Here is a 117,741-nt window from a genome sequence, read left to right as displayed (position 1 = left end):
ATATGTAAAAATATAAATGCACATATGTCTGATTTCACATAGAATGGGCTTGGCAGCTGAAGCATCTGAAGTAGTGTCATCTAAATCCATGTCAGGCTGGCAATGCCTAAGGCAAAAAATCAAACAACCCCCAAAAAAACCACAAACACACAAAAAAATTTTAAAGAACCAAACCCAAGCTGGAGAGCTGTGTCTGATGATTGGGATGGAGGAAATAATAGACATTCCTGCCCCTTTCCTCTGACAGTAATTCTTAACATGGGGTCAAGTTCTAGCCCACTCATTGTTCCCTGTGGAAGTGGCTTTGCCTCCTGTCCAGTAACATTTCATGTTCATCAGAGAGCTGGTTTAAAGTGTCAGATGTTGGCAAAAAGGATGAGCTCACATCACCCTTTTAACGAGGCATCAGGCAAGAAAAGAAATCCAGCTCCAATCGTCTTATCTTTAGAAGTCCCTGTTTGTGGCAGTCCATCAGCTGTAACCCAGGGGTTTGTTGGTCACTAATGAGTGAGTGTGTTAGTGCTTGCTTTGTCTTTTTATTAGATCCAGGTTGCCAATGACAAAGAGGATGCCTGAGGCATGGAGCCTGCTCGACTGCCACAGTGCTACACGGATCCATGGCATGAGAGAAGCGGGATTGTACAGCCTGCTTCAGGGAGGTGGGGAACTGGGTTCTTTTTTCCCAAATCACTGGTCCATCACAAACAAGCTTTGATAATGAGTGCGTTTTACAGAAAGATTTCAAGATTTTGCCATTTAATCTCATATACTTACAGGAAATTAGTTGTTCTATAATACTTTCATGTGTTTTTAATATCTGTAGATTTCTGGAGCAGACACTGTTCATTAAATATTTGCCCATCAGTTCCATGAGATGGTAAAAATAAAACAGGAAAGAAGGTCTTTTGTAAGTACATACACTTTATATCTTCCATTAAGGTAAAAAAATTCTGGCCAACAGCTGCATTTTTCAGTGGTTGAAAACAGTACAAATTTTAACATTATCTAAATAAATGTGTTTGGCAAGAAAATGTCTTTGTCAGGGATAAAAAAACCCAGACGTACATTTGAATGTTTTCACAGTCTCAAGATAATACACCCTTCCTGTGACAGGCATTACCTTTCAGGAGCTGAGCACAGACACCAGAGTTTACATAGCAGGGCTGTAAATAGTGCCTCAGAAAGCAGTGTTGGGTTTCAGGTGATACCTTTACAGTGCCTGAGGAGTGGCAGAGCACTTCAAACAGTTTAGGTGGCTGCTGAAATCCTTAAAATACCCTGGGCAGAGTCACTGGAGACAAGTTTTCTTAAGGACTGCAGAATACAGTCAACTATACGTGCCCTTCCAGCAGAAGTGGCAGTATCCACCTTCATCTTTCCCCACAGGAGACAAAACTTTTCATGCTAGCTGGGCCTAATTCTTCAAATGTGAGGAAATGGTGTTTGCCACTGAGGTTTGTGGGCCTGGCTGGCCTGTAAATGGAAAAGATCCCAAGCAAGTGGTGCTGGAGTCAGCTTTTGGAGAGTCTGACAAAATGACAAGTGTGGAAATACAGTGTATTACCAGTCACGATAATAAAAAGGTGTTTCATGGTGTTCTTTGCTTCTGAAGAGGAAACTCACTGTGTCAAACCTACAGTAATTAGAGTTATGTTTCCATTGAGATTCTTAAAATAGTGCAACCCTCTACCATGAATGGAAATCTGCCCTTTGAGCTCTGAATTCCAGAGTGGCTGACAAATGGCAAAGATGTTGATAAGCCTGGGCGCTGGGCCATAGAAAGCTCCTGAAGCTCAGGAAGAGGCTCAGGGTTCCCCATGTCTCAGTACACGCTGGGAAGCACCTGCTTAAGGAGCAGCTCAGGTCAAAAACGATCTGAGGTTTAAATGAGATGTCAGGATGAGTATGAGCCAACAGTGCACTTGCATCTTGAATAAAGCAGATGGTCTGCTGGGCTGTACTGAGGGGGATAATGGCCAGAAGAGGGAGGGAAGGTGCTTCCTATTACTTATGTTGATGAATAGTACCACAGATTCCTGCTACATGTCTGCTGGTATCCATTGCAATGGCATGTTTTGTGTCCTTAGTAAAGGGGTGAAGAAGAAAAGGAGAATTAGCAAGATGATGTGATGTTCTAGTTTCAAGACAGATAAGACTCATTTTGCTCCCAGTGCACAGTCAAGTGTATGTCAGTACCATGGTCACAGATTTGCTGCTCAGTTCCCACCTCATAGCATTGAAAACAGGCAGTGCAGTTCAGATTTCATACTTCAATTTTCTTGTGCTTCATTTCTCCCAGCCATTGAGGCTGTGCCTTTGTGGTGACCTTGGCAATGACTCTTATCACTGTTTCATGCTTTCGTTGGAAGCCGGGATCTTTCAGAATTCAGGAATGCTGTTTGTAGCTGTACCAACGGGGCCTCAGTCATGTCTGTCTGAGACAAAATATAGCTTGTAGACATTTACTGAGTAAGTTCACAAAAGGTTTGCCTTGTCATTCTGAAACAGCATTAAGCTTCTATCTATACCTTCTAAAGGAGATTATTGGAAAAGGGGACTAAGACATCAAACCCATTCCCTGAGTATTTTGTCCACTGATTGTTAGTATATATGTTCTGCAGAAAAAATAATATGGCTTCAGTGATCTCTATTTGTGTATATTGGTACCGGAATAAGTAACATCTCCAGCTTTGCCAGAAGAACTGAAGTTGTAATAAAAAAGCAGGAGGCTCATGTGCTGGGTGCTGGACCTGGCCTGAAGAACAACCCATGCCTGGGACAAACTGTTTGGGGGCTGTGAATTTTGAAGAGCTAGGAGGAATGTCAGGCTACTCTTCTCCCTTATTCAATCAGTTATTCAATGCCAGTATCACAGTTTTATATTTGAACCAGCTACAGCGGTGCTACATTTGTATATTTAGGTAGCGCTTCCTACAGCTTAGGCAGTGATAATGGATCAGTATTAGAAACAGAGGCTACGCTGAACACCTTCACCAACAATCTGGAGATCTTCTAAATCTTGCAGATAGGAAAGGAGAAAAGAAGGACAGGATTGTGTTGCACCAATATCTTCTCTGAAATCCTCATGCAGAAAAAAAAATCAAAAAATATTAATGCATATGCATAAGAAGCTTCTGAGCATAAATACATGGAATAAGTTATAGATTTTAATATACATGGAAAAGAAGTCAAGTGAAAGAAATAAAAGAAGTTAGCTAGTTAAGTCATTACAAATAGGGTAAGGCATTTTGTCTATTAGAGATTGATTTGTCCCACACTATGTAATTAAAATACTAAAGCTGGTACTGATGAAAGTCTGAGCCCTACGCAAAATGCATTGACGATTTCCATGCAGAGGAAACATGCCAGCAGCACAAAAAAGTCTCATTCTATTAATTGGCACCCTGGATGGTAGGCCTAGGACTGAGCATTACTTTTATAGCTCATACCACACCACTCATGCAAACTGCTCAGCAGAGAGCAGAGAATGAGTGCCTTCAAGACTTCCCAGCATAAATGGATTTCATCTGCAAAGGCTGCGCTCAGGAAATTTCCACATTAGTCCTTGTGATGGTCCCTGTAGCTGTGCCATGTTATCCTGGCAACATTCAGGGAATTGCCTTGACTCTGTGCAGCTTCTGTTCCCTGCACAGAGATCTCTGTGCAGGGCTGACAACACAGCCACACATATTTAAAATAAACACATTTTGTGGGCTGCTGCTGGGGATGGTTTGTTAGACATGGTGAGTGCAGAGTTGGGTTCTTGGCCAGCCTGCACTGACAGTCCCTTTGAGCTGAGCAGATGGACCCTGAGTTATTCCATCTGAACGGATGCTCTGGGGAATGGAGAGAGGAGACATGGGGAATGTTGAAAGGAACAACATATAAAGCTGTCTCAAAGCAAGGATTCACTTCCACAACAAGATAATAAGAGCAGGGCTGGATGCAGCTGCAACATGGAGTGAGGAAGGTTTTGCCCAGCCCTTCCCAAGCCATGTGTGGGAGAGGATGCTTGTACTGTGTGGGGATAGTGAAAGCTACCTCTCAGAGCCTCTCCCACAGAAATCCACACTGAATAATGGATAGCACTGCTTGGACAAAAATTTAAAGAATTCTTAGGACAACCACCTAGTATTAAATCAAAAACATCGTTGCCTGCAGAGAAAGAAAACAATACACTTGTCACCACGTTAGGCCAGCAATAGCAGTTCTCACTGTCAGAGCTCATAGTCCTTTTTTCACTACAGGTTTAAATAATCTGGAAAGAAGCAAACTGAAAGGAAACTGTGTTACAGAAATGAAAGCACACTATGGAAGGGCCAGGAACAACAGCAACCATGAAAAAAACCTGGGGAAAGCTGCTCTTTTGTAAACCCCATCAGCACAACAATAACATCTTTGTAACAGCAAAAATAATTTATAGTTTTAAGGGTGCCCTCTAGTGAGTGAGATCCTCGGGTGTTCTGATCTGCTGAGCAGCACTGGTGTATCTCAGGGCTGGCAGAACAGAAACACCCTCTGAAACTCAACCACGCTGCGCTAATTTAAGAGCAAGCACTAGCTGGGGTGCCAGGATGGCAGAGCCTTGGCTTAACAGCAGCATGTCTCAAGAGCCAGCCCTTAATCCTGCACATCACTGGCTTATCAAATATTTTTTGGATGTGCAAATCAACTCATCAAGATGTGGGCACTAACTCTGTGCTAGCAAGTCCTCATAAACCAACAGGCCCTTGTGAACAGATAGTGTTTGAACCAGGTGTAGCCCTCTGAGCCCAGCTGTAAACACGTTGTCTGTTAAGGCTGACGTACTAAGAAAAGGACATAGAAAAAAGAAAACAGCCCCAAGCCCTTCCAGTGAAAGCAGGTTTATGCAAAGAGGGTTTTTTTATCTTCAGATCCATATTGCAGAGCAGAGAAAGGACAGTGCAGTGGGACTGAGCACATGGGGCGTGGTGCTTTACCCCAGGCCTAACAGGGGATGTGTGCCCATCCTGATAGTCCATCCCATATAACACAGGCTGCATGCTGGCACATGACCAACTACATGAGCTATTATAATATACTTTCCACTTGAAACAATTTCCAGAATATTCCTTTAACTGTTTTAGCATGAAAACATTAGAGAAGAACTAGCAAGTTGGCCAATATCCACTCATTTGGTATCAATTCAATTAAGGAAACTCCATATTTAAAGAGGTGTAGGAGGCAGTGTACCACCTCTATGTGATGTGCTTAGATATCTTTCTAAATGGCCTAGTAATGAAAGAATAGAACAAATGGGGAATTTTTACAATGAACCCATGGAGAGGAGGGCTTTGGTATAAATGAACTTGAAGGGAAAGTAAAATATTTTGGAAGTCTGGATTGCTATTTATCTGCCACCTGTTTCTGAAATGGAGCACTTTGATTTGTTACTGTAAGTTTCCTGCAAAACATGGCATAGAGGGAAAGAAGTAAGACTGATAAATATTTAGATTTACAAAGCCAAATTCATCCATCCTGGTATTTTTCCTGACCCTGTCTAAAACAGAAGGCAGAATTTTCTTCAATTTGCCATGTCCCAAGCTTGTAAGTTCTTTCCCTTTTAAGAAAGCTTTCAGTATTGAATTGCAATGTCTGTGACTTACACTTTGATTTTTATCTGCCTGTTTATTTCTAATTATGTTTTGGAGTAGTTGAAAGCATTGACTGACAGGTAAACATTTATTATGATTGTCTCACAGATGAATCAGATGGATCAGAAACAAAAAAAAGTCTTTAAACCTGTAATTGCTCGTTAGAGTGTAAAAATCTAAATCTACATGTTTTGTGGGCAGAGTCTGTAGTACTTCAGGTCAGAATGTGATATACTTAATTAAACTGGTCTCAGCGCAAAAGGAATGCAATGGCAATTGTTACAAAGGGCTCAGCATGATCCCAAGGACAGGATATTGGTAAAACAGAGGAAGCTTCTGCCCATTCAGTATATTTCTAAGTACTCTAAAGAAGGGACACAAGCAGCGAGGTATCAGAGAGGTGCCTGTGCAGAGCTCTGGGGCACCCAGGGTTCCCTCACTTCCCACAGTTTTCCAGGCCATGAACTGGGATGTGGCACAGGTGATGTGGATCAGGACATGCTGCAAAGGAGTGCTTCAATGTGCAAAAAGTATTTCAGCTTGAATAAAAAGTGGAGACAACTTTGTAGTCATGGATGTTAATCAGAGAGTCAGTATGGAATGGTTATTCATTGTTTTTCATAAAATCAGACATAGGGGGCACCCAGAGTTCTTCTGTGTCTGCCCTGAATTTCTTGAACCACTGGTAGAAATAGAATACAGGAAAGACAGGCTTAACAGCAACAGTCCATTTTGCTCCTTAAATTTGCTTACTGGAAATGGAAACTACTGAATATATATGAAATACCATTTTTCTTTTTGCTGTAGCTGACCAAGCTATCAACCAGGCAATTTGTCTGTAATATTCACACAGGCACAGGAGAAGCAAAGTAGCAAGAAAAATACTGTAATTTTTATTCTCTGGGTTTTGTTTTTTTTTACAAAAAGGTTTTCAAGGATAAACCAAAATCGTGGTATTTCACAGTTACCTTCACTGATCTGGGATGTATTTGGGCTGCTTTTTCACATTCAGAATCTCATTAAGCAACCTGAAAAATCACCAGCACTTATTTTCAGGAAAGCTCAGCGCCAACAAGCTTTGCCAGGTCAGGTCTTTCTGCTACTTCTAAATCACCAGTGGATCCTCCTCCAGGCTCACTGCTCTGAAACTAATAAAACACTCAGCACCATTATGCTGGGTAACAATTCAGAAGACAGGCAGGTGAACCAATTCCCTCCCTGCAGGGTGCTCAGGCCTACTGGTACAGAGCAGAAAGAATTATTTTGCCTTCATAGCTTGCAAAGTAGCAGGTGTTGGTGAAGGTGAGTCTTGCAAAGCAATTAAGAGATGTCACCACCTGAGGCTGACTCAGAGAGCGGCAACAGAACATTCCTGCAGTGGGGTAGTGGTGGCAATGTGTCAAATGTAATCAGACCTCAGGGAAAGTTGGACTTGGTGATCATTATGATTCCCCTCCAACTCAGAATATTCTGTGATTCTGTGAAAGTGCCCTTAAATTTACTCTTCAGTGACAGCACCAGCAGCCTGAGCTGCTCCCTTTCAAATCTACTTTGTATTTGAGATCAGTGTTTCAGAGCACTCCTTCCCCACAAGTGGAATAGTGCTTTTAGTTGTTTCTTCATATTTCATCCAGTTCTCAGACAACTTTTATCCACGTTTATCCCATGCCACGTTAATGAAATGTGTGTGATCCACTGTCCTTTATCCTTACAGGGCTCTTTCCAACTGGAATTACATTCTGATTAACCAACGTTCCCCAGAGAACTTCAGGAACATCAGAGTGTATAGCTAATGAATATGCACAAAGTAGCTTCCTTAGACAGAAAGAAAAGGCCACGAGCTTTCAATACGCAGTTGGAAAACTCTGCTGAACATCCTTAAGCATGCATTTGCAAGTATGTGCAGAAAAAGCCAAAGCAGAAATCCTTACAGATAAAAGAACAGTGGCAGGAGTAAGATTTTGGAGCTCAGAAGGGATTTTTGGGAATCGCTGCGAGTTACAACCATGGCTTCCACTCCACAGAGCAGAAGACTGGGCTGATCAGCTCTACAGAAAAAAAAAAAAAAATCACATTAACCTCTATGAAATCAGAGTGGTTGCACCTGCAAACTATTAGCAGTTCAGCAACTCACTCTCATCATTTTGGTGTTTGGACGATCCTCTCAGGCACTGGTGTGATTTTTAGGGCTGTCCTGGGCAGGATGAAGAGATTGATGATCCTTGTGGGTCCCTTCCAGCTCAGGATATCCTGTGATTCTACAGCCATAGTTAGACACTGTGCTCAGTACTACTGCTCTTGGTGCCTCAATAGTTTTGGAAGAACTTGAGCAATGAAACCAGACAAAGTTAGTCCATTAGGTATTGTGGCCCATTTTCAACACAGTGATCTATGTTGTATATCTTGCATAATTGTATTTTTATATAAATTATTGCCATTCTAAATCTTGTGCTAGTATTGAAATTGTACATTGAAGTTTTAATGAGTTTTTAAATGAAAGAAAGGCTTTGAAAAAATGCTGATTCTGTCACTACTTTTTGGGGAGATTGTTATTGTTTGGTTTTTGGTGTTTAGAGGTTTTCTTTGTTTCTTTGTTTGTTTCTTTATTTCTTTCAGGAAGAAATGTACATCTTTACTTGATAACTTGTTTTTGACCAGAACAAAACAAAGAAACCATGAGTAAGTCCTTCACTCTCAGCAGACTGTAAGTTCATTCATGGAATAATCACTCCTGTACTTGGTTGTGATTCTGTCCAGAATCCCACAGTACATACAGAGAAAGTTTTGAATGCAGGGACCTCTCTGGAAGAAATAAAACTCTCTTGACAGATCATCTCCTTCAAGTGACACAAAACAGCACCTGAACTGCAACACCAGTTTTAAACTTGTTTGCCCTGAGGAAAACAATGTATTTTCAAAATATACATAGTAACCAGACTGGCTGCCGCTTGGAATGGATCTGAGGCTTTTAACCCACGAAACCACACCTGGGCTGCTATAGAGCCCACCTGTAAATACCAAATTAATTGCAGTAATTCCCTTTTACAGCAGAAGGCGTCGGGGAACTCCAGATTTAGCTGAAGCTGTCAGTCTCCAAAAGCTAATATGCCCGCAAGTGGTGAACCCACTCCTGATGTTGGCTGGTGCTGAGGAGCCCACCAGAGCCCCCTGGCCAGACAGGGGTTCTCCAGCCTCTTCAGTGGTTTTAAAAAGTGAATTCTTGTGCCTGTGCACATTTCTTTTGGTTCCAGAGCATTCAGACAGCCCAAACCTAGGCAGGGGGTTTAGGCTGCACAAAGAGCTCTGTGAGCCCAGCATAATGCAGGGCCCTGCAGGAAGGGAAAAGAGGGTTCATGAATGACTTGGATGCAGGACTGGAAAGGATGCTAAGTAAGTCTACAGATAAAACAAAATTGAGAGGAGCTGTTCCTTCTCTGGAAGGCAGAGGCCTTGCAGAGAGACCGCGACAAATTAGAGGGTTGGGCAATCACCGACTGTATGAAGTTTGAAAAGTGCCGCTTTCTGCACCTGGAACAGGGCAAACCTGGATGTAGAGACAGACAGGGGAGCTGGGAAAGGGACCTGGGGTTCCTGGTCGATGGCAAGTTGAACATGAGTCAGCAGTGCCCTGGCAGCCAGGAGGGTCAGTGGTGTCCTGGGGTGCATCAGGCACAGCATCGCCAGCTGGGCAAGGGAGGGGATTGTCCCGCTCTGCTCTGCTCTGGGGCAGCCTCACCTGTGCTTGGAGCAGTTTTGGGTGCCACAAAATAAGAAAGACATAAAGCTCTGAGACAGCTTCCAAAGGAGGGCCACGAGGCTGGTGAAGGGTCTGGTGGGGAAGACATATGGGGAGTAGTTGTGGTCACTTGGTCTGATAGCCTGGAGGAGACTGAGGGGAAAGCTCTGCAGCTCCAACTTCCTCATGAGGGGCAGACGCTCATCTCTTCTCTGTGGGGACCAGCGACAGGACGTGAGGGAATGGGCAGAAGCTGTGTCAGGGGAGGTTTAGGAAAAGGTTCTTCACCCAGAGGGTGGTCGGGCTCCGGAACAGCCTTCCCAGGGAAGCGGTCACAGCCCCAACCCTGACAGAGTTCGAGGAGTGTTTGGACAATGCTCTCAGGCACATGGTGCGAGTTTTGGAGTGTCCTGTGCAGGGCTAAGAGTTGGACTCCATGATCCTCGTGGATCCTTTCCAACTCAGCAGATTCCGTGATTCCGGGTTTATTGACAAACCCGAGTCCCAGAGCTGGTTTCGCCTTGCCCCGCCGGCTCCACGCTCGCCGCTCCGGGCGCACGGAGGTGACGCCTGCAGGGCGGTGGCATCGGGCGGGGCGGCGGGGGCCGGGCCGGCGCCTCTGCCAACCCCGCCCGGCGCTCGGGACGGGGCGGGAAGAGAAATTTTCCTCTGCATAGGAAGCTTTCGCTTCCCTGCGGAAAGAGCGGAGAGGCCGCCGTTCCCGAGCGCCCGGGCCGGGATGTGAGGGAGGCGGTGGCGCGACCGTGACGCGGCGCGGGGCGGGGCGGCCCGGCCATGCCGAAGCGCTCTTGCCCCTTCGGGGACGCGGCCCCGCTCCAGCTGAAGACCCGCGTGGGGCTGCGGGAGCTGAGCCGCGGCGTGCGGGGCGAGGACTACCGGCGGGAGGTGTTCGGTGAGCGGGGGGCGGAGGGGGGAGCGCCGGGCCGGCCGCCCCGCCGGGGGATGTGGCCGCGGGCCCGCGGCCGTGGGGAGCCCGCCCCTCACTCTGCTCTCCTCTCCCGCCGCAGAGAGGACCCGGCGGCTGCTCTTCAGGGGTGCCCAGGCGTACATGGAGGGCGCGGCGGCCGCTGCCCGCCCGGCAGAGCCGGGGCCGGCCGGGGAGGCGCAGGGCGAGGGGCCCGGCTGGAGCGGGCAGCTCCTCATCGGCCACGACGGGAAACTGCAGCGGCGGCCCGCGGACAGGGGTGAGTGTCCGAGGTGTGTCACGGAACCGCGCAAACCCCGAGCTGGAAGGGACCCATGGAAGGGTAACTCCTGTCCCGCCCAGGACACCCACGACGTTTCCACCATGAGCCTGAGAGCGCTGTCGGAATGATTCTTAAGCTCTGGCAGGGTTGGGGCCGTGAGCACTTCCCTGGGGATCCTGTTGCAGTGCCCGACTACCGTCCGGGTGAAAAACCTTTTCCTAATATCCAACCTAAACCTCCCCTGACACAACTTCAGGCCATTCCCTCGGTTCCTGTCCCTGGTCACCACAGAGACCAGTGCTTCCCCTTGGCTTTCCCTCACAAGGCGGTCTGTACTACCATGAGTAGTTGTGTGCTGTGTAGTTCTTCTTTATTGACTTTACTTAAAGGAAGTGTTAGATTTGAGCTGACGGATTTCCGAACTGCCGCGTGTATGTTCTGCTTTAAAATCCCTTAGCCTCTTGCTGCTGAGCAGAGAAAGAACCAAGAAAGTTCCAAGAGGCGCTGCTCCCTGTCCCCTTGCCTGCCCGAGCGTCCTGCGAAGTGCTGCCGCCTGTAGCTGTGCGCGGACGCGCCGCGCTCCGCAGCTCCTGGGACTCCCAGCTGCTTTCTCTGCCTTGCTGTAAAGCTCATCCATTCTTTGCCGTGTCTTTGCCGAGCAGTTCCGCCCGTGGGAGCGTCCAGAGCCTGCTCGTCGTGTGTGAGGACGGCCGATGTGAAGGACGCGTGTGCGCAGTGTGACCGGTTCGTCTGCCAGAGCTGCAGCAGGCTCTGCAGCTGCTGTAACACGGTTACCTGCTCCTTGTGCTCCACTGTTGAGTAAGTGCTTTTCGAGTTTTGAAGCTTATTTTAATTGCACGTACCCTAAAAGCTGGATGCAGCAGATATCTAGCTCATGCATGTAAAGAACTTAAACTCTTCCCATGCTTTAGCAGCAGTGAAACTGTCTGAAACATGTGAACCAAGATGCCTGTTTGAAGCAGTCTTATCAACCTTAGTGCAAGTCTAGTTTAACTTCGTATTTAAATGCTGTAGGAGATAAAAATTTCTCCTGCTTTCCCACCTGCAGTATAGCATGCTGGTCAGTGCTGAATGCATGCACTCCCTAGGAATAATCTTAATTTTTTGCCCTCATAGTTAACAATTCTGTGACACAAATGCTGAGTGTGCTGTGTGGGAGTCCCATGGTTGCAGTTGATAATGGAAGAGTATGCCATTGTTATGTTCCAGAAACAGTAGGCACACTGACTTTGTTTCTTCTGCTTTTGTTTTTTTTTTCCCCCTAGTTATGGTGTTGTGGGAGAGCAAGTTCTCTGCAATGGTTGTTCAATATTTCAAGTCTGAAACTTGATGAAATAACCCTTGTGGCTAAAACGTCCATGAATTTCATGAAGTCTTCTCCTTACAGCTAATCCTTTTAGCATGTGAATTAGTTATGGAATTTCTATGTTTTATATCTTTATACTGGACTTTTAAATATTGTAGCTAAATAAACATTTATATTTTAAAGCTTTTTAGATTATTTTGAGTCAGCTTTCTCCTTTTCCCTAGCTGTGATATGCCTGTCTGGAAGGGACCACTCTATGCTCTTACCTGGTGTTCCTGATGTGATACAGGATTCAGAATATTCTCTCCACATGTTGGTCATGTTAGGACACACTTTTGTGGGATCAGAATAGAAATCAGTTGCTCCTTCTGTGCTTTCAGGTGAGTGTGAATCCATTCTGGACACACACAACATTTTCTTTGTGAGCTAACTAGGAAAACCAGCCAGGCATGAAGGCTTTTCCAAATAAAACAATGTGCTAATTCTGGTTAAGTTTTTTTTAAGCTATCACAATTTGTGCTTACTGACAGCTTGAATGGTTTTAATCTTTCTATGGTAACTTTGATAGAAAGAGCAATAGCACACCAGGGTTGGAGTAGAAAAGCTTTTCTCAATAGTTAATGTTCCAGTACCTCCACTGAAAGGTCTTTCTTGGAAAGCAACTTACCTGAATGAGTTGATCATCTGTACCATAAACTTTATGTTGTCCTGAATACCCACTCAGAAATAGCTCACAAAGTGGTCTGAAAATGGTCGACGCTCAGGGGTACCTCTCCATAAACCAGCTCACTCCTCATTTTCCTTTCAAATCACTGCAAAGGCTTAGTATTGTTTGTGCTGTAGGAGTGAAGTAAAGTGCTACTGAACAGCCTCTCTAAGTAGTTTTCTTTTACTGATTTTGCTATGTTTCATAAAAAAAAGACTTTTCATCTGGCAAACCAACTATGCCTAAGAGAAAACTATGGTGGCCTTTGCCTCAGGAAAATGCTGATTTGAGTGGCTGATTTCAGGCTGTAGGATAAAAGGAATAGATTTGACACACACAAAAAATGAAATCCTTGTGGCACAGCTAATGGTCTGTTTCTCAAATTCTTTGCCTTGAATTCCTGAAGCAAAGCCTGCCTCTCATGCTTCCCAGTCTTCTCAACTGTGATTAGTATGTTTTGGGTGGAGTAACCTTGTTTTACCTGTTTTGCTCCACTTTAGCCATTTCTGTTTGAAGAGATGGAAAGGCCCTTGCAGTGCAAATTGAGAGCCTGACTTCTCCCTCGTGGGGACACCTTTATTTGACATTCTGTTGGAGGCATTCTGGGTTTTTGCATGTCGGAATACTGCAGCTACCCAAAGAGAGTGGTAAATGCTCTAGCAAAGGGTGGGGGTGGCTGTTGCTGAAGAGCAGCAGTTCTTCATAGCTGCACTGGCATGGCTTTGGGTGTATAAGCCACAGTGAGGTGCAGGATGACATCCTTTCTAGCCTCTGTAGCACTTTGTATAACCATGCAGACACTTTAAAAGCATTAGTGCCCTTTAGTGTTTCCTGGGGGGTGTCACTTCGCCCTCAACCATCTGTGCCAGCCTGGACTGACCATCTGTGCCAGCCTAGATGTGCTGATGGATCTGGTTAGTTTTCCTGTTCTGCGTGTTTTGGAGCCAGTTAAAGTGGAAGACTTCACTGGTTCTTACTCCAGTCTTCATTTTGAGCAACTAAGAAATGTCTCTTATCTTCGTCCGTGTAACAAAGTCTCAAGTCAGGTGAGTAGTGAAAGAATTAGTCAGGGTGTGCAGGAATTCTACAGCATTATCTATCTTTTCAAAGTTCTAATAGATGAAGTCAGGATGGTGGCAGATCTCTGGTGCAGTTCCCAGCTGTCAGGTATCACAGAGCAGATAAAAATGTTGCTCCTGTGGCAATCATTTTAAACCACAAAGCTGAGTTTTATGGATGGGAAGAACCTGTGGCTTACTGCATTTAGATGTTAGTTTTAGGAAAGAGTTTTAAAACTTGTCTTTGTTTCATTTGAAGCTTTAAGCAGTGAACAAACGTGTTTTTCAGTCAAGCATATTTTTTCAAAATGAAACCTTTAAGTATGTGTCTGCTTTTTCTTACTCTCTCCTGAGGGTAAGAGACTGAAAACAATGTTTTGCTTCTAGGCTCTGGGAGAGATGAGACATGTTGTTTACAAATGATTTGTGTTTCAAACTAGCTGATAGAAATGGGTTTTTGGTTCATTTAGTCAGTGCTGTATTTCATAGAAAGCTGTCCTCTGTAAACAATGACACGGATTTCATGGCTTAATGTTCTTATTTGTTATCCTCTAGCTGCTTGAAGGATGGTTGTGCATTAGGATAGATACCCAATGCAGCATGAAGAGCTGGGAGAAGAAAAGCAGGAGGGCTGGAAGAAGGTTAGAGGCTAGAAGGAGCAGGGCAGGAGGAGCACAGAACAGTGTGGCCAACTCTTGCATGGGGTGGTGCTTCATACATATAAGAAATGGGGTTTAGTGGTTACCACATCTGTTTCTCTGGCTTCAGAAGGTGAGAAAACTGCCTGTGTCTACCAAAAGACTCAAATATTATTCAGGAAAGTTTTTTTTCTAGTCCTGCATTTCTCAGATAAACAATGGGAGGTAAGACTGGGGACTGTTTGTAAATCTTTATAATGCCTACAGAAAAAAAACAAACCTGTGTGAAGGGAAAAATCTTTGGGTGAGAGGTACAAAGATTTTTCTCTTTGCCTAATTAACTCCTACTCACAAGGGCTTGTCTGTTGCCACTGATTGTTGAGCTGTAATAGAGTTGCAATACAACACATAGGGTACCCCTAGGACTGTAAAGGAGAGCCAGAGAAATTGTCTGGTTTATTAACTGAGCAGAAAATTGGGTTTAATACTCTCCTTTTTTGTTGTTATTTTATGTTCTTCCCCTCCTGCTCAGTGCAAAGTGTCAAAAATCAAAGTTTGCCTGCCGTTCCAAGGGAAGGAGATCCCCTGAGGAGCCAGCATATTGGTGGGTAAAAATATCCTGCAGTAATGATTTTACAGATGGATGAGAAACTTCTGAGGCCTGTATATCATTACTGGTGACATATGTCTTAAAGAGCAGATCTTTATGTCTAAAAAGAAGTCAGCAGATCTGATCAGGATAAAACAATTTCTTTTAAGACTAATATGTGAGTAAATTCTAGAAATGTGTGGTTTCAAAGACACCAGATATTTAAGGACAGTCTAAAGTGGTAAATGTCTGCAGTAGTCTCCAGTATCTCCACAGTGTGTTAGAACAAACCCACAACATTGTAAAAAGCTCAGTGGAAAGAACAAATACACTTGAGTAGTCTCCTTCAGTAGCATTTGTCCTGTGCACATAGTAATTCCCAAATATTTTGCAGTTCAGGCCAGAAGTCTTGCTTTTTTTCCAATAGGAAAGTGAGCCATTCTACAGGTGATCCAGACAACATGAAAAATAAAAATAAATAAATGTTAGCTCTCCATTCTGTGAATCATGTGTCTTTTGTTTAATATAACCAGCACCTCATCCTCTTCTCCTCCTTTTGTTTTAGTGTCCTACAGATTTGGGCCCTGACCTGTAGCCAATTCATAGACTTTTTTTGGTATTCCTTTCTGAACAGGTGATAACTAGGTGCAGTTGTATTTTACCTCAGGACAGGGCATAAACCCCAAATTATGCAGGTGAGAGTGAAAGACAATGTCCTTTTTTTCCTTATGAATATGGGTAAGACTTTTATGCTTCGCTTCTGTGCTATGTTTGCTGCCATCAGCTGTGACACTCAGAAGTGTCTGCAAAGGGCTTAAATCTTCTGAATCTTTCTTTGAAGGGGTGCAGCCAAGAAGTAGAAATGGAAACAGTATCTTTGTCCCCAGTTTTGTTAGGCCTGGTTCTTTTCAAAACACCCAACTGGCCTCTGGGTGGATTGATTAGACAGCAGCAAATGCCAGCACTGTGCAAGGAATAAATACTTCTCTTTCACCATGCTCCCTACTAGTCTTCGTGTGATGGCCTTGGGTTTTGACAGGATCAAACTGGATTAAAAACTTGAATCCCAGCAAAACTTACCTGTCATTAAGCTCCCACGGATGGAGTATGTGTACAAACTTGCATCTACTGCTGCATTGTAACTTTTGGTTAGGTGTAATACTGTTTCATCATGGCAAATCCTGCAACTAAAAGCTGTTTGTCCTGCCTTTACCTTTCATCTGGATTCCAGGCGTGCTGACGACCTGGACATGAAGCCCTCTGTGCTTGGAGAAGCTCCAGTTGAGATAGAGTGTGACAGAGTATCTCCACAGTTTGTTCCGTGTCTGTCAAGCTTTGTCCTCTGTTCCTTGCAGTGATTTACTATCAATTGTCAGGCTAAGCTGAGATCCCAGCCTACTGCAGGAATGTGTGGAGTTGTCCAAGCAGAGGGAGGAAAACCTCAACCAACCCAACAGCAGCACTCAGCTACGTGCAGAGCAAAACTGCTGCAGCAGCACAGGGACTCCAGAGCCCAACTTTGCAGCACAACCTTGGGTGTGGCAGCTTGGAAAAGGAGAGGGGTGCTGGGGGGCTCTTCCCAGAGAGCATCTTTCTCCCAGCAGGCTTTTAAATAAGGACAGGTAAGGCTGAGAAACACCACCTCTACCCCGTGTTGAGTTGCCCAGTGCTCTTTCCTCCACTTTCTTTGGGGCTTTTCATTACTGAGAAGGGAAGGTAGCAAAGCTTTGAACATTGTTTTTAGTAAGGCAAATTGGTTAACCTATTAAAAGTAGCCAAGAGGCCTCAGAAAATGTTAATGATTCTTTAAAAAATAAGTAGGAGCTATGTAATTTAAAGACAAATACTTCTTGTGGATAGAAAATTGGAAGAAAATTATTCTAAATTACTTTTTATTTTACATTATTATAATTGCAATAGTGTGAAAGTGATCACACACTTTGTATATTTTAATAGCTAACACACACACATATAACTTCTTTTTTTCATATAGATATTTTATATTGATAGATAACAAAATACCATACCTTTTGCAGTCGATTGCATTTTGAACTGCTACAATTGTAATGCAAGCTTTAGTATTTGCTGGTGGTGTGTATTCCGGGTTTTTGCTATTTTATTTTCTTCCTCTGGGGAAAAACTCAGCTGGAATCAAAATATTATGTCTTACATTTTTATTACAAGTTTTTATTTCTCATGGTTGTGATTTGCATTAAAACCTTGTGATAGATGTTAGGTTACTTATCTCTTGCAGAGCTTATAATTGCTTGAACATTTTGTGGTTATAAGATTTACTTAAAATTTTAGGATTTATTTAATTGTATTTTCTTACATTGTTTTACTCAAGTGTAATAGTTTAAATCACGATCCACTTCTCATTTGTTCTTTAAGATGCAGATGTTTTTCTGTTTCTTCTTTCCCTGACAAAGACACAGTTGTAGGTTTTGAGGGCAGGTGTCCCCTTGATAACCTACACAGCCATGTCAGAACCCCCATGGTGTCACCAGGTACTGTCCTGATCTGTTCTGTATGATTTCTCTTAAACTTGCACTGAATTTCAACAGCTGCCAGCGGCTCCTTGTGCAGAAGTGCTCTTTAATCTGATTAGAGGCTTAAAATAAAGCATAATCCCTCCTCCAACCTTCGCAGCCGAAGTTTCATCTCCAAGCCACAGGGTGGCAGCGCGATGTTGGTTTTGTGTCTATTGTTACCCAAATTCTTGGGGTTTTTTCCTCAAGTCCTCAAAGCTCGATTGGTACTGTAATAATTGGACTGCAGATTTGGGGAGGAAGTGTGTTTAAAAATACTCCCCTCATAAATCTGTAGGACAAAACCAAATGTTCCCAAAACAGATTTTTGGGTTTTTTAATCCCAAATATTTTGTACCATCCATAAAATATGGCCTGAAATTCAGAACAGACCATTTTGCTGCCTGCAGAAAAGAGCACAACGTAAATCAAATGCAAAAGCATAAATTGATCACATTATTTTTTCCTTTGAATTCTAACGTAGCAGTATGACAAATAAGGTTGTTTATATGCCAACATGTAAGTTATGCCGCTTTTTTCTTAAAAGCCCAACAACAAAAAACAACCCCCACCAAAAAAAACCCAAACTGAACATTCCTATTACACAATTTTTTTTTGCATTTAATTAACATATCCTACTCAAGTTCCTTCTCATAAAGACATGAAGGAGTACAGTGATGCCCATGCCAAGAGCAGGACTGTAAGTCTGGACAAGGAAATGTGTAGTGGGGTGCTGACTGGCAGTGGCACCTGAGGGATGGTCCTGGTGGTGGTGGAGAGAAGGTGAGAATTGTGCCAATCTTTGAGGAGAACAATTTGGGGGATGATGGGCTGATCAGTCTGACCTCAGTCCACAGGAAGATTGTAGTGTGAATCCTCACAAAAGCTGTGTCTGGCTCTACATCCAGGCACGAGAAGGGTGAGAACACAATTGGAAACAGGCACACAGGTTTATCAATGACCTATTACATCTGACCAACCTCACTGGCTTTTTTGATGAGACGAGCAGCAGAGGATGAGAGGAATGCAGGTGTCCTCACCTGGGGAAAGGCAAACCTTGTTGGGCTGCAAGAGCAGGGGCAGCACAGACCCCCTTGTGCCAGAGATCCAGAGCTGCTACTGCTGCTCATGAGGCTTTAGTGGCCCTGGGGACCCTGCAGTGCAGAGAAACAAGGGAACAAGAAGCTTGGCAACTTCCAGGTCACACATGGGGCACATCTGTTCTCTTCAGAGTCTACCAAAAGCACAAGGATTTCATGATTTTTTGAGGACTGCAAGGCTGTGTATTGAGGTGTGGTGCTTTTGGTTACACTTAGGAGTTTATAGTACTGTTGAAACTCTTCAGCACTCTAAGATCTGCTGCCTTCTTCTGTTCTGAGCATTGATTGCTGCTGGCAGAAATGAGGAACTGGTACAAGGCTATGTGGCCTGAGTATGTCCACTCTTACATCCTGTTTACTCTGCTAGAACTACTGATATGATCAAACTTACTCATATCCTTAGGTGTTTTGGTGGGATGTGCTGTAGAGTGCAGCATTTTGCAGAATATTGATTCCTGAGCCTAAAGAAATGATTCAATTTTCAACCAAGTAGTTTACATACAGAATTTATGCACTTTTATGTATCTCGTCCCAGTGAGTTTCATTTTTGGAGCTTGGTTCTCCCACGCTTTCTTGCACTGAGTAATACCTCCCCAAATGAGTAATCTGATTGTTCTGATTTCGCTTTCCATGATAGCAAGATTATTTACTGCCCCAAAATAGATTTTGAAGTATTTTAAATGGAGTAAAAACAAGCTTAGAAACCTGGGACTGTGATCAGTTGGGATGACCAGTATAAGGAGTTAAAGTACAGCAAAATGTAAGGTTGAAAATATGTAGTCAATGTACAGATTTTCATGGTCTCCTCCCAAAAATATTAAAAAAGAAAGCCAGCTTGAATATTTCCTTCATAAATTGTTTCTTCTTCTTAAGTGGTTTAACTCCAGGTTGTTCTGAAAGTCCTCACTTCTCTGAAAGTGAAAGAACTTTGGTCTCAGTTGGGTGTAGTTGCCTGTACTGCTGCTTACAGAGCTGGCTTGAAGAAATTTGTGTACTTAGGTGGGTCACAGGAATGCAGGAGCTTTCTTGCTCAGCTAGGCCATGGAGTAAAGAAGTACTACAGAAAACTGCTTTGTGAGTTTGGATCAGCACTGCTGAACACTAACTTCTGTAAGTCCTGAAAATACTTTTTGTTCCTCACCTATTTCATACTGGAGTGTGCTGTCTCAGTGAGACCAAGAACTAGAAGTTATTGAACATCGAGTTAGAGGAACTTTCTTTCTACACTGGTATGAGACTTCACTCTGTTTACTCTGTGCCCTCTCCTGTACCCCCCGTCATGTTTGGGATCACTGCTAGAACAGTTTTTCTTACATCTTGCACTGACTTTGTCCCTTCTGTGCTGATGCTGCTGCTAAGGACACAGTGAGAGCCTGTGCACTTGTCTTCCCCTTAGCACTAAACAGTTTCCCATTTGTGAACTGCAGTGCTGTCCTTGTTCTGCTGAAGAAATCATCAGTGCTCGTGATGCTGTCCCTTCATTGCTGCTGCTTGTAATCTACTGCAAAACACGATTTGGGGTTCTTCCATCTTTTCCCTAGTGCCAGGCATCGTGGCAAGTGCAGCTTCATGCGCAGGAGTTGTGGCTCTGAGCTGTACCTCACATGTCTGTGGTATTAATTCCACACATGGTCGCTTCTGCCCAAGTTAAATGAAAACTTCCACCATAACGAGTGTTGCCAGAGATGAGAGTACCCTTTAAAGTTCAGTGGCATACATCACTTGGACATGAAAACTAGTTCAAACCTCAACACTTGTTCTCTGTATTTTCTCAAGAATTTCAGTTCTTGTGAGGCCTTTAACTTAGAATATTTTCTTAGTTTGGTTAACTCCTGCTACCATCTGTTGTTCAGTAACAACTTGGAGCCAAGGCGGCTGATGGAGATCTGAGTTCTCCTAGATCAGCACTTGGCACCACGAGCTTTTTCACAACCCAACAAGCAGTTCCAACAGCTGCATGCATGAATCACTTAAGTTATAGTACCCTGCAGCACCCTGTAAGAATGGGTTTTGACAATCTGGTCATATGCCACACAAGCAAAAGTGCGATGAACTGAGCTCCTTGGAAGGTGTGACATAAATTTAAGATGATTATTTTGATACGTATTTTAATGTAACATGCTCCATGGTTCATTACTGTTCAGAAAGTTTTGGGACTACCTAGATTGCATGTAAGAGTTTATAATTACTGAAAAAATTCAGTGGACTTGGGGGTGTGTGTGTTTATTTGTTGTAGCAAACTATTATGACACATTCCCTGTGGTATTTCATATTACTGAGAGACAGTTTGCCCCAGCAGTGGAACAGCTCTTCACATGCTTTTGAGTCAGTCTATATTTAAACCTGTCTCCAGCAGTATTTTATTTCAGTTGTTTTACTCTGGTTTGCCTAGCTGTGGATGCATTCTTGATTATGATCTGTGTTTATTGAAAATTTGCTGTCACAGAACCACAGTCTTTCAGGTTGTAAAAAACCTCTAAGATTATCAAATCCAACCATTAACCCAGCACTGCCAAGCCCAGCACTAAACCCTGTCCCCAAGTGCCACATCTACACAGCTTTTAATACCCCCAGGAGGGTGAGTGACTCCACCATTCCCTGGGCAGCCTGTCCCGGTGTTCACATGTGCTTTCCACAAACACTGCAGAACATCCTTTCATTCAGAGCTTGGCACTGCAAGGGCACCTCTTAAAGCCTTGCAGAAGGCTTGTGTGGATTCCTGGTTGGTTTCGTAGCAATCAGCCTGGTGTCACTGGGCAAACTGGGCTGCACAGCTGAGGATCTGCCCCTGTGTGTCATTTGTGTTACGCTCTAGTGGTGTCATTACTTGTTTAATGATAACCATGGCTTTGGCTGAGTGTTTCACACGAGGCCATTTACAAAGAATTTATGGAGTCCATATGTTTGGATTTCACTTAGCTGCCCAAATAAGGGGGGAGGGAGCAGAATGGAGGTTGATTTTATTTTGAACCTGCATCTGCAGACTAGCTGGAGCCAAGCAGGGTAACTATAGGATGGGACAGTATCATCCAGGAATAGGGTGTTAAAACTTCTTGGGCAACTTCCACAGAGCTGCCTGGCAGGAATTCCCCCTCAGTTCCTCTAAGAAAATGAGATCAGTGGGTACCCAGGGGACAATGTGGGCTGGGTGCCAGAGAGGGGAAGCTTTCCATGGTTCTGCAGTAGGATGGGAAAAGACATGATTAAGTCTTGAGTTGAAAGAGTTTTATCAATATTGTTGTTACAAGCCTTTCACACCACTAGAAAAGTGGATAAATTGGTCTCAGGATGTAAGGCTGCAGACTGAGGCAGTGAACTTGAGGATGCTGAAGTAGCTTGGTTTTAATTTCCCACATTTTAAAGAGTTGTTAAGCGTCTCTAAGAGTTTTAAAGAGAAGATGTAAATATTTTCCATCAGCAATTTTCAGTTAGTGTCTTATCAGGTACTTAACTCTACATTTATAGAGAACTCTAGATAGGTTGAACTTGATAGTTCATACCACAAAGCAAACCAAAGTGAGATAAAGGACAGACAAATTTTCTGTTTTGTTTTCCCCAGTTTTTTTACATTTATCAGCTGGAAATCCACACAAATTTAGGTATGTCCTGTAACAGAAATGGATGCCAGACAGTAAGGGGTAACCAGCTATTTTTTTAAAGCAATCAATTCTCTTCTAACTCTACTAAAGGAGCAAGAGTGTGTGACAAAAGGCACTGGGCAGTTATCTCCTCCTCTTACCTGTAGCAGAATTGATATTAAAAATATCAATAGGAATAGGAAATCACTTTAAAACTCAACAGGAGACTTGCTTTTTTCTTTGTTTAGGCCAGTATTTCATGCCAAAATACACCAGTGAAGAGTCTACATGAAACCTGAGGACCTGGGTCTGTACAGACAGTGTAAGTGTTCCTATGGATTTGGGTCAGATGAAGTCTCCACAATGACCCAAGGAACATCCAGCATGAGGAAAATAATTATTTAAAAAGATATTCTGTCAGTTGATAACAAACCCTCTAGAAGGGACTGCAGAAGATGAGAAACAGGGAAAGGCACAGAAAAAGAATGAAGGTGAGGGAGGAGGAAGGAATACATTGTTTCCTGTCTGCTGGGAAGGGACAGGCGAATGATGTCATAAGACAAAAGGCAAGTAAAGAGAACTGGAATTCTGAAAAAACAGACTGAAAAAAGGGAAAAGGGACTCAGTAGTGCAGGCTGGTCTCTACAGGTACCACCCAGCAATCTGCATCCTACCTCCGTGCAGCGGAGAACTGAAAGACCATGTCCATGTGCCAGCTTTTTCCCTGCTCCCAGGAGAGGAGATCTGCTCAGCAGAAGACAGATGGCATTGCCATTGCCTGTGCTCCTGTGGGGGCTTTTTCCAGATGGGGAGTTGGAAGCTTCTTTGTGCTGCTCCAGCCTTCCTGTGCAGCAGCCCTCGGGTGCTCAGGGCTCCACCAGCCTGCGTGCCCAGATCTGGTGCTGCTCAGACGTGTGCAGCTCAGCACTGAGAAAATTGCAGCTGAACCCGTTAGGAAAATAAATGGATTTATATCCAGGGTTTTCTTCCTGGTTGAGGTGTCCTCGTTGACTTCTCCTTTCTTGTAACATGCACCTGTGTTTTCTTACTATTGAGAGATTGCTAATAAAAGCTGAGTTACTGTCAGTGATCTGAAAAGAAAGTTGACACAACTGTTCTGCACAGGGGAAGCCCAGACAGCCCTGTGCCACTCACACTGACCACCAGCCAAACTCAGTGCTTTCCTGCATTGCTTGGATGCCTCTCCTACCTCGAACAAGGCACAGCTATGACAGGTTTCTCAAAGTTACCTGAAAAAACACTGGGCAGTCCAGGAAGCATCGCCCTCATTACAACTCAATTTGCTGCTTATAGGAATTTTTAAGAAAAGATCATTTTAAATACCATTAGCCACCTTTGATCTCCACTTCCTTTGTGCTGAGCAAGTCATCACAGAAAGTAAAACTTTGCAAAGGTAACCTGATTCAAAGTTTTACAATCAAGTAAAGGAAGATACTAAGTTTAATCCCTTTATCTTAGTTACACATTAAATTTATGACCTCACCTGCGTAAATAAGTACATTTTGATCTGCTTTCTTCCACTTCCCTTCCTCTCCAACTTTCCAGTCTGCAGTTGCTCCAAGAGACTTTGTTCTCTCTGTTTTTACTCAGTTTAATTTTACATGCATTACTGGATGGTCACCAGGTATTCCTGTCTTCCTGTTTAGTTTCATTTCTCCCAGTAATATCAGAATAAGGAACAATCACAGCAGCTAAACACACCAAACAGAAAACTTACTATGTGCTGCAACCATCTAAATAATATCACTCCATTTTTAATTCTTGAAGTTTGTTGAAGGGCTTATGTTTTGATCTTTCTGCACATCCATAAACAGTCACTGGAGCAATTTATCAAATTATGTGAGAAAAGTTCATTAGCTATTTAGAAAAAAAAAAAATCACTCAAATGCTGTATTGACTCCAGCCAATGTGTGGGAGAAGGTGTTGGAATTGTTCTCCAAAGTCAGATCTGTGCCCCACTAAATTAAAATAAAAACCCAGTTTCACAGTAAGGAGCCTCTAAAGCGCAGCAAGTCCTAATTGCAGAGAAGGATGACAGAATCACAAAATAAGCCGAGCTGGAAGGGACCTACAAGGATCATCAAGACCAGCATGCTTAAGAATGGATTTCATGCTCCTTTTAATCAAATTTTGATGAACTCTCAGGCACTCTGCTGAAGATCACAATCACTATTTTTTGTTCTGATATAGATTTTCTCAGTACTACACAACTTCCTGGCTAACAGCATCAGTACTGTAAGGACACAGCAGCACAAAGGAATAGATACAAGAGTTTACCAGTAACTAAAGATCACAACATTTGGGGTAGGGTTTGTGTGTCCTCTGTGAAGAATTTTCACTCTAGCATAAAAATAATTTTATCTTCTGCAGGCAGAATGTAGTGTATGTGGAGAATTTGAGAGACCTTGAGAATCCAGGAAATACAGCAAATGCTGTCTGTGTTGCCACTTATCTTCTTGAAACAAACTCAAAACTCTGATGAAATGCAACATACAAGCAGTTACAGTAACGAGACAGAGGACATGAAGAAAGTGTGGAAAGCAGGGTTACATTTAACACAAAGCCCATCTCAAAACCCAGTTACGGGCAAAAAACCCCATACGAAGCACCACTTCAGCGAAGGGGAAACAGAACTGAGCTATGTGCAGGCTGAAAAACCACAGAGGGAAGTACAGTTTTTACACGTGAGGACCTTGATTTGGTCCTCAAGAACCCACCACGCTCACAAAACCAGGGTGGTGACCAGCAGTTACAGTAACTAAAAAAAGTGTCAAGCACTGCAACAAAATGCATTTGTTTAAAATGACTTCGACAGAGAGCAAGCAGTCATCACCTGATTAGAATGCAGCATATGCTGCAGCAGACAGCGGGCACACGTCTGCACACTCAGCTGCAGGGGGATAATAAGCTCCTATAGGCACTGTGTGTTCCTTGCGCGTTACTCCTCGTGGCAATTAACCTCCCTGCTATTAAAAACATCGCGCTCAAAGTGGAAGACAAACACACTCATTTGCAACACTGAAGAAACAAGATCCTTTATGTTCGCCTGTTTCTTCAAGTGTGTTTTTATCTCTGAAGTTCTTCTAGATACAGTGAAATAAATCAGATCTCCTAAGTTATCATTTCCCAAACTTCTCAGGCAGAAGATCCGTATGAGTCTCACAGGCACTTTCTGTGTGTGGGCTCCGCTTCTGCAACTCTTGTCTCCTTGGCGTTTCACTCCTGCTGTGGGCTGTGACCTCTGATCTGAGACCACCATCCTACAGCCAGCTACTGGAGATAAAAATCTGTTTTGGCATGTGCTCTCTAAGAAGCAAAGGGTATTTTCTCTGACAAAGATTGAAAAGGCCCCACAAACACTCAGGAGTATGAGAACCCAATGCTGTTGTACTGAGCACTTCAACACAGAGACACAATCCAAAGCAGCAAAAAAAATTCACCATCACTTAAAGCAAGGACCATCCAATTCAAACAATCCAGGCAAGTTTTTGCCCTCAAACCTCCAAAAACTGTCGTAATTTGTTTCTCAGGTGGAAAACCGGGAACAAATTCAAACAGCAGCTAGGACACTTGAGGCCAGTATGAGAGCTGGAGAGCAGGTGGAGGTCACCTGCTGGAGGGGTGAAGGTGCAGAAACAAAAATGAAAAAAAGCTGCTCATTCTATTGGGAGGGTGGGCAGGGGGGGCAGTGAGAAGTCAGAGTTTGTGCAAAATTGGGAATGTTATGAACCACAGTTACCTTCCTCCACTTTAAAGGGAGAACAGCCTGACATATCCTAATGGGATTGTACTGGATGTTTTAGTTACACCAGAGAATATAAAATGGAATTTGCAGAATTACCTGGCTCCAGCCCATGTCTCTTAACCCCGAGCAGCACTCAGAGCAGTGTCTGTTTCAACCACTGCCCAGCTGACCTCAATTCCAGACTGCAGTCACAGGCACACAGAGAACTTACTCATGTGCTCCTGCCAAGGGCTTTTTTCCTGTTTTTCTCCCAGTCTGAATTTACAACCAAATTCCTGGTCTGTAACACAGATACACTGCCAGTGTTCAGAACTTGGGATGCACCATCTTTGCTGCAATGTGCAACACCAGAGCATGGTGACGTTTTTCAATGCCAGAAGGAAGAATGGGGAGGTTTTGGCTGTAGAGATTATTAGAAATGTTCTGAAGTTTCAAATCAAAGAGCTAAAGAAACGTGCAAGATTTAAGCAGTCTCTGCATATATAGTACAAGAAGAATCTGAGATGAATGACACTCGAGTCACAGGTTTTTGCAATAAGATTTTCTGTGCTAAATCAAAATGTAAAGAACACATTTTATGTTTGCAGATAGGCAGCTGTAACGGCCATAACCATTCAATTATGGACAACAGGTAAGGTGTTTAGAACAATCACTGGCAAAATGAGGGAAAGTGTCCAGAAGACCCAGCACTCAGGTGTGGCCCTCACAGTTCTCAGTTGCTAACAATACTAAGATTCAGAGATCTTTGGCAGCTTTTTTTGAGTTCCATTTTATATAAGGGAATTAAAACAATCCATCAGCAACAACTGGCAGAAAAATGCTGAGACACAATCAGCCTCAACAAAACAACGTGATCCATGCCTGCTCCTGCACTTGACAGAGCAGATTTTCCTGGGGCAGATTATGGTAACCTTTGCTCACTCATGTTGCCTATATTTGGATGCACGAAGTTGTGTTAGTTCAGAACTTGTCAAGACTTGTAGACTTACAGAAGAGTTTCCTTGGACTTCGTCCCTGGGCTGGCTGGAGACTCAGATGAAGACTTGGAAGCAAAGGAAGGAGAGCAGTTAGATCAGACCTGCCAAACAGGACAGGCTGTCCAGCACCAGTCCCTACAGAAACATGGATCTCTTCTTCCCCCTTCCCTCCTTGCATAAAACACGCAGTAAATTGCACTGGGAATTACAGCTTATTCTTTGAACCAAAAAACGTGCTGGATGTTTAATGGCTTACTACAGTTGCAACTCCTGTTGCTCAGTCTGAAGCACACTGCAGCTGTTCTTGGATGTTCGTATCTTGTTCTTTGTATTCTTGTTTGAAAAAGGACATTCCAGCCTTCTGTAACCATCTCCCAGCTGTGATTAACATTAGTGCCTGGAGAGTGTTAGAGATCGTACAGCACAGACTGGCCCGAGTGGTGGAACAGAAATACCTTTGCAGATCAGGACCTTTGCTGGCACCAGGAGGGCAGCAAAACAAGGCCAGTCCTCATTCACCTCAAGACAATTTATTCCTGGCACACGGTGCATTTCTCTGAACAAGTGTTTTCCAAAATTATCTTTGCATAATGATCAGCACAGAGATGAAACAACTCAGGAGGAACAGAACAGCCTGAATCCCTCAGTGATAAGCACATCAAACTTGAGAAACTGGAGCAGTTCTTGCATCTCTGCAAATTCAGAAGGCTCCTACCACAAGAAATAAGAACCTAACTTGCTAAAGAAATTTTATTTGCAAATACTGTATTTGTATTTGGGGGGAAACTTTAGTATCATGAGTAAAAATATAGAGTTGAATGTTGTTAAAAAAAAGTCAAGCTGATGTGCAAGCACAAGAGTGTCCGATGGAGAGGGGAAGGGAGGGTTTTCATAATATACTTCCTTTCAAATAAAAATATTAAATGCTACTTAACTGGAATACGTCATCATTTTTTATACAGTCAGGAGAATGAAAAAAACCAAAAAAAAGGCGCAATTTAAAGAACGCAACCTACAATGGAATAACTTTATTCGCAGCAGAGACAGAGTAAGACTGCTTTTATGAAAATTACAAAGAAACATGATACAACAAAAATAGGGTGTGGGGGATTTCCCACAAAGATTAAAAATGAAAAACAAAAAAAAAAGTTCACTTTTTGAACACCATTATTATTCAAACACATATGAAGTTTCAACCTAGTTTTTTTTATACATGGGAAACACTGTTAAACTGAATCTTCAAGAGTGAGAAGGCACCATGAACTGTTGGTTGATACCTTTAATGCACACTCAAGAAAGAAGAAATGATCTGGCATGATGCAAAAAATCATTAAGTGTTTATATATATTCATATATCTTTTTGTAAAAAAAAAAAAAAAGTGGCAACAAGTCATTACTTCAGTGCCAAATGTACTCGTGTCTGGCCGACTCGCTCATGAGGATGATTTCTCACTTAGACCTGTGTGGTATTTCTGTACAGTGGTGGAAGTGGGTGATTTTGTGTTGTTGCCTTTCATATTAGATTGGTAAATCAAGCGTTTTCTAGGTTCTGAGAAGCCAATCCTATGAAGTATTCCTAAGTTCTATGCAAATGGAATCATTAAATGCACTGTCTAGAATGAAATACTCATCTGTACGGCGTGGCAATCCCACCGGATTCAGTTTGATACGTAATGTCTTGTAGCAGATGTTATAACAAAAATAACTTTTGCTTTTTGATTTACCTCACTGAGGCCATTAATGCTGTTCCTATAGTTGGTTTTCTGGAGTTGGATGACACTTCACTGCTGTCCAAAATGAGTTTGAACCTTAACCCTCCAGAGTTTGTTCACTTTGTTGCTTATATTATCGCACTAGCTACTAAAGTCTTATATCTTCCTATATAAATCTAATTGTTCAGAGTGCAGATTCTGTATTTAGATAATGAACTGTATGAAATAAATAAAATAAGGGGATTTTCTGGTCAGAGTTGCTGATATGTTGAATACCTTAATTATTTCTAAAGTAAACAGTTTTGGTGTATATTCTTAAAAACCCATGGTCATTCAGCATAAAAGCCTTGACATAATACTTAAGAATGGATTTGTTCTCCTTCTCAAAAATGCATCAAAGAATTGTTTTAAATACAGAATCTGTGAGGCTTCCTACAAATTCACCTAAGTCGTAATACAAACACAGTTTGTAACTTGATAATATAGAAAGTTCTCTAGTGTCCATTGAAGTAAGGTCCCCAAAATGCAGTCTGTTTTGTTTCTGAATGGCAAAACATTAAGCGGTTCCACTGGCTGAGTAGGAGAACTGAGGAAAATGAGGTCTTCTCTCGTTATCTACACAATCCATGCTGTCATCTGAAAGACGAAAAAAACCATCAGGTAACATCTGCTACCTTTTTTTATTTTCAGCAAATCAACAGTAAGATAATGCATGGTACAGTTATTTCAGAAAATAGTTGTTCAGATGTCCATTTAAAATTGCTAGGAGCTGCACTGCTTAAATCCACATCCACTGCTCTGAATTTCTGGCAATTGGGATTTGAGAGCATCAAACATGCTCAGTTATCACAAAAATATAAAATTTTGATTGAATATGGACATTAGCCCGTGCTCAACTGACTGCTTGCATATATACAGTGCATGTGGATATGGAAATGTGCAAAACTCATTATTATCACTGATTTCCAATGGGAATGTGCAGATTTGGAAAAGACAACAGTACAAATAATTTCACTCTTATAAAACAGGTTTCTCATTTCCCCAACTGGAAAGATGTGGAAAGTTTCACCTCAATTTACCAACTTCTTGGTCAAATACATATGGAAAACCTTCACGTTTAAACTGATGCTTTTTCATGTGTGCTGAAGAGACTCATCTGGTCTGGAGAACACAGTGAGAAACATTTGGAAAAACTTTACCTTGGTCAGGAGGAGTGATTGTTATCATCTGTGCTGTAAATTCTTCATCAAAGTATCTTGTATCTGTTTCAGATGTAACTTGTGGCTTGAACGGAGGTACAAGCTATGAAAAACAAAAAGTGTCCATTTACAGGCTCTTGCAGTGCCATTGTTGAAACAAGTAGAATTCTACGTAGTTATAAGCTACAGCGCCTTTTCCTACGTTCCTAAAATGTCTAAAAAATACCAGTTCACAAGGAATAATAGTAAAAAATACTTAAGTGTGCACTTCCTATTTATGGGGCATTTAAGGCATTTTTTCCCCTAGGATTTAACTGCACAAAGAAAAACTTAGAATCCAAAAATTTCTTCAAGTAATAACATGCTGACCAATGTTTAAAAATAACAACACATACTGGTTCCCCACATAATTATATGGAAATCGTCAACCTTACCTAGTCATATTTATGCTTAAGGAGGATGAAAATGAGTAAGAAAGATGCTCAGTGATACCAAACTGATCAGCTAATCTTGTGTATCGCCGTAACGGTTGTAACACGCACCAAAAAGTTTCAGCTACAGAGCTACTGTGCCCATGCAGCTCATGTTGGAAGTCTGAGCAAGCCTGGAGAATTTAGGCCAAGGCAGCAGCAACATTAAGCTTAAATACTCCTGGTCCCCAAAAGCAGTTTGATGTCAACTCTGAACTTCAAATACCTGGAGTGCTTACAAAAACCTGAGCCCAGTCAGCAGTCAACATCCTCCTTTTGCTACAGCAGGAGTTGTGCTCGTTGGGGTTTATTCCTGAGACTCGCTTGGGCAGACAGGCTGGAAATCATCCATGTGTACCTAGGCAAGCTCTGGCAAGAGCAGCTCCAGATGGAGCAGAGCTGCCTGGCTGGGGCTGGAGGAGGAGCGCGCCTGGGAAGCGGGATGGGGAGCTGGCTGCATACAGATGTACACACTTGGAACACAGACAGCTTCGGAGGGCAACGGAGCCGGGATTCAGACCCTGCTCACCTTCCCCTGCACGGGGCAGCAGAACCAGGATGTAAACACGGCTCTGCGCCCTCCTGAGCACAGGGAGCCGCGCTGGGATCCCGCTCGCCCACCACCGGGGTTACGTGTGGCCATCTTTTAATAGCACACAGCCACACCAGGCAGCAATTTAGGAGCGTGATTGAGGAAGCGTAGGGCTTCCAATCCCAAGCTGCAGGGAAAGGTTTAGCAAGGCGGACAGTAAATTGCTCCAACTGGAATTATGCACTGACCCCAAGACGTGCACTTCTGCACTTGCACAAATAAGAACGACACTGACAGAAATCACTGCCTGGAAAAGATCAGCAAATCTTCAATATACAAAACACCTCTTCCCCACGGCCAACTTTTCCTCCTGCTTGGATGTGAAGAATCATTTGTTTGTCAAGTCAGCAAGTAAGAAAAGCACTGATTTCAAGCTCCCTGTCACCAGGATCGTCCTTCTGATCTGTTTTGAGAGCACCTAAGAGTGTCCTGTCATACACACAACAATCCAGTAAAATGCCTTCATTTCCAATGTAAAGACTGTAAGAAATGTAATCTATAAAGATGGCAGCATTCCCACATACAAAGAAGCATTTACTGTTTAAAATCAATCTTTAAAAATTTAGGGACATAGAAGCTCTGTTTATTGTAAGAGAGCACAATTATGGTATATATTCATCATCTTTTTTTTTTAATTACTCACAATTCTCTGTGCCCAAGAACAGCTTAAAGGAGCTGGGCACATTACCCTAACAAAAAATATTTGGTCCTTTGAAGTGTTTTTTATGTCCTGAATTTAAAAAGGAAAAGGAAATAGGATATCCCAAAGTCAAGAGTCAGTCTGAGCCTTGCATTCCCCCTGAAGCTATCAAAGAGGGAATGCTTCACATTATAATGTTAATAACACTTCTCAATCAAATCACACCAACATATTACATGCAAAAGCCCTGTGGAGCATGAGGATTCTTCCTTCCTCGTGTAACTCTATTCTCTCTCTCCTTGCAGCAGCCTCTGCCTACTTCTCGAAGCAAACCTGGGTTTGTTTTTGACGGGCTGTGCATGTGTGTGTGTGAAGCTCTATCTGTCCTTTTAACCTAATGGTGGTTTTGGCACTCACAGTGCCCCTGGTTGCTCTGCTTGCTGTGCACAGCATGGAGTGATTTAGGACTTGGGCACTGCAGCAGACACCTGAACTGAGCACATCAGAACAACTCAGAGCAGCAGTCCCAAGCCAGCACACATGTTGAATGGCCTAGTGCCGCCTGTATAATTTTCCTTTTTATTTTAGTATCTGTTAAAAGCAATTTGAGACAGATTATGATGCACCCACAAGACATCTTTTCCCCCTAGCTGTCAAGTTCTGAGCGCTATGCTGGAAACAGGGGAAGCTGCAGAAAGCTCCAACGCTGGCTTTAACAAGCAAATATGTCGCTTTACTGAAAAGCTGTCACTGCAATAGCTCTGCAGTTCAACTGGTGGGGAGGTGCCACCTGTAGCCTCCCACGGCTGCAGACCAGCATTGGTACCCGCAGGCTCATGCTGGTTTAAGAGAGAAAAAGGACCAGAAAAAAACCCCATGTGATTAAAATCTCTGTGTATGTTTTGCTTGTGGGTGGGCAAAATACTGCAAATTAAACTGCACCTTTCTCTGCACCAGAGACAGACAGCACTCTTCCAGGTGAGCCTAATAAACATTTTAAATTTTGGGGACAACCCCAGTTATTCAAAGCTCCTTATAATATAAAGCAAAGCTATGTTTCCAAAAAGCTTAATTACAAAGCAAATGTTCTGGATTACCCAAACCCATATTCACATACACATTCAGCATTTCTGGAGATGGTGGGTAACCAAGCCTAGCACACAAACACCTCTTGGCAGCTGACAAAATCCAGCTTTAATCCATGGGTCTGCACTTCAGGTAAATGCTGCAAGACCCTCTTTGGACCACCCAGAATGTAGGCAGCAATTACCTACAAGCTCTCCATTTGCACAGCACGCCTACTTCAGCTGCAAACACTAATGGGACACGAGCAAAGCCAGGATCTAGACTCCTTGGATAGTCCAAAGTCAGGAATAGTCTCAATTAGCACACAGTCTTCTCCAAAAGATGTGAATATTTGGAATTTCCTGATAATTTTCAGAATAATCTGAATCAGTACCACTACGGGACAAGTTATGAAGGCTTTCTCAGTCCTATGAATAAATACATTGCCTCCACCTTGTGTGATTTCTCTTCTGTTCAGGGAACTGTGACTACCACCAAATACCAAGTAACTTCACTGAAAACATTTGAGCCTCATTGACAGTTTTTTACCTTAAATTGCATATAAAACCAGCAAACCCTCAAGCGTGCAGCTTGTCAGCTGGGTGAAAATGGGGACAACTTCCTGTTTAGAACAGAATTCAGATCTACTTTTCATGTTATACTGAATAAACTCCATGGAACTCTCTCCTGCCCTCATGACTGCATGCAGCTCTCCCTCAAGGGATGCTCTGAAAGGACTGAGGTCTAAAGTCCTATCTACACTTTCAAGGCACAAAACCTTGGTTTATGATTTTTCAGTTCCCTTTAGCCACATAGATCTGTGAGGAAGTGAAAGAACAGCCCTCTCTGTAGCTGTATATAGGCACTGGACAATTCTCCCATTACAATATGGGAACTCAGTTTCTGCCAAGTTTCTTACCTGCTCCCACCAGCTGGAGGGACAACTAAACTGTATTTAGAGATCAAATGAGATCTGATACCATGAGGAACTGCTGGGGGAAGGAGGGAAATCAGGAAAGGCTGGGATTGAGTGAGATTGTGTGGCACCAGTAGATGGGAACCCTGAATCAGCAGACCCACGTTTTAGCTGGCTGCATTTCACAAGCGTTACAAAAACGTGGCTGGTGAGAATCAATCTGAGAGGACAACAGCACGCCACCCTTAGAGCACAAAGCGGGGCATCTTGGAGGAGTGAAATGCTTATCTGAGAAGGAAGGGGCAGTGAGGCATAGACAACTGATGAAACACATTCTTACAGGAAGGGCTGGGCTTTTGGCTTCAGTGGCTCCCACTAAAAAGCCAACAAACTCAATGAATGGTCTCAAGGAAACCCGTGAGAAATACCATGAAGTGCAGACACTTCATATCAGTCCTCTGCCACACACAAAAAATTGTATTATGCTTGGATTGATGTAAAAGACTACACTTGTCTGGACTTGTCTTGAATGCTGACATTAGACTGAACAGGCAGGAAAAATGCAATTGCAAAAAAGAGCCCATCTTCTACTACTGCTTCTAGGCAGTCTGGCTTCAGATGCTCACGAACCAGCAATAACTCTGGGCTCACAAGGGATACATCAGTCAAAAGCAAGAAATGGCAACAGGAGTTCACAGGAAAGGCCATTTTAAAAGCTTATACACTCTCTAAATTTGGAAGCGATTTTGATTACATCCTATTTATTCAGCCATAAAACCATGTATCTCATTAAGAGACACTCGTATCTTTGCAAAATAAAAATCCAGAACTAAACTGATTACAGTATTTTAAATTGTTGCTAAAAACAACTGCAAACCTTTTCTGTGGAGGGTTTCTGTGTACCTTTAGAGAGCAACAAAATTTGAAACATTCATAACCACAGCTACAATTCACCTTGGGAGAACAGTTGTATAAATACCTTTTTCTCGTATACATCTTGCCAAACAATGCCAGCAAAGAATTTGTGCTGCATAATCTCCTTGGCATCATCAGGACCGCCACCTAACCTGTAGGAGGCAAAATATGTAATTAAATGTTTGAGTACAGTTATTTTTCTAATACATTTTTTATTGCAGTGTACTGAAGAAATTCTGAGTTTATATAATGCATTTGGGAGCAGTTCTAGCATTTGCAATGTGTTTGGTTTTTTGTGCAAGGCCTATTTTAGGCTTCAACACAGTTCCACCAAAAGATTTAAAAACATGCTAACAAACAGAACAAAGATCTCTCTTAGACAAAGAAAAAAAAATAATAATCACAATTCAAAAGATTTGCCCTTCAGGAAAGATGCTGTCCTGGGGACCACAGCAGATCCTGTAAAGTAAAATGTCTAAGCCCCAGATCCTTCTCTCTACATTAACATGCAACTACCCCTTACAGTTTTCTAGAGCAAAGTGATGCTAGCAGTAAAACTGAATTTGAAGTGAAAGAGAGACAAGGCTTTTTAAGGCAAACTGATTTATGCAACCTGATTTAAATTTCCATTAAAGAAAACAGTTGACAACTGCAGTGATAATATCACAGTATATGCAAATCCTTCCTCCTCCTTGGCTTCAGGAAAGCACAAAGGGTGTTTTATTGACTTGAGGTATATCAAGATAAAGCACTTTTATTCCAAAATAAAACTGTCCACACAGCTTATAGATGTGATCAGTTTAGCTGAAGTCTTGAGCACTGATGCTTAAATTTTGCTGTGGAGGTTAAAATGTTCTGTAAAAGAATGAACCACATCTGCAAGCAAAGGCAGGCACAGAGAAAACAAAACAGATACTGGGTAATTAGCAGGAGAGTCTTTCAGGTAACAAGGTTAAGATGACACTCAGGATTTCAGGTACAAAAGGTGTTACCATGTTCACTCAGGCTGATCTCTAGGATCTGCCTGTTCTCCCATGCTTGGTGCCACTGGCAAACTGAGATATTGACCATGTTTCAAGAGTTTGAAGCAATGACTCGTCAAGACCCAGGCTAGAGTTACACTGCTGCAGACATGAGGGACACAAGGCCTGTTCTCTGAGCCTGAAGCCAAGACCTGGCCAGGCCTCATCCATTGCTGCACAACATCTGGCCCTGAATGTCCTCTGGGCCACGTGCAGTAACCCCGTGCCCCAGTTCATGATTACCTGGGGATAGAAGGGGGGAGTTGGTTCAAAATCTCAGAGAAAATACGAAAGCTGTGCTAAAGCCCATTGAAGTGGTATTTTTACAGCCTGAGACTGCATGTGCTGGAATGCAGAATGAAGGCACAGTGCTATTGGGACAGCACTGGATGATAGTTCAGCATGGAAAGTCAAATACTGCAACACTTTGTTCATGGTGCCAACTGGGAATGGATCCTGATGCATTCAACCCCTCAGCCATGCCCGAGCACCATCTGCAGAGAAGGCACACTGGCAGAGGCCACAGCTGTACCAGAGAAATCCAGCAGCAGAGGTGCCTGACAGTCCAGAGGCTGTGCTTGCTTCCTTGCCCTCTTCCATTCAGTGCCACAGTAACCTAAGGGGTTTGCTCCTTACATCCTTTAGAAAATGTGCACTTGAACAGCTCCCCAGCCTTCCAGTACCTGGGTGACTCTCTCCTGCCCAGGTAAGCTCTAAGACTAACCCAAGTCCACCCTGAGTCCCAGGGGCCAAACCAAGCTGGACAGGTGCTCTCCCATCTGCCTGGCAGCACTTTATACAGCTGTGGAGCAGCCTGGAACAGAGACAAACTCCAGGGCAGCCTGGGAACAGAAACAAACTCTGTGAGTAATCATTTCTCGGCTGGTTCCCCCCAGGTCTAGCGGCTTTGCCAAGTCTCTACCAGACTCCTTGTTGCTTCCACAGCACAGATGATGATGGCCGATGAAGAGGGTGGAGTCAATCCTCTATCCACAGATGTCAACAGACTACACAGGAGTTTAGGAGCGACTCTGGGTGAAGAAGCACCTGAATGGTGTCTTGCAGAAGCAGGCAGGAAGGCTGGCTGGCTGGCTGCAGCCACGTACAAGTGCTCTGCAGAATATGTTATCTAATACGAGCCTTTGTTCCATGAAGGGCAAACACATACTCGGGAAAATGCCAAGAAAGACTCCAGATGTTTTACTTACCTTTTAAAAATTACACAAATCCAGTCAAAGAGAATGGCAAAACAATAGAAACTTATTATTTTGGGTATGGATTTAATGCAAAATACAGTTTTGTTTTTCCAGAATTAGTAGGAAAGGTCCCTCTCAAGGAGAACAAAATTAAATTGGCAACTAACACAAAAATCATGGTTAAGCACCAGTGAGAATGTAAAGAGCAGCAGGTTTGTCTTTCATAGGGACATGCAATAAATAAAGAAAAATACAGAAAAAATAAGAGCTCTGAGAAGATTCCTGGATAATGAAGTTAAATTCTGCACATATAGTCTTCAGAAAAAACCAAAAATAGTATATATAGGACTTGCAAAGCAAAAGCTACAGAAATGTACAGTATACGAAGAAATATAATAGAAAGTGTAGAGGCCAAAAAGCAATCTAAGGAAAAACAAGAGAAAACATCCCTCAAAACCTAACTGCCAAACAATTCTGGTTATTCATTCAGCTTCTACCTACTTGAGTGACTTTCTTATTTTAGTTAAATCTAAAAGTGAAAATTATTAATAAAGTGCAACATCAATATTAAACTTAAATGATTTTCACATTTTAAATTTTTACGGAACTGCATACTGCTTTCAAGTCCCTTTAACCATTTAATAACAAATGCCTGTGCTCCACAAATCAAGGGCAATCAGCCATCATTCCACAGACACATCATGTAGAAGTATTTTAAAAACTTACTATACTGTATTGTTAATATATGTATATAAATACAGTGTATGAACACAAAGGAAGACTGCAATTAGTGGACGGCATGAAAAATAATGTATCTCTACTTGCCCATGTAAAAAAAACAGTGCTCAGCTCCCAAGTCCATTCCCAGCTCTTTAAAAGGAACCTGCACACTTCTAGTTTTCTAGCCCTGTCTTCACATGATTTCTCTGAGCTACCCTTGCCCCCAAACCTGGTTCTACAACAGCACAAACATTCCCACCAGGCTCAAGAACAACAGCCCAGCAAAAGCTGTTGGTGTTCACAACTCTGAGCACACAGATGCCCATTTCTCCTCTGATACAGTCAAGATGGAAACTAGAAACTTACTTTACTATGGCACTTACCTTCAGAGGCTTCTAATAGCCACAGGGAAGGATTTGGGAACTGTGTCCACATCAATTTCCTGTGACTGGCACTATCAGCACAGAGAAGCTCTCTGTGGCTTTGAGAACAGCATGATTTTATGACTTCAGATTCGGAAGGAAAAAGCCACATTCTTCCCGAAGCCCTGCCTGCACACAGAGTCTTCGGGTGCTTTCCTGCTCAGAGATTATAGCTTGTGGAAAGCCTAATGCAGCTAACTCCCAGCTCTTTGCTGAGCTTTACTTCCCCACTTCCTCATTAACCACATGCATGTAACACAAACATGGTAGATCCAAAAGGCACTGAAAAAGCTCCCACTTCCCAACATTAGTAATCAAGAGCCATGTTTAGGTTGGTGAAGCTTAGGAAGTCTCTAAAATAGTGGTTTCTATAAAGCTGGGAGAAAAAATTCTTTAAACTTGCCTCATGTTTTTCTCAGCTTCAGTTTAGATCTCTGTGGGTGAACCGTTTGTCTAAATTGCTGTGGACAGAATGGATTTAGACCAAAATAATCATACACAACAGCTAAATCTCAGTCTATCTCAAAACACCTGTTGAAACATTAAGACTTGAGCATTTGCAGTTCAGCTCATACACAGGACACTGGAGCTGTGTGGAGACAGAAGCTGTTTCCTACTCGAAGCACACACATTTCAGAGCAAACACAAGTTGCCTGTCATGTGTGGTTCCAAAACTCTGCATGTCCACAAGGCATTCAAGTGTGCTGTCCAGGAGGACCAGCTCTTCAAGGTCACCTCTCCTGCTGGCCACCAGCTAGCTGGGACCACCTCCAGGCCCCTGCAGTCCCCACAAATGTCACCTCTAACTCCTCCAACTCCAGCAGTGTCTGTGAGGGCTGCAGACCTCCCTGTGCCTAAGAGCAAGGGTGCTCAAGAGCCATCTAACCTTTCTGTAGCAGAGCACCACAGAGGACACAGACATACAGCTTAACTACAAATCTCCTTTCACAAGGGAAAAAACCAAGGAGTTTGGTTTTCATACAAGTAAGGGCTTGATTGACTTGGATATTCCTGAACATCTGTGTCCAAAGCTGCACTCCAGATGTGGAAAGAACCACCATGGCTAGGGAAGAATGAAGTACCAGATCTCTGTGTGGCTGCAAGAACTGACCACCAGGTCCCAGGGAGCACCTTCAGCTCTCCAAAGCCACAACCACAACTCTGTGAAGTCATTAGATCTTTGACCAGTTTGTGAAATGCTGCATCATCTTCCTCTCATTCTTGCTGAATGGCAAGGTCCAACAGCAGCACAGAGGCAGGTAAAGCAGCCTGTGACAAGGACTAAGGCACGAAGTGAAATCCAATGATCAAAATTCAGATTAAACCATCCTGAAGTTCTTTCAAGTTAAAAGCCTGCCAAGATTCAGAGCTTGCAAGACACTGATTATAAACCCACCCACCCATCTAAACTTAGCCTGCTTACATGGGGTGCTCTGATCCATGCCCACTTTCACAGGCTGCAATCTCCACAGCCAGAGGAATAACAATAAAAGCTAAAAACTTTGTTGTTTTATGTGTGAAAAAATGCTCTGATTACCTTCTTTCATTTGATCCATGTCACAAAGCAATGAAGGGGAATTTCAGGTCACATTAACAGGAAATATTTACAGAATAGATTTTTTCCTTCTTAGGAAAATTAGGGCTCACATTACAAGATTAATAAACTTCTATCAATCCCAAAAGAAACTTCAAAATTCCTTTTCTCTTACAAAGTGGATTTCATATGACCAAATTTAGAAAACAGGCATGATTAAAAGCAGAATGCAATTTATTGTTCTTCACATTTTCTCCACATGCCTGGGAGTTTGAGACTGAACTGGTATTACTGAACACAGAGTGCTAACACTGCTTCTATAAATCCAGCTCAGGTACAACAGGTCATTTTTAAGATTTAATTCACAGACACAGATCACAATTCTTTAGATCCTTGATATTTAACTTAAAACTATCCTTGGCACTGAGCTTCATTATATCAACCTTTATTGTTGGGTTGGTTGGGTTTTTTGATGATTTTAGGGGAAGTGACAACATTTCTCAGTTTCCTTTTTCTCATGGTTTTGGCTGCCTCCTCCATCTCGCTCTGAAGTTCATCCAGTTATGCTGCCAATCCTGATGCATTCTGCCACAAACACTACAATGACACCAACTTCTGTCCACCACCGGGCTTTATGGAAGAGGGGATTTCTGTTGAATTACACAGTGGCTCCCCAAGACACCAGACTACCACACATCTTAAAACTTTTCAGTAATGTATTTCAGTAGCTCTCTGGCCATTTTTTGTCCATATGGCTCCATGAGCTCAGTGTGAGTCAACCACCAACTATGCCAGTCGCCCACCCCAGCACCCAGACCACCCAGAAAAAGGAACATAACACTACAAGGGCAGGATGCAGGACTTCTACCTCTAGTACTTCCAGATCAGTTCTCCATGCTGCCTGAAATGGCACAAAGTGCAGGGGGTTTGCTGAACCACAACTTCAGTTAAAAAGTTGTGTGAACAGTGACTGGGGAGAAACCAGTATTTAAGAACAGTCTATGATCCAAAAAAGCTTGGGAAGCACCAGTGTAAATAGGCATGATTACAATAAGGCATGTGTGCAGGCTTGTCTAGTCAACAGTTACTTCTACCAGCAGCATGAAAATCACCTGTCCACCAGACCAGAGCAGTGCTGCTTCCAAGCCTGCAGAAGATACATGTGTAGAAGTGGTTATTTGTATAAAGTAAGCATATTGTGGAATAATTACTGGCATTGGGAAAATCTCGTCATTCGAAATGAGTGGGTGCTCTTTGTTTGTAAACAAATTGCATTTTGGTTCATCAGAGATGCTCCTTTAAGAACAAACTGCAGCAGATGTGGCTTGTGTTCCCAGTGATTGAAAGGCCCCACCTGAATAAGCTATGAAAGGGTCACAATCGCCTTTAACCCAGCACTTTACTGGACAGGAATGCTGTTGGCAGGGGCTGCAGCCAGGCCTGCAGAGCACAGAGGCTGGGGGCTGCTCATCAATTACACAACCTTCTCCTGGAGGTCCCCTCGCAGGGGCTGGCTTCAGAAGGAGGTGCAGCTGTTGCCACCTTGTACAAGGCTGGCCACGTTCTGGGCTGCAGCCGCGCCCCACTCCCCACGTCACCATCAAGACGAATCCTCCAGTATTAGAAACTGTGGATTTGCATTACAAGACCTCCCAACAGAATTTTCCATCAAAAATAGTGATGGAAATAGACTACAGCGATGACAGAAATCCTTGCTGCAAGTATCCAGGTAGTGGCAAACCCCATTTTCCTGCTATGTGCACACACATGCACGGAGACTAAACAAACACCAGAAAGCAAACCGGAATTCTCTGCTTGCACCTCACATGAAAGGTTTCCCATTTGGAGCCCATTAACAGTGAAAGGTTCAGGACAGGAGATCAGGGGCAGAGTCACAATATTATTTGTTTTAAAAATGTCTGGGTTGACAAGATGGCAGGTTTTTAAACTGATGTTTATCTTTGTGCGAAGGTCAACATCCTCTCCGGATTTTGTTCTATTTTCTGTTTGTTAGCCGTTAAGAGCTTGGGGGTTTTTTGTCGTTTTTTCTGTTTTTAAATCAAGGGTTATTTTTTAAATAATACAGCAATAAAAGAAAAACAAAAACAAAAGGAGGAAATAGGAAAAGTCGATTGAGTATGGTATAAACTCTACCACAAACATGGTACAAACATCACCACCTACTGTCCAAAGCAGGATGCTAAATCACTGGCACAGATTTAGACAAAGATTCAGGAAAGGGACAGCAGTCTCAACTGCGACAGAAGGTAAGAGCATTTGGTGCAGAGCACCTTATAACTCACAGCAGCCACTGGATTCATTACGGCCAGGGTTAACTTTCTTTTTCCCAGGCTATAGTTTTGCTTTAATGGCAGCCATCGTACTCTGAAATTCAGCACCAAAGATGTTTCCTATCACTATCCACGCTGTCAGCTCATATAAAAAGTTAAAAATAAATGAGTAGACCCACTTCCTGCGGCTTGCTGGATAATCATTTTGAATGGATTAAAAATTAAATTACAATTTTGTCTCAAATACCTTAAAAAAGTGCAACTATTAAGTAACAGCCTCACCTTTGCTTAGGATCTTTCTTCAGCAAACCTGACAAGAGAGATTTTGCTTCAGGTGACAATGTGCGTGGAAATCTGATCTCCTCCATAAGGATGAGCTCAAAAAGCTTTTCATGGTCCTGATTGTAGAAAGGGAGCCGGCCACACATCATTTCATACATCACAACTCCTAAACCCCACCAGTCCACTGCACGGCCGTAGTCATTATCCTCCAGAACCTGCAGAATGTAAGGAAAAGGCTTTAGAAGATACTCCCAAACCAGGCATGACCCACAAAACTCAAGAAGCAAAATTTACCCCAGCTAGTCCATCTTTCACAACACAGCCAAATCTACCAGCACAGTATTTGCAGAAGAACCACGTGAAAAGAAGTGGCATCCATGCTCGCCATCCTAGGTGAGCAGTGGGGGGAAAAGGAGGCAGCAGGTATGTTACAGCAGCCTCCTTGTCTTCCTTCTCCCACTCTCTGTCGCATTATGGTCATGATAAGCACAACCTTTGGAAGTCCAAAGGCCAAGAACCGTTCTCAGATTACAGTACCAGCTGTTAAACTCTCCCTTATTCATCACAGAGTGTTCCAAAAGGGATCCAAGTTTTTAGAAAAACCCCAACCCACCAAGGAGCCAGTACAGAGAGAAAAGACCATCAACCTGTTCCTTGAAAAGGAAAAAAGTGAAAAACCAAACATTTCCACCATCTTCTTATCAACCTGCACACCAAAGGGGTGGCTCTGCACATCCTAAAAGGACCACCCACAAGTACTCAATGACTAATGTACATTAAACACTAAGAACCAGAACACCACTCCTAACATTTGACAGGCTGTAAGGCTGTAAAACGGCAGCCAAATTGTCTGGAAATGTTTCCCCTCCAACCCTTTGCCCCGCTCCAAAGGCACTCCTGCCTCTGCCTAGAGGGCTGCAAACACAGGAACAGTCAGTGGGGTGGATTTCTGCCAGGTCTCACAGCAAAAGGAGCCCAGCACAGTCCATTCTTCCCTTCCCCCAGCACTTCTACCTAGCAAAGCAGTGGCTGGTGCAGGGACTCGGGACCCCAGCAGTGCTCTCCACCTCTCTGCTTGCTCCAGAGAAGCCCTCCCACAGTGCATTTCTGAGCATCTGCACAGCGGGCTGCTGAAGGGAGCGGGGAGAGTTTTGTGGCTTGTGCAGTGGATAGTACAAGGACTTCTCTAGACTTTGTGTCTCCTATGCAGTTGTCTGTAGCTGACACCAACATCTCATGTTCCAGATCCTGTCCTCAGGTTTTAGTTGTCATCTTTACTCCTTGCACGGGTCTGCACTGAGCTGCTTATTACTCTTGCTAAGAGCACAAACCACAACTGCACCACCATCCTGTTTTCTTGCTGCACGGTGTCTGTGTGAGCTTTACATTACTGCGATTCAGAATACTTAACACTCAAAATTAAAAAGGTGAAAGAGCCAAAGTTGGTGCAAGTTTAACAAAAGAAAGATCTTAACCTCTTACGGATCTTGCTATAAAGGTTTTTTGCACATGAAAAAGAAGCATCGAGGCACTTCATGTAACAACTGTTTGCACTCTGCCTCTCTTTACTCACTAATTATTCCCTTAATTATCTGAACAAGGGAGAGGGCCTGCAGTAAAAATCAAAAGGCTGCCAGGTATTAGATTACCCCACGTCGGTCTATTTACAGCATCCCCGGCCCTATGATTCACACCAAACGACAGCTGGCTGTGCAGCTGCCCCCCTCCATGTACACGGCCGGCACAGCTGCCAGCCGGACTGCATTCCAGGAGCGGCCCCGTCCTTCCCGAGGCATCCCGAGGCATTGCAGCCTTACAGAGATTGTGTGACAATGCAGTTCCCACTCTGAGTCACCCCACTCAACAAGCGCTTCCTGTTCGCACTCCCCTACGCTTGGCTCACCTAAAATAAAACACTCACATGGCCTCCAGTTTGTATTTTTACTTTTTAAACTGCTGCAAGACATGCAATAGGAGAGACTGAAAGAAAAAGCAAACCAAGGAAGCCTTTGTTGTGCATGTAGTTAATGCTACCGGTGCTTTCAAAATGCAGTAAACACTTCAGATGTTACTTTTAAAAGTGTATTAATACCCTGTATTATAAGCTAGATCACTAACTTCAGTGATTTTCTTCACCTCCATTAATTTTAAACAGAATATAAAATGTTTATTTCTTCAAAGTTCTTTAGGACAATGAGCATACCCTCACATTAGTGATTGCATAGAAAAGAGTAATGTTGTGAGTATCAAAAATACACCGTAAAAAAAAAGATATTGCACTCATCCATGATTTATTGCAGCACACTGGATAGCTGGGGAGCAGTAAAATAACAAGGTTATTTCACTTAAATTAAGGGATCATCATTTTCTAACAAGCAGCTCTAGACTGTTGAGCAATGGAATTTGAAAGAGAAGGCAGAACAGCTGTAAACATCACAGCCAGTGATGCATCTGACACATCAAAGTTGACATGGTTCAGTCACTGTCATCCATGCATGAGATTCCAAAAAAAAACCAACGATGCAACAACTGTACAGACACGCTGCTGTGCCCGACTCAAGTTACGAATGCAGACTGGAGCATCAATGCCCCTGCTTTTAAGGATGTATGACCTTAAACACATGGAATATTGCTCACACACAATTTCCAGATTTTTTGCATGCTATCAACCCGATGACAAAAGCCTGCAGAATTTAACACTCCAACTCACAGATGGGATTTGCAAGTAAGAGAGAGAACTGAGTTAATCAAAAGGATTTGTCCTTCAGGGTTTTTGGATGAGCCAACTCATCATAAATATTAAAAATAAAAAATAATAGCAAATAACAGAACAGAAAGAACAACATAACTGCACAGGGAATCCCCACATTCCAAGTTAGGAAAAACCAAAACAGTAAGTATTTTTAGCCTCCACATAAAATCCTTGATGAGAAACTGAAGTTCAGCAATTGATTTAAGAGGGAAGCTAAAATAAAAGCCATGCTTATGAATAATAAACATTCCGTCATGCTGCTAATTACTCTCTGCATCAGTAAATCTCAAATTGTGGTGCATGGACCCCAATTTGGATTCACTGAAGACTTCTGGTGATCCATGGAAAAGCTGGCAGTCATCATGAGACTGGCTCCACCTCTTTGCTGCAAGCTACTTTGACAGGTGCCCATGTTCTTCATTACTACAAAGGACTGGAGGCCCTTGAAAGCAGCTGGGAGTTAAAAAAAAACCAAAAACCAAACAAAACCCAAGAGCATGCTCCCACCACTATGTAAGCAGGGAGCACAAAAGCGCTGATCAGCAAAGACATCAGCTCTCAGAAGAAATACTCCTCCTTCCATGCTGGTTTTCCATACTTTGCATTTCTTCATAGTTCAGTTCAAGGCAGGTTTGCAATGCTCAAGTCTCCAACTCAGAGGAAAGCTGTGCCAACAATCTATAACCTGCCGGCACCCCAAGACTCGCTTCTGCCTGTGCTCCAAGTGGGATGGAAATGTAAACGCCACGGGAAGCACGGGAAGCAAAGCCCCACTGGAAGGGAAGCAGCCCTTCTGCAAGGCACACCATATTAGCTCAGGCTCCATGCCCTACAAACCCAGGAGTCTGCTTCCACACAGATCGGAGCACGAGCACAGAAAGCAGCGTCTGCCTGCGGAGCACCGACCGTACGCGCATCCCCTACAACCTAACTTCACTTTTGATCTGCCCCTAACTCAGCTGTAACACCACCCGTGTTGCGCAACTCAGAGTGTTTCCAGGAGCAAACCTGCAAATGCACATTTGCATTTCGCACTTGAAAAGAAAAAAAAAACATTTGCACAAAACAAAATTTCCCCAAAACATACTGTTCGGGGACTGAGATCCCCTGCCTGGATTTATTTCCTCTGAAATTGAAGCATTCAAATCAACACTGAGAAGTACCTTGTGCTTTTATAGTCATAAAACAGTCAGTACTTTCAATGCATGCCATGCTAAATACTGCAGAAAAAGCTTGGTCTGTACTGTTTCTGAAAACATGTCACCTTTTACTGCCCTCAAATAGTAAAAGAATTGGACAGTACTTTTACTTTTTAAGTGAAGTCCTATTGATAGCTTTTAAACAGGACAACACACAGCAAGCTGCGAAACAGGTAATCAAGTAATCTATCATGTAATATTTGAAGTGATTAAAAGGTTTTTTTTTAAAATTATGTATCTGATACAAGAAACAAGCACTGTTCTTGTAAAACGTACATACTCCCTCAAGTGGAAGATACTACCCCGCCAAAAAATTATCACATATCATTATGCTAAAGATGTGTTCCAGATCATGATGAATAAAGGAGTCTCAGTATGTGTAATTATATAACAGCAGTTAGTGCATGAGCACATCATGGCACAGGAATTACTCTGTACTCCTACTGCTACCATGGAAGGCATGTAAGAAGGCAATTTAACATAACAGCCAACATAAACATACCTCTGGTGCAAGATACTCTGGAGTGCCACAGAAGGTCTTCATTGTTGCTCCATCCTTGATGCCTTCTTTACATAGTCCAAAGTCTGTTATTTTTATGTGTCCATCTTTATCCAGCATAAGATTTTCCAGCTGGGAAGAAAAGCCAAATTAAAAGATATGATTACCTGTAACACACACTGGTCCTGAGCATGATAATCAAAGACATTAATTTTGCAGATCAGTTTTCAACCTCATTCTCATTGAGGTAAGACCCACAGTAGCTGCCAGAGCACAAATGTAAACATACATTTGTAACATTTTCCTCAGCTCTTTAGGGAACATTAAGTAACTAATTTGTAGTCTTGGTGTAACTGACCATATATATAGAAAGATTACAGAGCATAAACCCTGTATTTATGCTTCCACAATATTATCATAAATAGAACACCAGTTCTTTTGAAAGTATATTAAGTATTGCCCCTCACACAACTTCATCCCACCTTTTACTCTGATTTTATGAAGTCTGTGCCAGTAAGTAATAGCAAATAGAACAGAAATCATATGCAAGGTTAAGGAACCACTTCCAGAGAGACCCTTTAAATGAGAATCACTGGATACACATACTCAGCACATGGTATTCATCCCACCCTGAGCCTCTAATTTTTGAGAAAGTCACCCAGGTATAAGGACAGTTTCCTCAGTGCATCAAAAAAGTGCATTACAGAGGAAATCACAGTGATACTGGAGACAAAATCCCAGCAGAGATCCCAGAGTTACTTTGACGTAGTCTGAAAACATTACAGAACATGCTTCATCTTCGACTGCCCCTAAATAAACTACCAGTATCCCTTCATCCCGTCCTGAAAACTCCTCTCAGCAAGAAAGAAAATGCTATTGTTGCATTTTCCTCAAGAATTTCTCAAGTTTGTTTGCCCTGAGATATCTTGTTTGGTCGGGGTTTTTTTCCCCTTCTGTCCTCACCAAACAAATGAGTAACTTGAAGCTTAGGCAATTTTCTAACTGCAAACAGGTACTTTGAAGATGACGTGACCACACTGCAAGGAAGTGCAACATCTACACAGTGTGAATTTGCATTTACCTGGTAAAACCAGGATTATGTTCCACCATGCAGAAGCACCAGCAAGATTTCTCTCAGAACACAAGCAGGCAAGTGAAAATCAAACCCCTGTAGCCCAGTAACCCTTCATGTTCTCTGAAATGCTGCCAGAGTCACAATAAATGCCTTATGCAGCCTCTTGGACTATCAAAGGGTTTAGACATCCTGTAAAGTCCAGCCCAACAGCTGCAACAACAGTTTGGATAAAGTTCAGTCAGGAAAGAATTTCTTAATAGTTCAGGATCATTTGCTTTTTTTAACAACAAACAAAAAGCCAAACCCCAAAAGCCTGTAAAATGATTTTTCTACATACCTTCAAATCTCTATAAACCACATTCTTCTCTGAATGCAGGTAATCCAGCGCTGAAACAATCTCAGCCCCATAAAACCGAGCTCGGTCTTCAGAGAAGACACGCTCTCTTGACAGATGGAAAAACAACTACAAGAACAATAATTTGTTAACTTTAGATGTTTCTGAATTATGTCTTGCACTTCACAGGCCATCCTGCCTGGAAGGTGCTACTACCTATGAGAAAACCCCTTCCCATCCTCACTCAGCTGTATTCCCAAATGTGTTAAAAAGCATCATAAATTAAATGATTAGATAATTATGTCTCATATTCACAGATGCACACTGATAATAAATTCATGTACTACAGTCTTACAGGTTCAGAAAATTACAAAGCTATTTTTGACTGAACTACAATTACATATTAAAACGACAGCCTAATGCATGATTTAGAGAAATGCTAATATTCCAACTTTTCCCTCTTGACTGTAATAGTAGTTTAGTAGTTTCTAGTTCTCCCTCCAAGTATACTCACAATATAATTTTAAAGTGTTAAAACTTGTCTGGAGAGCAACTAGAAAGCAACCTTACCTTCTTGAACTTCTAACTGTCAGATTACAATATATTGCTGTCATATAAAATATGAACCTATGCCCAAAACCTCTGTCTTCTAAAAATGGAGTTAAAAAATTAAGACTCTTACTTCTTAATGTTAGTTAAACCTGCAAACAGCTCTGTTTAACTGGGACAACTTGGATTAATTAGAATTGCAAAAATGGACCTTAGCTAAATAATGTCAAGCAGAATTAGAAGTAGAACAGGAAAATCCTAAAGTATTAAACAGTATTGTATTTCCCTTACCTCCCCTCCATTAGCATACTCCATAACAAAACACAAGCGATCATGTGTCTGAAAGGAATACTTTAAAGCCTGAAACAGATTTAAACCAAAACTTAGAAGACAGATCATAGTGACAGTTAGCATTTTTAATAGATATTCAGAAGCAGACATGAAATTTTCTATTTTAGTGAACTTTCCGTCCTTAAATCTTATATAACACTTATACTTTTCTTGTTGCAGCTGAGGACTTACTTCATTAAATAAATTTAATAAAACATTAAACAAATCCCTTGCAGAACCTATTATCACCTAAAATACTGCAAAACAAAGTCCTGCCCCATTAACAGGGACTCAAAATGTACCAACAGTGACTGTGAAGTTTCCTCCTCAGGCCACAGGTTCAACTCTCAGATCAGAGACCAAAACCAAACCCTGGAGCACAAGGTTTCACCACACTGGCTACAAGACCTCTTATATGAAACACATACGTATTTTCACACACCAACCCCCTGGTCTCTGCCCTGCTGCCTGCAACTGCTCCCTGCTGACAGCCTGCCAGGGGATTGGTCAACACTGTCAATACCAATTTGTGAGCAATTCACAAAAACAGACCGGGTGGAGGCTGTGATGGAGAGTCACAAGGTGCCTGTGTGTAGTCTTGTCACATGTATTCCCATGACAAGAGTAACATCAACTTGTTTGCCATAGTACTAAGATTTTTCATCACAGAATATGCTGAGCTGGAAGGGACCCACAAGGATCATCAAGTTCAACTCCTGGCCCTGCACAGAACCACCCCAAGAACCCCACCATGGGCCTCAGAGCGTTGTCCAAATTTTTCTTGAACTATGTCAGGTTGGTGCTGTGACCACTTCCCTGGGGAGCCTATTCCAGGGCCCAACCACCCTCTGGGTAAGAACCTTTTCTTAGTATCCAAGCTAAACCCAGTCTTGTAGCTAACTTCTCAGGACAGCCCTAGTTCTGGATATTTGGGTTTATAAAAGCATTAAAAAGAAAATACTGCATATGATATTGTTGTCTTCATTACAAGGGGTGACACTTTTAAACCAGTCATATATTTCCCGGAAAAATGAAGGACTAGGTTTTAGACATGTCAACACTATTGATTATACTCAATACAGGCAATATTTACTTCCAGAGGTCATGAATTAAAAGGTCTGAATTCCAGCTAAGCCCTTGTACCTGGCCCAAGGAAACAACCAGGATCCTACAAAATCTCTTAGAGGCTTTAATAATTTGTAAACAATTCAGAGACAACTTCTAATAAATATCAGAAACAAAATCTTGAGACGGAACCTGAATATCTGAACTCAGCCCAGAGAGACTGATGGCACTGGAGGTCTAAAATGAGAGTATGGTTTGACTTTACAATGCAAAAAGAAAGGAGCAGATAAAGCACAGTCCTGCTCTTCCCCTCCCCATTCCACACACTCACACCACCATCCTTTGGCTGGCGTTACCAGTGCTCTGATTCCACAGTGAGCTGTTTCTGGGAGCTTAAAAAAACAACGAAGACAAAATTAAAGGGTTTTCCCCCCACTATATCTTCCTGAATTTGTTTGTCACAAGATCAGGGTCACCCTGATCTGTGCTACAAAGACAAGACCAAACATTTGAAGGACAAGGAAAGCAGATACTTCTCTCAGAGATAGCAAGTCATTAAATGGGTGAGCCCTAAAGTCAAACCACACCCTGAAACAGTCTTCAAGAGGTGCTAAGGACCTGCTCTGCAAGAATTAGAAAACTTTAAAAAGTATTTTAATTTGTGCATCCCAAAAATGGAAGGGTACAAAAATACACAGCCACTCTGAAAACACAAATCTCAGCTGCATTAGGTAAGTAACAAAAAATAAGGAAAGCCTTGGTGGTTGTAATGTCAAGTTACACTGAGCAGAGGCAGAAATGCTTACTGTTAGGAACGGGTGCCGAGAGTTCTGTAAAACCCGGTTTTCTGTCAGCGTGTGCGCTACTTCATCCTGAAACACAAGCAGAAGGAAATCAGCAAAGTGATTCCCCAGATCAGGGGTCCATTTCAAACACTAACAGAGCAATTATTTACAAGCACTCTGAGAATCCTTCCCATGACTTTGCCCAAAGGGTGTATCAAGGGTGAACCATGTCCCCAAGTTTCCCATCTACTCACCTTTGCTACAATAACTTCCTTCTTCAGAATTTTCATAGCATAATACCGTCCAGTTGCTTTTTCTTTAACTAAAATGACCTTTCCAAAAGTGCCTTTTCCCAGTAGTTTAAGGTATTCAAACTCATTCATGGTCTGTTAACGACACAGATAAAGAAGAACTAAATTACAAGATCTAACTATTCTCAGACCAGAATTTCTGTTCACGAGAGAATGTATTGCATATGTCACACATGTGATTTTTTTAATCCTTTTGTTTAGTAGAATTCAGAAGCAGAAATGATTCTTCCACAAAAATGAATGCCAGTGCACTCCCAAAAATAATCAATCAAACTATTCACAGAAAACCGTAAGCTTTCAATTAAACGAATGCTCTTTTGCATGACTCAACAGTGCAAGCAACACTCCACGTATTAATCCATAGCCATTCTGACCTCTTTGTCAGTGCAGACATTCATTAAAAAGCACACGCTGCTCTGATTCCAGGGAATAAACCCACACCTTTTTTCTGATGTTCCCCACCTCTCTAGGAGACCAGTTTTCTTGTGCTGTTCATTGAACAGCACCGAAAACCAAAGACAAAATGACTGCCTGTAAGGCCTCTATCTACTCGCTCAACAGGACATTTGAAAGGGCTTTACAGTGGTTCATATACTCTGAGTTGGACACATGGGAGAAATACCAACCAGATACTCTCATGAGGGTCAAAACAACACACAAGTTTACTGGCAAACTTTAGAAAGTCAGGCAACTTTGGCTAAAGGTTTACTGCAACATCCAATCAACATAAAACACTTCTCACAGCATTAACTTGGACCATTCAACTTAGCAAACTTTAAACTCATTCGATGGTAAGTTACTCGAAATATTCCAACAAGAGGGAATCAGAAGAAAAAGAAAGGAAGACAGAAAAGATATAGAAAAGCACACATACAGCTAACCAGCTCCTGGGTTCCAGCCATGTCCAGATCGAAACTCCAAGAAGAGGTAGGGTCCAGACAAGATGATGGCCTCCTGTTTGGCCTTAAATATCCCTTGGCCTTCATGGGCCTTTTCCCCAGGTGGGACTGGTGGTCATTTGGCCACTCAGGAGCTGGGTATGGGGAGAGTGGAGCACTGCCTCTGGTGTGCCAGTGACTGGCAGCTCTGCCAGGCTGGGTGGGTGTGGGACAGTTCACTGCCTCACCAGGGCAAGGTCTGACCTGCCCCTTCTCCCACACACACGCATCCCAAAATGTTGCAAAACATCAAATCTTTCCATTCCCTGACAACCACCCTCTGGCTCAAGATATTGACCCGGACCACAATAATGGTACCTCTTGTCTCACGGTCTAATCTAGTAGACAGAGCAGAAAGGAAAGAACAGGAAAGTACACTGGAACTCATATAACAGGCAATTGCTATTCCAACAACCAAAGCGTAAATCTAGTGAATTTCCTCCTGTGCAGTTCATCACTCCCCACCCCCTCAGTCTCTAGAACTGCAGGCGAGGTGTGATTCAAATCAGGATCCGGGGGAAGAGTTCATGAACCATTCTCTCAGCTGCAGTGCCTGAAGAGTCCAACAATTTGGTCTGTGATTTCCTGTGCGTTCCTTGAGACAGCACTCCTCTTCTGTGAGGTTTGGCATTCTTGAACGTTAGACAATTTTATACAATTATGATTGATACTTGTTGGACTGGTAAGCTGGGCTCCAAAATAGCTTGGCGAGTTCAATTTAGGATTCTCTATGGCTTATTGATAGTGCAACACATTGCACTCCTTGCCAAACTCTGCATGGATCAATAGTTAGGCTGCTTTGCCTTTTGGAGTCCATTCTCTTAGAGGTCCAGGTTTCAGCACAACCTAAACAAATATACATGTCCCAAATTGCCACCCATATCCCTCCCACCAAGCAGGTTTCGGGGGAATTACCAGAACCTGTACCCATGGAAAGAGGAAGAGGTCAGCGGGCACCATCAGAAACAACATTCAGTAAAATTCTACTACCAAATAGTCTGAATTGCCTCAGGAGTGGGGTCAAATATATAACAACACTCAGTCATTCCAACCTCCGCAGCGTATCATTTTAGTCAGGGTCCTGAGTTTGGACCAAACACTTTCCAACTTTACCAAGCCCTTCAGCAGTTCTCAAACCCCAAACCTTTTTTCTCTTAATCACTTATGCCTTCTTTATCTACAGCTGGAACTTCCCAGCTCCACTTCAGCTCCATTGTCAGCCCCCTTTCTCCTTCCTTCCAGGGCCACCAACAGTTCAACATCCCCTCCTTCTGCACAATCATTCTTCACACATCGCTTACCATTACTAGGCACACTTCCCCCAATACAGTAATTTTATACTTTGCACTGAGAAGACAGGAAGAGGTACACAAATTTATTTCCATCATCACATGAAATCCTATGTGTGAGCTCCCAAAACTATTAGAGGGAGGAATCTTTTCCACTCACTCTGGTGACAAGAGAAAATACGAGTATCTCAAAATATTGCAGCCAACAAACTTATATAAACATATATGAACATAAGTATCTTAAAACCTTGTAAGATAAAAACATGTAAACACTTGGTGCAGTGAAGGACAGCAACTCCTCTGTCCTGTCACCACTTCATCCTCTCATGGAACACTTCTAGGAGAAATCTCAGTTCCACTCAGACCTAGCTCAAAAAGAGGAAGCATCCACTTGGCAAACTTTTGTGTTCTCTGCCACAGACAGTTTCACTGAATAATTAACAGCCTGTGAAAATAAACTTAGAAGACATCAAAAATGCAACCATCACTAATGAAACTTAAGTTATCTAGTACCTTAACAATACTGATGAGCATTCTTAGCACCATGTAGGCAAACCTGAGTTAGAGCAGCCAGCCATCCTTTTGAGACCTTTTCACTTTAGACAAAATTGTTTTCGTTGGATCTACATATTCTGTTACATCCAATTTTGCAAATCTGGACTCCAGTCCTTAAGACAACCGATAATGTAAATTTGTTCTACATGTGTGATGTTAGAGTGGTCCTTAGAAAAGACAGCAGTGTCCTTTTCCCTTTCTTGCTCGCTTACCCCTTTGAAACCATACCTGCTACTATAATCATTAGGTACAAGGTCCTGCTAGGGTGGTTGACTAAACCTGGAGCAAAGAGCTGTGCTGGCATACTGGGGACACTGTTCTGAAAATATAAAATGATAAACCATTTCATGTATTTCACTTTAGATTTCAGATTTCGTTGCAGCTTTATCTGCAGAGGATTAACTGTTTACTATATTACCCAATACGGTCCCTCTGTGTTTCTCTTTGTCCAGAGCCGACTTTATTCACATAATTTAGATGCCTCCAGCTGCAGATCTCACAGCTCCATGTTCACTTAAAAGTCCTTTCCACTTCTGATAAAGCAGCTCTTTATTCCACTTCCAGACATATACCCAGTCTTCTGGCTGGTCAGGATATACTTGAACATTCCGCGTTATTACCAAGACTAAAACAACAAACTTGCACAATGACAAAAGTATTTTTTCCCTTTTCAAAAGGTTATGAATTCTGCAGCAGTTCTGCCTCCAGCCTCTAGTGGCAGGCAAGGCTCAATACCCACTGCTGCCAGGAGGAGGCAGTGTAGGAGGAGTTTGCAAAGCTTCATTGCAAATACAGGGAAACTGAATTTCCATTTATTTCCACTGAACTTTTCAAAGTATTTGAATTCACCACCCTCTCCCAGCTCACTTTTTGGAGCTGTCACAGAGTTTTTTGTCTTGGTCTCAATCCTTGAATTTTGCAATAAATAACAATAACATGGAAGAAGGCTGACAGGGCATCAGCTGCTTCCCGTGCATTGGTTGGAAGCCCACAGGCTCCCACACTCTCCCAGTAATTTTATCACATGTTGAAGTGGGAGAGGGATGAGATTTTCTCCCTCCAACAGGTTTAAACTTTTCACACAATAGGTTGCTCCCTCCTCAGAAAGCTTTATTTCACTCCCCATTACTGAAATTTTCAAAACATTTTCAGTATGGTTTTCTTTAGGACAACTGCTACTTTTCCCTTGCAAATTAACCAAATCTGTTGCAGAGTGTGGTATCATCACAACTGGCTCTGCCTCTCGATAGCAGGGCTTGCGGTGGGGGGGCAGTGGGGGTTGGCTTTGCTGAGTCAAACCCCTCCTCCAAGGAGTGGAGGGAGGTGACATCAGTGACATCATGCTCAAGAGAGTCCCACCTCCTAATTTTTTACCCATGGGCGGAGTTTATGGTTTGGGGAGGGGTTTGGCTTTGCTGCATCAAATTCCTCCCAAGAGCTGAGGGGGTTGACATCATGTTCAGGGAGACCCAACTCCTCCCCTAGGCTGGAAGACCCTGGTTCATCCTCCACACCTCCCTCCACGGTGTTAATTTGCAACTCTAAAGCCCTTTGGCTCCCCACAAAGTTGTTTAACAGGTTTCTCAGGTTTGCTGCTAGTTGCTTTTGGGCTGTTAATTCTCACTCTGCCCTGAGGCAAGCTATTGTTTCAGCCTCCAAGGCAATTAGCAACTTCATCAGCTGCTCTTTCTCCAGACACATGCTTCTCTTTCTGGGCAGCCATTAAAGACTCTGATGTGGAACCCTTACCAGGTTTTTTTTTCCCCTTCTTTTGACAAAATTTCAATATTCTCTGCAAGTACCTGCGGTTTTTGCCAGTTTTTCTCAGACCACATCTCTCTGTCTGGGTCTGATCAAGCTTTACTTCCAACAACTCTGCAAGTGGAGAGCAAATTCGGGTTAGGCTTCTATATCCAGAATTCCATAACCTCTTTGCAGGAGAACATCAGAAAACTACCTTCTTATTATTCTCCTTATTCTGAGTTGGATGCACGGGAGAAATGCCAACCAGATACTCTCATGAGGGTCAAAACAACACTCAAGTTTACTGGCAAACTTTAGAAAGTCAGGCAACTTTGGCTAAAGGTTTACTGCAACATCCAATCAACATAAAACACTTCTCACAGCATTAACTTGGACCATTCAACTTAGCAAACTTTAAACTCATTCGATGGTAAGTTACTCGAAATATTCCAACAAGAGGGAATCAGAAGAAAAAGAAAGGAAGACAGAAAAGATATAGAAAAGCACACATACAGCTAACCAGCTCCTGGGTTCCAGCCATGTTCAGATCGAAACTCCAAGAAGAGGTAGGATCCAGACAAGATGATGGCCTCCTGTTTGGCCTTAAATACCCCTTGGCCTTCATGGGCCTTTTCCCCAGGTGGACTTGTGGTCATTTGGCCACTCAGGAGCTGGGTATGGGGAGAGTGGAGCACTGCCTCTGGTGTGCCAGTGACTGGCAGCTCTGCCAGGCTGGGTGGGTGTGGGACAGTTCACTGCCTCACCAGGGCAAGGTCTGACCTGCCTCTTCCCCTACACACATGCATCCCAAAATGTTGCAAGATATCAAATCCTTCCATTCCCTGACACTGCCTCACAGATCAGCCATTGGCTCTCATTTGTCTCTCCGTGAGGAAAATCATTGGAGGAATCAGAATGTGCTGGAGGCTGAGCAGAGACTCTGTACCATCAGCTCAGTGACCATGGCCAACATGGCAACAACCAAAGGCCACTGCAGCCTCGTCTGGAGAAAGATTTTAAGATGCCCCCTACAGCAAACTTTTCCATATTCTTCCCTAGAGCAGTCAGAGGAGACTTTCTGCTAAACTGCTCAACACAGTTGACGCCAGGACCCCAGTAATCATTTTGGTTATCCTCACTAACATGTCCAGGAAGAGACAGTCGCTGTTTCAGAAGAATGTATCCAGCTGATGAATGAGGTGGCTCTTGCATTTCTATGAAGGACTGCAGCAAGAGCAGGATCTGTTAAGCCAGAGACCCAGAAGCCTACTGGCAGCTCTAACTCAGAGTGGCATGAAAGTAGCTACCCACATCACTCTGAAAGCACTGACATGACACAAGGGGATAACACACAAGCTTAGTGAAGACACTGGGGGATGGCTGGTTTTTTATAGAAAAACTTTATATGTTTTCCCAAACTGAAACAAACTTACGAAAGCAGGTGAGGATGATAATGGTGAGATGAGGACACAAGGAAGTGCCCACCTAAAATCCACAATGTATTTGCACAGGAAAAGGTTCCATCAATTCCCTCTTGAAGGAACAGGTGGGAACACTTTGGAAAACAGAAATACAAACAGAAGAACACAAGGGGGTAGAAAGAAATGAAGGGAAGTTGAAGACAGATGCCCAAAAAGGGTCAACAGGGCATATATCTCCTCTGGCACATACTCACATCATGGAAGGCCATTGCTGACCTGGCCCTGTGTGTTCAGACTATCTAGTGCCTAATGTCAAAAAACCCTCGAACTGTAGGAGCACTACGGACAGACACTGCAGTGGCTGGCTGGAGGTAGCCTAAACCCTTAATCCAGAGCAATTAAATCCACTGGACCCACCCTAAATCCTGCAAATCCACCAGAATACCTTTGCACCAGCCTGCAAGGAGTTTACAGAGTCACATGGTCCAGCAGGAGCTTTGGTTTCACTCTTTGTATCACAGGAAAACAGGCAAACCAAACCTAGACCCGAGCTGGCCTTGAACGCCATCCAGTAAGGACATGTGAACTCAGAACTCCGGCAGACCCAGACAGGCTCTGCTCAGCTCAGACAATTGCTTCATCCAGAAGCTGCATCTACAGCCAATCATGTAATTGTCAGTGGAACAGACATGGCTTGATGGTATTTCTAGTCTATATTTGAGAAGACCTAAAAAACAGTGATTCCTGCTATGCCCACTTACCACTTTGTGTTTTGGCTTTGTCATAGAAACTTCCATTTCTTCGGCACCTGAATTATCACTGGGAGAGCCAGATCTAAAATCCATCATCTCTTCCTCTTGTTTCTTGAGGCTGTCTGCTACTGTTTGGATAGCTTTTGTCCATTCTTCCCTGGCAAAATATAGGCAAAGACATTCATTACTTGTGGCTTTAGACTATCATCTGCCATGGCAAAGATCACCAAGCAGTACAGAATCACTAATGCTCTCTGATGAATTAATGGAAGATACAATAAATTATGTGCATTTTCAAGCACTGTAAAAATGCATTTTTAATCACATATCTTTATTACTCATACTAGAAACCCAGTCTGGAAATAATACAAGGCTTTTCAGATAACAGAATTTCTAGTGGGCATTCAGTCAACAGCTCAAGATATGACCTGGTGATACAGAGATTTACATAACCAAAGCAGACTTGCTGAAACCAACAAGCAAAAGGCTTACATGAATCACAAAGCAATTAAATACAACTACTACATTTCTATGGTGCACTGAAACACACATCCAGCTCCTGGGGACACTGGCACCTCTTCGCACACGTATCCTAAATTTTAGTGGCTTTAGTGACAAGGGATGTTCTTGGAGAAGGTATTAAAGCCCAGGATACTTAGGTTATTCTTCTGTTGTAAAGATGATGACAGCAGTACAGCAATTGCTGTGTAAACTTTAGCAGAATGTCAGCAAAAGCAGTGACATTTCATCTTAGGCACAGGTCTTGGTTACGATATAGTTTCCACAGCTGTTTCAGCAATGGGTGTTCTGACAGTGACCCCTTCAACTCTCATGGAGACCACTTCCACTCCAGTGTCCTTTGGGAGATTTCACACCTTTGGAAGCTACTGAAGTGAAAGTTCTTGGCCTTCACTCGATTTCACTGCAAATTTATTGAACATGAAGAATACAACTCACAAGGGCTTCCAGGGATGGGCTTTAAGACACACACAGGGGCTGAAGACACATCCAGTGGACTATCTGAACTTAAAATGCTTATTCTCTTCATATATGCAGGGAACATGATGTGGTGGTTTAGTTGGTGTTTTCTAGGCACTGATTAAACTCTTCTTCTAAGGACATCCCAGGTAAAATATTTTGCTACTACAGCAGGATCAGCAGTAGCCATTGCTGATCAACTCTGTGCACAATCTGCAGCACAACCATGCCATCCTTATCAATGTCCAATTTTTCACTGGTCCTATGAAGTTGTTTTGTTTTTTTAAAATCGTATCTGAACACGTAAGTTTCAGTTTGTGACGGATGGAAGAGGCAGATCATTCCCGAGTGGAAGCAAAGTCCATGGGAAAAAGAATCCCACACAGGTATCTAATAAAAGCTGCACCACCTAAGGTCTTTCCTGCCTTGTGGATTTTGCCTGAATTGTGCCCTATTCATCCAGCCCTGGCTGGGGGCAGCAAGGTAAAGCCACACATTCTGAACATTCTCCCTATACTCCCAGCACAAACTACTCCATTCACCATCACAAACACATGCTCTTATTTACTAGTCATATTTTTATATTCAGAATGATCACAAAAAGAACTTCTGTACTTTCCATCTCTTTCAAAAAACCAAACATTGGTTTAAAAGGCACAGAGAAACCTAAAGGCATATTGACCTTCATATCTCTTTTGTTACTGACTTGGTTGAGATCTCGGCCCTCCTGAAGTGAGTATCTCTGATTTCTGCAAGAACAGAATTTCACCCTCAGCTTTTATGTCTCAAGAGTACACAACAGAGGTGACTAACACTCTGAGCCCTGAAATGTCAGAAAGCTGACTTAATTGGCTAGGAGGGAACAAAACAAGACTGAAATACAATCTTCCTCCAAGTGGAAACTGCTATTCACTCCCTTTAGGGTCACTGACCACAAAGTTCCTAAAAGAAACAAGGACCAGTTTATTTTTCTTTGCTTTTAATTTGACTTAACCTTCTTCTGATCATTGTAACATAATCAAAAGCAATAAATCAGTGCATGCAAAGACTATGAGAGAAAGAAGTAATACTAGGTAGAATTTACTGGTCTTCAAAATAAACACGTGCCAGTATCATATCTAGAGAGGACTGGGGTTTTAAATACCCACTCCCTTATGGCAATGGTAGTGGAATAATTTCAGTTTCTGAAGAGCAAGTAAATATTTAAATACTCAGTAGTTGTATAATAGCTGTGCTGGAAAACTCTTCTCTCTGGAGGTAGAAGATCAAATCTCCAATGATGAGAGCACAGGATGTAGCTCTTAGCTTTGTTTCCTAAAAGATGAAACAGGAATCTGCACCTGCAGCAGATAACTATCACCTTTATTATCTAATTTGCATAAAACATTAGCAATCAGCAATGATACAACTAACTTTTCCTTTAGAAATAGGGTGTCTAAACAGATTTTAAAAGGTAACTATTTTGATACCACTCAACTCTGCCTGAATCTCTATTTCACTTGTGCTCATCCTTCCAGAAACTCCCAGGTCAGAAACTCTTTATTTTACTACCACAACATTTCCAGTGAGAAATGAACCTTGCGTTTCCAGAAATAACTACCTCTGTGCTGGTACACACCTGCACCTGTCCATTTTGGATACCCAACCTAGCAACACTTCATTTACAAACACTGCTCAAAATCCACTCTCTGAAACCCCCCTTTAGAATACCTTTTACACTGGAAAAGGCACTAAACCTGAGGCACTCAAAAATTGTCACTTTTCAGTCCAGACGTACATCATCTGATAAATAAGAGCTTCAGCAAAGGACTCACTATTAATGCTGAACACTTGCATCTGCTTTTGCAAGGAGTTTATGCATTAAATATGAATGAAACATACCGCTCCTCTGGAGTCTCCACATGAAATGTTCTTTCAATTACTGTGGTCCACTGGAGGCATCTAATGATAAATGTGTTTGGTTTAGGTCGCTCTGTCTTCATCAGCTGGCACTCTACCACAATCAAGGAAGAAAGAGTCATGGTACATAAGCAGGTTTAAATAATCATTTGTCTTTATTCTTATCTAGCAAACTGTTGCAATTAATCAGCCATAAAAATCTCTGTAAGTACTTCTTCAGGAGACTTGAGACAATTTACTGTGTTGATGAAACCAATAAATAGCTTGGGAGATAGCCATCTAAGCAGCTCCGAAATCAAATTCTGCTTTGAAAGGCTCCACATTTGGTCTGCCCATAGAGGTAAGCAGAAATGGGATGTGATAACACAGAAGCCATTCAGACTCAAGTCTCATACTCTAAAGGTCATCCAGAGCACAGCACATTTGATACACCTGGTGAACCAGTGGCAGGTCGGGAAGTCATTTGATAATGCAGCAATTACACACACAGAAACTAATGTCGAGCCCCCACATTCCCTCCAATTGACCTTCCTACATAAAACCCTGTCCATGGCTTCCAGGGAGCTGCGAGAGAGCATTTGATCATTTTGCAGCAACCTGATGATGATCAGACTCAGCATTTCCAGCCCTCAAACACTAGAGGGAACATCAAACTGCAAAGGCACCCCCTGAGAAGACCCCGTTCCAAACGCCTTGGGGAGAGCTGCCGCAGTCGGATGCTGCACGGACACACAGCGAGCAGCTTCCATCACTGCCAGGGTTTAAGCACAACCTAAAAAGGCTACAGAAGCACAGCTACATGCAAAGCCACCACTTCCTTCATCAAAATGTTGAGAGCTGAGTGTAATTTTTTTCAATTTTTAAACCACATCTACTACTTTAAGCTTCTTAGGATTTTACAAGTGTTTATCCTTCAAATTAGGGCCAGAAAAATGCACCTGATAAAGGGTACACTTTAGCTCTACTAACAGAGATCTGAAAAACAAAAGAAAATCAATGAAATAACAACAGGAGCCAAACCACCGCATTTTTAGATAAACATTAATAGAAAAGCTAATTAATTAAACAGCTCCTGCTGGAGGAAAGTCAAATTAAGAAACCAAGGGAGCAGGGGAAAAAAAAATAGAACATAATTGTGGGAGTTTTTTTCTTGCATTAAACTCTTTTCCTTGCAGTTAATGAAATCACAAGCTTGCTGTTATTTCTCTTCAGTTTCTAAATCGACTTCCAAGTAAATAAAAAGGCATTATGAAGACAAGAAGAAATTTCTGTTTACTGCTAGAGCTATGAACCTCCTCCACCATCAGCAACGTGCAAGTCGAGGGCAGAATCCACCAGAATAACAGTACATGTTACTAAGGCTACACTGGTACCATTAGGTTAATTTCATTATTGTGTAAATTTAGAATGCTCAGTTTTAAGTTCAAGCTCTTAATTAGCACCAAGATAAAATATTTACTGCCAGTGTTTTTGGGTGCCATATTTTTGGCAATATATTTCATGCCTCATTTGCTGCTGGAATGATAAGCTTTTCAATTAGTAACTGCATTTTTCATGACAAGAAAATATAATTTTTCTTTAATAGCACGCTGAGGTTATACTGCATCCTACTAAACCACTCCAATTAGATCAGAGAAAGTTTATTAATGAGTCATGCAAAGGCTTTTGTGTGATAAACGGCACTCCTTCATTCACCCAGATTAAACGACTTCCACGCAGCCACGCTGGATTCGGCCTCCCAGCCACCCCTGTCCTCTCACAGAATGGCAACGAAAGCCAAACACGAGTGCCCGGGCTGGCGCAGCCCCGTGTGCCTGGTGCTGATAAATTCTGCTCAAAGATCTCATGCCTGTGCCCGGACCGCCCATCTCAGTTTAGCTGCCCTTCTTTATTTGTTGTTTGTTTGTTCTGCCTCCCATTTTTATCTGCTTAACATGATTAGATTAAGGCTGGGTTTGTCCTCAAGGAGCCTGCACAATGCAGCCCTAAGACACTGAATCTGCCTGAAGACTCAAAGAACAACATCAGGCTATTTCCTAACCTTGTGCTAATCCAGAGCTGTTCTCCCATACTTGTACCGAAGTACAATGCTATGAAGAAATAAACAGAGAGGTTTTGCTTAGATTTTAAAAACACTTCAGAGTCACATTCTGAAGTAGCTGCACAGATACTTAAACTACTCATGAATACTAGATTTAACCATTTAATTTCAGCATGATAAACCACGCAAGGCTTTTCCTGTCATAGAAAGGGACCAATTAAATGTCACTCTTCCCCTAAATCAGCACTGTCCATTGATATTTGTTAAGCTTGCTGATCCAGCAATCTTTAAGGCATACAGCAAGATGAATAATAGAGATTTGTCAGTTAATAACCACTATAATTCAAGAATGTCACCCAGAATTGTTTTGTTTAGTGAACAATATGCTGTCTAATTACCCTGCTCAATCATAACAGCACATATCAAGAAATACAGAAGGCTTTACTTTTAAATTGCTTTACCGAAGTGCTGTACCACATAGGTTCTAGAAAGTTTGAAACTACCACTTATTTCTCACCATATATGACAATCACATGGATTTTATCAATGAAACAAATGAACAGTAGTTCCTTCCTTACTTTTAAACCCAACTGTGTGCTCTTCACTGTAGTTGAGAAGTTAGAGAAGCACCAAATTCACCTTCCCTAATCATGTACTGCACCATACACCACTCCAGCAGAGCCAGATACAGATGCTGTGTAGTATTAGGTATAATTTACAGCATGTTTGGGGGTTCTGCTATAAAAACAGTCACATTTCAAATAGGGGCAAAGGGTCGTTTACCCACTTTAAACAAGTTTTTCCTGTGAAACAGGCACACGTAAGTATTCCCCATTTGCACCAGAGTAAGTAGTATAAACAGCAGCCTGTTAAAAATTATTTAAATCGCTCTGAAGAACCTCTTGATTCTTTCCTGGCGTTTGGTCTTTTAAAGTAAGTAGGACAGAGAAATTGTTCCTAACAGGAATAGACACCAAGGCATTCAAATGGAAATTACCATTTTGTATTTGAAAGACACTTAGCATTATCCCAGTGACTTTCTAAAATGTCACAATATTTGCTTTCCCAGCACTTAAGCTAAAAGGCAGATTACTTTCGATGAAAGTGTCAAACTCTGCTCCCTGTATAATGACATCACACTTAAAACAATAATGTCAAGGAAGAATCCTTCCTATTACCTGCTTTGGCTTCTTTAAGGAAGTGTATGAAGAAAAAGGAAAAAGGAAACAGAAAAAAAAAAGGAAAAAGGTAAATGAGGAAAAAAGAATGATGAAGAAATAAAACTTTTGGAAGACAAACTGGAATATTATGTTGAAGTGTTTGTTTTCTGATAGCACCACTGGATAGATTCAACTCTGAACTGTTCAGCATGGCAAAAGCGAGGGGCCAGGAGCACCAAGTTACAGACCTGCACAAAGGTGGCTCTTAGTAACAGCAGACAAAAAATCCAGCCACTAATCTAGCCATCCTGTGCCCTCTGATAAATGCTTGACTGCAGAGACACAGTCCTGTCCCAAAAGGAGCTCTCGTATTGTTGAGCAATTATGTTTTCAGCAGTACAACAAAACCGCCACAGTCCATCTTCCTTTTTGACAGCTGGGAGAAATAATCCCTTTCTAACAGGAACAGCCTCTCTTCTCTCCATGTGGTTTTTCACAATATACTGCTTTTCTCAGTTATATGGTTTTAAAGGTTTATAACCTAATAGGGAGACACACACGATAATCCAAAATTACAATCGGTATGAAGGCTGCTTATCTCCAAGATTTACAACACACCCTCTATTGGTTATTCATCTGCAGGGGCTCTGGAGCACAACTTTTAGGTACACACTTTTTTATTCCTTCTACTTTATTAGTGGTAAAGTACAGAACACAAACACAAATAAGACTCAAAAATCTGTTTAATACTCAGGCACCATCTTTCAGGAGTGTTAATTTGGGTTCTTTTGGATTTTTTTTTGTTTGTTGTTGGTTTTTTTTTTTAAATAAATCACCAATAGGTAAATTCCACAGAAAATAATCTCCTTAAACACAGCAAACATTGATATACAGCTATTTTTAAAGGAAAATTAGGTGAAGCAAAAGTTACTTAAAATAAATTGTGAGCCTCTCTTTAGCTAGAGGGGCTTAGAAACAAGTTTTCAAAAATGTATTATCAAAACCCTCACAGACCAAAAGGAAAAGGCTAGTGCATAAGAAGAGACTGTCAAGCCCAAGGAAATCACACACTATTTATTGCTAATACTTTCTTCATACCTAATAAGGGAAAAGACAGGTCACCATTAGTTGTTATCTTGTCACTGTTTTCTCACTAATTGACTATTTTCTACTTCTCATGGGCTGACAGAATCACTCAATATGAATTTTACACTACAAGTAATAAAATTCCCTTTTAAAAAAATTTGTCCTTTTACTTGCAAAGATAAAAAAGCCTACACTATTTTACAGCAGAAGAGGGTAAAGATTTTAATCAGAAACATGGGACCACTTCCAAAGAACAGACTGACAGAGAGACAGCCTGCCATCTCATTAAAAAAAAAATCTGGTTCACTAATTAGCAAAAAAAGTCAGGGTTATCATGGTCTCTTGGAGGAAAAGAAAACAGAAGGATTAATTTTTACAAAATATTTAATCTACATTCCTCTCACCTTTCACTGGCAGGAGGCTTCTACAGGCCTGTGCTCTGGCCTACGCCTTCCTCCAGAGGCAGCTCAAATTCATTCACACTAACTCTACACGTCAACCTAAATGAAAGGATCAGGCAAGCAGGTTCAAAGGGAAAGCCCATGGTGCAAAACACATCCAAACGATGATCCCTGAGATTAGCTCAGCTGGTTAAAGCCTGCTGCTAGTAACACCAGGTTTGTGGGTTCCATCCCCCTATGGGCCATTTACTTGAAGAATTGGATTTGATGATCCTTGTGGGTCCCATCCAATTCAGAATATTCTGTGAATCTGTGAAAGTGTGGAGGGCACCCAGAAGGGACAGAAGTGCTGGCAGCCCTGCCTGCTACATGAGAAATTAAATCCTGGTGGGGAAACAGCTGCTTCTGTGGCCCCAAATCCACAATAATGACTTCAAGAAAGGAGGCCCCACTTCAGTCATCAAGGCCTTCCCAACCTGCCACTGGTTCACCACACAAGAGCCACTGCTGGGAACATCCTCTCACCCACCACTCCGCCCACGATGCCTCTTACAGAGGCTACAACTCATCTATAGGCATGTGCTGCGTCTTCTCTGACAATGCTCCGATGCCATGGTAACAAACCTGTTTATCTATAAATGCTGAGACTGATGGGCTCAATCTGCCAAAAAAGCACCATATTCCTGTTGTGAAAACTGATTTAAGTTAACCTATTTTAAAGGCAACCTGGACAAAGAAAAAGTGATGGACACATTTTTACTCCTTAGCACTGAGCTGCCCAAGTAATGCAGTTAGCAGCAAGAGGATGGAAGTGTCCTCCAGAAAGTGGATTTGTTAAAAGCCTCTGGCTATAGACCAAGTACTGAATTAATTTATGAATTAATGGCTTTCTGCTGCTTTACTTTACCTTCTTGATCTGTAAGAAGATACCAGTCTAAAGAGGAAAGTACCATGTCATTACTGAAATGAAAACACTATGACAATTCTCTCTCTAAAACGAGACAATAAGCCCCAAAGCACTCTTGGCATCCTGCACAGAGGCACCAGGCAACAGTATATCCATTATTTATTCCCATCATCACTCAAAACAGGTATACGCTGCTATTGGAGGAAAAACAATGAACATTTCCATTAATTCCTACTGCTGCCCAGTCCTGTTCCAGGAGCAGGGTCTTCCAAAATAAATATCTGCTTAATGATCAGCTACAAAGATGAACCCCCGTATTTCGAGCTACCCTGTAATGAAGAGGGAAAGCCCCTACCCTTCTCTCTGCAGAGCTTTGCTTTCAGTAGTCACCAGGAGCACAGAACAGATCATTGTTAATAACAGGTGCCACAATGATCTATTTTTAAGTGGTGGAACGAGACACAGGCAAATCACAAGACAGGAAAGATTAAGAACAGGAGAAAATAAAAGCTGGAAGTATACAGCAAAAGGTTAAAAACATGAGCAAGAAAAGGAAATTATCTTCAGTGTCTTCTATCACATCCTGTGCTGCAGCACCTGAGCAAAGTCGGAAATGTTTGCATAGGAGAGAGTGCAGAGGTTAGGAGATGTTATTATTTCCAAACCCTTTTGTTGGCTTTGATAGAAGAACTGTGGGTTTATGGTCAAAATTAAGAAAAACCAAGCGTGTTTTATTAAAACCTGCGCATACTCTGCATTCTTTTATGCCAACAACTGAGTAACTCCGACCTATGTCAATGCCACTGGAATCCAGATCTGGTGGCAGAAATGCTTTGGCTGCGCCTGCCTGCCAAGTACATGCACCTGGGTGAATTTTCACTTTAAAGCTATTTGCTGAGTAACATACATACAAAATATTAACAAATAAACCCATTTTATTCAATAACCAGAAAGGGTAAGTTACTAGAAAACTTAAAAAAAAAAAAAAAAAAGAAAATCAGAGCATCAAACCTCTACATCACAAATCACTCCTGAGAAACACAGTGGGATTTATCAGCTCAAATAAACATGCTTAGTGTTTAGATACATTGCTCCGGGCAGGAGTGTCACTGATGCAGCTTACCAGCTATGTTACAAGAAGACATCAACCCCTAAACTGGACAAGGGAGCAGCAGAAAACACTTACGAGCTACTGAGAAGTTATTTAAAGGTGATTCCCGCTGGTCAACATCCTGCGGTCGCTCCTTGTAGCCAATGAAGGTGCCATCGTTCTTCAACAGAAAATACCGCGGCCTCCATGTTTTGATGTATTCTCCTGGAAAGACAGGATGTGAAAAGGGAGACAACATCAGAAAACACCCCAAAATACTGACACATCAATAATTTCTGTTAATATTGAAACTACATGTCATCCTGACAGCAGCAGTTTTAAAAACATTCAGTTCAGTCTGATACAAACAGTGGAAAAAGACACGCACTGAGTCACAGACTGGTAGCGATGTTAGCCATGAAAACGGGACTTCATAAAAGGTAAACAGCTATGTTTTGTTCTTCTATCCACTTCGATTTCCATTCAAATTCTGCAACATCTGCCTTAAATGCATTTTAAATTTTAAAAAAATCAGAGCAGATGTCCTATGTATTATTTTTGCTATTGTCATTTTTCATACTGACAAGTGGAGAAATTTTTTCATTTACATTTTGCAGCGCAAGTATTTTAAACAACAATGGGTAATTTACTAATTAGTCAACTGCTTTATCAAATGAACAGTCACTTTTAGACCATAAGAAGATAATTCTCTGCTTATGTTACATAACATCACTCACTTCTCTCACAACGTCTCAAGCATGAAACACAAGATGATATATCACAATATGAAAGGGAAAACACTGGATGATGTATAGCCACCGCAAAGGAGAAAACAAACATCTACTCTGAAAGATATGCCACCTTTCTTTGTCTGAAGAAACACCCATTGCTCACACCACGCTACTGCTCATCTGAGTAACCTCCACAGGTGACACTTGCATGACTGTTACAGCCACATTCAAAATGTCCAGCAGTAGAATAAGAAGAAAAGACTTAATCAAAACCTCAGTTATTTACTGGATTTATTAAGCTGGTCTTCAGGGAAGGAAGACAGAGGTCCCAGGTATGGCTCTTCTGTCAGTATGTTTCAGTTTCTTGCTTACTGACCAGATCACTGTTTTCTGAGGCAGTCTCTCAGGAACCTCAAACAGCTTTTCATGGTACCAGGCTGCCCCTCTAGGTCCTACAAGGTCCTGCAGTAACATTTCTACTCAACTGAATCACAAAAATCTCATTCAAGGTGTTACTGAATGGCCATTGAATGTTACTGTGGCCACAGTACTGGCCACGCTTTTCCAATTCTGCTCACCCCAACAACTGATTTAAAAATTTTAAAAGCAAATGGTCAACTACAAAGCACCCACAGCTGCACATCAAACATACCCTCCTCCCTTCTCACTTATGATTTCTCACTTGTTTGTTTAACACTGGGGAGAAGATGAGGGAGCACACTAGGAGCTGAACTCCTTTCCAGCCTGCCACAGCAGGACCATGCCTGTGCACCCTGTGATGCTGCCCTGCAGTAGCTGGTGCCCGGTGCCCACAGGTTCACCTGCTGGCAAGCTCTTCAAACAACCAAGAAGAGTGAGAGGAGAAGGCTCACCAGATTTATTGGCTCTGGCAACCTTCTGCTGCTCTCCTGTTCTCCCAGGCTCCTCTCTCACTCTCCTCCTTTCCCGCTGCTCAGCTTTCCTCCACTGGTAATTTCTCTCCCAGTGAAGTGCACCCTGCCCCAGGAACTCCCTTGCAGCTGCTTTGTCTCCTTCCTCTCCCCACAGACCTCCTCTCCGTCTGCAGTGCAGTTTCAACCTGCTTTGGCAGCAGCTGTGTCACTTCTCCGTTCACACTCATTCTTCTCCCTCCTGCACACAGAAGCAGAAGCAAGCCCAATGCCCACACCACACAGCCACGGGTGTACACAGCCCACACCAGCTGCTTTCCCCTCTTTAGTCCTTGCTGGGCTTTCAATTTTGTAGTCTAAAGCAAGAAACTAAGAGCTACTGAACTGTTAGAGAGTCACACAGAGCCACCTATGCAGTGGCCATGTCTGCACAAAACAGCCACTTGAAACTGATGGAACAGGTATGGGGCAAGAAAGAGGAGAGAAAAAGGAGCACAAACCTTCTCAGTGTTTTTTTAGAGACAACTGTTACTGCTCTGTTACACCAACCTATAAGGGGTTTACAAAAGTGTCATCATCACTCCAGGAATTTCAGAAGAACTCACCTGTCATGGTTTAACATTTATAAGCAAGGAGGAAAATGTAGAAGGTTTTGTTGCCATCATCTTTTTAATTCTGACCTTAATTAAATGCTGAAAACTTTCTGGGATCAGCAGGAGATTATGAAGCCTTTCACATTTAAATTATCAGTCCAACTCGGCCCAGATCAGTGAGATTACTCCAATCTCATTACTATTACACCACAGATGTGACTACAGAGACAAGAAGATACATGGCGTAGCTCAGCCCAGCTCTTGACTAGAGGTTTGCCAGGTAAGCAGGTTGGGGAGGTGGCTGCCCAGACTATCAGGATTTTGGAACATGCTGTTACATACCTGACTCATTGGTATTTTCGTCTCTTGCATAAAGCGCATCCAGGAGATCTACGAACCACCACATACCCCTTATCATACACACACTTAGGACTAAATCCAGATTGGATGGGACAAAAAATATCTGAACAGGGACAAGACAGAGAGCTTCCACGTCCCTTACTCTCTAATTTATGCTACACGTCTTCCCCACTGGCATTTACAGAGGGGACATTAATTATTTGCAGATTCTGAAATTATTATCTGGTTATTTTCAGTGAAGTATACATAATTTTAAACAGAATTACACTGTACTGTCACAGGAGACGTTCTCTTAGATTAGATGCTTATGTTTGGCTCTCATACTTTCTTACAGCTTTATCCCACCAATCTGCTTCTCTGTTAGAAACACATCCTCTAACAGGATTAATCACAGTCTTTAAAATGGTGCATTCTATACATATACAGCATCCTCCTCCACACTCACTCTTTCTGTGTGAAAAATCAAGGATTTCATTACTGCCAGCCTTTCTGCAGGGATCATTCTGCTTGGATCTTCCTTTAAGCATTGCTTTAGCTGGTTATGGCTCCTGATCCACCTTTGCAATTTGCAAATAATTAACATGATTTTATTTAAAATTTTTTCCACATGCCTGGATCTTAATGAATACTGTAACACGGCAATCTGACATATTATTGATTATTGTTCTTGCCAAGGAGAATGTGAGGCACAGTGCAGCATCTGTGGTATACATTTTTATTATATAACAGACTGAGGTTGTACTTCTGCATCCTGCAAAAAAGTGGCAAGACGCTGCCTGGTGTGTGACTCCCCAAACAGATGATCTCCAACTATAATTTTACATTCAAGCCTGAGCAAGCTATCGTTCCTCTGCAGAAGCTCGGCCACACCGATTCACCAACAGTCATCAAAAAGGTGTACAAAGTACATATTGTTAAGAAATAAGTTTATATTTTTATGATTAGCTAAAAGACTATAAATGGCCTACAGCCCACAAGGACCACATCAAAAGGTGACAGCCAATCTGAGTATTAGAGGCAGAAAAGGAGTTTGTCAATACAGACAAAAAAATAATTACGTGGAACTGCTGGGATAAAGCTGTCTGAAAAACATCAACACCTTTTCCTTCCTCCGATATACTCAGCAAGCTGTCATGCCTCAAGAGTGAACTGCGCTGTTTCAATTTTTGCCCTGTGTTCTTTGTTCCTGTTGCGGTTTTGTTTTTAAGAATCACAAGAAGAAGTTACTTCAAGTTACTAGTATTAGCATTTATGTAGTCACCCTATAAAGAATTGTACCGAGTACAGGAAATGCAAGCATGTGTGGCAAATTCTATCAGACAACACTAAAAAAAAAAATAATGATCCACCATGGAAAAGTGAACAATTTACAAAGCAAAACATTTTTTCCTCTGTGATTCATTGCTTGTGTAATGCCCTGGCAGAGCCTTCTTTGTTTTCAGTAACAGAATGCTAACACTGCAGAGACAGGAAAGCAAAAGCATGGGTTATAAATCCTACATATAAAATCCTGGAACCAAACAGACTCCTCTGTAGCTTGCTAGCTTTATTATTTAAAATCTTTATGTACCATTCTGTTTACTCCAAGCAATTTCCAAATTGCAAAGATTCCCAAACTGTATATATCTGGAAACATACACAAAGATTGTTATAGACTGATTTCCCTTTATTGCCTTGTGTCTGCCCCCACACACTGCACATTAAAATACTTAACACACACTTAGAATGTAAATCCATCGCATGCCAGAAAAGCTTTTTCGCTGTAACACATACTGCAAAGCACACTTATGCCTGAATATTTCAGAAAAAGTTAAACACAAAACTCCTTTGGTTCATGAAAAGTTAATTCTGCTGAGGATTTACAATAATGCAGGGTTAGATTATTTTCCTCTCCTCTCCACAACAGTATCTCACCGAATCTGGAGCTGTCTACCACTGATAGAGTGTCTAACATCAGAAACAGCTGCCACTCCCTGGGAAGCTCACGGGGTAAGTGGAGAATAATGAGCAGCAAGCACCAGCAGAACAAAAGAAAATCCATCTTTATTTACCAACTGCTGCATGCTTGTTGCTGCATCAAGCTCATTCAAAGCCAACACCACACCCTTTAATTCAGAACAGACTATATTTAAGAAGCCTCTGCTTTTTTTTTTTAATCAACTCATACATACCAATGGTTTGGAAAAAAAAAAAAATCATTAGGTTAACCAAGTCAGCATCCAATGCTACCCTTGATATTTACAAAAGCACGGGACCAACTATTAACTTTCTTATGGCCCAAAGTAACCAAGTAACAAGCCCAGGAGCACTCACTGAAAACAAGGTCTCAGTTACAAGAAATGCAGTCAAGTGGATACCACAAATCTACAGATAAATAATACATTCAACTTTCTGCTCTGAGCATCAGAAGTAGCACCTTTAATTGAATTTAAGCTTAACACTCAAAAAATTAGAGCTTCTGAGTTATGCAAGCCTTCTCTACATTCCCACACGCTCTGATGATGTACGACACTCCCTGCTTGTACAGCCCCAGTTCCTGTCCGAGGGAGCATGAAAGTTACGCCAATCGCAGCGCTAATGTGCCACCCGTCAAAGGCAGAGTGACTCACTTCTGAGCCTCAATGGCCACGAGAAGTGGTCTGCATCCTGTCGGCCTAATAAGGACTCAGAAAACAGATGCCAATTTCCTTAAAGACGTGAAGCTTTCAGGAGCTGCCATCTAGTTCGTGCTGAGGAGTGGGACGGGGATTTACAGCTAGTTTTTACTGCTTGAGTAAATTGGGTAAGTGTCCACTCACTTCAAAACCAGCTGAAATCAAAACAGATTTGGAAAAAGAAAGCCGGGCTTGAGAACTTGCCTTTGCATTTCTAAAGCACTCGGAAGCAAACTCCTTCCAAGTACAGGGAGCTAATTCTGGATCTTAACGACCTGACACCAAACAATTAAGTCTAGGGTGACCCGAGTGAAAACGCTCATCTTAAATATGTTTTGTTTTTTATAAAAATAGCAGCACAGACACCCACCAGGCTGGTGCACCAGTCTTCGCTTCCCTTAGCAAACTGTCAGAACAAGATATTTAAACACAGTAGATTTTCGGTAGCTTAGGGAAATCAAAAAGAAAGGAAAAAAAAGAGGTTATGTTAATGTCTTTCCCAACACGCTGGCAGAGAGAGGAGGACCTCTGGTTTGTCTGCCTATTCAGAGGCGCAGCGAAGGGGCCGGTTCTTTGACGATTTTTTTTGGGCCCCTCTCTGGATGCCTCCTCGGCCACCGCCTCCAGCACAGCTGCAGAGGCGCTCCCTGCGCCTGGAATCTCAATGAGGTGGCCGGGCCTGCTGCCGGGGCTGCCCGGGCTGCCCCTCGGTGGGGAGGTCACCCACAGCCCATGGCCACTGCGCCAGGCCAGCGCGGCAGGAACAGCTCAGCACCTCTGCATGGCCAACACTGCACAGCTCGGCTCTTCCACCTCCTCTGAGCACGGCCAACACTGCACAGCTCAGCTCCTCTGCGCCTGGCACGGCCCTGAAGTGGGGTATCGCAGTCCCAACCAGCTGATTCAAGGCACGACAAATCGGTTCTCCACTTTCTTCCCCCGCGGGCAGTGGGACGGCTGTGGGGTGCATGGCCAGGACTGACGTGACTGCCAACAGGTTCAGGAGAAGTGCCGCCTCCTCCTCCTCGGTTTCAGCTTTTCTAAACCTCCTGCCATTTCTCACGCTCAGGGAGAGTTGCAATCCAGGGCACCTGCTTCATTATCATATCTTGGGGGAATATGAGGGGGGAGGGAGAGGGTGCTGGAGGCGGGGCGAAGGGTGACGGATGAGGCGTCTGGCCTTCGAGCAACAAAGGGAGCTGCGGAAGGACAACTCCTGGTCACCTGGCCCCCCACATCTGTAAATTAACTTCAGAAAGCAGCACACAGCCTTTGCTTAGGGCTTCCCACAGCGCTAGGCAGAAAAGTAAATGTACTGGAAGCTGCCCCTGTCTTTAGTTACACAACAGCACAGGTGGGAAACACCTAACGAAGGCAACGGGTGCTCTGATTCACAAAGCCAGCCATGGGAGAGATGAGAAGTCAGATTATGGAGAAAGAAAAACAGATTCTCACCCAATACTCTCTCTATGCAGGGGATGGACAACTACCACGTTCTCAGATTCCATCTCTGCCAAAGGGTTTGAGATCACCGGCCAACACCACCACTGCAGAAGATGACACCTCTGTATTTTTTACCACTATACTTCAACTGTATAGTTATGTAAAACGGAAACATGGAGGTTTATATTTTCCTTCTTTTTTTTTTTTTGCTGAATTTCAGTTTAGAAGGTCAAAAATGTTGCCATATTGCTTACAGCAATCAATTTAAGCAATACCAGATATTCCCAAAGGAGCAAAAGAGAATTAATCAGCATGTAAAAAACTCCTTACTCCTACCTTTGGCACAGCTTAGTCAGACTAGTCCTAACCTACAGCTGTCTCCGGTGGGAGAAGATGTAAATGAAATTTCATTAAAAACAGCAGTTTTAAGGATAGCTACATAAATTACAGGAAAATATAAAGTGATTTCTTAAGCTATCCTGAAAACAATTTCAGAGTGAATTGCATCTTCACTACCTCATGGTGCAAACAAAAGGACTTAAAAATACCATGAGGTGTCCCAACACAATTAGAGAAATCTTTTCTGCAATAAACTTGCAAGCAGCTACAGCACTGTAACAAAATAAAACATTCCTGTAACAGAAAGTGCCATCATGTATTTCTCTGCTTCTGACAGGTGCCCAACTCTCTCACATTTTTATAAATAAATAAATATGACAGAGGAGGTGTCAGATTCACTGAACTGAATTAAGCATACTTAGAACAATTATTTCTCCCCAAGTCATTTTTTACCTTGACTATGATGGAAAATAGCACAAGCAGCTAACAAAGCACTTAAGCTAATAAGCCTCTGCAAGTTTTTCAATACCTTCCCTTAGAGGAAGGAGGTAGCTACAACTATTTCTCAAGATCAGTCTGAATACAGTCAATATTTCTGCAAATCAGGCTCTTAAATACACCCCATGTACTTATAAAAACAGTGTGACTTAGTCCTCCAAAGATTTTATGTCTACTACAAATACAAAGAAAAATAAAAACTAAACCAAAAACACCAAACACAACACACTCTGGTGTATTTGAACAAGGATGGGCTTTCTAGACAGCATCTGAAAGCTGATTCAATTATTTTACCTCTTCGCCTAAGAACACTTAGCCATGACTCCTGTGTTTATCAGAACACATGCCTAATTGGAGTATCACAAACCCAGTTTTGTTCTTCAGTAAATCCCATCTAGAGACTAGCAGTGTCTGAGGGGACAAAGCAAAAAAACACACACAAACCAAAGCTCTTTCAGAACAAACTAAGACTGAAATCACAGTTAACTTGTATTCCTCAAGTGGCCTAAACATAGGGGATGTTCAGGAAAAGCATCATTAATTGATTACAAATTGTTTTAGGTCACTTCCCTCACTATGCCCCATTAAAAAAAGATTAGGTGAGTCAAAGACTCGGGCAAGAGTGACTTTTATGATGTATTTATTTGCTTTATTAACATTAAACCTAAAAAGTACTCAGCAGAGGTTTCTCATTAAAATACCAAAGTTGTGGAGGCTGAGGGAGGACCTGGTAGATTGGAGTGTGGCTGACCATGGGAAAGCAAGAGCAGGGGAGGGAAAAAGCAGGACACAGTCATGAAGAAAACAGAAAACATCCACATCGAGGATGTTTTCATCCACCACTCCTTAAGTCCCTGGCTCGCTCTTCTAGGCTCCCATTACCACATCATTGTGTCATTCACAAAGTGAATCAAAACCTCAGGGAATTGTAAAGAAATGGAGGAAAAAAAAGGCTAAAGGACATTGGGGAGATCTATGGAAACAGCAGCATTTCTAAAACAGATGATATGGACCAACTTCAGAGACAGTTTGAAAAGGGGAAAAAAAGCTCTCTTTGTAAAAACTAAGCTGCAGAAAATGGACTTTAATAAATAAGCAATTTATGGAGAGTAAGAAATTAACCCATTGCATTGTTATCCTTTAGCTTCTGGGTTTGAGTCCTAATTTTCAACATAAATGCATGGACTTGGTTTTGGCCACTTACAATAAAAGCACTACCAGTAATTGTGTGACCATGCTGTGCATCAGGAAATTTCTTAAAAGAGCCAAGAAAATAAAATCAATGTAGAATTTTAAACATGTTTATACAAACAGCTACTGGGTAAGCATTTTGTAGAAAAATGAATGAAAGCTAAGTTAAGCAAACAATTCAATGGAAAAAATAAGAAGTAACATTAAAAAAGGTGGTGTCTTTATAGGGCTGGGGTTAATCTGGAGTTCCCTTCTTCATTTTGTCACTAGCAAGTCTACAAAATCCTGGAGGAGCACAAGGAGACCATGTTAGTTCTAATAAAAAATTTCATTTATCTTGAGGGATTTAATGGCCATCAATGGAAAAATTAGAAGCACTTCCCAGAAAGCAAGTTCTAATATTTGTTATCGTAGCAACCTCCTGGTTACACCTCCAAATTTAGTATTCCACAGATAAGTTTTACTGAGTCACTACCCCAAACTCAGCAATGAAAATCTCCTCCAGATAACAGGAGTGCTGCCTCACTTAGGAGGAATTTTGCAAAGTAACTTAATTGCATGCTGAGAATTTATTAAAGCAACTTCACCACTGAGTAGCGTAAGAGCAGAACAGCCACCCGCAGCTCTGGTGCTAAGCTTAGCCGAGTAACACAGGCGTAAGAAACTTTGCCAAGGATTTCTGTGCCTTGGACTGAGGTGTGTCATCACCATAAAGCAGAGCACAACCCATACTGCTGCCTCAACAGGGTCACAAGCTCAGTCAGACACACGATTACAATTAATTTATTTTTATAACAGACAGTAAAAATGTTGAGTTTTAATACAAACAAACAGCAAAATTCCTGCTGGATTTCAGCGGTACCACGATTTAGCCCTGTAACATGGAAACATGTCTAAAATGCAACTAAAAACAAATACATATAATCACAACTATTTTTTGAACCCTGAAGTTATCTGTTATATTAAGCTCATTACACTTCTCCCTAACAGCTTCAAGCTCCAGGAGAGATGTATTCCAATAAGTCACAAGATCTGTTTCAAGGAGGAAAAGAAATAAAGACTAACCTGAAAAAAGACACAATGAAGACCCACCTACCTGACACTGCTACCAGAAACTAATTTCCTTGTTACCAACAGCATCTTGCTACACTAAAGTCATTTTTCATTTTAAAAATAGAATAAAAAATTAACAGTATACCCCACAAAGAAGTGGGAAGCAGATGGACACAAAAGATGGGAGCTTGAATTGCACTTTCCAGTCTGCAGTGCCGCATACTTTTGTTTTGGGAAGACATGGCAAAAATTCCAATCTTCTCTATTCAGACTGCTCCTATAAGCAGGGGAAAAACAAATATCACCTCCTACCCCCAGCCTGCCCTAAAATCACACCAGTTTCTGTGGGCATCAAATCTGGCACTTGCCTCACTGGATCTTCTGAGGTCAGGGACTGCTGCATCGGCCCCACCTTTCCTCCACACCCGGTTTTCCAAGCACAGCACACCACAAAGCTGCTCTTCACCATGCACATTCCTTCATCTACCCAAATCTTTAAAGCCCTATCCCATAACCGAGCACACTCCACTCTCTGCAGTTCCATATTCCCACTCTCACTAGGATGTCCCCAAAGAACAGAAGCGAAACAAACTGCAAAGCACATCCCTGTAATGCCTAACTGCATTACAGCTACCCATCAGGTATAGAACTTGCAACAATTAAAACAGCTATCCAGGAAAGTCAGATTGCCACACTTTAAGTCTGAGAACACCAGAAAACCATAAATAAAGCGTTAAACGCATATGACAACTTTTTGCTTTTTCTTATGACTTTTTTTTTTTTTAAGAAAGGAGAGAGAAAAAGCCCTACAGGTCCCCTGGTGTAACATTCCTGAAGGCCATCTGGGGCTACGCTCGTGCCTCAGGGACTTCCGGCAAGGAAAGTACAGACGAAGGTACAGAAAAGCCTGCATGCAAGCCCTGCTTGATGCTTAGCACACGCTCTGTTTTACAGCATTTCCTGCCACTGTCCCTGAGCTGACACTTCCAGCTCAGGTGGCAGCTGCTGGGGGCTCCTCTGCCACTCCAGGGGTCAAGCCAAGCAAGGCCACCCTGCAAACCCTGCTGCTGCCAGTAAGGTGGGAGGGGAGCAGGAGGAGAAAGGGGGAGGGGATAGAGGCACCTTTGGGAAGCAGAAAAGCGTGCTAGACATGAGTTAAGATGTGGCTACAATTCTGGCTGAAATCTGCTGCATCAGAGCAGCGTTGACAAAGGGACAAGCTGATGGGCACAAGGGAAGGCGCTGACTGGGCTGAGCGCACAGGCAGGCAGAGAGAGGCGGCAGCCTGACCCCCACCCCAGGCCACACCAGCTGTGCCTGTGGCCATCACCAGTCCTCTCCTGCTCCTGTCCCAGCACCAACGCAGGCAGCTGGAAGTGCAGGTTGTGCCCAGTCCATGGGGAGAGTATGCTCCTCACTCAGGACCTCGTTCTTGACACACAGCCAAATCCAGCAAGGTTAAATATCAAAGCTATATCCTTTAGACACACACAGACACTGTAGGTATGTTACACAGAGCTAACGTGGAGCCTGGCTGTGAACACAGTATCGCTGCACTGACCCTGCTCCTTCACATGCACAGCCAACACACGCAGTAAAATGTTCCAATGTCACACTGGCCACAAAGACTGTACCACTCTCTGGTCTGGGGAAGCTATAAGGTTTAGATTATTTCCATGTTAATGCTTTTGCACATTTATTTCCCCATCCCCTGTGAAAAAACCTTTTTAACTTCAGGATTACAGCCTGAGTATCAAATTAAGAGACAAAAATGTTTCCAAAAAGCAGTCTCTGAACACTTGCAATTTTCATTTATCCACCACATACTAAATGAACCTTGGTTATGGGCAGACTTATTGCAAATTATGGTTTTCTAAATGAAGACACATTTGGCTATAGAAGTTGGACAGTACAGGTAACACCCTCTTCTTTAAAAAAAGAAAGAAAAAGAAGGAACAAAGGACCCAAATAAAAATCCTGGTATTTTATTTGGTGGTAAAATTGCAGCTCAACTAAAAGATTAACTAAGCACAAGTCCACTACTGGGTCCCTATCAATGGATTGAGAAATGTTTTTCTATACACTTTTCTTCTCATCAGAGAATCCAAACTTCCTAGTTTAATCATTTTCCCATTTCCAAAAGAAACTGAAGCCTTTTTAAGCAATGAAAACATCTAGCTATTTAATCACAGGTACAGTAAAGATTTAAATGGTTTTGAAAAATTAATCCTTAATGATAAAAGTTTCCCAGGGAACATTAAATCAACGGATTCCAAATTTCAGGTATAAAATCTGATTGAAACTGCTGCTCTGAAAACTACAACATTCTCCTGGCCATCTCTATTGAAAAGGCAGCCTGAATTGCTACTTCCATAAAGAAATATATCCAATATTAACAGGACTTCTACAAAAAATTCTTGATGGCCTGCAAGGACTCCTGTAATTAACCCAAAGGTAAAATTTACAGTAATTGGTCATATAGAAATCAACTGCTCAGCAGATACGCATACATGCAGGCTCTCGTTTCATGCTGCAGTTGGAATTTCTACCAAATTCTGGGTGATGGAAATTAAACAGCTTCATTTGCAGTCCTCTGTTCTTTGCACCTAATTCATGACAGCACACAGGATGAAGCGAAAGGTGGTTATGGCATTTCATCAGGTATGCTTCCATGTCTTAATCTTCTAAAAGGAAACTGCAAACAGTAAGCTGGAAAAATGATGATGAAGAAAAAGCAAATAAAACAGGCAAGGGAAATAAACTTCATTTTTAAAAAATTCCTTTTAGGATTATAAACATCAGTGCCTTTTAGAAAGAAGAGATTCAGCCATATTCCCCCTTCCTTTGTACTGAAGTTTAATAACATTCTCTCCAAGTTACCAATTTTGAGAAAATCACTGGATAAACACTTGTGTTAACCCAGCTACATGGCTCAGTGCCAAATGTAATGCCAAACTTCCCAGTTGCAAAACGAGCTGTTTTTACACACCAAAGTAACCACGCAGCAGGCCTGCCGAGCCTGAAGACAGCTGACAGAGATGACTGTTGCTGTCCCCCCATTGCACCGACATCCATCCAAATACCAACATCTGCTGTGCTACAATTTACTTTTTACACAACATTTAGCAAAACAGTGCCTCTGACTGCAACATCATTAAGGAAGTAACAACAAATAAATCGCAAAGTCCCATCAGACAATTGTAAAATTAAAGCATAGCTTGCCTTGCATACACTGAGCTTTAGTTCAGACGTATTGGACTTCAGAAATAATAAGCATTAGAAAGTGTTTTCTTTTATTAAACACACAACACAAAATTCCGTAAACCATGACAAGTGTAATCCATCATTACAGTGTAAATTACAGTTCTGAGGATATTGACTTGACTAAATCGGCAGAGAAGCAGATGCCTGCGAGGCAGCATGGCCTGCCCGGGACCATCGCAGCAGCCCAGACTCCTAACAAGATTACACCGTGCCTGGGAGCGTAAGCTCTAAATTCAGGGCCCACTCCTTTCCAAATACCCAGAGCGTGTATTTGTGCTTGCAAAGTAAGGAATTAACATTCCTAGAAACTCAAGGGCCCTTTGCTTTAAAAGCAGGGCTGAGCATGGGGGCCAAAGCAATTGAACACCACCACACAGAGGGGAGGTGGGCTCTGGTAGTGGGCCCTGTTAAAAATCCACAGTGGAGGGGGTTCAAACCAGGATTTTGGCTCCTAAGTGCAAGCCAAGTCTGGTGAGTGGTTCCACTGTACTGCCCAGCACAGTTCACACCACAGAAGACCCTACACGATCAGTGTCCTCCAATTAGCTCACATCTGCATTGCTCAGGGTGCAAGTCAAAACGGGGCTGCACTGCCACCCTGACACTGCTACATGGCTTGGGCTTTTATAGGCACACAGGCAAAAGAGGAGGAAGAACAAAGAATTTTAATCTTTAAAATCGTGACCAATTTTAAAAACCAGCTCTTTGCTCCTTCTGTCCTGCAGTAAGTCTGTGAATGCAAAAACAGGAAAAAAAACCCACCTCACTTTCTTTTGAAAAGCAGATACTGAAATGAAAAATTTACTGAAAAAACAACCTGAGTTTTATTAGGCATCAGTTAAAGGGTTTTCCCTCAATCTTTCTGCTCCTCATCACCCTCTTTAACATCTTTAATCAAAAAAACGCTTGAGTTACAGAAAGCAACATTTTTTGTTGGAACAATCAGTCCCCCTACATCTCCAGACAACGTGTCTGTCAGGAACAACAATATACCTAACACTCAGCTCAAGATACAAGAACTTGGCAGGCTGTATTTCAAAGCAGTTTCACCAAAACAATACTGTTTCCCTTAAATCCCTATCAGCTTAATAGTGGAAGACAATAATATTTCAGATAACATAGACAGCAAGCGTTTTGGTAAGTTCAGTGGACATTCTTTATCCAATCCAAAAATAGCCAATGTCCACAGCCACATTAACAGAAATGCTACTTCACCTTAATTCATGCTAAAGGCAAGGGGTTAAGGCTCAAATACTTCTCGGGGTTTTGGCCAGTGTTGATCTGTGTTAGACCAGGTATATATGCACACATACAAATATATATATATATATATTTATATATATATGCCCATTGTGGGACACAGGAGAAGCTATGCAAAGCACAGCCTGTGCCCAGGCAGGGTTTTAGAGGACAGACTCCTCTGTGCTAGCTACTATGTGTTTGCACAACACAAGTCAAGGTCCAATTGGAAACTTATTTGTAGAGTTGCTCCTGTGCAAACTTTAAGTTCAACCTCTGAGTTCAGAACTGAAACACTGTTTGTTTGTCCATTTATCCCCTGGCATGGTTGGCTCTTTGTCAGACGGATGTATGCCACATGCAAGTCATTTCCCAACCTCTCTGCTCCACCTCCCTCTACACACTCTGCACACACTCTGACCCCTCGGCAAATGTTCTGAGAGAGGAGGAAGTGTTTCTGACAGTTTACATACTCTTCAATTTTTTGCCTGAGTATAAATGTCTTCTCCTGTGCTACTTGTAAGGAAACAAAGCAAAACAAACACCACTTCCCAAACAACTGAATGCCCTAAACCTAGCAGCAGGAAAGGGGAGGGAAGGGGTGGAGAGGAAAGGACAGAGAGGATGGATTACACTAAAGTTATTTTTGTCCTGTTCAAGTGGTAGGCAGAGACCACTAAATATAGAATTTATCAAAGCAGGTGAACAAGAAAGATGACATGAGTGCCATGTTCCAAGGAACAAGCAATAAATGAAGTATATTTTCACCTCCTGGCCCAAAAAGCTCACAAAACCAAACTGATTTGCATGAGCAAGATTCAACTGAACAAATACTCAACTCACTGCCTCCTTCCCTTCAGATATGTGACATTGTACATGTTAAGCAGACAGGTTTTCTGTCTCTTACCTGCTTGTACTGTATATAAACAAGACTATAAAGTCCACACTAAAATGGAAAGAGCTTCACTCTGCGGTGACTCTGGACAGAAAATCTTCAGAAGAAAGTATGCTTGCACGTACAGCTGGGTAATAAAGCTTCGCTTGAAATCAAACATTAAGGAATGTTATGTTGTCAGTGGCAACACAAAGGATGTGGTTTCTATGAAATTTAACCAGTTATAGGGACAATTGCTTTCTTTTGGTCACACTGCAGTCCAGGGCTTGCTCAGAGTAACTGCTACAGTAGTTTGGATTTCTCAAGTGAAAATCCATTCTTATGTATTTTTAACTCCTTCCAGGGTGTGAGTTAGTCTGTGAAATGCCCTGGGTGGCAGGTGCCAGAAGCACACACTCCATTCAGTAACTATGAGCAGGCCAGGCTGAAAAACAGACAGCAAGACTTACCAGGCTCTTGGGCTTACAGAGCCTGTAGCCAAGGACCCCAACAATCAGAAGGACGTTAAATGCTTCTGTAGGCACACAGGAGTGAGCAAGGAAACCTTCGGAGGAAAGACATGGCACCAGTCAAACCATGACCTCAGTGGAAGCCACATTCACATCAGTGCCATCATCTACCACTGGGCTCAAAAAACAGAAAGCTTTTATGTGGAACATTTCCTTTCTTCCATCTGTGCTCCCAGTTACCACAGTATCCAAAAGCCCCACAGTTTGAGCTGCATTTGTCCTCACAACATCCCCGTGAAGTAAGGAAGTGCTGTTATCACCACTTCACAGATAGGGAACTGGGGCAGAGAGAGAGAAAAATAACCCTATCCGAGGTGATTGTATAAGGAGGAAGTTTGTGGCAGAGCAGGGGAAGACTGGCTTCGATTCTTTGTTCCAGGATCGTACCCTCATACACCAGGCACCTCTTCACCTCCTAGATGTTCTGCCTTCAGTTTGACGGCCCTACCAAGCTCTCCTGGGCCACAAGGAATGGGAAATGCATATGGCTTTTAGCAACAGCATTTCCAGCCCAAAAAAAATGGAAGAGAGTATCAGATGTAAGGGTTGTTTGCATTCAGAAGTCCGAGCCTGAACAAGGAAAACAACTTCCAAAATAACCACCATTATCCTGGTATTGTGGGAAAAGGAAGGAAGACGTATCAAGTTTTCAAAGCAGAAAATTAAAAACATCCCTGACAGATCCTAAGTATAATTTTAAAATAATTAGTGAAAGTTTAACAGGAAGCTGCTATTAGACATGCATCCTTCAAGAATCTCCCTGTTCTAGACATCTTAGGTTATAGAACAGTAAGAAATTTTTAAAAAGTCCCTTTGATACTATATCTCATTTCAGACACAGATCCAAACACAGGTCTAATGTAGTTTCATATGGAGACCTTGGCTCCAGACTTCACACAACAACATTGTCTTAGATAAAACAAATTCCAGAGGCTGCACACTGCTCAAGGTTTCCCATTCCTGGCTGAGCCAGGCTTCAACCCTCAAAGGCTCTCTTTTCTAAGTGAAACAGCGCATCAGGTCCAAAATTCACTCTGTCCTTTGGGACTCTAGTTGCAGCCATCCAGAGAACCTGTTATGAAATAATCTACAACTTAAGGGCATTCCTAAAGCAGCATTTAATGTCAACTGTTTGAGGTGACTATTACCCTGGAACAAACAGCAGAGGTCCATGACACTATGGATTACCGGGTCTATTGAATCTTACTCCAAAAGGTGACTGCTCATCTTAATGGCCAAAAAATGACAAGACTGCTACTAAACCATCACGAACAGGCCTTGATGAATGACACAAGGACTGGACAAAGGAATAAATTTGTGAGTTGGTGATAACTGAGGGTACCTACTCAGCCATGATGAACTTCCAGGTCACCTCTGCTATCCATGGACTATTCTGTCAATCGCTGCTGGTAAGCTGGACCTCATGGCCCAGGCCTTGACTTTTACAACAGGCTGTTGCTGTAAACTTCAGCCACCAGCAACACAATGTGCATCTAAAGCACACCTCCTGTGCCACAGAGTCTGAAGGACCTGGAGCCAACCTCTGCCAGAGCCTGAAGGAGCGGTAGCCAACCAGCTTCTTCTGAAGGCTGCACTATCAGGCACCTAAGTCAACTTCTACCAGGGACAAGATAGAAGCCCTGCTTGAAGGTGACCAGAAAGAAGAGAGCTAGCTCCACCACACATCCTGCTACCCCCAAATCTTTCCCCCTTCGTTTATACCAGGACTATAAAAAAGTGAAGGAGAAAGGCTGGGATGAGGTTAGAAACATTTCTGCTTTCTGACAGTGAGCCTCACAGCAACAACAGCCAAATAAACAAACGAAAGCAAAACTTACAGCAGCTTCAGAGCTACATAGCAATCTTAGTAAACGAGATATTCTAGCAATTAAAGCAAAAAGCAACTTTTGGGTTCAGAGCACAGACCCAGAGCACTTACAAAAAGTAGTAAATAAGCAAAGTTTGTTTATTATTCCAAGCTTTGAACCTTTCCCTTGAAAAATCCCAACTTCTGTATTTGAACAGACCAGCCAACACTGAAAAATGAAAAGGCCTGTTTTTCCAGACAACTGAGGAACTGCTATTTATTTTCTGTTTGATGGCCATCACAAGGAATATGAAAAATAAAACCACCTCTACAAAAATAAAACACCTCTACAAATGGGGTTGTTATTCTCCTTCAAAATCAAGGTGGGCTTTGCACGAGATTCCCAATATCCCAATATTAAACTGGTCAAGAATCACAGAATACTTTACGTCAAAAAGAGCCATTTGAGGTGATCTGGTCTGATCACCCTTCACGAAGTGGGGCCACTCAGAACTCTACAAGAGAAATCCTAACACTAATACTGCATGTAGGTAATTCAGAATTTTAAAAATACAAACACAAGAAAGAGAACAAATGCAACTTTATCAAACTGCAATTTTCAAATCAAATTTGAGGAACAGAATCTCAAGCCTGCTTGGCCCTCATTTAATGTCCTTACCTCCAGTAACTGGTCTGAGCGTTCTAAGCGCCAACAGAAAGACGAGTACCAATACATTCTCTGTGTGTTCTAGGCATAAAAAGGAGAAATGAATTCACTGTTCCTCCATGGTTTATTTCACCACATGAATGATGAGAGAAAAAGCACAGGATTGTGCATGGTCACAAAGGTATGCACGGCCTCTGAAGCGTGAACATATATCTACAACCACACATCCTGTTGTGTGTCATTCCGTTTCTAAAATAATGCCGGAAAAGAGGAAAGTCTCCAGAAACATGAGGTTTTGCCATAAGCACACCCAGTCTAGTCACAGGAATAAACAAGCCTCTCCAAGAAACCAATAAGAGCTGCTGTGAAGTAGCCCATTCCTAGTAGCCTGGAGCAGCTCCTGAGAACAAAGCTTTCCTCAGGCCATAGGGAAGGTTTCTTAAAATGTGAAGAGAACTTCATATATATATATATACACATACATATATGTATGTATGTCTCCATTTTTTGCATAATCCTACCAGTAAAATGTCAGAGGATTAATAAAAGGACAAACCCAAACCCCAACCCTTAAAAATGCATAAAACTTATTACAATGTATCTGAATTTTTCCCCCCTATTTTAAGATGCAGCTTTCTACAACATAATGATTTGTGTTACTGCAGTACACAGCAACTTCAGGTACACATCTGGATCTGAGCCACCTGCTGTACACATGGAACAATGAGACAGTCCCTGTTCTGCAGAGTCGACTGTCACAGGACAGGGACAATGGAAAGCCAGACACAGACACACACAAAAAGGGGGACCAATTCTGGGCATCGCCGGCAACAGCAGTCTCAGTACACACACAAGTTCATTGGGGCCTTTTATAAGCAACACAAGGAGCCAGAGCTTTTGAAGAGGATAATAAAGCAGCACTGCAGCTGTTTACAGGGACCATTTCCCAAGTGTGAAAGGGTAGCACAAGAGAAAGCACGTAAGTGCTTGCCTGCCTCTACGTTGTAGTCACAGTATAGACACATGCTAGGCTAACGGGAGGCAGAAGTTAACATCTTAATAGCAAATTAGAGATGGTAAAAATAGGTATGAAAAGCAAAAGCAGCTGGTTTTGTAGCTCAATGCAACAGAGGAACTAGTGGTAGGGACAAAGCAGCAGCCCAAAGAACGAGCTCTGCCCTGCTCAGAGCAGTGCTCTGAATGGGACACGGTTACATGCCAAGCATACAAAGATGCAAGATGATGCAAACCTTAGAGAAGTATATGCCCCCCCTCCATGTTTTGCTTTTGTTTTCCATTTTCAAGAATAAAAGTATAGTCCAACAACTACAGAAACTTTGAAAAAATCAACTTTGAAGATTAAAAAAGTCTCTGCAGCCTATCTGCTTAGAGCTGCTGTAGAGCTGAGACAAGACATTATTTTTCAGAAAGAAATCTGGCCACCTTCTGTTCTAAGCAGAGAAGGTGGGATACATATACAATCATGCTTTGTCTGAAATTACAACTGGTATTATCCAGGAAACACAGACTAGACTGGGAAAAATACCCATTCATTCCAAATGGTGCAGTGTGCTGAACTGAACATGGCCGGCTAGCAGTCTTTATTCTGTTCTCATAGGTTTGCTCATCTTAAAATCATTTTATATTATTCCCAATGAACAATCTTCTACAGATACTCTAGTGCTGTGGCTTCCATTCAAGTCAGAGGGTAGATATTGGTAAGACTGGGTCATCACAAAACCTCAGGCATTAACAAAAAAAGTTACATGAGTTATTACGGAAGGATGAAACACCTACAGAACAAAAAGTTCCTATTGCAGTAAGAACAGCACATTCTAACCCAATAAAAGCAATCACCAAGTCTAGTCACAGAGCACACTAGAAATCAGATCAGTCTATGTCAATTACAAGGTGTAAGTTTCAAGCAACTGCTCTTAAGGCAGCTAAGCCACCATGGCTGAAGAGAAGACACTGCTCCATTGCATCTGTCTTTAACAGGGCTGTCCCACTGTGTTCTAAATGTAAGGTCACATTTGGCTGCCACATCTTTGCAACCCCACTGCATAAAGGAGAATTAACCCAGCTTGTAAAAGAAACAGTCTGGAGGAAAAATGCCTCATTTTACCTGAACATGCTGAATCTGGCAAGAGCTGACAGTCAGGGAACACACAGAACCCTTTAAAAATACACAGCATCGTTTATTACACTGGGACAGTTCTTTGTGTTGCACAATCCAAGCTTTTGTTTCAAGCAAGAAAATGTTTTCTAAATATTTTGTCACCATGACAGTCCAGCCTTGGACTCTAATTCTGCCCTTGGTTGCTTCAGAAAACCCCTGTGAAGTCAGCCGTGTTGTACAGCTTGTCACTGCAGTGTTGTACAGCTTGTCACTGCATCCCAGGCTGCCGGGAAGGCTCACCTGGCAGTGCAGTCACCAGCATCCTCTTGGGCCTGTGTGCTCTGCACAGCTCTCTCAGCCTGACTTACTGCCTGCCACAAACTAAGACCCATGTGAAGAAACATATGGAAAAGGAAGAGAGGTTTGCAACTATGAAGCACCAAACATCTTCCCAACAGAGACAAAACCTATTCCCAAGATAACAGAATGAAAAATTGTAAACACAGAGAGAAAATGAGGCATAGAAAAACAACCCCACTTTGAGGGCCCTGTTCCAAGTAAAAACATGTCTTTCAGGGACATTAATTTGGAAATTAAATCTGAGCAGATACAGCCTAAGTCCATAGCACAAGTCCCCAAGAAGAGCAGTGGAGCATTTCCGTATGACTCAGGAAGTCCAACAAACACTTTTGCAGAACAAGATCAACAGGGTGTTTATATACAGCAGCAGCGTCATGTGAACGGGCGGTTTAGTTTGTGAAATGAATGTTTGCATTGTCATTAAAAAAAAAAAAACAACCCAAACCAAAAAACACCCTCTATTCCACACTTACAAGTTTCCAACACAAAAACATAGCAGAGGAAGGAAGTACTTCAGCAGCCAAAATTTACAAATTCTTACCATAACTTTGGCGCAGTAAACTTCTCCAGTGTCACAAAGGCCTATTCTTCAGGGGGCTTGGTTGCCTTTTTTTTCAGAAGGACTAATCCACATGTGAAGGCTATTAAAGAATACACAAAATGCCAAAAGAAGCATAAACATGCACATTTTGTGTGTGGGTCTGTTTTCCAAGTTATATCTGTTTTTCCTTACACAGATACCTAAGAACAGCCTGGATGCAGGTATTCCTGCTTTCTCACTTTTTTTCATGATGCTTGGTGAACTTATTCCTTTCCCCCAAAAATGACAATGCTGCTTTATTTTAATTCATTCAAATCAGCGACAGAGATTCACCCTCTTGAGTTGCACTCAAGTGGTCAGGCTTCAAGAATTTAACAAGGAATGAAGATTTTAATACAGAGGGATTTTGCTTGTTCATTTGACAAGAAAAGAAATTCCTCACCGTAATCTTTTAATTGTTTGAGAGGCACCTTAGTAGAACCTCACAGAAAATGCTAATACTCTAAGTTACACTCGCCATTTCTGCACAGCAAAACAAATCCAAGCTCTGAAAGTCAGCACTTTTTCCTCTTATTATCTGAAGCTACATAAAAGCCCTAACATAGATTTGGAAGAAATATAACAGAAAATTTTGTCTGATCTAAGTACATAGAGCTAAATTTATCCTTCAGTTTCCAAAACACCACTTGGAGATTGGGCATTTAGAGTTCTATTCACTGGCTAGAAAAAAGCCAAATGGTACATTTTAAAAAACTGACTTTGAAATATTTTTATGAGAACAGGGACAAGCTATGTAAACCCTAAAATTCTGTGGGTCTTTGTACTCACAATTATTGTCGCAAACTAAAAGGCTCATATTCCCTACTAAGCAAACATTTACAATTAAATCCATTCTGCACAAAGCATTTGCATTTTGAGATAGAACAGTCAGTTGTTCAGCTGCTGTGATTTAGATGGATTGGTTCATTATTCCTGCAGTTCGTTTTCAGCTACACTGTATAACAAAGGGGTGCCAATGTAGTAGTGAATGGCTTTAAAGCTAAGTATGCTGCTATTCTTCCATGATGATGTAATTTCCCCATCTCCCCATCTCTCAGATCAAGATATCTTGACTTTACAGGCTAAACTTCAGCAGAAATGACAGAAACAAGCTGTCACAAGTGTTCAATAGGCAGTAAGGAGATACTGCAAGTCAGCTGTAGGCTGTTGCCAGCAAGTTTGCACTGGTTTTCCACAAATGAAAATGCAATTTTCCCCTAATTCTTATTTAAAATAAATACATTTCTTATCACGAAAGTAATAAGGCAACTTTGACTTCCACATCAGGAGATACATCAGTTACCTTTCAAATGTTCTGCCATAGTAAAAACATACCTACATAAGAAAAGAAAGACCAGACTTACAATTATCCCTGATGCAAAGAAAACTTCAAATTGAAAAAATCAGATAGTATCCTACTCTTTCACTATCTGTAAAATAACACCAAAGGCAGTATTAAAGTCACCGATTTCATTCTTTAAGAGGGATTAAAGAGAGAGAGAGTGACTCCTTACACAGGCAGACAGTGACAGGACAACAGAGAATGGTTTCAAACTAAGAGAACAGATTTAGATTAGATGGTAGGAAGAAATTCCTTAGGCTGAGGGTGGCGAGGCGCTAGAACAAACTGCCCAGAGAAGCTGTGAATATCCCATCCCTAGAAGTGCTCAAGACCAACCTGGACGTGGCTTTGAGCAACCTGGTCTAGTGGAACATGTCCCTGTCCATAGCAGGGGGGTTGAACTACATGATCTTTAAGGTCCATTCCAACTCAATCCATTCTATGCTTCAAGTAAATAAACTATTTTTCTATTAACAACCATGTAAAAAGGTAGGATTTCTTTTTAAAAAAAAAATGGAAAAAAATCCATTATGATCTCAAGCATGGTCTTCTCAACACACTGCCCCATCAGCATGAAGAGCACTTCTCAATGACTTGATTAGTGAATTTACAGTGTCATAGGACTCATATCCTGTGCCCAGAAACCAATGTCCACCTAGAAAACTTCCAAATCCCACAACCAGCACTGTACCACAGATAACCACAACTGGATTCCAGACTACCCCATGCATAAACTTCCAGTAGAATAATAAACATTTAATGCCGCTAAATCTATGCAACTACACATTTAAGTCAAATTATTTAAGTTGAATTATTCCTTGGTGTTCCCAAAATTTCATTCTACTTAATGAGCAAAGGAAGGCAAGGAGACTGCATGATCAAAAGTTAAAAATGATAAAATAAGACAAAAATCTACATTACAAAGAAAACACTTTCACTTAGCTAAATGATTGCTATTTATAGATGGTTTATTGACCACAGACAGGCGCAGGGATATGTATGACGTGTAAAGACACCAGTCCAGACAATCCATGCCTGGAAGCCCCTGAAAAGCAACCAGCAAATAAAAGGTTGTATTCCCACCCTGCAGAGCCCTGGCAATGGATTTTGAGCTGCTTAACAGGTTGTTCAAGGGTGTAACCTTTTACTAATACTCCAACTGAGAAGCCCCAACGTAGGCATAAAACCAAAAATATACAGAATTGTGTGTAGCCTTGTAATTCTGGGCATAAATCCTAGTCAGTGCAAATATTTTCCACACCAGTTTAACCACATCATTCTGCACGAAGCAGCAGTGTTGTCAGTAGTAATATGGCACATACAAAGGCTTGTATGGGAAGACATGGCAAAAATTTTAATTAAGTATTTTTTCTCTTAAATCTTAAGATTTGAGTATGATAAACAGAAAAGCAGTTCAAATACAGTTTCATTTCTATGTTTCTATTAACAATTAGACCCGTCAAGCACCTTACAGATAATAAGACTTTTTTTTTTTTCATATTGCTTGCTTTCTGAAGTGTAATCAGGATGTGTTTTGTGATCCCCAGACCCTTTGGCAACAACTGCAAAAATAGCAGGGTGCTAATACTGCTAAGGCTAAGAGGCCAGAAAAATAAAAACACACATTTCAAATTATTTCAAATCCTCTATATTTTGAGCTTTTTTGTGACAAGTAATTAAATAGCCCTTTTTGTTCTGCTTAGTCTAAACTGTGAAGCAGGCACTCAGGTTATCTTTTCCAATTTTTCTCAACACCATGAGGACTAGCAAGCTTCTCTGCTTCAGGAAGAAAAACAGGCAAAACTTTCAAAATCTTGTGACTTCTGCAAGGGGGAACTGATTTATAAAGCCACCATAAACATAAGGGCTGCACTTAAATTTTGAGAATTAGTAGCAATTACTGTAAGCAGCCCTGACCTTCATCAGCACCTGAAGTTCAGTTCAAGGAACACCAGTGTCAACTTCTTGACTTTCTATCAGCAAAAAATGCTGGTCTTGAAGACCTCTCCAAGACAGGTGGAGAGAGCTGGGGCCGTTCAGCCTGAATAGAGGAGGCTCTGGAAAGACCTTATTGCTCACTTTTTATACATAATGAGGGCTTTTAAGAAAGACAGAGAGGCTTTTTATCAGGGCATATTGACAGGTTACAGTTTTAAACTATAGGAGAGTAGATTTAGACTACGTAAGATGTAAGGAAGAAATTCTTCACTCTGAAGGTGGTGAGGCACTGGCACAGGTGGCCCAGTGAAGTTGTGGACGTCCCACCCCTAGAACTGTCCAAGGCCAGGTTGGGTAGGGCTTTGAGCAACACGGTCTAGTGCAAGGTGTCTGCCTATGACACAGGGGTTGGACTAGATGATCTTTAAAGGTCCCCAACCATTCTAAGGCTGGAGCTCCCTCCCGGAACAGGTATCTCCTGCAAAGGCCGTGGCTTACCACCAGCACAAAGCCCACTTCTCTGGCATGCTCGTCCTGTGGTTCTCATTAAGAGTCCATTAGTAAAGCACAGGCAGAGGAGACTGATTTGATAGTCCCATAAATGACTCAGATGCTGCACTCAGTCTCAATGAGCATGAAATACCACTGCAGCCATGCACAGAACCACTGACTCTGAAGTGTATTTCTACATGCAGTTCACCAAAGGCCTCGGTTTTGGACAGCACTTCAAAACATACTCTCCCAACTTACCCAAGAGACTCGGGGAAACAGTAACTGACTTGCCCACAGTTTGTGATGATTGTTTACCTCGGCTGTCCTCAAATATGACCATGCACTTCTGAATAAATTGACAAATTTCACAATGTTATTTGACCAGCTATCTTTTTCATATTTTTGGCCCAACTTGAAGAGGTGGGAGAATAATCCCAGAGGTCTGTAACATGTTTTCCAACTGCACTCTAAGTTGGACTTCATTATTTCCCCCTTTCAGTTGCAGTAAGTGTTTCTCACAAAAACACACTACTTCACACCTAATATGGTACTATTCTTTCTCCATTCTTTTTCTTCCTCTTTCCTCACATAGTTTCCTGGTTTTTGTTCCCCCTTTAAGAAGCACATTGTACCTACAATATAATGCATCTGAAAATAATAATCACTCCTCTGTCTTTCCCCCCATGAGAGATGACTTTTCAAATAAGACTTAACTAATTTTTTTTTCTTAGTAAACCAGCTACTCCAATATGTAAAAAGGGAAAACCCACACAGCTGACAGGTATTTGGTTTTTACAATGCTCTGTCTCTTTTAAAATACATTAAAATTAAATGTTGAAATATTAAGCAAATTTTTTCCCAATAGATATCAAGGTCTGTTTCCTAAATGAATCTAACCACCACCCCAATTTTTAAGAGAATTATTAATTACGTATAAAGTGTATGAAAGGAGAGACACCACATGTCACCATGTACTGCTCTAAGAGCATGAAAGTCCTCACCAGCTTTTTCAGATGAAAAGTCTCAGGCAAGGAGTGCTAACCAGGAGCAAGTTTGGGCAGGGGGAGCCACAAGCACAGATGAGGAGTGTAACTGATGGTGCTTATACAGTGGCAGCATCACCAATTGGAAGGGAAGGAACCTTCTGGCATCCATGCAGGGGCTGCAGGGGAAGACATTTCCAAGTGAGGACAAGGCGCCAAATTTAAAATGTATGGCACAGCACCTTGCCTAAAATCACTCCTGCAAGAGCAATGAGCAGGCTTTATTCTCTTGTTCTCTTTACCCCAAAATAGCATACTCACTCAGTACTTCTTTCTTCCTACATCCAAACCTGATGACTTCTCAATATGCCTACTGAGGAAAAAAAAAAGAACAGAAAACATGGACAGCTTTTTTTTTTTTTTTTCAGAGGCCTACCTTTCCCTTTTTGAAAAGGAAGGAACCATGAAAAAGAAAATCAAAGCTAATACAGGCACTTTCTGCATGATCCACTGTATCAAGCGTTCCCAGGCTCGCTTCTACAGGGCTTGCAACGTCCTAGATCCCTCATTCTCAAATTCCTTTTAACGACAAGTAACATTAATTTATGACGCTATCCCACTTTTAGAGATAAAATTGAGACCTAGTTTATTTCCCTTCTGATGTGCAATAAAACAGAATATGAAAGTAAACTTCCAGGACTGACATAAATAACGTGGGCATCAACATCCAAGCTCTTCCTCTTTGCCATTCAAAGCGAGAGTGTTTAATGTCACTTGCATTTAAGTCCCAGTCAGTTTACAATGAGAAAAACATCTAACCCAGCATCACTTCTCTAAAGAACTGAAAGTATGTTGTGAACATGTTGGAATAAAGACTTTTTGGGAGTAATTTTTACTGAAAAAAGAAACATTTGGACATCACCATTCAAAAATGTGAAGTTGTGGATTAAAGAATGGATTTAATGCAAAAAGGTTCTGGAAGAAAGTTTTCTGAAAGGATGCTGGAAAGTAACAGAGAGAGTCAAAGACAAGTAGTCTGCTCTGTGAAAGGAAGATAAGCCATTTCTAGGCTACACCATCTCTTTCAAAGATGAAGTACAGTACAGTTACACTGTACCAGCTGATTCTCAGCTTCTGACTTACCCTGTCATCCAGAGCAAACTTTTTACAGTATGCTGGATCCAGCCTGTTTCCTATGATCTCTCCACAAATAATTCCATCAGATGAGATTACCCGCCAAAAGTCTAGCTGACTAGCCATTATCAGCTCATATTTCTCCAGATGTTTTGTGATCTCATCCTTTCTTAATGTCTCTAGCATCTTGCCTACCACCAAGGTCAGATTTATTGGTTGACAATTTCCTGGTTCCTCCCCAGTCCCCTTTTCCCAGAACAGGACAAGCAAAATGAAAGCAACCAAGAGCTAGAATTGCAAAACTATTGCCCATTGTGTTGAAAAAGAGACACACAAGGAAAACCACAAACTGACACAGCTTATCTTTTGTTTCCAACAAGAAGAGCAACAGATTTCCCTATAAACCGAACCCTTCAGCTCTAGAAACAGCATCAGCTTTTTTCCCTCTGTCAAATTTCCCCACTCCATTTTTTGTTCAGCCCCTATCTTGTTTCTTACCTTTCCATTCCCCCCAGCTTTTCCTCTGAAGCAGCTGTGCCCTCTACAGCTGGCATCTTCAGAGTTCAGATGGCTCTTAGGATCCTTTGCATCAAGTGCCACAGCCAGTCTTTGAAATACCATGAAAGCCAGACGATCCTTGAACTAATCTGAACCTCAAAGGTTCTTACTACACAGGTCATCAAGACAGTGCATCACTACATCCCAGTGACAGACAGAAGCCAAGTAAGAACAAAAAAACACCCCAAAATAAACCACACACACATACAGAAAAAGAGGTAGGGAACATGGTGAGAACAGAAAAGAGAGAAGAAAGAAGAGGTGAAGAAAAACAGCAACACCAAAGACCCCCTGATTTAAAAATATATCTGGTCATATCTTGTAAAATCATCTTTTGATTCACACCAGCAGAATACTGAAAGTATGAACCTGTGCTCAAAATAACAAAGCTAAAGTTCACCATCTGTGCTATTCTGCTAGAGAAAGTTAAAAGAGCAACAATCAGCATTTTAGTTCTGGTTTGTATTTTACATATGGATCTTGCACCCATTTTATGCAGTGAAGCTATAGAAGACAAATCACAACGGGCCACTTGTTATTTATTAGGTCATCTGTATCACTCCATTCATTACAGAAATAATTCTTTAACCAAAAGAGAAAAAAAGTATTAGATCCAGAAGTAGAGTAAGTGTCTTATGTATTATTTTTCATTTAAGGGCCTCTATTAGTTTTGATCAGCTTGTAAACAACAGACTCTATCAGTCAAATAGGTTTACTTGCCTGAAGTCCACGAAAACTGGCATTTAGAGGACATGTTCTGGTTCTCATGGTTAAAATTACTATGTGGTGTTAATATACTATTTAAAAACAAAATAGCTCTGCATTTCCTGCTAAATATTAATAGATGAATACACAGGTCTCTCCAGCTCCTTATAATTGCTTCTGATTTCTCAGACTGAGAAAACAAGATTTTTCTATTTCCTTTTTCAAATGTCAGTATATGTTCTTCCCTCCCCCTCTTTCCCTGCCTCCAAAAGACTCCTTTTTTTCATACAAGTTTATGCCCTATTAAGAAAACCGGACATACTAGGGAGGACAGAGATGACAGAGTATCAAAATGCACAATCCCCTCTTTGTTAGCCATGAAGAAAGACTTTAAAAAAAAAAAAACAGGATGAAGACTGGAAACAATAGAAGGACCTTTATAAACAGGGACCAGAGCAGAAAGATGCAAGAAGTCCAACAAGGTCTTTAAAATGGATCAGTAAAGCAAGTAAAATACACTTGGGCACACCTCTGTTATCCAAAAAGTTCCCCACACACAACCAAAATTAAGGATCCTCATGACATACATTCAGAAAACCTATAATCTCAGAGGTCAACAAGCAGCAATTTGGGCAGATAATTTTCTCCTTCTCCCCTCATATTCAATCACAATTATAGCACCTCTGCATCGAACCATTTCCCCCATCCCTTCCCACTAAACAAAACCTTCAGCATCACATAACCAGGGACTGCATACCCTGGATGTACACACACAAACACACCAACCCCAAGCCTGAGCTCCTTCACAACTCCTCCACCTGTGTGTTGGAACAGTTCAGCCATGCACTTATCCGAAGAGTGGTCACAAGCTACTGTCTTCACACAAGAGTCTATCCTCACTGGGATTTGAGTAACAGCACCAAGCCCTGCCAATGGGGAAAGGGATGGGGAGGGGAAAGTTCATTCGTGAATTCTTCTATTTCTGCCTGGTTGAGGTTAGACATGTCACAGACACGACTGGCCCCTGCACAAACAAACATCTGCACTACTGGAAGTAGAGCTTCCTTTAGTGACTGACTTAGAGAACTGTCAAGAGCTCTCGGTCAGGCAGCAATGCTTAATTTCATTTCTCCATTTCTATTTTTAATCTTGGAAACAAAAACATAAATGTAAAGCATGCTGACAGAAGAAAATAGCCCTACGGTTCTAGAAAGCCATGCTACTTCCCTGCCAGGCCGAAACACCTGCTCCTGCTAATGATGGCTTTATGCTTACTTACACCTGCCATCCAGAAGGGCTCCAGAGCACTTTGCAGCCTGATTTACACATACGTAAATCATTAAAACCACCAAAATTAAGCCACTGCTGGGGTGAGATGTAACAACTGCTTAACTGCACACAGCCATACTGTTCAACTGCTCAGGACAGGAACTAAGAGACACCAAAGCCAAGGCGAACGTTAGGTTGAGAGAATATCATTGTCCAGTCTGGATTTTGGCCAGTCGCTACCTAAAATATTTGCATATGGAAAGCCCTAGGATCTTTAAAGAACATATGCAGTGCAACCTTTGGTTTTATAAATGATCTGAAAGAAAAACTATATATATGTATATACACACGTATGTTTCCTATATCTGAGATCCCCCCCTTTAGCAGTCCCTCCCTGCACTAATTATTGTTTATGCCTTGACTTCAGAAGCTCACCGTATCAGATATCAGTTTTGGAAACATCCTGTGGTTGAAGCACTTAAAATAGCAGAGCCAGCAAACTGATAGTGTCTGGCAATAAATGTAGATTATCAAAAAAAAAAAAAAAGATGCTTAACAAAACACATGCACACACAGAGTGGGTAAGTTATCCCCCACCAAACACAGAGCCAAAATAGCTGAATTTGTCAAACTATCCCTAAACAGCCAAAAAAACCAAGAGAGTCCCAGAGCTGACACATTGGCGGGCTGAAGAGAAGATAGAGCATTGCTTTCTAAAAACCTCCTCACAAGGACAACACTGAATTAACAATTATAAAGTCAATGGAGTGGAATGAAAGAGGTGTCACCACACATACCAAGAGGGCAAAAACGCACTGGGAAACAGGTTAAAAAGATTAGGAAACCTGGCATCTGTTGGGGTCCCTCCCCTGCCGTGTGGCCCTGGGAGAGGGGGCCCTGAGGGCACAGACACGGGGTTTCCCTGCCCCTGCTCAGCCTCGTTCCCATTGGTTGGTTTGTGTTCCCTGCGCGGGCAGAAGGACCCTTGGTCCGGTGACTGGGACAGTTCCTCGGCAGAGCCCCGGCCATGCGGCTGGAGAAATAAACATCTCTCTGAAACAGCTATCAAGAATCTGTCTGTCCGTATATATTTCCTTTCCACGGGACTCCTGGTTTGAGATATGCGTGTTGCAGGATCCCCACTGCAACAAATGGTGGAGATTTGTGAGCAGAACGATCCCCGATCCCTAAGCGACTGATTTGTGTGAGTAAACCCTGGAAACTTTGGATTCCTCTTCTTGGTTTTGCTTTGCTGTTCCATATCTAAACTATGGAGGAACCGTGGGAAGACTCTTGGCTCTCAGAGCCGCATATGGACATTTATCTTAAACTTAAAATGATTCTTGAACAACGATTTGTAAATTTTAGCTTGATTCAAGCTCAAAAAGAGCTGAAACACTTCCTGGCATGGTTGTTTAAGAACTTTTTCTATGTTTCTTGGGATTTAATTCTTACCAAGGGCTTTTGGAAAACCGTTTGGACACAGTTAATATTGGAGTCAAAATATATGCCGATGGAAGAATATTTTCGTGAATATTATTTAGTTACCGAGACTGTTGAGCAATGTCAGCTGTGTCCTGGTGAAGGGAAGCGTGGCGCAGGGACCGTGCGGCCCAGGCCACGTGCACCGAGCGCTCTGAGAGCAGCAGCGAGGCAGTTCCCGCGCGCGGGCGGAGCCACGCGAGCCGCAGTGTCGGCGGCGGAGCGGGGAGCGGCGGGACCCGGCGGTGCCCGCCCGGTCCTGTGCAGTGCGTGGTGGAGCGAGCCCCGTGAACGCCCGGCCGAGAGGGGCGGCACGCGGGCAGCGGCTGGCGGCGATGGCGGTGGAACGGAGCCGCGCCCAGCCGAGACGCGCGCTGGAGCAGGGCGCGGGGGAGTCCTCGCTCGGGGGCCCGGCCGAGACGTGGGTGCAGCGCCCGGCAGCGGCAGCGAAGCTGCGACCAGAGGAGGCGACGCACGGAGAACTGAGCGGCGTGGCCCGGCCCGGCCCGCGCGGCCCCGAACGCGACCCCGGGAAGAGCGCGCAGGCACCAGCAGCTCCGACAATTCCAACATGGGAGCGACCGAAGGACAGAGCAAAGACGCAGCGAGACAGAAAACAGCAGCCACTCGGAAAAAGGAAAAGATCATAGCAACTAAGACCTTAGGGATAGTAAAATGGTATAATGTTAAGCAAAATTATGGTTTTATAACAAGGTGTGACAACCAGCAAGACATATTCGTGCATAGAACTGCTATTAAAAAGAATAACCCTGAAAAATGCATCCCAAGCTTGGGAGATGGAGAGGTGGTGGAATTTAATATTGTAGTAGGGAGAAAAGGGTTACAAGCATCGCAGGTCACTGGGCCTGATGGTGTTCCTGTAAAAGGCAGTATATATGCAAAAAATCGTAGTCATGTTAGACAGTATCTCCATTGTAAGCCCCCCCTACAGTTTCCCTTTCCTAATCCCACCTTTCCCTTTTACCCTATGTCCTATTACCCCCAGTGTATTCCCAATCCGTTTTTTCATCCATGGTTTCCCTCACAAAACCATGCTTTTGCCAATTGTTTCCCCAAAAATCCCTTTCCAATGCCGAGTGGGGGATGAAAAGGGGGAGGGAAGAAGTTAAACCCTCTCCTGCCTCAGTTTCCCCACAAAGCATGCTCAGAGTTCTGTCTCCCTTCTGTCAGCCCTAAGATGTTCCAGAGAATCTGTTTGGACATTTAAAGACTCAGGAGGGTGGCTTGTTTTGTTTTGAAACTGTTCTTGTTATGTTTATCCAGTTGTTTTCATTCTCCTTTTATTAAAATAAAACGGGTGAGGTGTTGGGGTCCCTCCCCTGCCGTGTAGCCCTGGGAGAGGGGCCCTGAGGGCACAGACACGGGGTTTCCCTGCCCCTGCTCAGCCTCGTTCCCATTGGTTGGTTTGTGTTCCCTGCGCGGGCAGAAGGACCCTTGGTCCGGTGACTGGGACAGTTCCTCGGCAGAGCCCCGGCCATGCGGCTGGAGAAATAAACATCTCTCTGAAACAGCTATCAAGAATCTGTCTGTCCGTATATATTTCCTTTCCACGGGACTCCTGGTTTGAGATATGCGTGTTGCAGGATCCCCACTGCAACAGGCATCCAAAAAATGCCAAGATATGTTTAACAGTTTCGGAGTTTGGGCACAAATTTGCAGCATCAAATATGTGGAACATGCAGAGCAACATTTTGAAAATGGAAATGTGTTCAGCACATCATCTCATCATAATATTATCAGCAAACCATCTGAGATAATCATCTGTTTCTCTAAGGCAATTTTAAAACAACAAAAAATATCAGATCAGGAGATGTGGGCATCTTTTACTAAGACCTCCTCCAGAGGTCTCCTTACTTGAAAGCAGCTTTATTGTAATCCTAGAAACAACACAGATTCAGTTCCCAAAAGTAAACACAGACAAACCTGAAATACAACATGATTGTTTAAAAGTTTCGGACACATGTGCCTCTGAATCATCCTGACAATGCCTTTTCCATACTGTTTAAAACAAATGTTTCTCCCTCATTTTTGTACAATGCTCCTCAAAATAAAAAAAAAAAAAAATTAATTACACATAAGTGCAGGAAGAATTGCAACAACAAATGGTTAAAAACACTCAGCCTGAAAACACTGTTTATAACTAAAAAAACCTCTCTGATTTGCAGTTTCTAGATTCATAAATGGGAATGGGAAGTATAATTCTGTGTTTCTTTCTTCTATTTAATCCAAACACAGAATAGTTCTCAAATACTTTGTCAGAACAAGGCAGCCTGGATACAGCAGAATTACTGAATGAGCTATTTAAGCTAATGAGTGCAAAGGTGTTTCCAACTGAAACAAACCGGAACAAAAAACCCCCCACCCACAGCCCTAAAAGAAGTTGAACAAAATATTTGTACATCAAGCATCAACCTGCGAAACTACACTACATATCCAATTGTTAGAAATATACGCTTCCACCCTTTTAAAATACACACTATCAACATGTTTTCTAAATTCCTAGAAATTTCTTATTGTTGCTGAAGAACCACCAGCCTTTACCAAGGTTATGATAATGCATTTCAAATTTCTTCCATAAATAATTATGCTACACCTTTGCACCTTCAGGCAAGTTGTTGCAAACCCTCTAGAAAAATCCTGAGTCTGCAGAACCATGTAAGCTTCCCTATTGCTGGAGCACACAGATTCTGTTCTTGGTCCAAAAAAATGACGCTATCATGGAAAGTACCTAACACTTCTCTCTCCTTTCCAAGAAACAATAGTAGAATACAAAGAAACAGGTAAGTCAGGTACCGTATAGGATCCATGCTGTGGTGCTTGAAAATGAACACCTCCCCAAAAAAGAACAAGCCCACTGTTTTGGGAAGAAAACATGTAAGAAGGCAAAAAGCGTAATGATACATGCGACTGTTTTTTCAGTTTTGCCACTCTGTCAAGAATAAAGACTTTTTATAAAAATCAACTGTCATTAGTGGTACAACTGAAATGCACAGAAGTGCACAAACTAAAGGCTGTTCTTCCTGTCCAGGACACTGGTACCCAGAGCAATTCAGACACAAACAGAATAGCACATTCTCTAGCAAGTCTCTGCAAGAGCACAGCATTGCTCAGAAAATACAGGCATATTTTTCACTCTTCAAAAATACTCATCTTAATTCTCCCTTCTAGCACAAAAAGGAAAGCTACAGACCTACATATAAACCAAAATTATTTACTACGGTTTATCCTCTAAGTAGCATCTCCTTCACTTGCTGCCTTTATCATCATGTTCAAAGCAGTTGACACCGGTTTTTGGTGAACACACGCACACACACAAGAAAACCCCTTATACATGCATTTTCTAAAGCTTGAAAGAAAGTCAGGCACGCTCCCTATGTACTGTTTCCCACGAGGATGAACAGGAAAATAATGGATTATTTGAGGACATGCTGCTAAACACCATATTAGAGAGACACGGAGTCAATTTACTGTCCAGAAGGGAAGAGTCACTTACCTCGTTTGTGAAGCCAGCCTTCCTTCACTATCGCTACTTCATTCATAATGGCAGGAATGTCTCTTGAAAAACCAGTTTATGGAAAAAGATCACTCTGTTGAAATTCTTGAACTCCAGCAGAAGGCCCACAAGAGGGACGAGAGTTTTTCCTCTGTTTTCCTCCTTCCCAGCTATTTCTAAAAGGATCAAAAGAAGAGTACACCATCATCTCAAAGCATGGCACAGATGTACAGCAAGGTATACAACACAGAGTAGCTTTCATTGCTGTGTTGTTGGTTTGGGATTTTTCTGGTTTTTTATTATTATTACAAATCTTAAACAAGGGCTTAGCTCTCCACAAGAGTTTTTCTATCTTGGCAGGTGGAGGTGCCAAAATACATGCTTCCTAAAGTCCTGCTCCTTCACTGAGTAGGCTGATCATGGGCAGACTCAGAACACTAACCGATGCAGTCTGAACTACAGGTGGATTCCAGACCTTACCTAACTAGACCTCCATCTCTGCAACACCACCTTGTTCTTTGCAACAATAAAAATTCTGAAATATCACAGAAACCAGTTTTCAATGTTTCCTGGTAAGGAAGACTTCCAGAACATCCCCTGGAAGGTTTCTTTACAGCCTGATAATAGTCTATTAACCAGCACACAGCATGTCTTAGATAAGCCTCTGACAGTAAACATTCCTATTCTGCTTCACGTTTTCCTACCTTCAGCATCATCCCCTTAGTCCCACTCAGATCTCCTTAACTCCCCAAAAAGTGTCTTCTCTACCTTTGATATTTCCAACTTTTACCTTTCTTAAAGATATACAAACAACCATAGATAAGCTCATGTACCTTTCTGTTATCCCAAATCAGCCCTTAAAGCGCCCTTATCAATTTTATTGCTCTTCCTTAACTCCACTGCAGTTTGCTGCTGCCTTTCTCACTATGAAATATACCCAAGCACAACTTGGGATTTTTACCCCTCTGCTTTATGAGACAAAGTCCCTCTCTAAATGGCTCAAGATTGCAATTTCTTTTGAAAATGTGCCTTGCTCCTGGCTGACTACCACAGAAACATTCTGTGCATTTGTCTCCCTCACTGAATGTAATTTCTTCCCAAATGCATTAGCTTTTATTATTTTTCTAAATTGAATCTGATTATTTTTCTGCTTGTGGTACTAATAATCTCTGCTTTTCTTTAATTCTTCTGTGCTCTCCAAAGTGTCCATGCCGCCATTCAATTTGGTATTACTTGAGTGATCAAAAAACCTAATTGGTGACAAATTCCCAGCAGTAACCAACAAGTTTAATGAAACAAAACCCAGCAGCATTTGTGAAGTGCCACCAAAGAGCTGGCTTTTACTGGAGTCTCTCATCAACCACCAAGACATCCCATTCCCACCTAACAAATACATACCACCTCTGCATGCATTTGGCACATGTGCATCTGTTATCTCTGAGCATGCAGGTGATAGCCATCCATCAGAAACTAGATTAAAAAGCAACTAATTCCCCATAACTCACTAAGACAGGACATTGGATGGAAGAAAACAGGTGGTCAAAATGATTCCAACCTAGAACTAAAACCTCAGCAGGGGCAGAGGGCTTTGTACCACACATCAGAGTGATCTGAAACAGGCAGCGTTCAAAGCACGAAGCTTAAATTTGAACAAGTTCCATTACTGCCAGCAGAATGGATGGAGAAAGGAGGTCATTCCCCTGATACTCTGCCTACAAACCTACACTGTTACTGTTCCTCAGCCTTTCCAGTTAACAGTTTATGTTGTAGACCCCCCCAGAAACAAGGTAAGTTTGGGGTTTTTTTCCAAATTACAAATCTGCTGATCTCACGAGTTAGAATTATCAGCTCCACGAAACAGATGTTTGCCTGAGGGAGGGAAGACACACAAAAAATTACATTGGAACAAGTGACATGTAAGAATTCCTAATTTCATAAATATGAGAACACCGTATGCTGCAGAATAGAGACCAGTAATCCACAGCTGCCAGAGATACCTTGGAACAAACTCCTTTAACTTCAGAGCAATTAGGATAGAACCTGACAAACATAGCAGGCTTTTTCCTTTCAAAATGGCATACATACACAGCAGCCATGCAAGCTAGATTTGCTTGCTGATGTCAAGAGGAGACTACACCTCACTTAGAGGCTTGAGCAATTTGCAAAGTGTTGAACAAAACCCCCAAGATTATCACAGCTTGAGTATGGAAATGCAACACCCAGGTGTGAAAGTTAACACTTCTAACTTTGTGTCATACAGGGTGCAGGGAGTGTGCAATCCTACCTCTGCATCCTGAATTCAACCATTTAGAGGCACTGAGCAATCAATATCCTTTCCTATAACCACACATAAAAAAGGAAGCTACAAGACAAACTAAGCTGTAGAAAGGGCAATACTATTATTAAAAACATTAAAAAGCATGAAGGACTAGAATTCTCCAATCTGCAGGTAACTTACTCCAGGTTTTCCTGGGTTAACACTTGCCAGGATTACCACTTGGCAGCCTCCTACTTGTCATCACCTGAACTGTCATCTAATAATCCAAATTTGAATGACAAAAAGGCCAAAAAAAGCAGATCAACAAAGAAATCCAAAGTTCAGAGGAACTACTTTTTGTACTCTCTGTGGTGTCCAAGCAGCTTGGACTGCCTTTTCCCTACCATTTCTATCCAAGAAACATTTCCCACTTGCTATTGCAGCCATACTCTCAGGGATGTGTCTTTACCTGCCCACCTCCTTTCAGGGAAAAGGGATGGTGAAGGGGGTGGAGGGTTTTGCAAAGAAGCCACGGCACAACAAAGTGGAAAAACATTAAACATTTCCTGACACCAACCTGCAGCATGGGTCCCCACCTCAGTCCTTCAGTCAGCCATGTCAGAGCACTTACTTCACATGGAGAAATTTAAGCTATTTTTAATTTGCAATGTGAAGAGCAGGGGATCCCTTCTCACTGTCTAACAAGATGTCCATAGACATAGCTCCAACAGCAGCAAACCTGCTCAATCTAGTGTATTTTAAAACACACATTCAGGCTGTGCCTAATACATCTATTTTAGTAAGAGACATTACTGAAGACAGTGGCAGCAAGCAAGGGTAATTTCTCGGAATAGAAGAGCAAGTTAACTACAGGTCAGTGTACTACTGAAGATGTGTAAACCAGAAAAAGTTCCTTTTCCATAAAATCCTTAGAGGGGGAAAAAAAAAAAAAAAAAAAAAAAAAAAAAAAAAAAAAAAAAAAAAAAAAAAAAAAAAAAAAGGAACGATTACAGTCCTCATTTATGGCCATCTAGGAATGGTTCCCAGTGAAGAGAGGGCATCTGAGGTAAGTATGACCTGGCTGCTCCAGTCTGTGTCTGTAAAGGACTGAATACTGTCAAAAGCTAAACAACTTGGTCTTTCTCTTAGCTTGTTTTTCAACACACATTTCTGTAATACTTTTTTTAACACTGAAATAGTCCTCACGCAGCTGAAGTGCTGTAAATCATGAATGGCATGACATCAGCATTGTATCATGGTGACAATGGTTTTGCGTACATATTAATTCCTTAAAGGTTATTAACTTCTTCATAAATAATGAGATAACTCACTTCCCTAGGCACTGCAGCAGCAAAACCTGCTTTAAGGAGTCACTCAAACCAACCATCCAACAGAAGGTGGAGCAGAACCGTCTTTTCCGTATTTGGGAGCGTCGTGCTGGAGCTCCTTCTCTCGTTCTCTTCTATACATTATCCTCACCTTCTTTTTTCTCTAAGAAATTAGAAATATTAATCTGTACTTCCTGTCCTCTTTCCAATGCAAAGTTTCGTATCTGTTTCCACTCACACCCTAGAGCAGATCGGGAAGAAAAGGAAGTCTTCCGTAAGGCCGATGTTGAAACTTAAGCTTATGGGATGCAGAAGCACCTATGGTAATCACCTCATCTTGATGAGGGAGAGGAAGCAAGAGACTAAACGGAGAATCTGACCCACCAGCGTCAGTCCTGGCATGTCAGACTGTGTCCGGGCTGTACTCACTAGCCCAGATCAGAAAGCAGATTACAACAAAGCATTCCCCTGGGCTAACACTTTGCCCTGTCACACCACCAGTTACCAGTGCCCACCGTCCTGGTGTGGCACATTCCTGATTCTCCCAGGACACCCTGAGCCCAAATGTGCTGCACATCCTTACGTGTTCTCATCACACACAGCAGCAGGACCAGGCAAAACAGGATCCAGCAGCCCAAGTTTGCCTACTGTGGGCACATGACACTGTCATGAGAGCACATGAGGTACACAGGAACTGGACTGGGCCAGGGTGGTGCATTCGGGCCCATTACATGGGATACCATGAGCAACCTACAGTCTCTTCCCGGTGCAAGCTCCCAGCTGACAGCCAACTGCACCTAAACAGCAGAGACACAAAAAAGTTGGGATCCAGCCAACGTTTCAAGTGGAGCTACAGACAGATGTTCCCACCAGGCTTTGACCAGTGAAGTACATCTCCTGCGTTACACAAATCCTGCCCTGGGTGCTTCATAGGAGCAGCAGTGATTCCAGCGTGCTCAAGGCCCTCTGAGCCTGCAGCAGCTTCACACCATGACCCAGTTACCAAATCTGGGCAGACAGCTTTCAAGGAAGCTTAGAAGGACCAGGTTGTTCCACCATCTTAACTTCCCTCACAAAAAGGCCTTGTAGGCCATGACTTAGGTGTGGTCACCAGTATTTGCTACTATGTGCTGTGTGTCGAATGACACCACATCTAAACTGGAATTTCATGCCATTTCAAGTGCAGCTGATCACAAGGTTCACAAAGGTTTCTCAGATACTAAGTTATGAGGAAAACGGTAACTGGAAAACAAATCTCTACAGCCACATCCTCCCCCTTTTTTTTTTTTCCCAATCTGTTAGCCTAATCTGGGTTTACAAAACGGTAATTTGAAATATTTGTGCTCTCATGCCTTTGCTGATCAATAGACAGGAGGTTAATGCTGTTCATGTTACGACATCCAACTGTCCATGCTGCAAACACAACAACAACTTGATAGGACAAACTCAGCTACCTATTTCAAAACTGAGTATGGCAGAAAAGCAACTTCTTCATACCCCCACCTCCAGCCCAGACAAAATCCTCTTTATGTTCCCAAACAAGAACAAGTCCTTTTACAGTTTATGCTCATATAATTTAAGAACTGTGCTGCTTGGAACTTCAGTACCAACCTGAGATGTTTTTAATCAAATTACATTTTACAGTATTTGTAACAGAAGTTTTGTTCTGTCCCCAAAGAAATCAAGTCAGTTGTGAAACTATTTAATTGTTAATGTAATCACATCACTTATTTTTGTAAGACTGTAAGTGAATACTGGAGCTAAAAGTGACTTGTGGACACTGAATCAATTCTTAAATTTGATTTACCACTGCTGCACACCAAAAACAGTTCTATAAACACCACACACAACACAAACCCTCCTATTTAAAAAAATCTAAGGTAGTTCCAGTGTCTTAAATCTGCTAACTCAGACAAATGTTGTGGCTGTCACCATGAAATTAACTAGTACATGAAAGTAATTACTAGTCATGCAGTATGTCAAGTTTATTTACCTGCAAACAAATATTCTTCAGCATTAAGTGTTAGTATCTCCCTTTTATAACTGTATTTTGAAATGTACATCCCTCCTGTACTATAAATAAAACAAACAAGCGCAAATCATGGATTTGCTTCTTACATGATAGACGTGGTAGGAAAACAAAGCAAAACAGTTAAATATTTCCCACAGGGGTGGCTGGGAGGGGGGACATACCACCCATAAGCTGCAAGCTGTATCTGCATCAGTAGCAGTCCTGTCAGTAAAATATGTTGAAAGTACCAGAACGTTTATATGCTTGATTATGTGTTTTACAAAGAAACAGACACAAGTCCTACAAGTCTCTAAGAACATTTCGGCAACTGCAGAATTTCACCTGGGGGGGCGGGGGTGGCATCTGCAGGCAGCTCCCTACACCTCTCCTAAACACGACTGCAAAAAAAAAAAAAAAAAATCAAGTCCACAAGCGCTGCACAGCCACCTACACACGCCAAATGCCCACGGAGAGAATCACACCCCCGTCGGCAAACACTCAGTGGTCCGCAAAGCGGAGCTGGGCTAACAACGCGGCCGCACAAGACAAGGGGAGAAAATGGGGGCGGGGGAGGTGGGAAAAATGGGGGGCCCTTGGCTATTTTGTTCGCCGCTGTTTCAGAAATATCACGAACCAGCCCCCAGCCGCCCCCAACGCCGTTTTCCGGGGGGATGCTTGCGCAGGGGCCGGGGCGGGGGCAGGCCCGAGGGGAGCCCCCCGCCCCGCCGCCCTCTCACCCACCGCATCCCCGGGGAGCCAACAGCTTCCTGTCCGCTCCGGGCCCGCCGGCAAGACGGACCGACCGGCCAGGGCCGCCTGCAGCCCGGCCCTCCTCGCCCCCCACCCCGCCCGGCCGTGCCCGGGGGCCGGCGGGGCAGCCCCCGCCCGGGGAAGGCGATGGGAGAGCGGCCGCCCCCTTTCCCGTCCATTCCCTTCCCTCCTGGCTCCGCACAATGCGGCCGCGCCGAGCAGGCCCCGGCCCCGGCGCTTCCTTCCCCCAGCCCTTCCCAGCCGGAGAGCGGGTCACTTACATGGCTGGAGCCCGGGGAGGAGGCGGCGGCGGCAGGGGAAGGGAGCCGGGGAGGGAGGCAGGGGAAGGGGAGGGAAGGGGGGAGCGAGCCAGCGAGCGAGCGGGGGAAGGGGGCGGCCGGCGAGGCGGGCGGGCTCTGCGGCGGGCGCCGAGCGAAGGCCTCACTGGGCTCCCGGCAGCCGCCGCCTCCTCCTCACCATCCCCGGGCGGCGGGGCGGCTCCTCCTCCCCCTCTCGCAGGCGCTCGGCCCGTGGGGTTCGCACGCCCGCTCCGGCTGCCGGCTCGCCTTCCCCGCCGCTCCGCCCTGCGAGGCCGCCCCTCGCCTCGCTCCGCCGCCGCCTCCCCCCGCACCTCCGGGCCGCACTCCCGCCGCCCGGGCCGGGCTCGTCCCGCACGCGTCTCCGCGGCGCTCGCTCACACCCTCGGCGGAGCGGCCGCCGGATCCCGCCGCCGCCGCTTCCCGCCCGTGCCGAGGGGCCGCCCCGCGCCGCGCCGCTCCCCGGACGGGGTTCGTGGCCTCGCCACCCTCCGAGCTTCCGCAGCGCCCGCCAGCCCGGCCCCCTCCGCCCACCCGCCGGCCCGGCCCCAGGCCCCGGGGGCGGTGTTTCCTGGCCCCGGGCGGCCCGGTGTTCCCCCTTCCCCTGGCACCGTCCCGGCCCTCGGACCGGGGCGCTGAGGACGCCGTGCCCCGCGAGGGATGTGGCCTCTCCTGATTCGGCCTATGAACCGGCTGCCTGGAGCATGGACAAGTTCACAGAATCACAGAATCAATTAGGTTGAAAAAGACAGGTTATCGAGTCCAACCTATGACCAAACACCAGGGCCAGGGTAACGATTCTGGATGTTGCACTCCAGGCCGTCCTGCACTCACAGCAAGAATGGCTCAAAACATCACAAATTGCTTCAACTATTGCTTACAGCATGGCAATATTTTCGGTAAGGTTTTGAGAGGTGTTCTGCTCTAAAAAACAATGTTGTGGAAACACCTATGACAGATTAACGTTTCTCCGCCCTTCCAAATCAAAATTCATCTTCGGTCATTAAGGGATTTTGCTTATTCTCAAATTGACAGTGCCATAAACATTAACTGGGCTGTAAGAACTGATTGGATTTCTTCAGAAACATACGATCACTGATGATCACATTTCTGCAATCGGAAGCTGGCTGGAATTTAGGAAACAGCACATCTTCCCGCAGATTTGCACTGTTGGCAACATAAAAGTGCATAAAACGCATTTACAGCAGTAAAGCTGGGGAATATAGCTCTGCCTTTACAAACCCATTGGATATAATAAGAGCCTTTTTTTACCGTATCATTTTGATGATTGTTAACATTTATTGAAATTCACTTTCTTCACCTGTTTTGATCAGCTAAGTCTGACTAATCGTATCTGTCATCAGGGTTCCTGAGCATCAAATGGATTCCTGAATTTTGGGTACTCTGGAGTGCTAGAGGAGCCAACGAGGCAGAGGAGAAAATGCTTCAGTCTTCTTCATGGAAGGTGAAAAAAAGTAATGCCTCCTTTCCCACCAACGTACAGAGCAGTTCCTGCTGGCAGAGCAGCTACACCAGCGTGGGATTTTCTGTGCATCACCTTTAGGTTTACTGGGGCATATCTCAGCACAGTTTTAAAAATGTACCATGCAGGCATTTTAGCAGAGTAAGCAGGCCCCATGGTACTGGCCCAGTTACCCAGGGCAGAATGGAATTGCTGTGGGAACTCTCTAAGATGTAGGTAATGGAAAGGAAAAATCTTGGTTTGTGATCACATTTTGACCTACCATGCATTACTTAAAAAATACTTCGTGTGTATTAAAATGCAGGTAGTCCTTAAAGATATATTTAAACTCATCATCAGTGTGCAAAGCTTGCAGTCAGCTCAGAGGACATGTATTTTACTTAACAAAAACAAGAAGAAAATTCATTTATCAACTAATTTTGAGCCTTCAGACTGTGGTTACATCTAAACATAAAGAGTGCATGTAAGTATAGGTGTTCATTGGCTGTTAAACACTTGTGTCCAGTCGGGGGGGATCTATGGTAATAGATCTAATTCCAGGAGACCTTTCTTGCCTTCCTAACAAACCCTCTCCTGATTGATAAGCTCCCATGCTGCATGGTGAGCAAGGTCATTAGGACTTCCCCCTGCAAATGAAGCGGCAGTTTAAAAAATAAGATCATAGAGTAAACAGTTTTCTGTCCTGAAGAGAAGAAAATAAACGTCCGTTGTTTGCTAGAAAGGAAGTACAATTTAAAAAACCCCTCCAGATTTCAACATGAACATATTGTTTAGATTTGCCGACTGTTGATTTACCATGATGAAAGACAGGCCCAAACTAGAAAGTTTGGATCCTGATCTGGATCTGACATTCCCCAAATCTGAGGGGGAAGTGTGATTCAGAGTCTGGAGTAAGGGCTTATCTCTCAAACACAGCAAAGTACTGTGGATAAAAATACCCAGGTAAAGTAGGAAGTGCCTGGCCTGCAACAACAAGAGTGACTTTGTATCAACAATGAACAAAAGCAGCTTTTTTTTCTTTAAGAACAATGAAATCACTCAAAAATTGTTATAAATACAAACAATGTGGGTTTTATCACTCAGCTATCATCAGTGGGATTATAGTCTATAAACCCTAATTTTCAGGGAAGTCCCTGGATTTCCCTGGGTGCTTCCTCAGATTTCACATCTGTTAACTCTAGTTTATTAAGTGCTTCAGGATAAGGTGCATCAACTGTGCCTTGGTATTACATTACTCAAAAATATTGAATGTGGGAGTTAGTGGCAAAGAATGGATGATTTCCAGACAGTGTATTGATACCATGCCAGAAGGGCAGGCACTCCTGTTCCCATCCATTTTTAACACATATATAGATAACAATTAATTCAGTGTCACTTTTGAAAGTTATTTCTAAATGTTTAAATTATGAAGCTTTGGATAAAATTATCCAGTCAGGCATAAGAAGAAAGACTAGCATCTTTGCTAGCCTTTAGATGAAGTGGAATTACTGAGTTAACCCCCAGTAGAAAAAGCTCTGTTCCATTATTTCAAGTAATGACAGCACCTCTGTGGGGCAACAGTGAATTTGTTCCTCCCTTTTTATATCCCCAGATATAATAAACATAGTTGTGCTTCTAAATCTGAACTAGTCCAATGTTTGAAGGTGTATTTCTCAATAGCAAAACAATAGCAGGCTCTCTGGAAAAAATAATATAGTCATGCTAAAACATTGTGGGTTTGCTTTTTAGAAATTCATCTTGAGGCTAAATAGATGTATGAGTTCATTTGTACTTCTCTGATGGCTTTCCTACAGAACTGGGTGTCAGCTGGACTGGTAATGTGGAGAGCAACACTGTATGAGGCCTTACTGCTCTTCCTCATGGCTTGCTAGAAGTCCTGGAATAGGCTGGACAGGAGACCGAGCTTTGGATTCCTGCTTCTATTCCTGGTCACCGGGGTGCTAAAGCTGGACAGCCCTGGGATGGCAGGGTGTCAATGCTGTTAACTCCAAAGTGAGAGCAGTACAGTCCTCTTCACCAGGAATGATGATAGCCATGACAAGGGGCAAACATGCTATGGGGAGTTTGGTACATAAACAGGAACCAAATTGGTTTGCATAGAAAATGCACTAAATGAAACATACAAAAATAGCAAATATATCAGTTCTGTGCCATACCCCACTGCAGTCGCTTTTGTTGTTACAATAATAATCACAAGTCCCAGTCTGGACTAGGCACCGTTAGGTGCTGTAGACGCACATCAGAAGACATGGGTTTTGATCTGAAGGGACTGAGGTCTGCTTCAAACTGCTGCTTTTCCCCCTTCCTTGTAAAGTAATACATCATGAGTTCTTAGATCAGGAAAGATACCCAAAAAAGCTAAAATTCCAATGATCTGTGTGAGAGAACATCACGATCTTAACTATAGTCAGATAGGCAAATCCTCTGAGACTAAAATACTGACATTATAGACACATATTAAAAGAAAAGTAAAAACTTTCAGGTTCCTGTTGCCTTCCCACCCCTCACACGCCCAATGCTGATTATGTTCTTCACCTAAAATTACAGAGCTAAGCAAGGTGTGGGCATATTAACTTGGGGGCTGTTTCAGTGGTTGATTACCCCTGCAGATCCACACATGCAGATCTCTGTGAAAGGAGCAGCAGCCACACTGCTGGATGAGGGCACAGTCATAGCAGTGGATTCTTGGAGCACTGGTTCTGGCCACATTGATCTCCAGGTGACAGCCAGTGCAGAGCAGCTCAGTCTTCCTCATGACATTTGCAGTTTCCTAAAGAGCAAGAGCTGCAATCAAGTTTTTAAGGTTTTAAGCATTATGGTCACAGGGGCTTCCCATATCCTTTAAAGTGTATATACATATGACATTTACCCAGTGGACTGGCAAGTGTTTTTATTATTTGCATAATAATGCTAGAAGAGAGGGGATTGCTTATAATTTCTTCAGTGTGTTTTTAATGGCATCTGCATGTGTACAACAATCTGCTATGTTTTGAATCACCTGCTCAAAATTACTTAGTTTGGAAACTTAAGGGCAGAAGTGACCGTTCCAGCATCATTCTGGTCTGACACTCTGGCTACTGCAGCCACAAAATTGTGCTTACTGATGTTTTCCTTTATATTCATATTCTGCTTTATTTTTAATACAAGAAGCAGTCCTGTGAGAAGTGCAGTAATAATTTATATATTATAAAAATATTTATTTATAAATTTTTTTTTCTGTTTGAGCATCTCTCTCCTATGTTTCTTTGATGTCTGAGCTTATGCTACCACTTGCCCTCAGTGAAATCACTGAGTTCTTCTTTTCTGCCTGATGTCTTCTTGTCACAAAACTTTTGAGTGCTTTTTCTAGCCTTTGGCTACTTCTGTACTGGTTTTGTTAGCTGTGCCTACAGATAGGCTTGTGGCTACGGCACTCTGTGGCCAGAGTGAATTACATCCATCCTGCTCTGAGGGGGCTGGGCTCCTCTCCAAGCCCAAACCCTCTTCCTCTGCCCTCAGCCTGAAGTTCCCTAAGAGCAACAAGCTGCAATGCACTTGGTCTGTGTGAGCAGTAATGGCCCTGGAGGAGTGGTTTTCAGGAGTGATTCTGTGGATGTTGAGGACCCCATCTCCAAACCAAAGGTGTTTCAGTGAAGTGGGGGTGCTTCAGGCTAGCTTTATTTGGAGTCCCATGGGCGATATACCCAGTGATGGCCAGAGTTCATGTGAACTGCTTTGGAGGATCACACTGCTTTAGGTTCACTGGAAGGGAGGAGCTCAGTTCAGGCACTCCCAGACTGGTCTGTGATACAAACGTAACTGCACTAAATCGGTGTGATCTGGAGATCTGCCTCAACAACACAGTCCTGATTCAAGCATGCTAGTAGAGGGTAAGGTATTGAAAACATTGCTGCCACCATGAGCTGATTGTATCCAGAAGTTAAGAAGATATTAGGGAGAAGTTTAAGAAGGTATTAGGAATAAGAATCAGACACATGTGCTGCAAAATTCAGGCTCAAAACCCCTGCACGTGTGCTGATGTAACAAATACCTATTTGGTTGCCCACCCCACCCCTCACCATACTTGGCACATAGCATCAGTTTTCTTGGACCTCTAGTCATCAGACATTGCCTGTCTGCTGAGCTTCCCATCCCAGCCTGGAACAGAAGGGCTCATGCATTAACTGGGTCCAAGAGGAACCTGTGTAAGTCAGGAAAAGACTATCCCTCCACGGCTGTGTGGGACAGGACCCAGCTCTCGGCATATCCATGTCCAGTGCTGAGCACCGTCGCTGCAGGAGCTTCTTGGTGCTCATCTAACACACTAACTTTTAAAATAATAAGGGCAACCATGAAAGAAATCAATCTGTTGACTGGCCTTGCAGTCTTCACTGCCCTCAGCCTTGTCATCTGCATTCAGCTGGAGAAGCGACTGCTCCTCAGCCATTTATTCCCTGCCAGCCCAGAGGGAATCAAGCCCACTGTGTTCCTCTGCCGCATCCAGCCTGGCTCTCACACAGCGTTCCCGCTGCAGCCCCGGAGCCTGCCAGGACAGGCTGGCAGTTGTAGGGAATGATGTCACCGAATGGGCAGGGCTTCTTTGCCACCGATAACATCTTAGCAGATGTCCTCCAAACGTGCTCACAGTTCTCCCAGTATAGCATCTTTATTTTCCATCTACCTTTCACAGTCCCACCTTTTAAGCTAGCAAAAAGGTTATTCCTTGCTAAAGACTGTGTTAAAAACTGGAGAAGAGCTTTGCCAAAGTTGTTCTAAGTGTTATTGATTTATTCTTGGGCAGAAAAACTTTGCATTTCAGTAAAACACCACTACTTAGATACTTCTAAGCATATAGGTACAAGATTATCACTGAAAAATTTATGATTTTCCTTTATTCATTTACCTTCTTACAAAATAAAACAAGGGATCAAAGAAGTTGCTACCCATTACCTATAATGGTATGTTCCCCATAAATCCTGCAGGTTTTACTCCCACCTACTGTGCCTCATCCCTATTTAGAAAATCAGATCTACCCCAGGGTATCCTTCTGGACGTGTAGAGTTCCACTGAAATCAGCAGGGATCTGTTTAAGGACATGCCTGCAGAGAGTATCTGTTATTCTATATTTACACAGTACCCAGCATAATAGGACATGAAACCTGATTAAAGCCTCCAAACACTACTGCCATGGAAATCAGTCTTGTTATTGACTGATGACTCAACATGTCTGGATTTAGATGGAAGAGGGCTACTTTCAATTCCCAATTCTTTTATAGACTCTCTGCATAACCTAGCCAAGTCATTGAATCTCCATACCTCAGACACTCCTGTATTTAATGCAGAGAAAGTCAATCATTGATTAATTCCCTTCTCCCAGCCCATTCTGCGGGTTTTGATTATAAGTTCCTTGGGGCAGGCGTTGCCTCTTGTGAAGTGCGAGGACAGCACACAGCACCAGGGAGCTCTGGCAAGCCTATAAATGATAAAATAACAATCATGTGCAGTAGCACAGAAGCAGCTGTGATTGTCCTAATATTTGTCCTCACAGAGTAATTTTTAAATTGAAAGCACACCTGGGTTAATACAGTACCAGAAGAGGCTCAACCTGATCCTGGGATGATGACAACCTCCGAGTAACCTGAGCTACAGCATTACCTTTAACAAAATAAGAAAAGGTAAAATGAGGAAGAGTAATAGAGGTTTGTGGGTTTTTTGCAAAATGTAAAGCGATATGGAATGGATTCAAACCTTAAATAAAATACCAGCAGCCACACAGCTTTCCCTCTTCATGAGAACAGATGTGGAAAGCCATTATTATAATTTGCAAATAATGTTACCCCCTTATGTGTGTCATTGGAGCTTTTTTATGACATGGATTCAGCTAGAGAGTTTCTTACATAACACTGTTATTCTGTTTTTGCTTCAGATGTAGTTATCAGGTGATGGTTTCCCATGCAAAGGTTCTATTAATAAATAGCTATCAGTTACACAGCTATTTAGCTCTCAAAAATCAGTGTTCTGAAATTGTGAAGGTATTTCCTAGGCTGGAATATTTGCCAAAATTTAAGCCCAGGAGCAAGCACAGATCCCTGCAGGTATGCCACACAACTTGCACAGACGACCATTATTAATACAAATCGCTTCAATTAAAATTGACACGTGAGCTAATTAATAGGATGTTGATTGATAAACAAGACCTTGCTCATTTTATCCAGGCATTTGTTAATTACCTGTCCGATGTTGCAGCCGACCAGCGAGGACACACTCCTGGCTCTAAGGAATGTTGTGGGCTTTGTGTACATTCCAGTTTACCAGGGATTTGCTGTACCTAGAAAATAGCAGTATTTTTTTAGCCGTGCAATATGAAGTTTTGTGTCTGCCTGTATCGCAGATGGGATACAGTATGCATCAGTTAATTCACAGTAAGGTAAATAATACCTGCCATGTGATGCTACAGTAATTTTTCACATTATTTGCTGACCATATGCATATTTTTTGTCTTCTCTATTTCCCCCCCATTTCTGAGTGCACTGGCAGCCTCCACAGCGCTCTGTAGCAGCGAGCACTCTGCGACACTGTTGCAGGGGTTCCCTACAGCAGAGCCTTCCCAGTGCCATTGATCAAGCCACAAGCACTAGTTAAGTAATGCAAGGTTGCTCTAATTCCCTGACTCATCTCCTGCTCCCCCTGGAAATCCTAAATGTGGTGCTGGAAACCAAACTGCAGTCCTCTGCAGCAGGATGAAGTAACTTTGATTGCTGAGTCACCATGTTGACCCACACAGCTCAAATGTATAGCTAGCAATAGTCAAAAATGCTCATTGTAATCTTACCACAGTCGAGGTACTAACTGCATATTCCCTGGAAATGCATTCAGCCTCGCTCTCAGCTCAGGGCTCAGATTCCCCAAATCACTATTTGTGTAGTGTTTACAAAAACACATTTCATTTTAAGTAGCCTTGAATTATTATATTCCTGGGGTCCTTTTTTTTTATGCATATGTCATCTTAGGGCTAATCAGCATTCTGCTCTTGCATTTGCAAATGCTGAGAAAGTCAGATCTTAAAAAGCCATAACTCCTTGACAATTTCTTGTAGCTTGTACAAGCTGTTTGGGTGTAGTGAGTAACGTGGAGGAAAATTGAAGATCAAATTATTCGCAGGTATGAATTAAGTCTATTGCTTTGTAGCCGCCGACACATCTCCTTGCTGTGCGTGGTGAAATTCTCCTCATTATGTACTGCACACTTTTACAAACACTGCTGTCCTCCTGAGCATGATATATGTTTCTCTGATAGAAATCTGTGTGTTTGCCACAGTGGCATCACTATGGAGCACTTCTGATAGTGTCAGATAGAGTCTCACTGTTTCAGCTGCAAACCTTTCTTTCTGGTCTGTGACGTGAGGTGGAATGTGTTTGATGTGAGCCTGACTGCAGAGACAAATGGAAGAATAGCAACACTCCCGTGCTACAGTTTGTTTCTAAAATTGATCTTGACCAGTCAGCATGAAATGCATCATGTCAAAGCAATTGCCATGATGCTCTTTTATTAGGAGAAGCGATTCCTCTTGGACACAGGGCAAACAGGAGTCAAGGGGGATGCCTCTGCTGCCCCTTCAAACTGGCTGATAGAGAAAAGTCTGCTTGCAATTCAAAGCAAATTATGAAAACAGATTAGTGTAAATAAGATGAAGGAGGAGGGGACTCACATCAGAGAAGACACAAATGAAAGGGCATGTGACCAGTTTAAAATACGAATGAGCTTCTGTTAAAAGAGCTCTCTTCAGTGACCTTCTTTCCTGCCATGTGACCAAATTCTTCAATCAGGCACTGTAAAGGAATGCTAAAATTGTCTTTATTTTCATTTCAGATCTGGCCACATTAGTCTATACTTGGTGTATTCATTTATTGCACAAATAATCTCACTTTCTGCTGAAGTCAAAGGGTATTTTTCTTGAAACCCCTCTCCTGGGTCTGCTCTGGGCTTCAGTGATGGTGCTTGCAAACTTTCAGAATCCCAAGGACCTGGGGAGGCCAGCTCCATGCC

The 117,741-nt window shown here is 42.6% G+C and overlaps 3 protein-coding genes across 5 annotated transcripts; 2 read left to right on the top strand and 1 right to left on the bottom strand.

Moving 5' to 3' along the window:
- The first annotated feature begins 9,948 nt into the window (after positions 1-9,948).
- On the top strand, positions 9,949-15,373 carry SIVA1 (SIVA1 apoptosis inducing factor). 3 transcript variants are annotated; one of them, XR_007204087.1, is made up of 5 exons: positions 9,949-10,264; positions 10,380-10,556; positions 11,222-11,378; positions 12,111-14,892; positions 15,272-15,373. XR_007204087.1 is itself a non-coding variant. In XM_048305728.1 (4 exons), exons 1-4 carry the CDS (start codon positions 10,147-10,149, stop codon positions 12,163-12,165), a joined length of 507 nt encoding a protein of 168 aa, XP_048161685.1. In that variant the 5' UTR covers positions 9,949-10,146; the 3' UTR covers positions 12,166-15,373. The 3 variants fall into 3 exon arrangements, 2 of the variants coding, with proteins under 2 accessions (XP_048161685.1, XP_048161684.1); XM_048305728.1 differs by having other exon boundaries at positions 12,111-15,373; XM_048305727.1 differs by lacking the exons at positions 12,111-14,892; positions 15,272-15,373 and adding an exon at positions 11,846-12,081.
- A 12,466-nt stretch (positions 15,374-27,839) lies between these two features.
- AKT1 (AKT serine/threonine kinase 1) lies at positions 27,840-108,255 on the bottom strand. Its single transcript, XM_048305726.1, has 14 exons — positions 108,198-108,255; positions 101,571-101,746; positions 67,058-67,186; positions 60,259-60,370; positions 57,409-57,556; positions 50,645-50,776; positions 50,412-50,477; positions 48,502-48,570; positions 47,665-47,790; positions 46,256-46,384; positions 41,803-42,017; positions 34,400-34,487; positions 29,738-29,840; positions 27,840-29,174 (listed from the first exon to the last, which is right to left on the bottom strand). The coding sequence occupies exons 2-14, from the start codon at positions 101,614-101,616 to the stop codon at positions 29,095-29,097; spliced, it is 1,443 nt and encodes a 480-aa protein (XP_048161683.1). The 5' UTR covers positions 101,617-101,746; positions 108,198-108,255; the 3' UTR covers positions 27,840-29,094.
- LOC125327069 (proline-rich protein 2-like) lies at positions 108,064-108,909 on the top strand. Its single transcript, XM_048305991.1, has one exon. The coding sequence runs from the start codon at positions 108,064-108,066 to the stop codon at positions 108,907-108,909; it is 846 nt and encodes a 281-aa protein (XP_048161948.1).
- Positions 108,910-117,741: the final 8,832 nt, after the last annotated feature.

The sequence above is a fragment of the Corvus hawaiiensis genome, chromosome 6 (genome assembly GCF_020740725.1).
Source record: "Corvus hawaiiensis isolate bCorHaw1 chromosome 6, bCorHaw1.pri.cur, whole genome shotgun sequence".
Taxonomy (NCBI): domain Eukaryota; kingdom Metazoa; phylum Chordata; class Aves; order Passeriformes; family Corvidae; genus Corvus; species Corvus hawaiiensis.
The sequence above is the reverse complement of the archived record's forward strand: the minus strand, read 5'-3'. Positions and strand labels throughout refer to the sequence as shown.

What these genes read in the sequence shown, in the direction of transcription:
- SIVA1 (XM_048305727.1), top strand. Translation starts at nt 10,147, where the DNA reads ATGCCGAAGCGCTCTTGCCCCTTCGGGGACGCGGCCCCGCTCCAGCTG. An exon ending in GCGGCGGCCCGCGGACAGGG is followed by an intron (nt 10,557 to 11,221) that starts GTGAGTGTCCGA and finishes TTTGCCGAGCAG; the next exon opens with TTCCGCCCGTGGGAGCGTCC. An exon ending in TCCTTGTGCTCCACTGTTGA is followed by an intron (nt 11,379 to 11,845) that starts GTAAGTGCTTTT and finishes TTTTCCCCCTAG; the next exon opens with TTATGGTGTTGTGGGAGAGC.
- AKT1 (XM_048305726.1), bottom strand. Translation starts at nt 101,616, where the DNA reads ATGAATGAAGTAGCGATAGTGAAGGAAGGCTGGCTTCACAAACGAG. An exon ending in TGGTTTATAGAGATTTGAAG is followed by an intron (nt 46,385 to 47,664) that starts GTATGTAGAAAA and finishes TTTTCTTCCCAG; the next exon opens with CTGGAAAATCTTATGCTGGA. An exon ending in CAGAGTATCTTGCACCAGAG is followed by an intron (nt 42,018 to 46,255) that starts GTATGTTTATGT and finishes TACATTCTGCAG; the next exon opens with GTTCTGGAGGATAATGACTA.
- LOC125327069 (XM_048305991.1), top strand. Translation starts at nt 108,064, where the DNA reads ATGGGAGAGCGGCCGCCCCCTTTCCCGTCCATTCCCTTCCCTCCTGGC.